Source organism: Mixophyes fleayi, chromosome 1, assembly GCF_038048845.1.
Source record: "Mixophyes fleayi isolate aMixFle1 chromosome 1, aMixFle1.hap1, whole genome shotgun sequence".
NCBI classification, from domain to species: domain Eukaryota; kingdom Metazoa; phylum Chordata; class Amphibia; order Anura; family Limnodynastidae; genus Mixophyes; species Mixophyes fleayi.
Genome location: NC_134402.1, coordinates 458,703,184 through 458,845,146, shown reverse-complemented (window position 1 = coordinate 458,845,146; position 141,963 = coordinate 458,703,184). Strand labels below are relative to the sequence as shown.

Sequence of the window (141,963 nt, the reverse complement as noted above, 5' to 3'; positions counted from 1 at the left end):
GGTTCCAATCCTGGTGTCCTCACACAAGTCATTGTATTAAATTGCTTTTCCTACTACTATAATATGCATAGTACTAATTTCACAGCCATGTTATCACAGAATCTAATTACAAATCTATTACTTGCTCTAATTTGTATTCACAGCATACCATGAACACAGATCAGAAGATGGGAGTAAAGACTATGGAGAGAGAAAAAGAAAAACGGAGATAAATTTCCTCATGGAGTTCAGTATGTCCTTCCTCCTCTCATCCCATCCCAATATCATTGGGAGTTATGAGATTGCGTTCAAGACCAGTGACCACTTCGTCTTTGTCCAGTCGCTGTCACCAGTGGGTGATTTGTTCTCTCTCGTTCTTCCCATTGTAAGTTTAGGTACTAACATTGCGGTATAAATACAGTATGATCTTTCTATTGTAACATTTTTAAATTATGCTAATTTCATTGATTTCCTTCTTTCAGACTGGACTTCCAGACACACAGTCAAGAGATGTGCAGTGCAGATATCCAGTGCACTGAAATGTATAGAAAATAAATGACTGATGCATATGGATATAAAACCAAAGAATATTTTGGTATTTGATCAGCACTGCCATTATCTAAAATTACTGACTTTGGTCTTGCAAGTTTCAAGGGAACAGTAATTCAAACCTAATCTGAGAGTGTCTATCACATGGCCCCTGAGGTGGGTTGGGTATGAATATCCGAAAACTCAGAAGGAAGAAATCCCGGCATGATCAGGCCTAATTGTGGTTTTTTTTTTGTTAGAACTAGTGTGTGTGTGATTAAATTGCAATAAGGGATAGAGCTGATTAGCAAAAGCTCTATTTACCAGGAAGTGGTGAGCAATTTCATTGAGCTTGCAATTCCAACTGCATTTTGTTTGAAGTGTGGACTGATGTGAATGGGTTCTCTGTACAGCGCTGCGTAATCAGTGGCGCTATATAAATAAATGATGATGATGATGGAGTTATACTCATTAAGGAGTTTAGTCCATGAAGAGGTTGAATCTTGTATGGGGCTTGCTAAGGTTAATAGTTTTGAGTCCATTGTAAGTTATAAGGGGTTAAGTTAGTCATAATAAGATAAATGGTAGCAGGATTGAAGAACTCTCACAATTCATATTTTGTCCTAGGTATGGACACGTGGGGGTATATTTACTAAACGGCAGGTTTGAAAAAGTGGAGATGTTGCCTATGGCAACCAATCAGATTCTAACTATCATTTATTTAGTGCATTCTACAAAATGAAAGCTAAAATCTGATTGGTTGCTATAGGCAACATCTCCACTTCTTTAAACCCGTAGTTTAGTAAATCTAGCACTTGGAGTAGTTGTTCCAAGGTATATAACTCTGTGAGAAAGGTGAGCAATTGGTCTCTTTGGAAGTCTAGGTAACTGATCTAAGGCAGACCATTGAGGGAGATTGCCAATCTGGAGCAGAGTTTACAGCTCTCCCATAATGTGTTAGCAAGGCCTGGTGGACAGAAGAGGATGCACAGGTAGGCAGCTGGTTAACAGTTACAAGGGGTCGCACAGAGAGGATGAGGAATGCCAGTTCTGAGTTCCAGAGAGGCAGTGGAAGATTAGGGAGGTTTATGCGTGGCTAAGAGATTGGTGTAGGAAGGAGGGTTTTGGATTCTTAAAGCATTGGGCTGATTTCTCGTTCAGATCCCATCTTTATTGTCGAGATGGATTGCACCTAAATGAGGAGGGGGCTGCTGTGTTAGAGGAGAGGATGGTTAGAAGGTTGAGGGAGATTTTCAACTATGATTGTTAAGGGGCACAAGCAAGTAATTACGGGATAGGCATTGGGAAGAGTAAGGGGGGAATTAACAACAGTCAAGGTGGAGGTGAGGGGGGAAAGGTAGGTGTATCTGAAAAAGAGAGGCCCTTGTTAAAGCGAATAAGAAAAACATTGATATCAGAGCAAAAAGGAATACCGAAGGAAGGCAATAGACTTAAGTATATGCTTGAAAATGCAAGAAACCTGACGGGTAAAATGGAGCAGCTAAATCTAGTAGCAATGAATGAACAATATGCTATTATAGCTATTACGGAAACATGGTGGGATAATACACATTGCTGGGCAGTTGTAGGACTGTATTGTGCACTAAGGCTGATCCAGCATTTCTTTCCTTCTTCTTTCGTTGATAATTATGGCGGGCTGGTTGCACCTCCATTTGATTTATGAAATGTATACTTCTCAGGTTATCTGAGGACAAAACATAATATTATGAAATATACTGAAGAATTAACAGTCCTCAATCCTCACAAGTTCAACAAATTCTTTCATGACAGGGATTACTCTCTTCAGGGGGGGATAAGGTACAGAAAAGGGAAGGAGTAATATGTCTTTATATTAAGCCAGTGTTAAAACCAAATATACAGAAAGTTATTTACAAGAGTATTGGTGATAAGATGGAGGCATTGTGGGTGGAGATATCCAGTAGAGGAAAAAGTTCAGAGACGTTTCCAACAGGCACATTCTATGAACCGCCGGATATTAGTATGATTGAGGAAGCCCAACATCTACAGAAAATTGAATAGGCTACACAACTAGGTCAAGTTTTAGTTATGGGGGATTTTAATTGTCCGGACATTGATTGGGGTACTGAGACTTGTGATACAGGTAGAGGCAACAGGTTTCTAAGCATGATAATAGACCATTACAAATCCCAAATAGTAGAGGAAACAACTAAAATCCGGACTATACTGGACCTAGTAATAACAAATAATGTAGACGTAATATCAAATATTCAAGTAAGGGAGTACTTGGGAAAGAATGATCATAATATGGTCTCATTTGAAACTAGTTTCCCGAAGCAACACTATACGGAATCTTTAAAAAGTCACATTTTAAAATGCTAAAGAAGTTTATAAAGTGCATAGACTGGGACACAGTTTTTGAAGAAAAAAATACAGATGAAAAGTGGGCTTTAAAATGTTGTTGGAACCATACACACATAACTTAATTCCTATGGGAAACAAACGTTAAAGAATGAAGTCTAAACCAATGTGGCTAAATAAAAAGGTAAGGAAAGAAATGGAAAGGAGTTTCAAGGGACTGAGGAGACCTTCCGTATCTACAAGAAATGTAATAAAACAAGCAAAAAACAAATTAGATCGGCTAAATTAAAAAAAATTAAAACAAGTTGCAAAAGAAAGTAAGACAAACCATAAAAAGATTTTTTAAGTATATAAATGGCAAAAGGATTAAAAAGACAATGTAAGGATAATAAAATGTCCCCTAAGAAGCGAGTTGGGTGGATTGATTAAAGAAAATAAGGAAAAAGGAGAGGTAGTAAACATCTTCTTTTCTTCAGTATTTACTGGGGAGAAACACATGGTAGTTATAATACGTAAAAATGGAATTGCAACCATGCCATTAATTAATACTTGGCTGTCTAAAGAAGAATTAAAAAGGCAACTGAATAAAATTAATATAAATAAAGATCCAGTTCCATATGGCATACACCCAAGGGTTCTTATGGAACTAAACTCAGAAATAGCTATACCGCTATTTTTCATTTTCACAGGTTCAATTTCATCAGAATCAATAAAAAGGGATTGGTGAATAGCAGATGTGCCATTGTTTAAAAAAGGGAATCATAGACCAGTAAGTCTGAAAATAATAGTGGGGGAGTGGGGGAACTACTGGAAGGTATATTAAGGGATAGTAATCAGGATTACTTGGTGTACAATAAGATTATTAGTGGGAATCAGCATGGATTTGTAAGGGATATGTCATGTCAAGCTAATTTAATTATTTTTTAAGTGAAAGTTAGTTGAAACTTAGAACATGGTAGAACAGTAGATATGGTCTGCTTAGATTTTGCAAAGGCCTTTAATAAAGTACCACACAAGAGGCTGATTTACAAAATAAAGCAACTGGGTCTAGGAAACAACATTTGCACTTGGGTGGATAGCTGTTTGGAGAATAGGGAACAGAGAGTTGTAATAAATGGAACATTTTCTAATTGCTGGGGCCACTCCTTTTTATTATATTTATTTATGACCTTGGTGATGATTTAGAGAGTAAAGTTTCCATTTTTGCAGATGACACTAAACTTTGTAAAGTAATAAAATCAGAGCAAGATGTAGTTTCTCTACACAGGGACTTGAACACACTGGAGGATTAAGTGGCCAATGGAAGATGAAGTTAAACATTGATAAATGTAAGGTTATGCATTTAGGGATCAAAAACAAGCACGCCATCTATAAACTAAATTTAAAAATTTTAGGGGAAAATATAATGAAAAAGAATTTAGGAGTGCTTGTAGACAGTAGACTTAACAATAGTGCTCAATGTCAAGCAGCAGCTGCAAGGGCCAATAAAAGGGGCATAGATGCAGGGGAAGACATTGTAATTTTGCCAAGAGTCTGCGATCTCCTGAAAAGCGGTCTGGTAAATGCATCTTAGGTTCCACCACGGCGGACTGGGCAGCTTGTGAGGCCCTTGACGCCTGTACTTGGGCAGCCTGCCACTGGGACAGCTCCTGGACCACTTGGGACAGGGTCTGGATATGTCCTGCCAACACTTGAGCCGGACTTGGTTCCATAGGACAGGGTGTCAGATAATTCACTCACTCCTAGTATATTATGGCCGGTTATAATGTTAGGAACCCCCACAGCCAGCAACACAAAACACGGAGTCTATTTAGAAGTCTGGTTTTCGCTGGAGCCCCTAGTGGTGGGGACAGACTTGGCCGCAGACAGCTGAGGGTCGTGAACTGTGCGCTGACTGGGGAGAACCCAGCGATGGTGGATAGGAGCAACAGCAGAGTGAGGTCCAGGCAAGGGTCGAGGCCGGCAGCAGACAGAATATCCAGTACACAAACTGGGGTCAGAGGTCACAGGCAAATCAGCAGCGTAGAAGTCCAGGCAAAAAGGTCAAAGGGCACAGGCAATCAAATGGAGTCAGGAATCAGGCAAAGGTCGGCAACAAGTAATCAATCCAAAAGGTAACAGCAACCAGGAACAAAGCAGGCTAGTCAGCAGCAAGCAGGAACTATAACCGGCAGTAAGGGCTTGCCCCTTCCTACCTTATATATGTGATGTGGCCCAATAGAATAATCCCTCGTATCAGAAGGAAGACAGCCCAGCTGGAACCTAAGTATTAGAATTGCGAGCGCACCCGGCTGTACTGGATGTGGCGCTGCAGCACAGAGCGTCCCGACAACATCAGGGTGACGGCCGGGATGTCGGGGCACAGCAAGATGCGAGTCGCGGCGGTGACTGAAGCCATCGCGGCTCGTGACACTATATAAATTGTTGGTAAGACCTCATCTTGAATACAGCACACTGTTCTGGGCACCACTTTATAAAAAATATATTTTGGAACTTGAAAAGGTTCAGAAAAGGATGACAAAATTTATAAAGGGTATGGAGTCATTAAATTGTGAGAAAAGGTTAGTCATTTAAGGCATGTTTAAATTAGAAAACAGGTGTCTAAGAGGGAATATGATTAATAAGTACAAATATATTAAGGGTCAAAACAGAGAGCTTACATGAAACCTTTTTACCACAAGGACTATACACAGGACACACAGTCACCCTCTAATGTTGGAGAAGAGGAAGCTTCACAACCAGCAAAGGAAGGGGTTCTTTACAGTAAGGGCAGTCAAGATATTGAATTCACTGCCAGGGCTGGTTGTAATGGCAGATTCAATTCATATGTTTATGAAAGAGAGAGTCAATTTTTTTAGCAGAAAAGGGTATCCAGGATTGCGAACATTAATTAAAATGAAGGATAGTAGGGGATCGGGGGAGAGCTAGGACTGCAATATTGGGTCAGGAAGGATTTTATTTCCCTACTTGAAACAATCTGTTGCTTCATCTGGATCAATTTCAAATATAACAAATGGATCACAGGAGATTCAAAATAGGTTGAATTTGATGGACTGGTGTCTTTTTTTCAACCTCGTCAATTATGTTTCTATATTACTATATTACTATTTTACTACTTATATTATATTATATTACTACTTTCTATTAGGACTAAATATATACAGACATATTTCCAATGCTATGTTGATGTAGACACAAAATATGTTGACATGCAATAATCTGACATGGAGACATTTACAACAATGTAAAAAAGTTCACACAATAAATTCCAACAAGGATTATATGCTGACCATAATAAAACCGTGAAATCATAAAGGCTATAGCTCAATAAATCTCTCAAAATATTACAAATCACAGGCTGTTTAATGTTTTTTTCAAAATTAAAATATAGATTACACAGGTCTGCAAAAAAAAAATTGTTGGACAGCTGTTTTGGTTTAGTTGAGTGATTCTTACATTTTTTGGGTGCGCTGAATCCAAAAATGACAGCAGTTTTGTCCTGGGATGTCAGGTTTTTGAACAAACGGGTGGTCATCGTTTAAAAGAATCTCTTAACGTAAATATTTTATTTACATGAAAATTTTTAACTCATTTGCACAGGTGACGACAAAATTAACACCACACTCAAGTGGATTGCTTGTGAAATCGTCTTTTTTTAAACGCTAAACTTCTTTTTGAGCTTTTCCTCTTGTAGGTGGCTTCCGAAAGATCCCTGTACAACATCCAGCAGTAGTCAGCCATCATCATAACACTCCATTTCCCTTAATACCTTCTTTCCATTTCTTTTATATCTTGATGGAAACGTTCTCCCTGCTCTTCACTCACTGCTCCCAAATTTTCAGCAAAATAGTCATGGTGTGAGTTGAGAAAATGGAATTTTAAGCTCATGGAGCAACCAAGCTTGTGGAACGCTTTCAGCATTGTTTCCACCATTTCCTTGTAATTTGGGTCCTTTTGGTTTCCCAAAAAGTTTTTTATGACCACAGTAAAGGCAACCCACACTTCTTTTTGAGTTGGAGTCATTGAACTGATGAAGTCTTTGTCGGATATGAGTTTTCTAATATCCGAGCCAACAAAAACCCCCTCTTTCAGTTTTGCCTCCGTTAAACCTGGAAACTTGAAACCCAAGTACTTGAAGCAATCGCTATCTTTGGGAAGTGCCTTAACAATTTGCTTCATTAATCCTAATTCTATATGGAGTGGTGGTAATACAACCTTCTCAGGGGGTACCAATGTATCTCTGAGAACATTCTTTTCACCAACAACTAGACTTCTTGGTGGCCAATTTTTTTGCTTCCAGTGATTTTGTCGGTATCCTTCCTCGGTTATATAATCTCCTCAGAAGGTTTCTCCATGGACCCAACCAAGGTCCAAGCAATTCTGGATTGGGTACAACCGAATAACCTCAAGGCGGTCCAGAGACTCCTGGGATTCACCAATTACTACAGGAGGTTTATTGGCGGCTTTGCTGATATCGTGGCTCCTATCGTCACCTTGACCCGCAAAGGAGGTGATCCAACTGTTTGGTCACAACAGGCAATAACTGCATTCAAAACCCTGAAGAAAGCTTTTGTGTCTGCTCAGGTTCTCAGACATCCGGATCCTAAGGTACCATTTGTTCTTGAGGTAGATGCTTCTGACGTCGGTGCTGAGGCCATCTTGTCACAAAACCCCAGACCCACCGCTTACATCCATGTGCCTTTTTTTCCCGTCAGTTCTCATCAGCGGAAACCAACTATGACGTGGGAAACCGAGAATTGCTGGCAATTAAATGGGCCTTTGAGGAATGGCGACAATGGTTGGAAGGCGCTGCACACCAGATCTCCGTTATAACGGATCATAAGAACCTGCAGTATATACAGTAAGCCAAACGTCTGAACCCCCGACAGGCTCGGTGGTCGCTGTTCTTCACTCGGTTCAACTTTATTATCACCTATCGTCCTGGTTCTAAAAATATTCAAGCGGACGCCCTGTCCAGAAGTTTCCTGGAACATCATGCTCCAGTCACCTGCCCAGGGCCTATTGTTCCTGTGTCTATGATTCATGCCGGATTAACTCAAGATTTGAGCTGTACCTTACAAAGGTTCCAGAGGTTGGCTCCTGATAACACTCCGGTAGGATGTTTGTTTGTCCCAGTTCATCTAAGGAAGACAGTCCTTGCTGAGGCACACAACAGTCGGACTGCTGGGCATCCTGGAGTCTACAAAACACTGGAAATCCTTTCCCGTACGGTATGGTGGCTGTCTCTGTCTGCTGACGTCAAGAGTCAAGTGAAGTTTGTGCCAGGAACAAAGTTCCCAGGACTCGCCCGGTAGGTCAGTTAGTTCCGTTGGCCGCCCCTGCTAAACCTTGGACATATCTGTCCATGGACTTTATAGTCGATCTGCCACCCTCTGCAGGACACAATACCATTTGGGTCGTGGTAGACCGGTTCAGCAAGATGGCGCATTTCATTCCACTAACCAGGCTTCCTACTGCCCGAGATTTGGCCGTCTTGTTCATTCAACACATTTTCCGCCTCCATGGACTCCCTACGGACATCGTCTCCGATCGGGGTTCTCAGTTCATAGCACAGTTCTGGAGATCATTCTGTACCCTCCTGGGAATCAAGATCAGTTTGTCATCTGCATACCACCCTCAGTCAAATGGGCAGACTGAAAGGGTTAACCAGTCCTTGGAGAAATTCTTGCTACACATCGGAGTTCCATGACAACTGGTCCTCCTTGTTGCCCTGGGCGGAATTTGCCTGTAACAACTCCTGTCACTCATCCACCAAAACCTCTCAGTTTTTTTGCAATTATGGTTTCAACCCCAGATCTAACTCTTTGTATTCACTCCAGTCCGTTGGTATCCAGGAGATCCGTTCCACTGCCAGGGATCTCAGAGTTATCTGGAAGAAAGTACATTCATCTTTAAAACAAGCCTCACTTGTGGCAAAAAAAAAATCGGACCGACACCGTACCACCTGCTCCCTTAAGGTTGGCCAGAAAGTCTGGCTGTCTACAAAAAATATCAGGCTCAGACAACCTTGCAAAAAAATTGGGCCCTAAGTTCATCGGGCCGTTTCTCATCATCAAGCAGGTGAACTCCGTCACATTTAGGTTAAAAATTCCGGGCTCATTAAGAATTCCAAACACTTTTCATTGTTCTCTATTGAAGCCAGTGCTTTATCCAGTTCAAGCCCAGTCTTTAAGCAAGCCACAGAGATACAGTGTTCAAAAAATCCTGGATTCCAAAAAAGTGCAAGGACAGGTGCATTTTTTGGTACAATGGAGGAACCGCGGACTAGAAGAGCGGGCTTGGGTTCCGCGGAGACATCTCCATGCCCCGGGAGACTTAAGGAATTCTTCAAAAAATTCCCAAGAAAACCGGGATGTCGGGGTCCCTTGACCCCTCCTCAAGGGGGGGGGTACTGTCACGAGCCGCGGCGGTACTCACAGCCGCCGCGGCTCGCTTCCTCTCTGTCCCAGCGTCCCGGCCGTCACCATGACGACCGGGACGTCACTTCCCTCTCAACGCCGACCGTTGTCAAGACAATGGCCGGGCGCCTCACAGTGAAGTGCTGCGTCCCGGCAACAGGGGACAGCCGGGCGCATGCGCAAGGTGATTTAATAGCCTGAGGCTATTTAGCGCTTGATTGGATTTATTAACAGGGCCCTGTGTGTGGATACAGAGCTAGGCTCTGATTGGTTTAACCATGTATTTAAGGCAGTGAGGTCTGCAGCCTCACTGCCGGTTATAGCTTCTGTGCTCCAGTCTGCTGACCTGCTTGTTCCAGTTCCTGTATCCTGTATCTACGATTTGACTTCCCGTGTATGACCCTTGGCTTTGTATTGGACTTCGCTTGTGTTTCCTGTGACCCTGATCCTTGGCTCGTTTACCCGTTCTGCTACTTTGCCTGTGACCTTTGACCTCAGCTTGTTCATTGTTACTGTTACCTGCTGCCGGCCTTTGACCTCTGCATGGACCTGACTCTTCTTGCCTGGGTTCTCCCCAGCCGGTGCACACTTCATGACCCTCTGTCAGTCTGCAGGCCAGTCTGTCCCCACCATCAGGGGCTCCAATGAACACCTGACTGGCAGAGTAGACTCCGGGTTGTGTTGTGCCGGCTGGAGGGGTTCCTAACAGGCTGTCTGTACTAGAGTTATCCTTATGTAATTATGTCATTTTGTGGAGTATGATTATGTATTTATGTAAAATTGTTGTTTGTATTTATATAATATTGTCACATTTGTACTTATGTTATTTTGTAATTTTGTTGTATGTTCTAACCTCCTGTGTGCGACGCTACAGAACCCTCGTGGTGCCTTATAAATAAAGGATAATAATAATTTTATAAAACAGAGTGACCATGAAAGAGCATAATTGGAAACCTAACTGAAGAACCCATATGTGAAATATATGAAAGCGACCACACGCAGCTGACAACCTTAATATAATGTGAAGATTGTCGTTATGGCATAAATGTGAGTGACCACTAGGGGGTGCAGCTACTGAATTGTGGCACAACGGATGTATAATACTTTTATATAAGACATATAGGGGGGTATTCAATTGTTAGCATTAACGGAAAAAAACGAGCGCTCAAAAAATATTACCGTTTATACGGTAATATTGCGTGCAAAAAGCGTTAATACGGTAGTTTACTCGCGGAATTTCAGCTCGCTGCTCCCTGAGCGGCGAGCTGAAATTAACGCTAAGATTTTTTGAGCGCTCGTTTATTTTCGTTAACTCTAACAATTGAATACCCCCCATAAAGACAAGTTGACTAAAAATATCCTTAATACAGCTAAATTGTACAGCGACGAATAAAAGTCCAAAAAATTAATTGATTATTTTATGAGGACATAAGTAAGGACGCCTTATTGGAATTGATGAATCCAAGTTACTACAACCTACTTTTATTTAAGCTTGTTGACTCGCAAGGAGTAAGCTTGGTCTGCTTTATCATTGAAGTGCTACTGTGTATTTTTAAGGTTATTGGCAGCCTTTTCAAAAAGTAGAGTGTTACGTTTGTTAAAAATAGGTCAGGATAAGGACTGTATGAGCAGTGATCCAATTTGGTTTCCTAAATTTGACATTTTTAAGGTTTATATTTTTCCAGGGCATTGATGCTCTCCCTCCTTGTGGGAGACTTCAAATGTAGCTTTGTGTACTTCTCAGAGTATCTCTGGTGGTAAGAACCTATTGTAATGATAAACTCTTCCCCTCCAAACATCTCTGACCTCATCAAGAGATAGAACCCAGTTCAACCACAGTGCTCTACTTCTGACCTTCCTCTCTCTCCCGCTCTTTAAACCTTTTTCCACTCCTATCTCTTCTCCCAATCTGCTTCCAACCAATGGAATTCCTTTCAAAACTCATCTCTTCAAGCTTGTCTTACTTACTCCCTCCTAGACCATCATGTCCACTCCAACTATTTCCTCTGGCAACCGCATCCACTCCCTCTCTAGAATGTAGGCTATCATGGGCAGAGTCATATTTTCCCTAAACCTCATGTCTGTCAATCTCATATGACTCTGATACAACAAAGTCTTCTGTTGTTTGTTCACTCTCACACATGGAACTCATACATGTATCCATACTAGCCGTATACCAGCTCATGACTATCCATGTACATGTTGTTATGCTTACTTGTATTTATGGATCAGTTAATATTTTTTATTATATTCATGTTTGTCATATCTATAAGATGTATGTCATATTTGTAAGCTGATTGTCCGGCACTATGGAACCTGTGGTGCACTATATATAAACGATTATGATGGAGATGAGGAATGCCGACAGAAGTAATAAAATCAAAGAAGTCTATGATGGAGGCTTCAATATCGAGAGCTAAAGATCAAATTGAAAAGAGTGATTAATCCAACTCCATTTAGTATCGTTGTGGGATGATGATGAAATGATATGTTAATAAAGCCCCTCCATAATGTGTCTTCTATAGGAAGGTTGTCTGCTGCATGAAAATGGATTGCATTAAGGTCAAATCTATATAGGACTAGACTTGGTGGTTACAGAATAGCTATTATTTATTTTGTTCATGCAAATTATTATTATTATTATTATTAATTTTTATTTATAGGGCGCCACAAAGTATCCGTAGCGCCGTACAAGCACAAACAATGGCACAGTACAAGGTGAAACAGCACAGTACAAGTAACAGTAAGCACTATAACTCTGGGGGCTCAGGCACAGCATGAAAGAGAGGGAGGGAGGGGAAAAGTGAGTACAGGCAGCTAACTATGGCCCAAGAGGGTGGGCACGGATGACAGGTTGAGAGTCACTGAGGGGAGCGGAGAGAAGCGAGAGGAGACAGAGGGCAGAGGGACCGAGAGGAGGTGAGCAGAGTAGCTGGAGAGCGCAGTTAAAAGTGATGGAAACAGAAGGTAGGAGAGCCCTGCTCAAAGGAGCGAAAAATCTAAATTATGCAGTTGAAGTAGGGCAGTAAAACTATTCGAGACCCTGGAGGTGGTCTGAGGGAATTGGAGCTGACGAACACATGTGTATATATATATTTATATATATATATATATATATATATATATATATATATATATATATATAAATAATGGAGAAATGTGTGTTTAGTTTACTTAATTAGTCACATTTGCACGGTGAATTGTTGTCCCTCTGGAAGTCAGGAGACAAGGAAAGACAGCAGCTAGCAGGGGATACTATGTATGTTTTCTTCTACTCAGCAATTACTTATGGTCAGTAAGACCCTGGGCCTGATTCATCAAGTAACACATACTGAGAGCAATGTGCGCTTTAATTTAAAGTGCCCAGTAATTGGCTCTGCGGTCTCCTGAGTTCAACAATTAATGGATCTAAAAAACCTATTCATTTAATGTCACCTGTTAATAATATAATATAAATATATGATAAAAAAAAAGTTTTAAAAACGTGCATTTTTATTTTATTTTTCTAAATGAAATACATGTATTAGGATGTTTTTAATGTCTACTGAACATAAAATACATTTTTACAGTTCCTCCTGATTGTAAACACATGTTATAGCATGTATACGTGACTGTCATCACTAGTAATCAGGACTTAAACTAGTCCTGTATCTGGAGCAAGAGATACAGATTAAAATCAAGTACCTGAGAGATCCCCAGAGCTTGAGTCTGATGTGGCTCCATGCACTCAGGTTTGGCCCATTCTGTACATAGAATAAGGGCGAATGCTCCTTCCCTGCCCGTTCCCTCCCAGAAATCTGTAGTAAGTGTCCTTTGTGTATGAAGATCAATTGAACATTGCTGCGTTTAGTTGAGTATAGTCGGTTCTGGGCTTGTGCAGATTAAATTGCAGATTATACACATAAAATCCACATTTACGTTCCCTGATGAAGCAGACTCTGTGTTTATATTTTGGTTTAGGCAAAAAAAGCACTTTGCTAATACATTTGCTGTATGTTACTAATGTGTCTTTGTTGTGTTTTCATTATTGGTTGTTCTATTGTCAGGATGGATGACACCTACTCATCACCCGTGGTCCCAGATTCTAAAATGCAGAAGAGTGTACAGTACTCAATACTACTGAAAAATATATTAGTTCCATAATCAAAAACAGAAGCTTCACATTTATCAATGTCAGATTTTATTAAACATCAAGTGTGATATAAACAGTTGCCAGTAAAATAAATGGTAATTACAAATATTGTGTGAATATGGTCCTTCAGTGTATATGCAGGTCAGTGCTGACTGATGACAATGACTATACAGCAAAAAATAAATACTTTTGAAGGACATTTACAGGTACCCTGGGAAACAATGTGTCTGCCTTGGGAGTTAGGTAATAAGATAGTATGAAGAACAAGGATGTGCTGTAACCCATAGCAACCAGATATCAGCTACTAGCAGTCTGCTATCATCATACCAGCAAATGTGATGATCTGATTGGCTGTTATGGGATACAGCAACCAGTATTTTTCTTGCAACATTTACTAAATAACTTTTTCTGAGTACATAGTTGTCATAACAGATGGAAATAAGACTGCAATAGATAAGCATGAGGGAAAGAAAATGGAGGCTATAACATAGACTAATAAACACACATGTATTGTGAAACAGGGCAGTGTGATGTGTTCCAGTAGAAATATTGAGTACTTATAGTTCTGTCCTTTTTTTAGAAAAACACTTGTTATATTCCGCATATATATATGATTTATATTGTGTGAATCCTCTGATGTACAACAAGCTTTGATTTGTGGGTAAAACATTTGCTACATTCAGAACATTTAAATGGTTTCTCTCCTGTGTGAATCCTCTGATGCACAACAAGACTTGACTTGTAAGCAAAAGAATTAAAGCATTCAGAGCAATTAAATGTTTTCTCTTCTGTGTGAATTCTCTGATGTATAAGGAGATGGGACTTTTGGGTAAAACACTTGCTACATTCAGAGCATTTAAATAGTTTTTCTCCTGTGTGAATCCACTCATGTCTTACAAGATCTGTCTTTTGGGTAAAACACTTCCCACATTCAGAGCAATTAAATGGTTTGTCTTCTGTGTGAATCCTCTGATGTCTAAGAAGATGTGTCTTTTGGTTAAAACACTTGCTACATTCAGAGCATTTAAATGGTTTATCTCCTGTGTGAATCCTCTGATGCACAACAAGACTTGACTTGTAAGCAAAACACTTGAAGCATTCAGAGCAATTAAATGGTTTCTCTTCTGTGTGAATTCTCTGATGTTTTACAAGTTTTAACTTTTAGGTAAAACATTTGTTACATTCAGAGCATTTAAATGGCTTCATTTTTGCGTGAGTCTTCTGATGTATGATCAGTTGTGATTTATAAGTAAACATTTTGTCACATTCAGAGCACAGATAGTACTTCTGTCCAATTATTGAGCAAGAACTTATTTGTAGAAGTTTTTCTGTATTGAAAAATGAAATTAGATTGTGTGAGCCAGAAAGAGTTTATTATGAACTAATGTCTGTAGTCTATGTGACTTGTCGATGAGGGTATATTTTTGGAATGTTCAGAGTACAAGGTGCTTTCCGAAACGTCTCCTGTTTTTAGAGTAGGACCACTCATTAATTCACCTGTGAGAAAAAACATGTTTATATTAAGAAGCCTATAACATTAATTTATCTATTTTAACAGTAGTAGTGTTATATTGTGTAAGAAACACAAAAATATTTTATGCACTATCAAATATGACCCAATCATTGACCATTGTTTATATTTTTGTGTACATTGCCAAACAAACATACATTCTTAAAACAAAACTGTGAAGACTTATCTGTACACCTACACAAAACAAAAACCTCTGATATATCCGGACAGGTCATGAAGTACTCACCACCTTCCCACTATTAAATTAAGTAATTTACATATTTTTTTGTAGGTGGTGCTTCTGTGAACAAAATTAACAATAAGTAAATAATTGAAGAAAACGTTTTCAAAATGAGGTAGAAAATCATGTGACAGCAACTTAAAGGTTGGTCCTTCCCAGTACTAGAAAGGTATACCTGTACAAGTGGCCACTGAGTGCATATTTATATCATTTGGCCCAGGAAACTATTTGGACCTTAATCTTAAACAATTGTTAAACAAAGAAGGCTTTTAAGATTATGGAAGAGCTATATTATTCCAGTCCTCACATATATGGCTTATTCAATTTAGGAGAAAACCTAGAAATGTCCATCAATATATTTGTGAATATATTATCAATGTAAAAAAAATCTTAAATCTACAAAATTTTAATTGGACAATGACCCAAAATCCTTATTACACACTATAAATTAGACCACTTAAAAATACTCAGATAAAATCTATCTTAATGAAATTTTAATTCCTAATTATTTTTTGGATTTAATTCAATTTCTTAATTATTTGTGAAGAGATTTGCTGCTCCAATAATAAATTACTGTGCAAAAATGTAACCACCAAAAGCTTTAAAAAGAAAATAATAATTGCAAACAGGCTCCCCAAAATATATACATTACATCCAATTTACCATTAAAATTTTTTTTTTATTAACATCCAAACATACAAAATTAGAGTAAAATATACCTAATTAAATAACAAATAGAAAAAGCACCCAATTGCCTTTTAATGATAAAATAAAGTAAGAGAGTTAATAATTCTGGTGTTACACAAACAGAAGTTTTTTCATTCATTAATATTTTCACAAATTGTGTAAAAGTTTTTAATCACGGATATATCTTATACAAAAGAAAATTCACTCCAAGTGCTAATTGCAGGTATTCTTCTGTTAGACTGTTAGGGAGTAAATAACTCCCCTCTTACATTTCGGAGGCATAGATGGTATCATTCAGCTTTCAGGACCAATTAAAATCAGTTATACTACATATGTCATTAAACAATAAAGCATTTTTTATTGTTTTATTCTTTTATGATATATGTAGTATTTCTGCTATGTTTGATATCATACTAATGGCAATGAATTGATTGTATCACTTGTTATCTGCGACAGATAAAGCCATGATTGGTCAGCTCTAATTTAAAATTAAGTTCAGCTGTCAATTCCACATGTCTAAAGAAACTCCAGTTTGATTAACGCGTAAAAAGAAGATTTGTTTGACCAGAAAAGCCTAGCCTGATTGGTCACGTATGTCCTTATTGAATTTTATAAAAGAGAGAACTGGGTCCCAAAAAGTTACTAATCCTACAATCGAAATACATTGAGCCGTAATAAGGTAACAGACAGGGAGCTGTGTTTTATGTGCTGCTGCGGAGAGACTGGATTATGAAGCGCGTCGGGTGGCTGAATATACTATTTGCTGTATACTAAGTGAAACATTGATCTTAATTAGCCCCGAAAGCAGCGATCTGAATAACACCATCTATGCTTCTGAATTATAAGAGGGGTGATATTTACTCCCTAATAGTCTAACAGAAGTATATCTACAATGAGCATTTAGAGGGAATTTTCCTTTATATAGGATATATCTGTGACAAATACCTATTTACACAATTCTTGGAGATACTAATGAATGTGTATACTCTGGTGTGTGCACCGACAGAAATTTTAACCCATTTATTTTATTTTACGATTAAAAAGCAATTGGGTTCCTTTTCTATTTTTTATTTAATTTGGTGGATTTTATTTTAATTCTGCAAGTTGGATGCTAATAAACATCATTTTTTTAAATTATTAATTAAATGTGTGGTATAAAATTTGTGCTTCTTTTTTTCTTTTTGAAGATAATATAAATGTACATTGATATTTATAATGGTTCATGAACATCTAACTACACTGCAACCATGTGGGAAAGAAGATACAAATAATGTACAGTGTATTATCAGGATATTTAACTTTGAAGACATGTTAACCCAGCTTTATTTTGTTATACAATATTTACTAAAAATAACACAAAGTACAGGATATACAATGCACAGTAGTGTAATGAAATGATTATAAATATGTTAGGTTGTAGTACTAACTATACAAACATTATGAAGGTAAAAACGCATCACACATGTATAATATTACAATATTTACAACATAATATACACAAGAATTTGTTTATGTATCTTTTTAGGCATAATACACTTACCTTACTCTGAAGATTTCTCCTTCTATCTCTTTCCCTCCTGATCATTCTTACTGTTCCATCCTTCCAGCTCTTCAGCCACCAACTCACTAACACTGGGCTGATACAGACTATTTATAGTCATTCCTTCCCATCTCTCTTCAACAGTTCACGGGATGACCAGAAGGTTCTCATACTGTTTGTCTCCAGGTCTCTCATGTAAATCTCATTGACATGTAAATGAGGTATAAACATTCCTAAGGCCACTTACTATAAAAGGAAAATTCTAATTAGACCGTGACACACCTGGTAAAATCTTGAATTCTAATTAGATTATCAAAGTCACTGACATCCTGTTATGTCAACAAATGGACATTTTGTTTATTATTCATCTATTATCTAATCAGAGAGTGTGAGCAAAAAGACCTGTTCTAACACAAAGCTGTGATATATATGCACAGTAGATAATGGACTAGTCCCCTGCTCACTATTAAGGAAGCACTTTACATATTTAGCTGTAGGCTGTTCCTTCCATGAACAAAATAGACAATAAGTTCACTTAAGAAGCAAATTTGATACAAAAAATGAGGCACTCTGGAATCTACATCTAAAATATGAATATTTATTGTATACCAAATTAAATCTACCTGTTTTGTCACAGTAACCAGAGCAGCAACTATAAAATTAACATGTGAAAAGTGCTCCTGTGGTTTCCAATGCAAATTGTGTTTGAAAAAGCAGAGATGGCTTCAGTAATACAAATAATATGGAATTATATGGAATAAACCTCAATATACTCTTTGGACATTAGAGAATAAATCATCTGTATTACTAAACATGTCATAGTTTAAAAAAATTGTGTGTGATTTAGTATGAGGCAATTTATTTTTTCATGCTAGACTGTTCTTTTCCCAAGCAAAATATTAAAATGAAAATGATCATGTGATCAGTAGTAATGGAAGAAATGTTGTTAGAATGTTAAACAGGGAGAAAGGAGTCTTCACCCATTTTGTCATCATTACCTAATTATTGTGTTCTACAGTTCATCAAAAATGTTGTATCAAATTTACCTTAGTGGAGTAGTGTCTCCCACCAATAATCAGGGATCTGGTCACTTCTTACTTTATTTTCCATCTGACAGCTTCTACTATAGTAAGTAAAAATATTTCTATTGATTCTATAATTCCTTATAATTAGCATTTTCATTACAGTGTAAAACACTTTTCTATATCGAGCAAAACAAAAGAAAGTCTATTAATTTGGTCACACTCGTGGCCCCTTATGGTTAATATGGGGATGGAATCACTGATACAAATGCATAGAATGTGGATGAGATTACTTGATAACTAGCGCAGATTGAAGTGATACATAATGGAATACTACATGATTATATATTGGACATCTGAAGGGATGTAGTTTGGACATACACTAATAAACACCACTATTAAGGAGAATTTTCTGAGAATTTATAGGAAGATAAGAATATATAAAACACATTTTCAGAACATCATCTGATAAATAGGCTCTCCTATTCATATTAACTACTCCATAGTGTCAATATCTGTAGTGTTCATAATATTATGTTATCATGTAATCAATGGTTGGCTCATGAAACTAATTGGCGTTAATCTAAAGTAATTGTGTAACAAATTTGGCTTTCAAGATTGGGGGAGAACTATATTATACCTGTCTTTTCATATATGGCTCATACAGTTTATTTGAAAACCCAGAATTGATTAATATATTTATATTTATATATATATATGTATATATATTACAACTGTATGTTACTATTTAGTCATTTCTCCCCATCTCTCATCAGCAGTTACCAGATGATAAAACAGAATTCTCAGACTGTTTGTCTCTAGGTGATTTCTAAATTAGGGTTTCATAAAATGTGCAAGTTGTTTTAATGCAATTTCTCCTGTAACTTTTTTGACTTGTAAATGAGATATAAACATTCCTAAGGTCACTTATTACAAGGGAAAATTTTAATTAGACCTCATCAGGAGGTAAAACCTTCTTGATTAGATCATTGCAGTTTCTAGCATCCTGTTATGTCAACAAATTGACCTTTTGTTTAGGATTCACCTATTGTCTAGACAGAGGGTGTGAGAAGAAAGACCTGTTCTAAGTATCAACAGTAAGGCTAGGTGCACACTACAGGAAATTTCTAACAATTAGCGATTTACCAATGGCAGGGAAATAAAAAAGTCCCATTTTAGATGTTGTGTAAGGAGCCTTAATCGGACATGTTAAACCGTAAGGTTTTTTGTCTATGTAATTTCATAGCTTTTTGAAAAGTGAAAATATTTATAATTTAAAATTTTTGTAAACCTAGAATTTCACAGCAGATAAGAATCACTTGGTGCATCTAGTTTCCCCAAATTTTCTTAATTTTTAATAACCATATATTTCTATATCACTCTTATGTTAACCTATACCACCTCTGTTACATGCCTATTAAACCTACCTCTTAGCTTTTTGACAAAGTAATTTTTCCTCTAAACCTAGTACCCTCCATTTCTTGTGCATGTCTTTTTCTCACTCATACCCCAGTGCCCACCAGCTTTGTGATCACATACACACATGCCACCTCCAAGAGCAGAAGGTTTTTTCTTATGTCACCTGACACCCTGTTCTCACCAGCTTTTCTTTCACATGTAACCTCCCTGAGCATCAGCTTTATTTTCTCTTGTCACCCCATTGCTCCATTTTTTTCAAATATCACACCCTGCGCACCAGCTTTTGTCATACTTCACCCGCCTGTACACTAGCTTTCCTCACATGTCACCCCCTGCACACCAGCTTTTCACACGTCTTTACCACACACTAGCTATTCTCTTATTTAACCCACCTGCGCACCAGCTTTTCTAAAACGCATCTTCCCAATGTGCACCAGTGTTTCTCACATGTCATGCACACCAGCTTTACTTTAACATGTCACCCCCCCTCTTTTCCTCCAGCTTTTCTGTCATATGTCACTGCCTGCGCACCAGCTTTTCTCACATGATCCCTGGGAACAGGTAATACCATCACATGTCACCCCCCCCCGAGCACCAGCACTACAGTCACATGTAACCCCCCTGAACACCACCTTTTCTCTTATGTCACCCTGTGCACACCAGCTTTTCTCACATGATCCCTGGGAACAGGTTATACCATCACATGTCACCCCCCCCCCGAGCACCAGCACTACAGTCACATGTAACCCCCTGAACACCACCTTTTCTCTTATGTCACCCCGTGCACACCAGCTTTCCTTTCACATGTCACCCCCTTGTGCACCAGCTCACAGTGCTGCTCAAGGCATTAACAGGTGACTTCCAGCAATTCCCAAAGAAAAGAGGAGACAGGCTGCCAAGTAGAAGAAGCCCCTACCCTAGTGTTGCAACCAGAGTAAAGGGGGAGAGATCCAGGGGCGGTTCTAGATTATTATTTTTTGGGGGGGAGGACGATTTAGTCCCTGATCCCTTTTTTTACTTTAATTTTGGTACTATGTACAGGTCCGTGTCTGCAGAGACAGACAGCCAGAGTATGGTGCCCAGCTGCTCTGATTGTGTTTAAAACACAATCAGAGTGGCCTGCAGGATTCTGTCTGCTTGTTTCTGTGGTACAGAGCTGCATAAAGAGTGAGGGATGTATCAGTGTGTAATGCCAGTAGAACAACTGAAGCCCTGTGGTGCCAGGGCTAAAAATACTAGTGTGTTTCCACCGCAGCCCCCAAACCCCAGCCACCTTTACTGTAACTGGTAAATATGGCTAATTCCTCCTGCTCACAGAAGGAAATCTACTAGCGAGAGGAGTCAGTCATATTTGTACTCTCAAGTGAAGCCACTGTAAGTACACCTAGAACACACCTCTATTTGACATGTGAAATGCTATGAAATCCCCTATCTTTAAAATGGGGCATATTTTACCAAATTGTAAAAAAAAACTATAACCTGTCAAAGTCATAATAGCTTTCTAACCAAACAAACCTCCTAGCCTTAAAACGTCCTGTACACTTGAGTTACGCTCTCAACAAAAAAAAAGGGAAAAACTGACTTCTTGAAAATCAGGAATTTAAAAAAACTGTGAGATTTTCAAATGTAGATTATCCCTGATATGTAATTTTTTATTCTTTTTTTCTGAAATTTGGCATGCGGCATCTATGGACGGTTCTCCAATGGCATGGCAAATTTGATCTTAATAGCTATAATACTTTTTATACAGTAGCCCCTTGAACAATATGGCCCCATCTGACAAAATTACCATGGCAGAATGCAGTTTATTAGATTCAACCATAATATAAGGGCATGACTGTGCCCTATATATATATAGGAAGTGGTGAGAGAGCTTAATAAAGGATGAGGTGCAAACAGGAGAAGCCTACAGATCAGCTTATTAATTAGAAAAGATAGTAAACAGGAGTGTGCAGCCTGCCATCAGCGATAATCAGCTAAGGCTCATCAGCGGGTGTAGCCTAATAACCAGAACAATGCTAGGCAACCAGCTGCTGAGTGGCGGTGACCATTGCTGAATCTAACAGGGGAAATAGCTAGTCTGGAGCTTTCAATCATTTTAAGTTTAGTCCTCTGTCCATGGAGGCATGTAGTGATGAAAGTCAGGTGGTCTCCGCTGTGTGAGAACAGGCTCTTTCAGACAACACCTGAAACAGACAGTCTATGATTATATCGCTGCATCAGGAAGGCTTTGTTGGTCTTTGGAGTGGCGGACTGACGTGTACAATGCCATTAGTATCTTGTGTCTATGGATTAAAGTCCACATATAAATAATATCCTAGGTCTAATTGATTGACTAGAGATCAAGTTGGTCTTACTATTGTCCTCTGGAACATCTTGATGATTGGTAGGGAGACTGACTTGTCCTGACAATGTCAAATGGCTAGGTTTAGTCATCATGCTGGTAATGGTGTTTAGGAGAAAAACATGCACTAGTTCTCAAGTATTATATGGTTAATCTACTTGCTATGGATATCCTATGTTAAAATGATGAGTATTTATTTCCATTAGCAACATGTAATAGTACTAATAGCTATTCAAATATTAACAGCACACTGCATACAATGTAGTTCTCAGGGAGCCCTAACAGGGCAGGTTTTCCAGGTAGCCAGTGAAATAATTATAATGAATTGCCTACAATTCACGGGGCTTCACATTCTAGGTAAGAGACAGCTATCCATAAATCTCCCAGTCAACGCGTTTCAATTCAACAGAATCTTTCTCAAGGCTTATTGGGAACAGAACCTTCCTTCCTATTTAACACCGCTTGCACTAAAAGCCCAGGTGTAACCCATATCATTATTTAAACAGTACCTCACGGGGTTTTAATGTTGTTACAATTTAGAAAGGAAAAAGTTATCTCTAACTTCTTAAAATGACTTAATAATGGCTAAACAATAATCCAGCCGGATTGTTAAAAAACATATATAAATATGTACCCAGCTAGTGCTCGATATAATATCCACTATATACATATATTTCATGTATAGAATACATACTCCACAAGTTGAGTCACTATAAAATAAAATCAATCACCGCACCGTTCGGACTAAAACCAAAGGTGTCATCCATAGCAATAATAGGACAAATCCTCACAAAGTTAACAAATGAAGGAAACTGAATGCCTCTAATATCCTTAAATGATAATTAAAAGCTTATCGATCAGAGTCATCAGTGCTTCTATTATTAAGTAACAACGGAGCCTATATTAATACTGCCGCAATTTAATCCCGATATTCTACCTACTATGTCTCTACATACCCTGTATGGAATTCAAAGTAGGAAGAGAATCTTCTGCACAGACACAATCACTATAACGTAATATAAAACTCCAAACACCTGTTATACATCAGCCGACATACTTACGCCTATACACAGCTTATGGAAACTACCAAGTTCTATCTATAAGTGTGTGGACCGTCAAGCGGTCTCGATAGAAATAAGGAAGAGGAGTGGAATTTAAATATATTATAGTATAGTATAATCTAATATGCAGGTATATAAACGGGATTAAAATATATACTGATCAAAAAGTCCTTTTCAAATATACAGCCCTACTAAAAATACCATACATATACAATATATGTAAAACCAACAAAATACGTAAACATGGGAAAAAATCCCTATTCATGATAACATACAGAAAAAAGGTTTTGAATTTTAAGGACTTCTAACATTTTGGATGAAATGATCGCAACATTATTGGATTTGGATAATAACAAATCATTCCTTGATTTACCAGTCCTTTTAATTGTCCACTCTATCTAAAATGAAGTAAATACTAGTCTGCCATTGATATATGTAACTTATCCTACAAAATCACTTTTTCCACCGGAGTAATCACATGTATTACTATATAGTATTATGCAGTGTTCATGGAAATTGATTTTCTAAAATCAGTTATAGTGTAAAATGTTTATTAATTTCCCAAAATACCTCATTTCTATCTCAGTACATTTTCACACTTTTATTTTATACTATTATATTAACATTCTTCTGAATTCCTGCAATAGCGATTTTGGGAACTTACAAAGCAGGTGAACAAGGCCCCATCTGGTGCAGATTGGTGTAACTTGTATAAATATCCTCAGTTACCCCTCCCGTGCACTGGGTGGTGCTCTTGAAAATGATCAGCTGATGCTATTTCCCAGAACTTCCGCTTACAACCAGTAGAAGATCATCAGGATGAAGGTTTAGCATTATAAGAATGATATTATTCTATTTTTAATGAGAAATATAATTGTACGAGTGCATTATACAAATTGAATCTCATTGTTTTTACACTTTTACATCTAAATTATCCTGATATATATATTGTGTGTGTGTTTATGTATCAGTTCTTGTTTAATACATTTCCTTTAATTATTTATAGGTTTAATAAAGATTTAAATTGTATGACATTATTTGCCTGATGCTTAATTTTTAAATGAGGTCAAAAACCTAGAATTTTATTTCAGAAAACCATGAACTCTCCCATTTTTTTTGCCCATTCTTTGTTTTTCCCGTTCATTAGTAATTCTTGTACTGTGAGAGTTATTATTGCTGTTTGAAAAACATCCTAAACAGTTACATTGCCAGGTTCAAAAAATTGCAGTTAAAAAGTAACTGGGATTTAGAACCTGAGAGGTGAATGAACACCATGTTTTATGATAAAGGTATATTATAACTTATCTCCTCTTTACAACCCAAAAGCAGTGTACAATATTACTGATACACAATGTTTTATTTTCTCTCAAATTTCACTTTACAAAACACAACTTTAAAAATGTTAAAAAAAAAGAGTTAACAACAAACAGTAATAATATTCTTCGCAAGACCTAACTATAAAAGGGTAATGTTATGAATGACTGCAAGATTAACGTGTGTTATATGAAAACAACATAAAACAAAATATAATTACACCCATGGTGTCCATTTTCTTGTTAATTCATATGTTAATAAGGAGCTGCACCACTTCTGTTCGGTGTAACAGGATTTTCTTTTCATCAATTTGGGTGTCCATATTTACTAAACACAAACCCTCCATTGTCTGGATATTCGGTCACCTGCTCACGTGAAAAGACTGAATATAATCATTCTAAATCCTGTGTGAGACTGGGACTAGGAACCAGAGACCGGGACTGAAGTTGTTATGTTTATAATGGGAAACTATACACAAGTCTTATATAAATAGTGTTTTCCCTGTCTGTCTGGCATAGTAAGAAGAACATTTTTAAGGGGTATTTTAAAAATGAATAGGAAACAGAAGCTACAAGTAGTATGTCCTTTATATAGGGTGAAATGAACATCATGTTTTATCATCAAGGTGTACTTTCATTTCTCTCCAATTTACAACCCATATGCAGTGTACAATCTTACTGATACATGTTGTTTTATTTGCTCTAAAACTTCTCTTTACAAAATACAAATTTAAAATTTAAGTAAATGTAACATATACAATACTGGTAAAGTTACAAGTGTCTTCAGAGTTAATCTGGTTTAAATGAAGAACAAGTAATACTCAAAACATACTCACATCCATGGTACAGATCTCAGCATTGTTCTGACATAAAGATATTTTGCAATGTGTCTCTCATGAAGTCTCCTGATTTATATATTCTGTTTGAAAGAATTGGATGCTAGACAGAAATATAGAAACTATGATATGTGGTGACCCAAATCTTCATCACATCTGTGGTGTCTTCCTTTTGCTTAGAAATTATATCAGCTAAAGTAACATCCTACAATCTAAGCTCATCCCATCCATAAGGCTAGCGGTAGCCAAAGTATCCTCTAAGTTTTACACTAACCCTGCAGTAGTTTAATACCATCAATTAGAAATGAATGTACCCAGTTTGCTAATTGAACATAGATGTATCTTTGTGATGAGTTGCTGTTTTGTGTAAACTTGATACATTTAATATCTCTGTTAGCCGGTATCTTCAAACTGTAAGTGTTGGAAAAGGTTCAGGGTGTTCATTAATGTCTTATAATTTCCCATCTAGAGAAACATTATGCACGTGTAAAACACATGAGTGACAGTTAGTTGGGGTGTCAAGGTGTGGTTAAGATATTCTCTTAGGTTTATATTAACCCTTTGTAACACACATGAATGATATGGCATGAGCTCTTTTTCTCACACATTCCTATATCAATCTGTAGGAATTCTTTTGAAATGCAAATCCAGGAGAACAATGCCCAGTTGTTTACACAACATATGCACATTATCAATCAGCCAATCAGGAGGCACCAACATTAACCTGCTCCATCCCACCTTCCTTTCATAAACCAGACATCTTCCCATTCTGATTAGTGACTTTCTCTACTGCTTAAGACTCAGAGCGACTGTTTTATTACAGAATAGATTGCAATTTACCTCTGTTATTTTGTGAAGACTTTCAGCAGTTTCCAACACAACTGAAATTATACCAGACATATTCAAGACTGAATTGAACATTTCTCCAAGGTAAGATACCTATAGTCATTGTAGAAATGATTACATGTTTGTGATTTGAAATTCTAAATCTTGATCATTTTTGTTTAATCTGTAAATTTAAAACATTGATTTACTAGCAAGTCTAATCAGGTAATTGGTGATATCAAAGCTGTGTATTAAAAAATAATGACTACTATTTATCTTCTACAAATATAAAAATAAACAATTATACTTGTCATACATGTTATTTGTGTAGGACACTAGTTCCTTTTCTATATGGACACTGATTGCAAAAATAAAAATGTTTCTCTAAATATATTCCTAAAATAATGTAGTAATTAAAGTAAATAAAATATTCTTTCTGTCTTCATCCAGGATACAATGGCCTCCAGTCTACGTGATGTGGAGCTTACCCTGGAAGGACTGGTCTCCTTTGCTTCCCAGTTCCTGCAGGAAATAGAACTTGAGGACAGCTACCACGTCATGAAGGAGCTTGGAGGAGGTGGCTATGCTTCAGTGTTCATGGTAAAGGACATAAAAACAGGTCAGTTTGGTCAATTATCACCCTTTTCATAATCTACATTTATGGGACCATTTTTCAGCCAGGTTTACAAGAGGGTGATATACCTTGGACATTCCTTTTCTATATGTGACAAAATGCACATGGTAACAATTCTCATCCTTACTGAGCCACAAAATTCATAAAACTGACCAAGCACGAGTCCTGTAGTCAAACGTTGCCATGTACTGTATAGTTCTAATTTCATTGCCAAATTATCATTGAGTCCTCAAATCTATTAGTTTTTTCCAATTTAAAATTCACAACTAACCATGACCTTTTCTTCGCAGATCAGAGAATGGCAGTAAAGATGATGGACAGGAAAAGAACAACTGAGAGAAATTTCCTCATGGAATTCAGTATGTCCTTCCTCCTCTCATCCCATCCCAATATCATTGGGAGTTATGGCATTGCGTTCAAGACCAGTGACCACTTTGCCTTTGCCCAGGAGCTGTCACCAGTGGGTGATTTGTTATCTCTCATTCTACCCAATGTAAGTACAAGTCCTTGAATTGATTTTACATCAACTTGGTGCTTTAAACACGTTTTACCTTCTGGTTGTAACATGTTTAAAAGATGCTGAATCAATTGATTTATTTCTTTCAGACTGGACTTCCAGGAGACACAGTGAAGAGATGTGCAGTGCAGATCTCCAATGCACTGGAATTTATAGAAAATAAAGGACTGGTGCATATGGACATTAAACCAGAGAACATTTTGGTGTTTGATCAGCACTGTCATTGCATTAAAATTTCTGACTTTGGTCTTTCACATTTCAAGGGAACAGCAATTCAAACCAAGTCTGGGACTGGCTCTTACATGGCCCCTGAGATGTGCCAGCTTACTGACAAGGATCGTTTGGTTGTAGACTCCACTCTTGATGTGTGGGCATTTGGTGTTGTTCTTTATTGCTTGCTCACAGGAGAGTTTCCCTGGCAGTTGGCAATGCCTAGAGACAAAGAGTACAGTAGATTTGTTGAATGGCAAAATCACAGCCAGCTTGACGTCGCTCCCTCACCGTGGAACAGGCTGCCTGTTGGAGTGTTGAGGATGTTTAGTCATCTTTTAGCCATAGACAGTAGTCAGCGAAGCAAATCTACTGAAATCTTGATGTTCATGGGTGAGAGTTGGAAAGCAGAAAGAGCCCAGAATGATACTACAGACAATTTTCCTGTACAATCAGAGCTCTCATGTTTCAGCAAGAATCTGTCTTACATCCCAACAGACACTTCAAACAGCAGTGAGTCTATTCAGTCTGTTATTAGCGCCATGTCACGTCATTTGAACACTGATAGTTTTGGCTTGGAGTGTGAGGAGACACCAGATGACTGGCAGAATAATGCACCAAATCCACTCATACTTCTGGATGATGAGATATCTCTACATGTCGGGGCAGAGGTGGAAATTGGGTGAACACTCAGCAGTAACTGTGTCTCATGGCTTTGTGAAGACATCAAATATGCTCTTCTCTTATTATGCAGGTAAGTTACTTGTTTAGGAAATAATGTCACTTCCAGAGCACTGATATCTGGAGATATAATGTAAATAGAGAATCTTCAACTTGTTCATACCTTGATTTACCAGTCCTTTTAATTGTCCACTCTGTATCTAAAAGGAAGTAAATACTAGTCTGCCATTGATGTATGTAGCTTATCCTACAAAAGCACTTTTCCCCTGGAGTAATTACATGTATTGCTATATAGTATTATGCAGTGTTCATGGAAATTGATTTTCTAAAATCAGTTATAGTGTAAAATGCTTATTGATTTCCCAAAATACCTCATCTGTTTCACAGTACATTGTCACACTTTTATTTTATACTATTATATTAACATTCTTCTAAATTCCTACAGTAACGATTTTAGGAACCTACAAAGCAGATGAACAAGGTCCCATCTGGTGCACATTGGTGTAACTTGTATAAATATCCTCAGTTACCCCTCCCATGCACTAGGTGGTGCTCTTGAAAATGATCAGCTGATGCTATTTCCCAGAACTTCCGCTTACAACCAGTAGAAGATCATCGGGATGAAGGTTTAGCATTATAAGAACGATATTATTCTATTTTTAATGAGAAATATAATTGTACGAGTGCATTATACAAATTGAATCTCATTATTTTTACACCTAAATTATCCTGATATATATTTTGTGTGTGTGTTTATGTATCAGTTCTTGTTTAATACATTTCCTTTAATTATTTATAGGTTTAATAAAGATTTGAATTGTATGAAATTATTTGCCTGGTGCTTAATTTTTAAATGAGGTCAGAAACCTAGAATTTTATTTTAGAAAACCATGAACTCTCCCATTTTTTTTGCCCATTCTTTGTTTTTCCCGTTAATTAGTAATTCTTGTACTGTGAGAGTTATTATTGCTGTTTGAAAAACATCCTAAACAGTTACATTGCCAGGTTCAAAAAATTGCAGTTAAAAAGTAACTGGGATTTAGAACCTGAGAGGTGAATGAACACCATGTTTTATGATAAAGGTATATTATAACTTATCTCCTCTTTACAACCCAAAAGCAGTGTACAATATTACTGATACACAATGTTTTATTTTCTCTCAAATTTCACTTTACAAAACACAACTTTAAAAATGTTAAAAAAAAAGAGTTAACAACCAACAGTAATAATATTCTTCGCAAGACCTAACTATAAAAGGGTAATGTTATGAATGACTGCAAGATTAACGTGTGTTATATGAAAACAACATAAAACAAAATATAATTACACCCATGGTGTCCATTTTCTTGTTAATTCATATGTTAATAAGGAGCTGCACCACTTCTGTTCGGTGTAACAGGATTTTCTTTTCATCAATTTGGGTGTCCATATTTACTAAACACAAACCCCCCATTGTCTGGATATTCGGTCACCTGCTCATGTGAAAAGACTGAATATAATCATTCTAAATCCTGTGTGAGACTGGGACTAGGAACCAGAGACCGGGACTGAAGTTGTTATGTTTATAATGGGAAACTATACACAAGTCTTATATAAATAGTGTTTTCCCTGTCTGTCTGGCATAGTAAGAAGAACATTTTTAAGGGGTATTTTAAAAATGAATAGGAAACAGAAGCTACAAGTAGTATGTCCTTTATATAGGGTGAAATGAACATCATGTTTTATCATCAAGGTGTACTTTCATTTCTCTCCAATTTACAACCCATATGCAGTGTACAATCTTACTGATACATGTTGTTTTATTTGCTCTAAAACTTCTCTTTACAAAATACAAATTTAAAATTTAAGTAAATGTAACATATACAATACTGGTAAAGTTACAAGTGTCTTCAAAGTTAATCTGGTTTAAATGAAGAACAAGTAATACTCAAAACATACTCACATCCATGGTACAGATCTCAGCATTGTTCTGACATAAAGATATTTTGCAATGTGTCTCTCATGAAGTCTCCTGATTTATATATTCTGTTTGAAAGAATTGGATGCTAGACAGAAATATAGAAACTATGATATGTGGTGACCCAAATCTTCATCACATCTGTGGTGTCTTCCTTTTGCTTAGAAATTATATCAGCTAAAGTAACATCCTACAATCTAAGCTCATCCCATCCATAAGGCTAGCGGTAGCCAAAGTATCCTCTAAGTTTTACACTAACCCTGCAGTAGTTTAATACCATCAATTAGAAATGAATGTACCCAGTTTGCTAATTGAACATAGATGTATCTTTGTGATGAGTTGCTGTTTTGTGTAAACTTGATACATTTAATATCTCTGTTAGCCGGTATCTTCAAACTGTAAGTGTTGGAAAAGGTTCAGGGTGTTCATTAATGTCTTATAATTTCCGATCTAGAGAAACATTATGCACGTGTAAAACACATGAGTGACAGTTAGTTGGGGTGTCAAGGTGTGGTTAAGATATTCTCTTAGGTTTATATTAACCCTTTGTAACACACATGAATGATATGGCATGAGTTCTTTTTCTCACACATTCCTATATCAATCTGTAGGAATTCTTGTGAAATGCAAATCCAGGAGAACAATGCCCAGTTGTTTACACAACATATGCACATTATCAATCAGCCAATCAGGAGGCACCAACATTAACCTGCTCCATCCCACCTTCCTTTCATAAACCAGACATCTTCCCATTCTGATTAGTGACTTTCTCTACTGCTTAAGACTCAGAGCGACTGTTTTATTACAGAATAGATTGCAATTTACCTCTGTTATTTTGTGAAGACTTTCAGCACTTTCCAACACAACTGAAATTATACCAGATATATTCAAGACTGAATTGAACATTTCTCCAAGGTAAGATACCTATAGTCATTGTAGAAATGATTACATGTTTGTGATTTGAAATTCTAAATCTTGATCATTTTTGTTTAATCTGTAAATTTAAAACATTGATTTACTAGCAAGTCTAATCAGATAATTGGTGATATCAAAGCTGTGTATTATATAATAATGACTACTATTTATCTTCTACAAATATAAAAATAAACAATTATACTTGTCATACATGTTATTTGTGTAGGACACTAGTTCCTTTTCTATATGGACACTGATTGCAAAAATAAAAATGTTTCTCTAAATATATTCCTAAAATAATGTAGTAATTAAAGCAAATAAAATATTCTTTCTGTCTTCATCCAGGATACAATGGCCTCCAGTCTACGTGATGTGGAGCTTACCCTGGAAGGACTGGTCTCCTTTGCTTCCCAGTTCCTGCAGGAAATAGAACTTGAGGACAGCTACCACGTCATGAAGGAGCTTGGAGGAGGTGGCTATGCTTCAGTGTTCATGGTAAAGGACATAAAAACAGGTCAGTTTGGTCAATTATCACCCTTTTCATAATCTACATTTATGGGACCATTTTTCAGCCAGGTTTACAAGAGGGTGATATACCTTGGACATTCCTTTTCTATATGTGACAAAATTCACATGGTAACAATTCTCATCCTTACTGAGCCACAAAATTCATAAAACTGACCAAGCACGAGTCCTGTAGTCAAACGTTGCCATGTACTGTATAGTTCTAATTTCATTGCCAAATTATCATTGAGTCCTCAAATCTATTAGTTTTTTCCAATTTAAAATTCACAACTAACCATGACCTTTTCTTCGCAGATCAGAGAATGGCAGTAAAGATGATGGACAGGAAAAGAACAACTGAGAGAAATTTCCTCATGGAATTCAGTATGTCCTTCCTCCTCTCATCCCATCCCAATATCATTGGGAGTTATGGCATTGCGTTCAAGACCAGTGACCACTTTGCCTTTGCCCAGGAGCTGTCACCAGTGGGTGATTTGTTATCTCTCATTCTACCCAATGTAAGTACAAGTCCTTGAATTGATTTTACATCAACTTGGTGCTTTAAACACGTTTTACCTTCTGGTTGTAACATGTTTAAAAGATGCTGAATCAATTGATTTATTTCTTTCAGACTGGACTTCCAGGAGACACAGTGAAGAGATGTGCAGTGCAGATCTCCAATGCACTGGAATTTATAGAAAATAAAGGACTGGTGCATATGGACATTAAACCAGAGAACATTTTGGTGTTTGATCAGCACTGTCATTGCATTAAAATTTCTGACTTTGGTCTTTCACATTTCAAGGGAACAGCAATTCAAACCAAGTCTGGGACTGGCTCTTACATGGCCCCTGAGATGTGCCAGCTTACTGACAAGGATCGTTTGGTTGTAGACTCCACTCTTGATGTGTGGGCATTTGGTGTTGTTCTTTATTGCTTGCTCACAGGAGAGTTTCCCTGGCAGTTGGCAATGCCTAGAGACAAAGAGTACAGTAGATTTGTTGAATGGCAAAATCACAGCCAGCTTGACGTCGCTCCCTCACCGTGGAACAGGCTGCCTGTTGGAGTGTTGAGGATGTTTAGTCATCTTTTAGCCATAGACAGTAGTCAGCGAAGCAAATCTACTGAAATCTTGATGTTCATGGGTGAGAGTTGGAAAGCAGAAAGAGCCCAGAATGATACTACAGACAATTTTCCTGTACAATCAGAGCTCTCATGTTTCAGCAAGAATCTGTCTTACATCCCAACAGACATTTCAAACAGCAGTGAGTCCATTCAGTCTGTTATTAGCGCCATGTCACGTCATTTGAACACTGATAGTTTTGGCTTGGAGTGTGAGGAGACACCAGATGACTGGCAGAATAATGCACCAAATCCACTCATACTTCTGGATGATGAGATATCTCTACATGTCGGGGCAGAGGTGGAAATTGGGTGAACACTCAGCAGTAACTGTGTCTCATGGCTTTGTGAAGACATCAAATATGCTCTTCTCTTATTATGCAGGTAAGTTACTTGTTTAGGAAATAATGTCACTTCCAGAGCACTGATATCTGGAGATATAATGTAAATAGAGAATCTTCAACTTGTTCATACCTTGATTTACCAGTCCTTTTAATTGTCCACTCTGTATCTAAAAGGAAGTAAATACTAGTCTGCCATTGATATATGTAGCTTATCCTACAGAAGCACTTTTCCCCTGGAGTAATTACATGTATTGCTATATAGTATTATGCAGTGTTCATGGAAATTGATTTTCTAAAATCAGTTATAGTGTAAAATGCTTATTGATTTCCCAAAATACCTCATCTGTTTCACAGTACATTGTCACACTTTTATTTTATACTATTATATTAACATTCTTCTAAATTCCTACAGTAACGATTTTAGGAACCTACAAAGCAGATGAACAAGGTCCCATCTGGTGCACATTGGTGTAACTTGTATAAATATCCTCAGTTACCCCTCCCATGCACTAGGTGGTGCTCTTGAAAATGATCAGCTGATGCTATTTCCCAGAACTTCCGCTTACAACCAGTAGAAGATCATCGGGATGAAGGTTTAGCATTATAAGAACGATATTATTCTATTTTTAATGAGAAATATAATTGTACGAGTGCATTATACAAATTGAATCTCATTATTTTTACACCTAAATTATCCTGATATATATTTTGTGTGTGTGTTTATGTATCAGTTCTTGTTTAATACATTTCCTTTAATTATTTATAGGTTTAATAAAGATTTGAATTGTATGAAATTATTTGCCTGGTGCTTAATTTTTAAATGAGGTCAGAAACCTAGAATTTTATTTTAGAAAACCATGAACTCTCCCATTTTTTTTGCCCATTCTTTGTTTTTCCCGTTAATTAGTAATTCTTGTACTGTGAGAGTTATTATTGCTGTTTGAAAAACATCCTAAACAGTTACATTGCCAGGTTCAAAAAATTGCAGTTAAAAAGTAACTGGGATTTAGAACCTGAGAGGTGAATGAACACCATGTTTTATGATAAAGGTATATTATAACTTATCTCCTCTTTACAACCCAAAAGCAGTGTACAATATTACTGATACACAATGTTTTATTTTCTCTCAAATTTCACTTTACAAAACACAACTTTAAAAATGTTAAAAAAAAAGAGTTAACAACCAACAGTAATAATATTCTTCGCAAGACCTAACTATAAAAGGGTAATGTTATGAATGACTGCAAGATTAACGTGTGTTATATGAAAACAACATAAAACAAAATATAATTACACCCATGGTGTCCATTTTCTTGTTAATTCATATGTTAATAAGGAGCTGCACCACTTCTGTTCGGTGTAACAGGATTTTCTTTTCATCAATTTGGGTGTCCATATTTACTAAACACAAACCCCCCATTGTCTGGATATTCGGTCACCTGCTCATGTGAAAAGACTGAATATAATCATTCTAAATCCTGTGTGAGACTGGGACTAGGAACCAGAGACCGGGACTGAAGTTGTTATGTTTATAATGGGAAACTATACACAAGTCTTATATAAATAGTGTTTTCCCTGTCTGTCTGGCATAGTAAGAAGAACATTTTTAAGGGGTATTTTAAAAATGAATAGGAAACAGAAGCTACAAGTAGTATGTCCTTTATATAGGGTGAAATGAACATCATGTTTTATCATCAAGGTGTACTTTCATTTCTCTCCAATTTACAACCCATATGCAGTGTACAATCTTACTGATACATGTTGTTTTATTTGCTCTAAAACTTCTCTTTACAAAATACAAATTTAAAATTTAAGTAAATGTAACATATACAATACTGGTAAAGTTACAAGTGTCTTCAAAGTTAATCTGGTTTAAATGAAGAACAAGTAATACTCAAAACATACTCACATCCATGGTACAGATCTCAGCATTGTTCTGACATAAAGATATTTTGCAATGTGTCTCTCATGAAGTCTCCTGATTTATATATTCTGTTTGAAAGAATTGGATGCTAGACAGAAATATAGAAACTATGATATGTGGTGACCCAAATCTTCATCACATCTGTGGTGTCTTCCTTTTGCTTAGAAATTATATCAGCTAAAGTAACATCCTACAATCTAAGCTCATCCCATCCATAAGGCTAGCGGTAGCCAAAGTATCCTCTAAGTTTTACACTAACCCTGCAGTAGTTTAATACCATCAATTAGAAATGAATGTACCCAGTTTGCTAATTGAACATAGATGTATCTTTGTGATGAGTTGCTGTTTTGTGTAAACTTGATACATTTAATATCTCTGTTAGCCGGTATCTTCAAACTGTAAGTGTTGGAAAAGGTTCAGGGTGTTCATTAATGTCTTATAATTTCCGATCTAGAGAAACATTATGCACGTGTAAAACACATGAGTGACAGTTAGTTGGGGTGTCAAGGTGTGGTTAAGATATTCTCTTAGGTTTATATTAACCCTTTGTAACACACATGAATGATATGGCATGAGTTCTTTTTCTCACACATTCCTATATCAATCTGTAGGAATTCTTGTGAAATGCAAATCCAGGAGAACAATGACCAGTTGTTTACACAACATATGCACATTATCAATCAGCCAATCAGGAGGCACCAACATTAACCTGCTCCATCCCACCTTCCTTTCATAAACCAGACATCTTCCCATTCTGATTAGTGACTTTCTCTACTGCTTAAGACTCAGAGCGACTGTTTTATTACAGAATAGATTGCAATTTACCTCTGTTATTTTGTGAAGACTTTCAGCACTTTCCAACACAACTGAAATTATACCAGATATATTCAAGACTGAATTGAACATTTCTCCAAGGTAAGATACCTATAGTCATTGTAGAAATGATTACATGTTTGTGATTTGAAATTCTAAATCTTGATCATTTTTGTTTAATCTGTAAATTTAAAACATTGATTTACTAGCAAGTCTAATCAGATAATTGGTGATATCAAAGCTGTGTATTATATAATAATGACTACTATTTATCTTCTACAAATATAAAAATAAACAATTATACTTGTCATACATGTTATTTGTGTAGGACACTAGTTCCTTTTCTATATGGACACTGATTGCAAAAATAAAAATGTTTCTCTAAATATATTCCTAAAATAATGTAGTAATTAAAGCAAATAAAATATTCTTTCTGTCTTCATCCAGGATACAATGGCCTCCAGTCTACGTGATGTGGAGCTTACCCTGGAAGGACTGGTCTCCTTTGCTTCCCAGTTCCTGCAGGAAATAGAACTTGAGGACAGCTACCACGTCATGAAGGAGCTTGGAGGAGGTGGCTATGCTTCAGTGTTCATGGTAAAGGACATAAAAACAGGTCAGTTTGGTCAATTATCACCCTTTTCATAATCTACATTTATGGGACCATTTTTCAGCCAGGTTTACAAGAGGGTGATATACCTTGGACATTCCTTTTCTATATGTGACAAAATTCACATGGTAACAATTCTCATCCTTACTGAGCCACAAAATTCATAAAACTGACCAAGCACGAGTCCTGTAGTCAAACGTTGCCATGTACTGTATAGTTCTAATTTCATTGCCAAATTATCATTGAGTCCTCAAATCTATTAGTTTTTTCCAATTTAAAATTCACAACTAACCATGACCTTTTCTTCGCAGATCAGAGAATGGCAGTAAAGATGATGGGCAGGAAAAGAACAACTGAGAGAAATTTCCTCATGGAATTCAGTATGTCCTTCCTCCTCTCATCCCATCCCAATATCATTGGGAGTTATGGCATTGCGTTCAAGACCAGTGACCACTTTGCCTTTGCCAAGGAGCTGTCACCAGTGGGTGATTTGTTATCTCTCATTCTACCCAATGTAAGTACAAGTCCTTGAATTGATTTTACATCAACTTGGTGCTTTAAACACGTTTTACCTTCTGGTTGTAACATGTTTAAAAGATGCTGAATCAATTGATTTATTTCTTTCAGACTGGACTTCCAGGAGACACAGTGAAGAGATGTGCAGTGCAGATCTCCAATGCACTGGAATTTATAGAAAATAAAGGACTGGTGCATATGGACATTAAACCAGAGAACATTTTGGTGTTTGATCAGCACTGTCATTGCATTAAAATTTCTGACTTTGGTCTTTCACATTTCAAGGGAACAGCAATTCAAACCAAGTCTGGGACTGGCTCTTACATGGCCCCTGAGATGTGCCAGCTTACTGACAAGGATCGTTTGGTTGTAGACTCCACTCTTGATGTGTGGGCATTTGGTGTTGTTCTTTATTGCTTGCTCACAGGAGAGTTTCCCTGGCAGTGCCTAGAGACAAAGAGTACAGTAGATTTGTTGAATGGCAAAATCACAGCCAGCTTGACGTCGCTCCCTCACCGTGGAACAGGCTGCCTGTTGGAGTGTTGAGGATGTTTAGTCATCTTTTAGCCATAGACAGTAGTCAGCGAAGCAAATCTACTGAAATCTTGATGTTCATGGGTGAGAGTTGGAAAGCAGAAAGAGCCCAGAATGATACTACAGACAATTTTCCTGTACAATCAGAGCTCTCATGTTTCAGCAAGAATCTGTCTTACATCCCAACAGACATTTCAAACAGCAGTGAGTCCATTCAGTCTGTTATTAGCGCCATGTCACGTCATTTGAACACTGATAGTTTTGGCTTGGAGTGTGAGGAGACACCAGATGACTGGCAGAATAATGCACCAAATCCACTCATACTTCTGGATGATGAGATATCTCTACATGTCGGGGCAGAGGTGGAAATTGGGTGAACACTCAGCAGTAACTGTGTCTCATGGCTTTGTGAAGACATCAAATATGCTCTTCTCTTATTATGCAGGTAAGTTACTTGTTTAGGAAATAATGTCACTTCCAGAGCACTGATATCTGGAGATATAATGTAAATAGAGAATCTTCAACTTGTTCATACCTTGATTTACCAGTCCTTTTAATTGTCCACTCTGTATCTAAAAGGAAGTAAATACTAGTCTGCCATTGATATATGTAGCTTATCCTACAAAAGCACTTTTCCCCTGGAGTAATTACATGTATTGCTATATAGTATTATGCAGTGTTCATGGAAATTGATTTTCTAAAATCAGTTATAGTGTAAAATGCTTATTGATTTCCCAAAATACCTCATCTGTTTCACAGTACATTGTCACACTTTTATTTTATACTATTATATTAACATTCTTCTAAATTCCTACAGTAACGATTTTAGGAACCTACAAAGCAGATGAACAAGGTCCCATCTGGTGCACATTGGTGTAACTTGTATAAATATCCTCAGTTACCCCTCCCATGCACTAGGTGGTGCTCTTGAAAATGATCAGCTGATGCTATTTCCCAGAACTTCCGCTTACAACCAGTAGAAGATCATCGGGATGAAGGTTTAGCATTATAAGAACGATATTATTCTATTTTTAATGAGAAATATAATTGTACGAGTGCATTATACAAATTGAATCTCATTATTTTTACACCTAAATTATCCTGATATATATTTTGTGTGTGTGTTTATGTATCAGTTCTTGTTTAATACATTTCCTTTAATTATTTATAGGTTTAATAAAGATTTGAATTGTATGAAATTATTTGCCTGGTGCTTAATTTTTAAATGAGGTCAGAAACCTAGAATTTTATTTTAGAAAACCATGAACTCTCCCATTTTTTTTGCCCATTCTTTGTTTTTCCCGTTCATTAGTAATTCTTGTACTGTGAGAGTTATTATTGCTGTTTGAAAAACATCCTAAACAGTTACATTGCCAGGTTCAAAAAATTGCAGTTAAAAAGTAACTGGGATTTAGAACCTGAGAGGTGAATGAACACCATGTTTTATGATAAAGGTATATTATAACTTATCTCCTCTTTACAACCCAAAAGCAGTGTACAATATTACTGATACACAATGTTTTATTTTCTCTCAAATTTCACTTTACAAAACACAACTTTAAAAATGTTAAAAAAAAAGAGTTAACAACCAACAGTAATAATATTCTTCGCAAGACCTAACTATAAAAGGGTAATGTTATGAATGACTGCAAGATTAACGTGTGTTATATGAAAACAACATAAAACAAAATATAATTACACCCATGGTGTCCATTTTCTTGTTAATTCATATGTTAATAAGGAGCTGCACCACTTCTGTTCGGTGTAACAGGATTTTCTTTTCATCAATTTGGGTGTCCATATTTACTAAACACAAACCCCCCATTGTCTGGATATTCGGTCACCTGCTCACGTGAAAAGACTGAATATAATCATTCTAAATCCTGTGTGAGACTGGGACTAGGAACCAGAGACCGGGACTGAAGTTGTTATGTTTATAATGGGAAACTATACACAAGTCTTATATAAATAGTGTTTTCCCTGTCTGTCTGGCATAGTAAGAAGAACATTTTTAAGGGGTATTTTAAAAATGAATAGGAAACAGAAGCTACAAGTAGTATGTCCTTTATATAGGGTGAAATGAACATCATGTTTTATCATCAAGGTGTACTTTCATTTCTCTCCAATTTACAACCCATATGCAGTGTACAATCTTACTGATACATGTTGTTTTATTTGCTCTAAAACTTCTCTTTACAAAATACAAATTTAAAATTTAAGTAAATGTAACATATACAATACTGGTAAAGTTACAAGTGTCTTCAAAGTTAATCTGGTTTAAATGAAGAACAAGTAATACTCAAAACATACTCACATCCATGGTACAGATCTCAGCATTGTTCTGACATAAAGATATTTTGCAATGTGTCTCTCATGAAGTCTCCTGATTTATATATTCTGTTTGAAAGAATTGGATGCTAGACAGAAATATAGAAACTATGATATGTGGTGACCCAAATCTTCATCACATCTGTGGTGTCTTCCTTTTGCTTAGAAATTATATCAGCTAAAGTAACATCCTACAATCTAAGCTCATCCCATCCATAAGGCTAGCGGTAGCCAAAGTATCCTCTAAGTTTTACACTAACCCTGCAGTAGTTTAATACCATCAATTAGAAATGAATGTACCCAGTTTGCTAATTGAACATAGATGTATCTTTGTGATGAGTTGCTGTTTTGTGTAAACTTGATACATTTAATATCTCTGTTAGCCGGTATCTTCAAACTGTAAGTGTTGGAAAAGGTTCAGGGTGTTCATTAATGTCTTATAATTTCCGATCTAGAGAAACATTATGCACGTGTAAAACACATGAGTGACAGTTAGTTGGGGTGTCAAGGTGTGGTTAAGATATTCTCTTAGGTTTATATTAACCCTTTGTAACACACATGAATGATATGGCATGAGTTCTTTTTCTCACACATTCCTATATCAATCTGTAGGAATTCTTGTGAAATGCAAATCCAGGAGAACAATGCCCAGTTGTTTACACAACATATGCACATTATCAATCAGCCAATCAGGAGGCACCAACATTAACCTGCTCCATCCCACCTTCCTTTCATAAACCAGACATCTTCCCATTCTGATTAGTGACTTTCTCTACTGCTTAAGACTCAGAGCGACTGTTTTATTACAGAATAGATTGCAATTTACCTCTGTTATTTTGTGAAGACTTTCAGCAGTTTCCAACACAACTGAAATTATACCAGACATATTCAAGACTGAATTGAACATTTCTCCAAGGTAAGATACCTATAGTCATTGTAGAAATGTATACATGTTTGTGATTTGAAATTCTAAATCTTGATCATTTTTGTTTAATCTGTAAATTTAAAACATTGATTTACTAGCAAGTCTAATCAGATAATTGGTGATATCAAAGCTGTGTATTATATAATAATGACTACTATTTATCTTCTACAAATATAAAAATAAACAATTATACTTGTCATACATGTTATTTGTGTAGGACACTAGTTCCTTTTCTATATGGACACTGATTGCAAAAATAAAAATGTTTCTCTAAATATATTCCTAAAATAATGTAGTAATTAAAGCAAATAAAATATTCTTTCTGTCTTCATCCAGGATACAATGGCCTCCAGTCTACGTGATGTGGAGCTTACCCTGGAAGGACTGGTCTCCTTTGCTTCCCAGTTCCTGCAGGAAATAGAACTTGAGGACAGCTACCACGTCATGAAGGAGCTTGGAGGAGGTGGCTATGCTTCAGTGTTCATGGTAAAGGACATAAAAACAGGTCAGTTTGGTCAATTATCACCCTTTTCATAATCTACATTTATGGGACCATTTTTCAGCCAGGTTTACAAGAGGGTGATATACCTTGGACATTCCTTTTCTATATGTGACAAAATTCACATGGTAACAATTCTCATCCTTACTGAGCCACAAAATTCATAAAACTGACCAAGCACGAGTCCTGTAGTCAAACGTTGCCATGTACTGTATAGTTCTAATTTCATTGCCAAATTATCATTGAGTCCTCAAATCTATTAGTTTTTTCCAATTTAAAATTCACAACTAACCATGACCTTTTCTTCGCAGATCAGAGAATGGCAGTAAAGATGATGGACAGGAAAAGAACAACTGAGAGAAATTTCCTCATGGAATTCAGTATGTCCTTCCTCCTCTCATCCCATCCCAATATCATTGGGAGTTATGGCATTGCGTTCAAGACCAGTGACCACTTTGCCTTTGCCCAGGAGCTGTCACCAGTGGGTGATTTGTTATCTCTCATTCTACCCAATGTAAGTACAAGTCCTTGAATTGATTTTACATCAACTTGGTGCTTTAAACACGTTTTACCTTCTGGTTGTAACATGTTTAAAAGATGCTGAATCAATTGATTTATTTCTTTCAGACTGGACTTCCAGGAGACACAGTGAAGAGATGTGCAGTGCAGATCTCCAATGCACTGGAATTTATAGAAAATAAAGGACTGGTGCATATGGACATTAAACCAGAGAACATTTTGGTGTTTGATCAGCACTGTCATTGCATTAAAATTTCTGACTTTGGTCTTTCACATTTCAAGGGAACAGCAATTCAAACCAAGTCTGGGACTGGCTCTTACATGGCCCCTGAGATGTGCCAGCTTACTGACAAGGATCGTTTGGTTGTAGACTCCACTCTTGATGTGTGGGCATTTGGTGTTGTTCTTTATTGCTTGCTCACAGGAGAGTTTCCCTGGCAGTTGGCAATGCCTAGAGACAAAGAGTACAGTAGATTTGTTGAATGGCAAAATCACAGCCAGCTTGACGTCGCTCCCTCACCGTGGAACAGGCTGCCTGTTGGAGTGTTGAGGATGTTTAGTCATCTTTTAGCCATAGACAGTAGTCAGCGAAGCAAATCTACTGAAATCTTGATGTTCATGGGTGAGAGTTGGAAAGCAGAAAGAGCCCAGAATGATACTACAGACAATTTTCCTGTACAATCAGAGCTCTCATGTTTCAGCAAGAATCTGTCTTACATCCCAACAGACACTTCAAACAGCAGTGAGTCCATTCAGTCTGTTATTAGCGCCATGTCACGTCATTTGAACACTGATAGTTTTGGCTTGGAGTGTGAGGAGACACCAGATGACTGGCAGAATAATGCACCAAATCCACTCATACTTCTGGATGATGAGATATCTCTACATGTCGGGGCAGAGGTGGAAATTGGGTGAACACTCAGCAGTAACTGTGTCTCATGGCTTTGTGAAGACATCAAATATGCTCTTCTCTTATTATGCAGGTAAGTTACTTGTTTAGGAAATAATGTCACTTCCAGAGCACTGATATCTGGAGATATAATGTAAATAGAGAATCTTCAACTTGTTCATACCTTGATTTACCAGTCCTTTTAATTGTCCACTCTGTATCTAAAAGGAAGTAAATACTAGTCTGCCATTGATATATGTAGCTTATCCTACAAAAGCACTTTTCCCCTGGAGTAATTACATGTATTGCTATATAGTATTATGCAGTGTTCATGGAAATTGATTTTCTAAAATCAGTTATAGTGTAAAATGCTTATTGATTTCCCAAAATACCTCATCTGTTTCACAGTACATTGTCACACTTTTATTTTATACTATTATATTAACATTCTTCTAAATTCCTACAGTAACGATTTTAGGAACCTACAAAGCAGATGAACAAGGTCCCATCTGGTACACATTGGTGTAACTTGTATAAATATCCTCAGTTACCCCTCCCATGCACTAGGTGGTGCTCTTGAAAATGATCAGCTGATGCTATTTCCCAGAACTTCCGCTTACAACCAGTAGAAGATCATCGGGATGAAGGTTTAGCATTATAAGAACGATATTATTCTATTTTTAATGAGAAATATAATTGTACGAGTGCATTATACAAATTGAATCTCATTATTTTTACACCTAAATTATCCTGATATATATTTTGTGTGTGTGTTTATGTATCAGTTCTTGTTTAATACATTTCCTTTAATTATTTATAGGTTTAATAAAGATTTGAATTGTATAAAATTATTTGCCTGGTGCTTAATTTTTAAATGAGGTCAGAAACCTAGAATTTTATTTTAGAAAACCATGAACTCTCCCATTTTTTTTGCCCATTCTTTGTTTTTCCCGTTAATTAGTAATTCTTGTACTGTGAGAGTTATTATTGCTGTTTGAAAAACATCCTAAACAGTTACATTGCCAGGTTCAAAAAATTGCAGTTAAAAAGTAACTGGGATTTAGAACCTGAGAGGTGAATGAACACCATGTTTTATGATAAAGGTATATTATAACTTATCTCCTCTTTACAACCCAAAAGCAGTGTACAATATTACTGATACACAATGTTTTATTTTCTCTCAAATTTCACTTTACAAGACACAACTTTAAAAATGTTAAAAAAAAAGAGTTAACAACCAACAGTAATAATATTCTTCGCAAGACCTAACTATAAAAGGGTAATGTTATGAATGACTGCAAGATTAACGTGTGTTATATGAAAACAACATAAAACAAAATATAATTACACCCATGGTGTCCATTTTCTTGTTAATTCATATGTTAATAAGGAGCTGCACCACTTCTGTTCGGTGTAACAGGATTTTCTTTTCATCAATTTGGGTGTCCATATTTACTAAACACAAACCCCCCATTGTCTGGATATTCGGTCACCTGCTCACGTGAAAAGACTGAATATAATCATTCTAAATCCTGTGTGAGACTGGGACTAGGAACCAGAGACCGGGACTGAAGTTGTTATGTTTATAATGGGAAACTATACACAAGTCTTATATAAATAGTGTTTTCCCTGTCTGTCTGGCATAGTAAGAAGAACATTTTTAAGGGGTATTTTAAAAATGAATAGGAAACAGAAGCTACAAGTAGTATGTCCTTTATATAGGGTGAAATGAACATCATGTTTTATCATCAAGGTGTACTTTCATTTCTCTCCAATTTACAACCCATATGCAGTGTACAATCTTACTGATACATGTTGTTTTATTTGCTCTAAAACTTCTCTTTACAAAATACAAATTTAAAATTTAAGTAAATGTAACATATACAATACTGGTAAAGTTACAAGTGTCTTCAAAGTTAATCTGGTTTAAATGAAGAACAAGTAATACTCAAAACATACTCACATCCATGGTACAGATCTCAGCATTGTTCTGACATAAAGATATTTTGCAATGTGTCTCTCATGAAGTCTCCTGATTTATATATTCTGTTTGAAAGAATTGGATGCTAGACAGAAATATAGAAACTATGATATGTGGTGACCCAAATCTTCATCACATCTGTGGTGTCTTCCTTTTGCTTAGAAATTATATCAGCTAAAGTAACATCCTACAATCTAAGCTCATCCCATCCATAAGGCTAGCGGTAGCCAAAGTATCCTCTAAGTTTTACACTAACCCTGCAGTAGTTTAATACCATCAATTAGAAATGAATGTACCCAGTTTGCTAATTGAACATAGATGTATCTTTGTGATGAGTTGCTGTTTTGTGTAAACTTGATACATTTAATATCTCTGTTAGCCGGTATCTTCAAACTGTAAGTGTTGGAAAAGGTTCAGGGTGTTCATTAATGTCTTATAATTTCCGATCTAGAGAAACATTATGCACGTGTAAAACACATGAGTGACAGTTAGTTGGGGTGTCAAGGTGTGGTTAAGATATTCTCTTAGGTTTATATTAACCCTTTGTAACACACATGAATGATATGGCATGAGTTCTTTTTCTCACACATTCCTATATCAATCTGTAGGAATTCTTGTGAAATGCAAATCCAGGAGAACAATGCCCAGTTGTTTACACAACATATGCACATTATCAATCAGCCAATCAGGAGGCACCAACATTAACCTGCTCCATCCCACCTTCCTTTCATAAACCAGACATCTTCCCATTCTGATTAGTGACTTTCTCTACTGCTTAAGACTCAGAGCGACTGTTTTATTACAGAATAGATTGCAATTTACCTCTGTTATTTTGTGAAGACTTTCAGCACTTTCCAACACAACTGAAATTATACCAGATATATTCAAGACTGAATTGAACATTTCTCCAAGGTAAGATACCTATAGTCATTGTAGAAATGATTACATGTTTGTGATTTGAAATTCTAAATCTTGATCATTTTTGTTTAATCTGTAAATTTAAAACATTGATTTACTAGCAAGTCTAATCAGATAATTGGTGATATCAAAGCTGTGTATTATATAATAATGACTACTATTTATCTTCTACAAATATAAAAATAAACAATTATACTTGTCATACATGTTATTTGTGTAGGACACTAGTTCCTTTTCTATATGGACACTGATTGCAAAAATAAAAATGTTTCTCTAAATATATTCCTAAAATAATGTAGTAATTAAAGCAAATAAAATATTCTTTCTGTCTTCATCCAGGATACAATGGCCTCCAGTCTACGTGATGTGGAGCTTACCCTGGAAGGACTGGTCTCCTTTGCTTCCCAGTTCCTGCAGGAAATAGAACTTGAGGACAGCTACCACGTCATGAAGGAGCTTGGAGGAGGTGGCTATGCTTCAGTGTTCATGGTAAAGGACATAAAAACAGGTCAGTTTGGTCAATTATCACCCTTTTCATAATCTACATTTATGGGACCATTTTTCAGCCAGGTTTACAAGAGGGTGATATACCTTGGACATTCCTTTTCTATATGTGACAAAATTCACATGGTAACAATTCTCATCCTTACTGAGCCACAAAATTCATAAAACTGACCAAGCACGAGTCCTGTAGTCAAACGTTGCCATGTACTGTATAGTTCTAATTTCATTGCCAAATTATCATTGAGTCCTCAAATCTATTAGTTTTTTCCAATTTAAAATTCACAACTAACCATGACCTTTTCTTCGCAGATCAGAGAATGGCAGTAAAGATGATGGACAGGAAAAGAACAACTGAGAGAAATTTCCTCATGGAATTCAGTATGTCCTTCCTCCTCTCATCCCATCCCAATATCATTGGGAGTTATGGCATTGCGTTCAAGACCAGTGACCACTTTGCCTTTGCCCAGGAGCTGTCACCAGTGGGTGATTTGTTATCTCTCATTCTACCCAATGTAAGTACAAGTCCTTGAATTGATTTTACATCAACTTGGTGCTTTAAACACGTTTTACCTTCTGGTTGTAACATGTTTAAAAGATGCTGAATCAATTGATTTATTTCTTTCAGACTGGACTTCCAGGAGACACAGTGAAGAGATGTGCAGTGCAGATCTCCAATGCACTGGAATTTATAGAAAATAAAGGACTGGTGCATATGGACATTAAACCAGAGAACATTTTGGTGTTTGATCAGCACTGTCATTGCATTAAAATTTCTGACTTTGGTCTTTCACATTTCAAGGGAACAGCAATTCAAACCAAGTCTGGGACTGGCTCTTACATGGCCCCTGAGATGTGCCAGCTTACTGACAAGGATCGTTTGGTTGTAGACTCCACTCTTGATGTGTGGGCATTTGGTGTTGTTCTTTATTGCTTGCTCACAGGAGAGTTTCCCTGGCAGTGCCTAGAGACAAAGAGTACAGTAGATTTGTTGAATGGCAAAATCACAGCCAGCTTGACGTCGCTCCCTCACCGTGGAACAGGCTGCCTGTTGGAGTGTTGAGGATGTTTAGTCATCTTTTAGCCATAGACAGTAGTCAGCGAAGCAAATCTACTGAAATCTTGATGTTCATGGGTGAGAGTTGGAAAGCAGAAAGAGCCCAGAATGATACTACAGACAATTTTCCTGTACAATCAGAGCTCTCATGTTTCAGCAAGAATCTGTCTTACATCCCAACAGACATTTCAAACAACAGTGAGTCCATTCAGTCTGTTATTAGCGCCATGTCACGTCATTTGAACACTGATAGTTTTGGCTTGGAGTGTGAGGAGACACCAGATGACTGGCAGAATAATGCACCAAATCCACTCATACTTCTGGATGATGAGATATCTCTACATGTCGGGGCAGAGGTGGAAATTGGGTGAACACTCAGCAGTAACTGTGTCTCATGGCTTTGTGAAGACATCAAATATGCTCTTCTCTTATTATGCAGGTAAGTTACTTGTTTAGGAAATAATGTCACTTCCAGAGCACTGATATCTGGAGATATAATGTAAATAGAGAATCTTCAACTTGTTCATACCTTGATTTACCAGTCCTTTTAATTGTCCACTCTGTATCTAAAAGGAAGTAAATACTAGTCTGCCATTGATATATGTAGCTTATCCTACAAAAGCACTTTTCCCCTGGAGTAATTACATGTATTGCTATATAGTATTATGCAGTGTTCATGGAAATTGATTTTCTAAAATCAGTTATAGTGTAAAATGCTTATTGATTTCCCAAAATACCTCATCTGTTTCACAGTACATTGTCACACTTTTATTTTATACTATTATATTAACATTCTTCTAAATTCCTACAGTAACGATTTTAGGAACCTACAAAGCAGATGAACAAGGTCCCATCTGGTGCACATTGGTGTAACTTGTATAAATATCCTCAGTTACCCCTCCCATGCACTAGGTGGTGCTCTTGAAAATGATCAGCTGATGCTATTTCCCAGAACTTCCGCTTACAACCAGTAGAAGATCATCGGGATGAAGGTTTAGCATTATAAGAACGATATTATTCTATTTTTAATGAGAAATATAATTGTACGAGTGCATTATACAAATTGAATCTCATTATTTTTACACCTAAATTATCCTGATATATATTTTGTGTGTGTGTTTATGTATCAGTTCTTGTTTAATACATTTCCTTTAATTATTTATAGGTTTAATAAAGATTTGAATTGTATGAAATTATTTGCCTGGTGCTTAATTTTTAAATGAGGTCAGAAACCTAGAATTTTATTTTAGAAAACCATGAACTCTCCCATTTTTTTTGCCCATTCTTTGTTTTTCCCGTTCATTAGTAATTCTTGTACTGTGAGAGTTATTATTGCTGTTTGAAAAACATCCTAAACAGTTACATTGCCAGGTTCAAAAAATTGCAGTTAAAAAGTAACTGGGATTTAGAACCTGAGAGGTGAATGAACACCATGTTTTATGATAAAGGTATATTATAACTTATCTCCTCTTTACAACCCAAAAGCAGTGTACAATATTACTGATACACAATGTTTTAATTTCTCTCAAATTTCACTTTACAAAACACAACTTTAAAAATGTTAAAAAAAAAGAGTTAACAACCAACAGTAATAATATTCTTCGCAAGACCTAACTATAAAAGGGTAATGTTATGAATGACTGCAAGATTAACGTGTGTTATATGAAAACAACATAAAACAAAATATAATTACACCCATGGTGTCCATTTTCTTGTTAATTCATATGTTAATAAGGAGCTGCACCACTTCTGTTCGGTGTAACAGGATTTTCTTTTCATCAATTTGGGTGTCCATATTTACTAAACACAAACCCCCCATTGTCTGGATATTCGGTCACCTGCTCACGTGAAAAGACTGAATATAATCATTCTAAATCCTGTGTGAGACTGGGACTAGGAACCAGAGACCGGGACTGAAGTTGTTATGTTTATAATGGGAAACTATACACAAGTCTTATATAAATAGTGTTTTCCCTGTCTGTCTGGCATAGTAAGAAGAACATTTTTAAGGGGTATTTTAAAAATGAATAGGAAACAGAAGCTACAAGTAGTATGTCCTTTATATAGGGTGAAATGAACATCATGTTTTATCATCAAGGTGTACTTTCATTTCTCTCCAATTTACAACCCATATGCAGTGTACAATCTTACTGATACATGTTGTTTTATTTGCTCTAAAACTTCTCTTTACAAAATACAAATTTAAAATTTAAGTAAATGTAACATATACAATACTGGTAAAGTTACAAGTGTCTTCAAAGTTAATCTGGTTTAAATGAAGAACAAGTAATACTCAAAACATACTCACATCCATGGTACAGATCTCAGCATTGTTCTGACATAAAGATATTTTGCAATGTGTCTCTCATGAAGTCTCCTGATTTATATATTCTGTTTGAAAGAATTGGATGCTAGACAGAAATATAGAAACTATGATATGTGGTGACCCAAATCTTCATCACATCTGTGGTGTCTTCCTTTTGCTTAGAAATTATATCAGCTAAAGTAACATCCTACAATCTAAGCTCATCCCATCCATAAGGCTAGCGGTAGCCAAAGTATCCTCTAAGTTTTACACTAACCCTGCAGTAGTTTAATACCATCAATTAGAAATGAATGTACCCAGTTTGCTAATTGAACATAGATGTATCTTTGTGATGAGTTGCTGTTTTGTGTAAACTTGATACATTTAATATCTCTGTTAGCCGGTATCTTCAAACTGTAAGTGTTGGAAAAGGTTCAGGGTGTTCATTAATGTCTTATAATTTCCCATCTAGAGAAACATTATGCACGTGTAAAACACATGAGTGACAGTTAGTTGGGGTGTCAAGGTGTGGTTAAGATATTCTCTTAGGTTTATATTAACCCTTTGTAACACACATGAATGATATGGCATGAGTTCTTTTTCTCACACATTCCTATATCAATCTGTAGGAATTCTTGTGAAATGCAAATCCAGGAGAACAATGCCCAGTTGTTTACACAACATATGCACATTATCAATCAGCCAATCAGGAGGCACCAACATTAACCTGCTCCATCCCACCTTCCTTTCATAAACCAGACATCTTCCCATTCTGATTAGTGACTTTCTCTACTGCTTAAGACTCAGAGCGACTGTTTTATTACAGAATAGATTGCAATTTACCTCTGTTATTTTGTGAAGACTTTCAGCAGTTTCCAACACAACTGAAATTATACCAGACATATTCAAGACTGAATTGAACATTTCTCCAAGGTAAGATACCTATAGTCATTGTAGAAATGTATACATGTTTGTGATTTGAAATTCTAAATCTTGATCATTTTTGTTTAATCTGTAAATTTAAAACATTGATTTACTAGCAAGTCTAATCAGATAATTGGTGATATCAAAGCTGTGTATTATATAATAATGACTACTATTTATCTTCTACAAATATAAAAATAAACAATTATACTTGTCATACATGTTATTTGTGTAGGACACTAGTTCCTTTTCTATATGGACACTGATTGCAAAAATAAAAATGTTTCTCTAAATATATTCCTAAAATAATGTAGTAATTAAAGCAAATAAAATATTCTTTCTGTCTTCATCCAGGATACAATGGCCTCCAGTCTACGTGATGTGGAGCTTACCCTGGAAGGACTGGTCTCCTTTGCTTCCCAGTTCCTGCAGGAAATAGAACTTGAGGAAAGCTACCACGTCATGAAGGAGCTTGGAGGAGGTGGCTATGCTTCAGTGTTCATGGTAAAGGACATAAAAACAGGTCAGTTTGGTCAATTATCACCCTTTTCATAATCTACATTTATGGGACCATTTTTCAGCCAGGTTTACAAGAGGGTGATATACCTTGGACATTCCTTTTCTATATGTGACAAAATTCACATGGTAACAATTCTCATCCTTACTGAGCCACAAAATTCATAAAACTGACCAAGCACGAGTCCTGTAGTCAAACGTTGCCATGTACTGTATAGTTCTAATTTCATTGCCAAATTATCATTGAGTCCTCAAATCTATTAGTTTTTTCCAATTTAAAATTCACAACTAACCATGACCTTTTCTTCGCAGATCAGAGAATGGCAGTAAAGATGATGGACAGGAAAAGAACAACTGAGAGAAATTTCCTCATGGAATTCAGTATGTCCTTCCTCCTCTCATCCCATCCCAATATCATTGGGAGTTATGGCATTGCGTTCAAGACCAGTGACCACTTTGCCTTTGCCCAGGAGCTGTCACCAGTGGGTGATTTGTTATCTCTCATTCTACCCAATGTAAGTACAAGTCCTTGAATTGATTTTACATCAACTTGGTGCTTTAAACACGTTTTACCTTCTGGTTGTAACATGTTTAAAAGATGCTGAATCAATTGATTTATTTCTTTCAGACTGGACTTCCAGGAGACACAGTGAAGAGATGTGCAGTGCAGATCTCCAATGCACTGGAATTTATAGAAAATAAAGGACTGGTGCATATGGACATTAAACCAGAGAACATTTTGGTGTTTGATCAGCACTGTCATTGCATTAAAATTTCTGACTTTGGTCTTTCACATTTCAAGGGAACAGCAATTCAAACCAAGTCTGGGACTGGCTCTTACATGGCCCCTGAGATGTGCCAGCTTACTGACAAGGATCGTTTGGTTGTAGACTCCACTCTTAATGTGTGGGCATTTGGTGTTGTTCTTTATTGCTTGCTCACAGGAGAGTTTCCCTGGCAGTTGGCAATGCCTAGAGACAAAGAGTACAGTAGATTTGTTGAATGGCAAAATCACAGCCAGCTTGACATCGCTCCCTCACCGTGGAACAGGCTGCCTGTTGGAGTGTTGAGGATGTTTAGTCATCTTTTAGCCATAGACAGTAGTCAGCGAAGCAAATCTACTGAAATCTTGATGTTCATGGGTGAGAGTTGGAAAGCAGAAAGAGCCCAGAATGATACTACAGACAATTTTCCTGTACAATCAGAGCTCTCATGTTTCAGCAAGAATCTGTCTTACATCCCAACAGACACTTCAAACAGCAGTGAGTCCATTCAGTCTGTTATTAGCGCCATGTCACGTCATTTGAACACTGATAGTTTTGGCTTGGAGTGTGAGGAGACACCAGATGACTGGCAGAATAATGCACCAAATCCACTCATACTTCTGGATGATGAGATATCTCTACATGTCGGGGCAGAGGTGGAAATTGGGTGAACACTCAGCAGTAACTGTGTCTCATGGCTTTGTGAAGACATCAAATATGCTCTTCTCTTATTATGCAGGTAAGTTACTTGTTTAGGAAATAATGTCACTTCCAGAGCACTGATATCTGGAGATATAATGTAAATAGAGAATCTTCAACTTGTTCATACCTTGATTTACCAGTCCTTTTAATTGTCCACTCTGTATCTAAAAGGAAGTAAATACTAGTCTGCCATTGATATATGTAGCTTATCCTACAAAAGCACTTTTCCCCTGGAGTAATTACATGTATTGCTATATAGTATTATGCAGTGTTCATGGAAATTGATTTTCTAAAATCAGTTATAGTGTAAAATGCTTATTGATTTCCCAAAATACCTCATCTGTTTCACAGTACATTGTCACACTTTTATTTTATACTATTATATTAACATTCTTCTAAATTCCTACAGTAACGATTTTAGGAACCTACAAAGCAGATGAACAAGGTCCCATCTGGTGCACATTGGTGTAACTTGTATAAATATCCTCAGTTACCCCTCCCATGCACTAGGTGGTGCTCTTGAAAATGATCAGCTGATGCTATTTCCCAGAACTTCCGCTTACAACCAGTAGAAGATCATCGGGATGAAGGTTTAGCATTATAAGAACGATATTATTCTATTTTTAATGAGAAATATAATTGTACGAGTGCATTATACAAATTGAATCTCATTATTTTTACACCTAAATTATCCTGATATATATTTTGTGTGTGTGTTTATGTATCAGTTCTTGTTTAATACATTTCCTTTAATTATTTATAGGTTTAATAAAGATTTGAATTGTATAAAATTATTTGCCTGGTGCTTAATTTTTAAATGAGGTCAGAAACCTAGAATTTTATTTTAGAAAACCATGAACTCTCCCATTTTTTTTGCCCATTCTTTGTTTTTCCCGTTAATTAGTAATTCTTGTACTGTGAGAGTTATTATTGCTGTTTGAAAAACATCCTAAACAGTTACATTGCCAGGTTCAAAAAATTGCAGTTAAAAAGTAACTGGGATTTAGAACCTGAGAGGTGAATGAACACCATGTTTTATGATAAAGGTATATTATAACTTATCTCCTCTTTACAACCCAAAAGCAGTGTACAATATTACTGATACACAATGTTTTATTTTCTCTCAAATTTCACTTTACAAGACACAACTTTAAAAATGTTAAAAAAAAAGAGTTAACAACCAACAGTAATAATATTCTTCGCAAGACCTAACTATAAAAGGGTAATGTTATGAATGACTGCAAGATTAACGTGTGTTATATGAAAACAACATAAAACAAAATATAATTACACCCATGGTGTCCATTTTCTTGTTAATTCATATGTTAATAAGGAGCTGCACCACTTCTGTTCGGTGTAACAGGATTTTCTTTTCATCAATTTGGGTGTCCATATTTACTAAACACAAACCCCCCATTGTCTGGATATTCGGTCACCTGCTCACGTGAAAAGACTGAATATAATCATTCTAAATCCTGTGTGAGACTGGGACTAGGAACCAGAGACCGGGACTGAAGTTGTTATGTTTATAATGGGAAACTATACACAAGTCTTATATAAATAGTGTTTTCCCTGTCTGTCTGGCATAGTAAGAAGAACATTTTTAAGGGGTATTTTAAAAATGAATAGGAAACAGAAGCTACAAGTAGTATGTCCTTTATATAGGGTGAAATGAACATCATGTTTTATCATCAAGGTGTACTTTCATTTCTCTCCAATTTACAACCCATATGCAGTGTACAATCTTACTGATACATGTTGTTTTATTTGCTCTAAAACTTCTCTTTACAAAATACAAATTTAAAATTTAAGTAAATGTAACATATACAATACTGGTAAAGTTACAAGTGTCTTCAAAGTTAATCTGGTTTAAATGAAGAACAAGTAATACTCAAAACATACTCACATCCATGGTACAGATCTCAGCATTGTTCTGACATAAAGATATTTTGCAATGTGTCTCTCATGAAGTCTCCTGATTTATATATTCTATTTGAAAGAATTGGATGCTAGACAGAAATATAGAAACTATGATATGTGGTGACCCAAATCTTCATCACATCTGTGGTGTCTTCCTTTTGCTTAGAAATTATATCAGCTAAAGTAACATCCTACAATCTAAGCTCATCCCATCCATAAGGCTAGCGGTAGCCAAAGTATCCTCTAAGTTTTACACTAACCCTGCAGTAGTTTAATACCATCAATTGGAAATGAATGTACCCAGTTTGCTAATTGAACATAGATGTATCTTTGTGATGAGTTGCTGTTTTGTGTAAACTTGATACATTTAATATCTCTGTTAGCCGGTATCTTCAAACTGTAAGTGTTGGAAAAGGTTCAGGGTGTTCATTAATGTCTTATAATTTCCGATCTAGAGAAACATTATGCACGTGTAAAACACATGAGTGACAGTTAGTTGGGGTGTCAAGGTGTGGTTAAGATATTCTCTTAGGTTTATATTAACCCTTTGTAACACACATGAATGATATGGCATGAGTTCTTTTTCTCACACATTCCTATATCAATCTGTAGGAATTCTTGTGAAATGCAAATCCAGGAGAACAATGCCCAGTTGTTTACACAACATATGCACATTATCAATCAGCCAATCAGGAGGCACCAACATTAACCTGCTCCATCCCACCTTCCTTTCATAAACCAGACATCTTCCCATTCTGATTAGTGACTTTCTCTACTGCTTAAGACTCAGAGCGACTGTTTTATTACAGAATAGATTGCAATTTACCTCTGTTATTTTGTGAAGACTTTCAGCAGTTTCCAACACAACTGAAATTATACCAGATATATTCAAGACTGAATTGAACATTTCTCCAAGGTAAGATACCTATAGTCATTGTAGAAATGTATACATGTTTGTGATTTGAAATTCTAAATCTTGATCATTTTTGTTTAATCTGTAAATTTAAAACATTGATTTACTAGCAAGTTTAATCAGATAATTGGTGATATCAAAGCTGTGTATTATATAATAATGACTACTATTTATCTTCTACAAATATAAAAATAAACAATTATACTTGTCATACATGTTATTTGTGTAGGACACTAGTTCCTTTTCTATATGGACACTGATTGCAAAAATAAAAATGTTTCTCTAAATATATTCCTAAAATAATGTAGTAATTAAAGCAAATAAAATATTCTTTCTGTCTTCATCCAGGATACAATGGCCTCCAGTCTACGTGATGTGGAGCTTACCCTGGAAGGACTGGTCTCCTTTGCTTCCCAGTTCCAGCAGGAAATAGAACTTGAGGACAGCTACCACGTCATGAAGGAGCTTGGAGGAGGTGGCTATGCTTCAGTGTTCATGGTAAAGGACATAAAAACAGGTCAGTTTGGTCAATTATCACCCTTTTCATAATCTACATTTATGGGACCATTTTTCAGCCAGGTTTACAAGAGGGTGATATACCTTGGACATTCCTTTTCTATATGTGACAAAATTCACATGGTAACAATTCTCATCCTTACTGAGCCACAAAATTCATAAAACTGACCAAGCACGAGTCCTGTAGTCAAACGTTGCCATGTACTGTATAGTTCTAATTTCATTGCCAAATTATCATTGAGTCCTCAAATCTATTAGTTTTTTCCAATTTAAAATTCACAACTAACCATGAGCTTTTCTTCGCAGATCAGAGAATGGCAGTAAAGATGATGGACAGGAAAAGAACAACTGAGAGAAATTTCCTCATGGAATTCAGTATGTCCTTCCTCCTCTCATCCCATCCCAATATCATTGGGAGTTATGGCATTGCGTTCAAGACCAGTGACCACTTTGCCTTTGCCCAGGAGCTGTCACCAGTGGGTGATTTGTTATCTCTCATTCTACCCAATGTAAGTACAAGTCCTTGAATTGATTTTACATCAACTTGGTGCTTTAAACACGTTTTACCTTCTGGTTGTAACATGTTTAAAAGATACTGAATCAATTGATTTATTTCTTTCAGACTGGACTTCCAGGAGACACAGTGAAGAGATGTGCAGTGCAGATCTCCAATGCACTGGAATTTATAGAAAATAAAGGACTGGTGCATATGGACATTAAACCAGAGAACATTTTGGTGTTTGATCAGCACTGTCATTGCATTAAAATTTCTGTCTTTGGTCTTTCACATTTCAAGGGAACAGCAATTCAAACCAAGTCTGGGACTGGCTCTTACATGGCCCCTGAGATGTGCCAGCTTACTGACAAGGATCGTTTGGTTGTAGACTCCACTCTTGATGTGTGGGCATTTGGTGTTGTTCTTTATTGCTTGCTCACAGGAGAGTTTCCCTGGCAGTTGGCAATGCCTAGAGACAAAGAGTACAGTAGATTTGTTGAATGGCAAAATCACAGCCAGCTTGACGTCGCTCCCTCACCGTGGAACAGGCTGCCTGTTGGAGTGTTGAGGATGTTTAGTCATCTTTTAGCCATAGACAGTAGTCAGCGAAGCAAATCTACTGAAATCTTGATGTTCATGGGTGAGAGTTGGAAAGCAGAAAGAGCCCAGAATGATACTACAGACAATTTTCCTGTACAATCAGAGCTCTCATGTTTCAGCAAGAATCTGTCTTACATCCCAACAGACACTTCAAACAGCAGTGAGTCCATTCAGTCTGTTATTAGCGCCATGTCACGTCATTTGAACACTGATAGTTTTGGCTTGGAGTGTGAGGAGACACCAGATGACTGGCAGAATAATGCACCAAATCCACTCATACTTCTGGATGATGAGATATCTCTACATGTCGGGGCAGAGGTGGAAATTGGGTGAACACTCAGCAGTAACTGTGTCTCATGGCTTTGTGAAGACATCAAATATGCTCTTCTCTTATTATGCAGGTAAGTTACTTGTTTAGGAAATAATGTCACTTCCAGAGCACTGATATCTGGAGATATAATGTAAATAGAGAATCTTCAACTTGTTCATACCTTGATTTACCAGTCCTTTTAATTGTCCACTCTGTATCTAAAAGGAAGTAAATACTAGTCTGCCATTGATATATGTAGCTTATCCTACAAAAGCACTTTTCCCCTGGAGTAATTACATGTATTGCTATATAGTATTATGCAGTGTTCATGGAAATTGATTTTCTAAAATCAGTTATAGTGTAAAATGCTTATTGATTTCCCAAAATACCTCATCTGTTTCACAGTACATTGTCACACTTTTATTTTATACTATTATATTAACATTCTTCTAAATTCCTACAGTAACGATTTTAGGAACCTACAAAGCAGATGAACAAGGTCCCATCTGGTGCACATTGGTGTAACTTGTATAAATATCCTCAGTTACCCCTCCCATGCACTAGGTGGTGCTCTTGAAAATGATCAGCTGATGCTATTTCCCAGAACTTCCGCTTACAACCAGTAGAAGATCATCGGGATGAAGGTTTAGCATTATAAGAACGATATTATTCTATTTTTAATGAGAAATATAATTGTACGAGTGCATTATACAAATTGAATCTCATTATTTTTACACCTAAATTATCCTGATATATATTTTGTGTGTGTGTTTATGTATCAGTTCTTGTTTAATACATTTCCTTTAATTATTTATAGGTTTAATAAAGATTTGAATTGTATGAAATTATTTGCCTGGTGCTTAATTTTTAAATGAGGTCAGAAACCTAGAATTTTATTTTAGAAAACCATGAACTCTCCCATTTTTTTGCCCATTCTTTGTTTTTCCCGTTCATTAGTAATTCTTGTACTGTGAGAGTTATTATTGCTGTTTGAAAAACATCCTAAACAGTTACATTGCCAGGTTCAAAAAATTGCAGTTAAAAAGTAACTGGGATTTAGAACCTGAGAGGTGAATGAACACCATGTTTTATGATAAAGGTATATTATAACTTATCTCCTCTTTACAACCCAAAAGCAGTGTACAATATTACTGATACACATTGTTTTATTTTCTCTCAAATTTCACTTTACAAAACACAACTTTAAAAATGTTAAAAAAAAAGAGTTAACAACCAACAGTAATAATATTCTTCGCAAGACCTAACTATAAAAGGGTAATGTTATGAATGACTGCAAGATTAACGTGTGTTATATGAAAACAACATAAAACAAACTATAATTACACCCATGGTGTCCATTTTCTTGTTAATTCATATGTTAATAAGGAGCTGCACCACTTCTGTTCGGTGTAACAGGATTTTCTTTTCATCAATTTGGGTGTCCATATTTACTAAACACAAACCCCCCATTGTCTGGATATTCGGTCACCTGCTCACGTGAAAAGACTGAATATAATCATTCTAAATCCTGTGTGAGACTGGGACTAGGAACCAGAGACCGGGACTGAAGTTGTTATGTTTATAATGGGAAACTATACACAAGTCTTATATAAATAGTGTTTTCCCTGTCTGTCTGGCATAGTAAGAAGAACATTTTTAAGGGGTATTTTAAAAATGAATAGGAAACAGAAGCTACAAGTAGTATGTCCTTTATATAGGGTGAAATGAACATCATGTTTTATCATCAAGGTGTACTTTCATTTCTCTCCAATTTACAACCCATATGCAGTGTACAATCTTACTGATACATGTTGTTTTATTTGCTCTAAAACTTCTCTTTACAAAATACAAATTTAAAATTTAAGTAAATGTAACATATACAATACTGGTAAAGTTACAAGTGTCTTCAAAGTTAATCTGGTTTAAATGAAGAACAAGTAATACTCAAAACATACTCACATCCATGGTACAGATCTCAGCATTGTTCTGACATAAAGATATTTTGCAATGTGTCTCTCATGAAGTCTCCTGATTTATATATTCTGTTTGAAAGAATTGGATGCTAGACAGAAATATAGAAACTATGATATGTGGTGACCCAAATCTTCATCACATCTGTGGTGTCTTCCTTTTGCTTAGAAATTATATCAGCTAAAGTAACATCCTACAATCTAAGCTCATCCCATCTATAAGGCTAGCGGTAGCCAAAGTATCCTCTAAGTTTTACACTAACCCTGCAGTAGTTTAATACCATCAATTAGAAATGAATGTACCCAGTTTGCTAATTGAACATAGATGTATCTTTGTGATGAGTTGCTGTTTTGTGTAAACTTGATACATTTAATATCTCTGTTAGCCGGTATCTTCAAACTGTAAGTGTTGGAAAAGGTTCAGGGTGTTCATTAATGTCTTATAATTTCCGATCTAGAGAAACATTATGCACGTGTAAAACACATGAGTGACAGTTAGTTGGGGTGTCAAGGTGTGGTTAAGATATTCTCTTAGGTTTATATTAACCCTTTGTAACACACATGAATGATATGGCATGAGTTCTTTTTCTCACACATTCCTATATCAATCTGTAGGAATTCTTGTGAAATGCAAATCCAGGAGAACAATGCCCAGTTGTTTACACAACATATGTACATTATCAATCAGCCAATCAGGAGGCACCAACATTAACCTGCTCCATCCCACCTTCCTTTCATAAACCAGACATCTTCCCATTCTGATTAGTGACTTTCTCTACTGCTTAAGACTCAGAGCGACTGTTTTATTATAGAATAGATTGCAATTTACCTCTGTTATTTTGTGAAGACTTTCAGCAGTTTCCAACACAACTGAAATTATACCAGATATATTCAAGACTGAATTGAACATTTCTCCAAGGTAAGATACCTATAGTCATTGTAGAAATGTATACATGTTTGTGATTTGAAATTCTAAATCTTGATCATTTTTGTTTAATCTGTAAATTTAAAACATTGATTTACTAGCAAGTCTAATCAGATAATTGGTGATATCAAAGCTGTGTATTATATAATAATGACTACTATTTATCTTCTACAAATATAAAAATAAACAATTATACTTGTCATACATGTTATTTGTGTAGGACACTAGTTCCTTTTCTATATGGACACTGATTGCAAAAATAAAAATGTTTCTCTAAATATATTCCTAAAATAATGTAGTAATTAAAGTAAATAAAATATTCTTTCTGTCTTCATCCAGGATACAATGGCCTCCAGTCTACGTGATGTGGAGCTTACCCTGGAAGGACTGGTCTCCTTTGCTTCCCAGTTCCTGCAGGAAATAGAACTTGAGGACAGCTACCACGTCATGAAGGAGCTTGGAGGAGGTGGCTATGCTTCAGTGTTCATGGTAAAGGACATAAAAACAGGTCAGTTTGGTCAATTATCACCCTTTTCATAATCTACATTTATGGGACCATTTTTCAGCCAGGTTTACAAGAGGGTGATATACCTTGGACATTCCTTTTCTATATGTGACAAAATTCACATGGTAACAATTCTCATCCTTACTGAGCCACAAAATTCATAAAACTGACCAAGCACGAGTCCTGTAGTCAAACGTTGCCATGTACTGTATAGTTCTAATTTCATTGCCAAATTATCATTGAGTCCTCAAATCTATTAGTTTTTTCCAATTTAAAATTCACAACTAACCATGACCTTTTCTTCGCAGATCAGAGAATGGCAGTAAAGATGATGGACAGGAAAAGAACAACTGAGAGAAATTTCCTCATGGAATTCAGTATGTCCTTCCTATTCTCATCCCATCCCAATATCATTGGGAGTTATGGCATTGCGTTCAAGACCAGTGACCACTTTGCCTTTGCCCAGGAGCTGTCACCAGTGGGTGATTTGTTATCTCTCATTCTACCCAATGTAAGTACAAGTCCTTGAATTGATTTTACATCAACTTGGTGCTTTAAACACGTTTTACCTTCTGGTTGTAACATGTTTAAAAGATGCTGAATCAATTGATTTATTTCTTTCAGACTTGACTTCCAGGAGACACAGTGAAGAGATGTGCAGTGCAGATCTCCAATGCACTGGAATTTATAGAAAATAAAGGACTGGTGCATATGGACATTAAAACAGAGAACATTTTGGTGTTTGATCAGCACTGTCATTGCATTAAAATTTCTGACTTTGGTCTTTCACATTTCAAGGGAACAGCAATTCAAACCAAGTCTGGGACTGGCTCTTACATGGCCCCTGAAATGTGCCAGCTTACTGACAAGGATCGTTTGGTTGTAGACTCCACTCTTGATGTGTGGGCATTTGGTGTTGTTCTTTATTGCTTGCTCACAGGAGAGTTTCCCTGGCAGTTGGCAATGCCTAGAGACAAAGAGTACAGTAGATTTGTTGAATGGCAAAATCACAGCCAGCTTGACGTCGCTCCCTCACCGTGGAACAGGCTGCCTGTTGGAGTGTTGAGGATGTTTAGTCATCTTTTAGCCATAGACAGTAGTCAGCGAAGCAAATCTACTGAAATCTTGATGTTCATGGGTGAGAGTTGGAAAGCAGAAAGAGCCCAGAATGATACTACAGACAATTTTCCTGTACAATCAGAGCTCTCATGTTTCAGCAAGAATCTGTCTTACATCCCAACAGACACTTCAAACAGCAGTGAGTCCATTCAGTCTGTTATTAGCGCCATGTCACGTCATTTGAACACTGATAGTTTTGGCTTGGAGTGTGAGGAGACACCAGATGACTGGCAGAATAATGCACCAAATCCACTCATACTTCTGGATGATGAGATATCTCTACATGTCGGGGCAGAGGTGGAAATTGGGTGAACACTCAGCAGTAACTGTGTCTCATGGCTTTGTGAAGACATCAAATATGCTCTTCTCTTATTATGCAGGTAAGTTACTTGTTTAGGAAATAATGTCACTTCCAGAGCACTGATATCTGGAGATATAATGTAAATAGAGAATCTTCAACTTGTTCATACCTTGATTTACCAGTCCTTTTAATTGTCCACTCTGTATCTAAAAGGAAGTAAATACTAGTCTGCCATTGATATATGTAGCTTATCCTACAAAAGCACTTTTCCCCTGGAGTAATTACATGTATTGCTATATAGTATTATGCAGTGTTCATGGAAATTGATTTTCTAAAATCAGTTATAGTGTAAAATGCTTATTGATTTCCCAAAATACCTCATCTGTTTCACAGTACATTGTCACACTTTTATTTTATACTATTATATTAACATTCTTCTAAATTCCTACAGTAACGATTTTAGGAACCTACAAAGCAGATGAACAAGGTCCCATCTGGTGCACATTGGTGTAACTTGTATAAATATCCTCAGTTACCCCTCCCATGCACTAGGTGGTGCTCTTGAAAATGATCAGCTGATGCTATTTCCCAGAACTTCCGCTTACAACCAGTAGAAGATCATCGGGATGAAGGTTTAGCATTATAAGAACGATATTATTCTATATTTAATGAGAAATATAATTGTACGAGTGCATTATACAAATTGAATCTCATTATTTTTACACCTAAATTATCCTGATATATATTTTGTGTGTGTGTTTATGTATCAGTTCTTGTTTAATACATTTCCTTTAATTATTTATAGGTTTAATAAAGATTTGAATTGTATGAAATTATTTGCCTGGTGCTTAATTTTTAAATGAGGTCAGAAACCTAGAATTTTATTTTAGAAAACCATGAACTCTCCCATTTTTTTTGCCCATTCTTTGTTTTTCCCGTTCATTAGTAATTCTTGTACTGTGAGAGTTATTATTGCTGTTTGAAAAACATCCTAAACAGTTACATTGCCAGGTTCAAAAAATTGCAGTTAAAAAGTAACTGGGATTTAGAACCTGAGAGGTGAATGAACACCATGTTTTATGATAAAGGTATATTATAACTTATCTCCTCTTTACAACCCAAAAGCAGTGTACAATATTACTGATACACAATGTTTTATTTTCTCTCAAATTTCACTTTACAAAACACAACTTTAAAAATGTTAAAAAAAAAGAGTTAACAACCAACAGTAATAATATTCTTCGCAAGACCTAACTATAAAAGGGTAATGTTATGAATGACTGCAAGATTAACGTGTGTTATATGAAAACAACATAAAACAAAATATAATTACACCCATGGTGTCCATTTTCTTGTTAATTCATATGTTAATAAGGAGCTGCACCACTTCTGTTCGGTGTAACAGGATTTTCTTTTCATCAATTTGGGTGTCCATATTTACTAAACACAAACCCCCCATTGTCTGGATATTCGGTCACCTGCTCACGTGAAAAGACTGAATATAATCATTCTAAATCCTGTGTGAGACTGGGACTAGGAACCAGAGACCGGGACTGAAGTTGTTATGTTTATAATGGGAAACTATACACAAGTCTTATATAAATAGTGTTTTCCCTGTCTGTCTGGCATAGTAAGAAGAACATTTTTAAGGGGTATTTTAAAAATGAATAGGAAACAGAAGCTACAAGTAGTATGTCCTTTATATAGGGTGAAATGAACATCATGTTTTATCATCAAGGTGTACTTTCATTTCTCTCCAATTTACAACCCATATGCAGTGTACAATCTTACTGATACATGTTGTTTTATTTGCTCTAAAACTTCTCTTTACAAAATACAAATTTAAAATTTAAGTAAATGTAACATATACAATACTGGTAAAGTTACAAGTGTCTTCAAAGTTAATCTGGTTTAAATGAAGAACAAGTAATACTCAAAACATACTCACATCCATGGTACAGATCTCAGCATTGTTCTGACATAAAGATATTTTGCAATGTGTCTCTCATGAAGTCTCCTGATTTATATATTCTGTTTGAAAGAATTGGATGCTAGACAGAAATATAGAAACTATGATATGTGGTGACCCAAATCTTCATCACATCTGTGGTGTCTTCCTTTTGCTTAGAAATTATATCAGCTAAAGTAACATCCTACAATCTAAGCTCATCCCATCCATAAGGCTAGCGGTAGCCAAAGTATCCTCTAAGTTTTACACTAACCCTGCAGTAGTTTAATACCATCAATTAGAAATGAATGTACCCAGTTTGCTAATTGAACATAGATGTATCTTTGTGATGAGTTGCTGTTTTGTGTAAACTTGATACATTTAATATCTCTGTTAGCCGGTATCTTCAAACTGTAAGTGTTGGAAAAGGTTCAGGGTGTTCATTAATGTCTTATAATTTCCGATCTAGAGAAACATTATGCACGTGTAAAACACATGAGTGACAGTTAGTTGGGGTGTCAAGGTGTGGTTAAGATATTCTCTTAGGTTTATATTAACCCTTTGTAACACACATGAATGATATGGCATGAGTTCTTTTTCTCACACATTCCTATATCAATCTGTAGGAATTCTTTTGAAAATGCAAATCCAGGAGAACAATGCCCAGTTGTTTACACAACATATGCACATTATCAATCAGCCAATCAGGAGGCACCAACATTAACCTGCTCCATCCCACCTTCCTTTCATAAACCAGACATCTTCCCATTCTGATTAGTGACTTTCTCTACTGCTTAAGACTCAGAGCGACTGTTTTATTACAGAATAGATTGCAATTTACCTCTGTTATTTTGTGAAGACTTTCAGCAGTTTCCAACACAACTGAAATTATACCAGATATATTCAAGACTGAATTGAACATTTCTCCAAGGTAAGATACCTATAGTCATTGTAGAAATGATTACATGTTTGTGATTTGAAATTCTAAATCTTGATCATTTTTGTTTAATCTGTAAATTTAAAACATTGATTTACTAGCAAGTCTAATCAGATAATTGGTGATATCAAAGCTGTGTATTATATAATAATGACTACTATTTATCTTCTACAAATATAAAAATAAACAATTATACTTGTCATACATGTTATTTGTGTAGGACACTAGTTCCTTTTCTATATGGACACTGATTGCAAAAATAAAAATGTTTCTCTAAATATATTCCTAAAATAATGTAGTAATTAAAGCAAATAAAATATTCTTTCTGTCTTCATCCAGGATACAATGGCCTCCAGTCTACGTGATGTGGAGCTTACCCTGGAAGGACTGGTCTCCTTTGCTTCCCAGTTCCTGCAGGAAATAGAACTTGAGGACAGCTACCACGTCATGAAGGAGCTTGGAGGAGGTGGCTATGCTTCAGTGTTCATGGTAAAGGACATAAAAACAGGTCAGTTTGGTCAATTATCACCCTTTTCATAATCTACATTTATGGGACCATTTTTCAGCCAGGTTTACAAGAGGGTGATATACCTTGGACATTCCTTTTCTATATGTGACAAAATTCACATGGTAACAATTCTCATCCTTACTGAGCCACAAAATTCATAAAACTGACCAAGCACGAGTCCTGTAGTCAAACGTTGCCATGTACTGTATAGTTCTAATTTCATTGCCAAATTATCATTGAGTCCTCAAATCTATTAGTTTTTTCCAATTTAAAATTTACAACTAACCATGACCTTTTCTTCGCAGATCAGAGAATGGCAGTAAAGATGATGGACAGGAAAAGAACAACTGAGAGAAATTTCCTCATGGAATTCAGTATGTCCTTCCTCCTCTCATCCCATCCCAATATCATTGGGAGTTATGGCATTGCGTTCAAGACCAGTGACCACTTTGCCTTTGCCCAGGAGCTGTCACCAGTGGGTGATTTGTTATCTCTCATTCTACCCAATGTAAGTACAAGTCCTTGAATTGATTTTACATCAACTTGGTGCTTTAAACACGTTTTACCTTCTGGTTGTAACATGTTTAAAAGATGCTGAATCAATTGATTTATTTCTTTCAGACTGGACTTCCAGGAGACACAGTGAAGAGATGTGCAGTGCAGATCTCCAATGCACTGGAATTTATAGAAAATAAAGGACTGGTGCATATGGACATTAAACCAGAGAACATTTTGGTGTTTGATCAGCACTGTCATTGCATTAAAATTTCTGACTTTGGTCTTTCACATTTCAAGGGAACAGCAATTCAAACCAAGTCTGGGACTGGCTCTTACATGGCCCCTGAGATGTGCCAGCTTACTGACAAGGATCGTTTGGTTGTAGACTCCACTCTTGATGTGTGGGCATTTGGTGTTGTTCTTTATTGCTTGCTCACAGGAGAGTTTCCCTGGCAGTTGGCAATGCCTAGAGACAAAGAGTACAGTAGATTTGTTGAATGGCAAAATCACAGCCAGCTTGACGTCGCTCCCTCACCGTGGAACAGGCTGCCTGTTGGAGTGTTGAGGATGTTTAGTCATCTTTTAGCCATAGACAGTAGTCAGCGAAGCAAATCTACTGAAATCTTGATGTTCATGGGTGAGAGTTGGAAAGCAGAAAGAGCCCAGAATGATACTACAGACAATTTTCCTGTACAATCAGAGCTCTCATGTTTCAGCAAGAATCTGTCTTACATCCCAACAGACACTTCAAACAGCAGTGAGTCCATTCAGTCTGTTATTAGCGCCATGTCACGTCATTTGAACACTGATAGTTTTGGCTTGGAGTGTGAGGAGACACCAGATGACTGGCAGAATAATGCACCAAATCCACTCATACTTCTGGATGATGAGATATCTCTACATGTCGGGGCAGAGGTGGAAATTGGGTGAACACTCAGCAGTAACTGTGTCTCATGGCTTTGTGAAGACATCAAATATGCTCTTCTCTTATTATGCAGGTAAGTTACTTGTTTAGGAAATAATGTCACTTCCAGAGCACTGATATCTGGAGATATAATGTAAATAGAGAATCTTCAACTTGTTCATACCTTGATTTACCAGTCCTTTTAATTGTCCACTCTGTATCTAAAAGGAAGTAAATACTAGTCTGCCATTGATATATGTAGCTTATCCTACAAAAGCACTTTTCCCCTGGAGTAATTACATGTATTGCTATATAGTATTATGCAGTGTTCATGGAAATTGATTTTCTAAAATCAGTTATAGTGTAAAATGCTTATTGATTTCCCAAAATACCTCATCTGTTTCACAGTACATTGTCACACTTTTATTTTATACTATTATATTAACATTCTTCTAAATTCCTACAGTAACGATTTTAGGAACCTACAAAGCAGATGAACAAGGTCCCATCTGGTGCACATTGGTGTAACTTGTATAAATATCCTCAGTTACCCCTCCCATGCACTAGGTGGTGCTCTTGAAAATGATCAGCTGATGCTATTTCCCAGAACTTCCGCTTACAACCAGTAGAAGATCATCGAGATGAAGGTTTAGCATTATAAGAACGATATTATTCTATTTTTAATGAGAAATATAATTGTACGAGTGCATTATACAAATTGAATCTCATTATTTTTACACCTAAATTATCCTGATATATATTTTGTGTGTGTGTTTATGTATCAGTTCTTGTTTAATACATTTCCTTTAATTATTTATAGGTTTAATAAAGATTTGAATTGTATGAAATTATTTGCCTGGTGCTTAATTTTTAAATGAGGTCAGAAACCTAGAATTTTATTTTAGAAAACCATGAACTCTCCCATTTTTTTGCCCATTCTTTGTTTTTCCCGTTCATTAGTAATTCTTGTACTGTGAGAGTTATTATTGCTGTTTGAAAAACATCCTAAACAGTTACATTGCCAGGTTCAAAAAATTGCAGTTAAAAAGTAACTGGGATTTAGAACCTGAGAGGTGAATGAACACCATGTTTTATGATAAAGGTATATTATAACTTATCTCCTCTTTACAACCCAAAAGCAGTGTACAATATTACTGATACACAATGTTTTATTTTCTCTCAAATTTCACTTTACAAAACACAACTTTAAAAATGTTAAAAAAAAAAGAGTTAACAACCAACAGTAATAATATTCTTCGCAAGACCTAACTATAAAAGGGTAATGTTATGAATGACTGCAAGATTAACGTGTGTTATATGAAAACAACATAAAACAAAATATAATTACACCCATGGTGTCCATTTTCTTGTTAATTCATATGTTAATAAGGAGCTGCACCACTTCTGTTCGGTGTAACAGGATTTTCTTTTCATCAATTTGGGTGTCCATATTTTCTAAACACAAACCCCCCATTGTCTGGATATTCGGTCACCTGCTCACGTGAAAAGACTGAATATAATCATTCTAAATCCTGTGTGAGACTGGGACTAGGAACCAGAGACCGGGACTGAAGTTGTTATGTTTATAATGGGAAACTATACACAAGTCTTATATAAATAGTGTTTTCCCTGTCTGTCTGGCATAGTAAGAAGAACATTTTTAAGGGGTATTTTAAAAATGAATAGGAAACAGAAGCTACAAGTAGTATGTCCTTTATATAGGGTGAAATGAACATCATGTTTTATCATCAAGGTGTACTTTCATTTCTCTCCAATTTACAACCCATATGCAGTGTACAATCTTACTGATACATGTTGTTTTATTTGCTCTAAAACTTCTCTTTACAAAATACAAATTTAAAATTTAAGTAAATGTAACATATACAATACTGGTAAAGTTACAAGTGTCTTCAAAGTTAATCTGGTTTAAATGAAGAACAAGTAATACTCAAAACATACTCACATCCATGGTACAGATCTCAGCATTGTTCTGACATAAAGATATTTTGCAATGTGTCTCTCATGAAGTCTCCTGATTTATATATTCTGTTTGAAAGAATTGGATGCTAGACAGAAATATAGAAACTATGATATGTGGTGACCCAAATCTTCATCACATCTGTGGTGTCTTCCTTTTGCTTAGAAATTATATCAGCTAAAGTAACATCCTACAATCTAAGCTCATCCCATCCATAAGGCTAGCGGTAGCCAAAGTATCCTCTAAGTTTTACACTAACCCTGCAGTAGTTTAATACCATCAATTAGAAATGAATGTACCCAGTTTGCTAATTGAACATAGATGTATCTTTGTGATGAGTTGCTGTTTTGTGTAAACTTGATACATTTAATATCTCTGTTAGCCGGTATCTTCAAACTGTAAGTGTTGGAAAAGGTTCAGGGTGTTCATTAATGTCTTATAATTTCCGATCTAGAGAAACATTATGCACGTGTAAAACACATGAGTGACAGTTAGTTGGGGTGTCAAGGTGTGGTTAAGATATTCTCTTAGGTTTATATTAACCCTTTGTAACACACATGAATGATATGGCATGAGTTCTTTTTCTCACACATGCCTATATCAATCTGTAGGAATTCTTTTGAAATGCAAATCCAGGAGAACAATGCCCAGTTGTTTACACAACATATGCACATTATCAATCAGCCAATCAGGAGGCACCAACATTAACCTGCTCCATCCCACCTTCCTTTCATAAACCAGACATCTTCCCATTCTGATTAGTGACTTTCTCTACTGCTTAAGACTCAGAGCGACTGTTTTATTACAGAATAGATTGCAATTTACCTCTGTTATTTTGTGAAGACTTTCAGCAGTTTCCAACACAACTGAAATTATACCAGATATATTCAAGACTGAATTGAACATTTCTCCAAGGTAAGATACCTATAGTCATTGTAGAAATGATTACATGTTTGTGATTTGAAATTCTAAATCTTGATCATTTTTGTTTAATCTGTAAATTTAAAACATTGATTTACTAGCAAGTCTAATCAGATAATTGGTGATATCAAAGCTGTGTATTATATAATAATGACTACTATTTATCTTCTACAAATATAAAAATAAACAATTATACTTGTCATACATGTTATTTGTGTAGGACACTAGTTCCTTTTCTATATGGACACTGATTGCAAAAATAAAAATGTTTCTCTAAATATATTCCTAAAATAATGTAGTAATTAAAGTAAATAAAATATTCTTTCTGTCTTCATCCAGGATACAATGGCCTCCAGTCTACGTGATGTGGAGCTTACCCTGGAAGGACTGGTCTCCTTTGCTTCCCAGTTCCTGCAGGAAATAGAACTTGAGGACAGCTACCACGTCATGAAGGAGCTTGGAGGAGGTGGCTATGCTTCAGTGATCATGGTAAAGGACATAAAAACAGGTCAGTTTGGTCAATTATCACCCTTTTCATAATCTACATTTATGGGACCATTTTTCAGCCAGGTTTACAAGAGGGTGATATACCTTGGACATTCCTTTTCTATATGTGACAAAATTCACATGGTAACAATTCTCATCCTTACTGAGCCACAAAATTCATAAAACTGACCAAGCACGAGTCCTGTAGTCAAACGTTGCCATGTACTGTATAGTTCTAATTTCATTGCCAAATTATCATTGAGTCCTCAAATCTATTAGTTTTTTCCAATTTAAAATTCACAACTAACCATGACCTTTTCTTCGCAGATCAGAGAATGGCAGTAAAGATGATGGACAGGAAAAGAACAACTGAGAGAAATTTCCTCATGGAATTCAGTATGTCCTTCCTCCTCTCATCCCATCCCAATATCATTGGGAGTTATGGCATTGCGTTCAAGACCAGTGACCACTTTGCCTTTGCCCAGGAGCTGTCACCAGTGGGTGATTTGTTATCTCTCATTCTACCCAATGTAAGTACAAGTCCTTGAATTGATTTTACATCAACTTGGTGCTTTAAACACGTTTTACCTTCTGGTTGTAACATGTTTAAAAGATGCTGAATCAATTGATTTATTTCTTTCAGACTGGACTTCCAGGAGACACAGTGAAGAGATGTGCAGTGCAGATCTCCAATGCACTGGAATTTATAGAAAATAAAGGACTGGTGCATATGGACATTAAACCAGAGAACATTTTGGTGTTTGATCAGCACTGTCATTGCATTAAAATTTCTGACTTTGGTCTTTCACATTTCAAGGGAACAGCAATTCAAACCAAGTCTGGGACTGGCTCTTACATGGCCCCTGAGATGTGCCAGCTTACTGACAAGGATCGTTTGGTTGTAGACTCCACTCTTGATGTGTGGGCATTTGGTGTTGTTCTTTATTGCTTGCTCACAGGAGAGTTTCCCTGGCAGTTGGCAATGCCTAGAGACAAAGAGTACAGTAGATTTGTTGAATGGCAAAATCACAGCCAGCTTGACGTCGCTCCCTCACCGTGGAACAGGCTGCCTGTTGGAGTGTTGAGGATGTTTAGTCATCTTTTAGCCATAGACAGTAGTCAGCGAAGCAAATCTACTGAAATCTTGATGTTCATGGGTGAGAGTTGGAAAGCAGAAAGAGCCCAGAATGATACTACAGACAATTTTCCTGTACAATCAGAGCTCTCATGTTTCAGCAAGAATCTGTCTTACATCCCAACAGATACTTCAAACAGCAGTGAGTCCATTCAGTCTGTTATTAGCGCCATGTCACGTCATTTGAACACTGATAGTTTTGGCTTGGAGTGTGAGGAGACACCAGATGACTGGCAGAATAATGCACCAAATCCACTCATACTTCTGGATGATGAGATATCTCTACATGTCGGGGCAGAGGTGGAAATTGGGTGAACACTCAGCAGTAACTGTGTCTCATGGCTTTGTGAAGACATCAAATATGCTCTTCTCTTATTATGCAGGTAAGTTACTTGTTTAGGAAATAATGTCACTTCCAGAGCACTGATATCTGGAGATATAATGTAAATAGAGAATCTTCAACTTGTTCATACCTTGATTTACCAGTCCTTTTAATTGTCCACTCTGTATCTAAAAGGAAGTAAATACTAGTCTGCCATTGATATTTGTAGCTTATCCTACAAAAGCACTTTTCCCCTGGAGTAATTACATGTATTGCTATATAGTATTATGCAGTGTTCATGGAAATTGATTTTCTAAAATCAGTTATAGTGTAAAATGCTTATTGATTTCCCAAAATACCTCATCTGTTTCACAGTACATTGTCACACTTTTATTTTATACTATTATATTAACATTCTTCTAAATTCCTACAGTAACGATTTTAGGAACCTACAAAGCAGATGAACAAGGTCCCATCTGGTGCACATTGGTGTAACTTGTATAAATATCCTCAGTTACCCCTCCCATGCACTAGGTGGTGCTCTTGAAAATGATCAGCTGATGCTATTTCCCAGAACTTCCGCTTACAACCAGTAGAAGATCATCGGGATGAAGGTTTAGCATTATAAGAACAATATTATTCTATTTTTAATGAGAAATATAATTGTACGAGTGCATTATACAAATTGAATCTCATTATTTTTACACCTAAATTATCCTGATATATATTTTGTGTGTGTGTTTATGTATCAGTTCTTGTTTAATACATTTCCTTTAATTATTTATAGGTTTAATAAAGATTTGAATTGTATGAAATTATTTGCCTGGTGCTTAATTTTTAAATGAGGTCAGAAACCTAGAATTTTATTTTAGAAAACCATGAACTCTCCCATTTTTTTTGCCCATTCTTTGTTTTTCCCGTTCATTAGTAATTCTTGTACTGTGAGAGTTATTATTGCTGTTTGAAAAACATCCTAAACAGTTACATTGCCAGGTTCAAAAAATTGCAGTTAAAAAGTAACTGGGATTTAGAACCTGAGAGGTGAATGAACACCATGTTTTATGATAAAGGTATATTATAACTTATCTCCTCTTTACAACCCAAAAGCAGTGTACAATATTACTGATACACAATGTTTTATTTTCTCTCAAATTTCACTTTACAAAACACAACTTTAAAAATGTTAAAAAAAAAAGAGTTAACAACCAACAGTAATAATATTCTTCGCAAGACCTAACTATAAAAGGGTAATGTTATGAATGACTGCAAGATTAACGTGTGTTATATGAAAACAACATAAAACAAAATATAATTACACCCATGGTGTCCATTTTCTTGTTAATTCATATGTTAATAAGGAGCTGCACCACTTCTGTTCGGTGTAACAGGATTTTCTTTTCATCAATTTGGGTGTCCATATTTTCTAAACACAAACCCCCCATTGTCTGGATATTCGGTCACCTGCTCACGTGAAAAGACTGAATATAATCATTCTAAATCCTGTGTGAGACTGGGACTAGGAACCAGAGACCGGGACTGAAGTTGTTATGTTTATAATGGGAAACTATACACAAGTCTTATATAAATAGTGTTTTCCCTGTCTGTCTGGCATAGTAAGAAGAACATTTTTAAGGGGTATTTTAAAAATGAATAGGAAACAGAAGCTACAAGTAGTATGTCCTTTATATAGGGTGAAATGAACATCATGTTTTATCATCAAGGTGTACTTTCATTTCTCTCCAATTTACAACCCATATGCAGTGTACAATCTTACTGATACATGTTGTTTTATTTGCTCTAAAACTTCTCTTTACAAAATACAAATTTAAAATTTAAGTAAATGTAACATATACAATACTGGTAAAGTTACAAGTGTCTTCAAAGTTAATCTGGTTTAAATGAAGAACAAGTAATACTCAAAACATACTCACATCCATGGTACAGATCTCAGCATTGTTCTGACATAAAGATATTTTGCAATGTGTCTCTCATGAAGTCTCCTGATTTATATATTCTGTTTGAAAGAATTGGATGCTAGACAGAAATATAGAAACTATGATATGTGGTGACCCAAATCTTCATCACATCTGTGGTGTCTTCCTTTTGCTTAGAAATTATATCAGCTAAAGTAACATCCTACAATCTAAGCTCATCCCATCCATAAGGCTAGCGGTAGCCAAAGTATCCTCTAAGTTTTACACTAACCCTGCAGTAGTTTAATACCATCAATTAGAAATGAATGTACCCAGTTTGCTAATTGAACATAGATGTATCTTTGTGATGAGTTGCTGTTTTGTGTAAACTTGATACATTTAATATCTCTGTTAGCCGGTATCTTCAAACTGTAAGTGTTGGAAAAGGTTCAGGGTGTTCATTAATGTCTTATAATTTCCGATCTAGAGAAACATTATGCACGTGTAAAACACATGAGTGACAGTTAGTTGGGGTGTCAAGGTGTGGTTAAGATATTCTCTTAGGTTTATATTAACCCTTTGTAACACACATGAATGATATGGCATGAGTTCTTTTTCTCACACATGCCTATATCAATCTGTAGGAATTCTTTTGAAATGCAAATCCAGGAGAACAATGCCCAGTTGTTTACACAACATATGCACATTATCAATCAGCCAATCAGGAGGCACCAACATTAACCTGCTCCATCCCACCTTCCTTTCATAAACCAGACATCTTCCCATTCTGATTAGTGACTTTCTCTACTGCTTAAGACTCAGAGCGACTGTTTTATTACAGAATAGATTGCAATTTACCTCTGTTATTTTGTGAAGACTTTCAGCAGTTTCCAACACAACTGAAATTATACCAGATATATTCAAGACTGAATTGAACATTTCTCCAAGGTAAGATACCTATAGTCATTGTAGAAATGATTACATGTTTGTGATTTGAAATTCTAAATCTTGATCATTTTTGTTTAATCTGTAAATTTAAAACATTGATTTACTAGCAAGTCTAATCAGATAATTGGTGATATCAAAGCTGTGTATTATATAATAATGACTACTATTTATCTTCTACAAATATAAAAATAAACAATTATACTTGTCATACATGTTATTTGTGTAGGACACTAGTTCCTTTTCTATATGGACACTGATTGCAAAAATAAAAATGTTTCTCTAAATATATTCCTAAAATAATGTAGTAATTAAAGTAAATAAAATATTCTTTCTGTCTTCATCCAGGATACAATGGCCTCCAGTCTACGTGATGTGGAGCTTACCCTGGAAGGACTGGTCTCCTTTGCTTCCCAGTTCCTGCAGGAAATAGAACTTGAGGACAGCTACCACGTCATGAAGGAGCTTGGAGGAGGTGGCTATGCTTCAGTGATCATGGTAAAGGACATAAAAACAGGTCAGTTTGGTCAATTATCACCCTTTTCATAATCTACATTTATGGGACCATTTTTCAGCCAGGTTTACAAGAGGGTGATATACCTTGGACATTCCTTTTCTATATGTGACAAAATTCACATGGTAACAATTCTCATCCTTACTGAGCCACAAAATTCATAAAACTGACCAAGCACGAGTCCTGTAGTCAAACGTTGCCATGTACTGTATAGTTCTAATTTCATTGCCAAATTATCATTGAGTCCTCAAATCTATTAGTTTTTTCCAATTTAAAATTCACAACTAACCATGACCTTTTCTTCGCAGATCAGAGAATGGCAGTAAAGATGATGGACAGGAAAAGAACAACTGAGAGAAATTTCCTCATGGAATTCAGTATGTCCTTCCTCCTCTCATCCCATCCCAATATCATTGGGAGTTATGGCATTGCGTTCAAGACCAGTGACCACTTTGCCTTTGCCCAGGAGCTGTCACCAGTGGGTGATTTGTTATCTCTCATTCTACCCAATGTAAGTACAAGTCCTTGAATTGATTTTACATCAACTTGGTGCTTTAAACACGTTTTACCTTCTGGTTGTAACATGTTTAAAAGATGCTGAATCAATTGATTTATTTCTTTCAGACTGGACTTCCAGGAGGCACAGTGAAGAGATGTGCAGTGCAGATCTCCAATGCACTGGAATTTATAGAAAATAAAGGACTGGTGCATATGGACATTAAACCAGAGAACATTTTGGTGTTTGATCAGCACTGTCATTGCATTAAAATTTCTGACTTTGGTCTTTCACATTTCAAGGGAACAGCAATTCAAACCAAGTCTGGGACTGGCTCTTACATGGCCCCTGAGATGTGCCAGCTTACTGACAAGGATCGTTTGGTTGTAGACTCCACTCTTGATGTGTGGGCATTTGGTGTTGTTCTTTATTGCTTGCTCACAGGAGAGTTTCCCTGGCAGTTGGCAATGCCTAGAGACAAAGAGTACAGTAGATTTGTTGAATGGCAAAATCACAGCCAGCTTGACGTCGCTCCCTCACCATGGAACAGGCTGCCTGTTGGAGTGTTGAGGATGTTTAGTCATCTTTTAGCCATAGACAGTAGTCAGCGAAGCAAATCTACTGAAATCTTGATGTTCATGGGTGAGAGTTGGAAAGCAGAAAGAGCCCAGAATGATACTACAGACAATTTTCCTGTACAATCAGAGCTCTCATGTTTCAGCAAGAATCTGTCTTACATCCCAACAGATACTTCAAACAGCAGTGAGTCCATTCAGTCTGTTATTAGCGCCATGTCACGTCATTTGAACACTGATAGTTTTGGCTTGGAGTGTGAGGAGACACCAGATGACTGGCAGAATAATGCACCAAATCCACTCATACTTCTGGATGATGAGATATCTCTACATGTCGGGGCAGAGGTGGAAATTGGGTGAACACTCAGCAGTAACTGTGTCTCATGGCTTTGTGAAGACATCAAATATGCTCTTCTCTTATTATGCAGGTAAGTTACTTGTTTAGGAAATAATGTCACTTCCAGAGCACTGATATCTGGAGATATAATGTAAATAGAGAATCTTCAACTTGTTCATACCTTGATTTACCAGTCCTTTTAATTGTCCACTCTGTATCTAAAAGGAAGTAAATACTAGTCTGCCATTGATATTTGTAGCTTATCCTACAAAAGCACTTTTCCCCTGGAGTAATTACATGTATTGCTATATAGTATTATGCAGTGTTCATGGAAATTGATTTTCTAAAATCAGTTATAGTGTAAAATGCTTATTGATTTCCCAAAATACCTCATCTGTTTCACAGTACATTGTCACACTTTTATTTTATACTATTATATTAACATTCTTCTAAATTCCTACAGTAACGATTTTAGGAACCTACAAAGCAGATGAACAAGGTCCCATCTGGTGCACATTGGTGTAACTTGTATAAATATCCTCAGTTACCCCTCCCATGCACTAGGTGGTGCTCTTGAAAATGATCAGCTGATGCTATTTCCCAGAACTTCCGCTTACAACCAGTAGAAGATCATCGGGATGAAGGTTTAGCATTATAAGAACGATATTATTCTATTTTTAATGAGAAATATAATTGTACGAGTGCATTATACAAATTGAATCTCATTATTTTTACACCTAAATTATCCTGATATATATTTTGTGTGTGTGTTTATGTATCAGTTCTTGTTTAATACATTTCCTTTAATTATTTATAGGTTTAATAAAGATTTGAATTGTATGAAATTATTTGCCTGGTGCTTAATTTTTAAATGAGGTCAGAAACCTAGAATTTTATTTTAGAAAACCATGAACTCTCCCATTTTTTTTGCCCATTCTTTGTTTTTCCCGTTCATTAGTAATTCTTGTACTGTGAGAGTTATTATTGCTGTTTGAAAAACATCCTAAACAGTTACATTGCCAGGTTCAAAAAATTGCAGTTAAAAAGTAACTGGGATTTAGAACCTGAGAGGTGAATGAACACCATGTTTTATGATAAAGGTATATTATAACTTATCTCCTCTTTACAACCCAAAAGCAGTGTACAATATTACTGATACACAATGTTTTATTTTCTCTCAAATTTCACTTTACAAAACACAACTTTAAAAATGTTAAAAAAAAAAGAGTTAACAACCAACAGTAATAATATTCTTCGCAAGACCTAACTATAAAAGGGTAATGTTATGAATGACTGCAAGATTAACGTGTGTTATATGAAAACAACATAAAACAAAATATAATTACACCCATGGTGTCCATTTTCTTGTTAATTCATATGTTAATAAGGAGCTGCACCACTTCTGTTCGGTGTAACAGGATTTTCTTTTCATCAATTTGGGTGTCCATATTTTCTAAACACAAACCCCCCATTGTCTGGATATTCGGTCACCTGCTCACGTGAAAAGACTGAATATAATCATTCTAAATCCTGTGTGAGACTGGGACTAGGAACCAGAGACCGGGACTGAAGTTGTTATGTTTATAATGGGAAACTATACACAAGTCTTATATAAATAGTGTTTTCCCTGTCTGTCTGGCATAGTAAGAAGAACATTTTTAAGGGGTATTTTAAAAATGAATAGGAAACAGAAGCTACAAGTAGTATGTCCTTTATATAGGGTGAAATGAACATCATGTTTTATCATCAAGGTGTACTTTCATTTCTCTCCAATTTACAACCCATATGCAGTGTACAATCTTACTGATACATGTTGTTTTATTTGCTCTAAAACTTCTCTTTACAAAATACAAATTTAAAATTTAAGTAAATGTAACATATACAATACTGGTAAAGTTACAAGTGTCTTCAAAGTTAATCTGGTTTAAATGAAGAACAAGTAATACTCAAAACATACTCACATCCATGGTACAGATCTCAGCATTGTTCTGACATAAAGATATTTTGCAATGTGTCTCTCATGAAGTCTCCTGATTTATATATTCTGTTTGAAAGAATTGGATGCTAGACAGAAATATAGAAACTATGATATGTGGTGACCCAAATCTTCATCACATCTGTGGTGTCTTCCTTTTGCTTAGAAATTATATCAGCTAAAGTAACATCCTACAATCTAAGCTCATCCCATCCATAAGGCTAGCGGTAGCCAAAGTATCCTCTAAGTTTTACACTAACCCTGCAGTAGTTTAATACCATCAATTAGAAATGAATGTACCCAGTTTGCTAATTGAACATAGATGTATCTTTGTGATGAGTTGCTGTTTTGTGTAAACTTGATACATTTAATATCTCTGTTAGCCGGTATCTTCAAACTGTAAGTGTTGGAAAAGGTTCAGGGTGTTCATTAATGTCTTATAATTTCCGATCTAGAGAAACATTATGCACGTGTAAAACACATGAGTGACAGTTAGTTGGGGTGTCAAGGTGTGGTTAAGATATTCTCTTAGGTTTATATTAACCCTTTGTAACACACATGAATGATATGGCATGAGTTCTTTTTCTCACACATGCCTATATCAATCTGTAGGAATTCTTTTGAAATGCAAATCCAGGAGAACAATGCCCAGTTGTTTACACAACATATGCACATTATCAATCAGCCAATCAGGAGGCACCAACATTAACCTGCTCCATCCCACCTTCCTTTCATAAACCAGACATCTTCCCATTCTGATTAGTGACTTTCTCTACTGCTTAAGACTCAGAGCGACTGTTTTATTACAGAATAGATTGCAATTTACCTCTGTTATTTTGTGAAGACTTTCAGCAGTTTCCAACACAACTGAAATTATACCAGATATATTCAAGACTGAATTGAACATTTCTCCAAGGTAAGATACCTATAGTCATTGTAGAAATGATTACATGTTTGTGATTTGAAATTCTAAATCTTGATCATTTTTGTTTAATCTGTAAATTTAAAACATTGATTTACTAGCAAGTCTAATCAGATAATTGGTGATATCAAAGCTGTGTATTATATAATAATGACTACTATTTATCTTCTACAAATATAAAAATAAACAATTATACTTGTCATACATGTTATTTGTGTAGGACACTAGTTCCTTTTCTATATGGACACTGATTGCAAAAATAAAAATGTTTCTCTAAATATATTCCTAAAATAATGTAGTAATTAAAGTAAATAAAATATTCTTTCTGTCTTCATCCAGGATACAATGGCCTCCAGTCTACGTGATGTGGAGCTTACCCTGGAAGGACTGGTCTCCTTTGCTTCCCAGTTCCTGCAGGAAATAGAACTTGAGGACAGCTACCACGTCATGAAGGAGCTTGGAGGAGGTGGCTATGCTTCAGTGATCATGGTAAAGGACATAAAAACAGGTCAGTTTGGTCAATTATCACCCTTTTCATAATCTACATTTATGGGACCATTTTTCAGCCAGGTTTACAAGAGGGTGATATACCTTGGACATTCCTTTTCTATATGTGACAAAATTCACATGGTAACAATTCTCATCCTTACTGAGCCACAAAATTCATAAAACTGACCAAGCACGAGTCCTGTAGTCAAACGTTGCCATGTACTGTATAGTTCTAATTTCATTGCCAAATTATCATTGAGTCCTCAAATCTATTAGTTTTTTCCAATTTAAAATTCACAACTAACCATGACCTTTTCTTCGCAGATCAGAGAATGGCAGTAAAGATGATGGACAGGAAAAGAACAACTGAGAGAAATTTCCTCATGGAATTCAGTATGTCCTTCCTCCTCTCATCCCATCCCAATATCATTGGGAGTTATGGCATTGCGTTCAAGACCAGTGACCACTTTGCCTTTGCCCAGGAGCTGTCACCAGTGGGTGATTTGTTATCTCTCATTCTACCCAATGTAAGTACAAGTCCTTGAATTGATTTTACATCAACTTGGTGCTTTAAACACGTTTTACCTTCTGGTTGTAACATGTTTAAAAGATGCTGAATCAATTGATTTATTTCTTTCAGACTGGACTTCCAGGAGACACAGTGAAGAGATGTGCAGTGCAGATCTCCAATGCACTGGAATTTATAGAAAATAAAGGACTGGTGCATATGGACATTAAACCAGAGAACATTTTGGTGTTTGATCAGCACTGTCATTGCATTAAAATTTCTGACTTTGGTCTTTCACATTTCAAGGGAACAGCAATTCAAACCAAGTCTGGGACTGGCTCTTACATGGCCCCTGAGATGTGCCAGCTTACTGACAAGGATCGTTTGGTTGTAGACTCCACTCTTGATGTGTGGGCATTTGGTGTTGTTCTTTATTGCTTGCTCACAGGAGAGTTTCCCTGGCAGTTGGCAATGCCTAGAGACAAAGAGTACAGTAGATTTGTTGAATGGCAAAATCACAGCCAGCTTGACGTCGCTCCCTCACCGTGGAACAGGCTGCCTGTTGGAGTGTTGAGGATGTTTAGTCATCTTTTAGCCATAGACAGTAGTCAGCGAAGCAAATCTACTGAAATCTTGATGTTCATGGGTGAGAGTTGGAAAGCAGAAAGAGCCCAGAATGATACTACAGACAATTTTCCTGTACAATCAGAGCTCTCATGTTTCAGCAAGAATCTGTCTTACATCCCAACAGATACTTCAAACAGCAGTGAGTCCATTCAGTCTGTTATTAGCGCCATGTCACGTCATTTGAACACTGATAGTTTTGGCTTGGAGTGTGAGGAGACACCAGATGACTGGCAGAATAATGCACCAAATCCACTCATACTTCTGGATGATGAGATATCTCTACATGTCGGGGCAGAGGTGGAAATTGGGTGAACACTCAGCAGTAACTGTGTCTCATGGCTTTGTGAAGACATCAAATATGCTCTTCTCTTATTATGCAGGTAAGTTACTTGTTTAGGAAATAATGTCACTTCCAGAGCACTGATATCTGGAGATATAATGTAAATAGAGAATCTTCAACTTGTTCATACCTTGATTTACCAGTCCTTTTAATTGTCCACTCTGTATCTAAAAGGAAGTAAATACTAGTCTGCCATTGATATTTGTAGCTTATCCTACAAAAGCACTTTTCCCCTGGAGTAATTACATGTATTGCTATATAGTATTATGCAGTGTTCATGGAAATTGATTTTCTAAAATCAGTTATAGTGTAAAATGCTTATTGATTTCCCAAAATACCTCATCTGTTTCACAGTACATTGTCACACTTTTATTTTATACTATTATATTAACATTATTCTAAATTCCTACAGTAACGATTTTAGGAACCTACAAAGCAGATGAACAAGGTCCCATCTGGTGCACATTGGTGTAACTTGTATAAATATCCTCAGTTACCCCTCCCATGCACTAGGTGGTGCTCTTGAAAATGATCAGCTGATGCTATTTCCCAGAACTTCCGCTTACAACCAGTAGAAGATCATCGGGATGAAGGTTTAGCATTATAAGAACGATATTATTCTATTTTTAATGAGAAATATAATTGTACGAGTGCATTATACAAATTGAATCTCATTATTTTTACACCTAAATTATCCTGATATATATTTTGTGTGTGTGTTTATGTATCAGTTCTTGTTTAATACATTTCCTTTAATTATTTATAGGTTTAATAAAGATTTGAATTGTATGAAATTATTTGCCTGGTGCTTAATTTTTAAATGAGGTCAGAAACCTAGAATTTTATTTTAGAAAACCATGAACTCTCCCATTTTTTTTGCCCATTCTTTGTTTTTCCCGTTCATTAGTAATTCTTGTACTGTGAGAGTTATTATTGCTGTTTGAAAAACATCCTAAACAGTTACATTGCCAGGTTCAAAAAATTGCAGTTAAAAAGTAACTGGGATTTAGAACCTGAGAGGTGAATGAACACCATGTTTTATGATAAAGGTATATTATAACTTATCTCCTCTTTACAACCCAAAAGCAGTGTACAATATTACTGATACACAATGTTTTATTTTCTCTCAAATTTCACTTTACAAAACACAACTTTAAAAATGTTAAAAAAAAAAGAGTTAACAACCAACAGTAATAATATTCTTCGCAAGACCTAACTATAAAAGGGTAATGTTATGAATGACTGCAAGATTAACGTGTGTTATATGAAAACAACATAAAACAAAATATAATTACACCCATGGTGTCCATTTTCTTGTTAATTCATATGTTAATAAGGAGCTGCACCACTTCTGTTCGGTGTAACAGGATTTTCTTTTCATCAATTTGGGTGTCCATATTTTCTAAACACAAACCCCCCATTGTCTGGATATTCGGTCACCTGCTCACGTGAAAAGACTGAATATAATCATTCTAAATCCTGTGTGAGACTGGGACTAGGAACCAGAGACCGGGACTGAAGTTGTTATGTTTATAATGGGAAACTATACACAAGTCTTATATAAATAGTGTTTTCCCTGTCTGTCTGGCATAGTAAGAAGAACATTTTTAAGGGGTATTTTAAAAATGAATAGGAAACAGAAGCTACAAGTAGTATGTCCTTTATATAGGGTGAAATGAACATCATGTTTTATCATCAAGGTGTACTTTCATTTCTCTCCAATTTACAACCCATATGCAGTGTACAATCTTACTGATACATGTTGTTTTATTTGCTCTAAAACTTCTCTTTACAAAATACAAATTTAAAATTTAAGTAAATGTAACATATACAATACTGGTAAAGTTACAAGTGTCTTCAAAGTTAATCTGGTTTAAATGAAGAACAAGTAATACTCAAAACATACTCACATCCATGGTACAGATCTCAGCATTGTTCTGACATAAAGATATTTTGCAATGTGTCTCTCATGAAGTCTCCTGATTTATATATTCTGTTTGAAAGAATTGGATGCTAGACAGAAATATAGAAACTATGATATGTGGTGACCCAAATCTTCATCACATCTGTGGTGTCTTCCTTTTGCTTAGAAATTATATCAGCTAAAGTAACATCCTACAATCTAAGCTCATCCCATCCATAAGGCTAGCGGTAGCCAAAGTATCCTCTAAGTTTTACACTAACCCTGCAGTAGTTTAATACCATCAATTAGAAATGAATGTACCCAGTTTGCTAATTGAACATAGATGTATCTTTGTGATGAGTTGCTGTTTTGTGTAAACTTGATACATTTAATATCTCTGTTAGCCGGTATCTTCAAACTGTAAGTGTTGGAAAAGGTTCAGGGTGTTCATTAATGTCTTATAATTTCCGATCTAGAGAAACATTATGCACGTGTAAAACACATGAGTGACAGTTAGTTGGGGTGTCAAGGTGTGGTTAAGATATTCTCTTAGGTTTATATTAACCCTTTGTAACACACATGAATGATATGGCATGAGTTCTTTTTCTCACACATGCCTATATCAATCTGTAGGAATTCTTTTGAAATGCAAATCCAGGAGAACAATGCCCAGTTGTTTACACAACATATGCACATTATCAATCAGCCAATCAGGAGGCACCAACATTAACCTGCTCCATCCCACCTTCCTTTCATAAACCAGACATCTTCCCATTCTGATTAGTGACTTTCTCTACTGCTTAAGACTCAGAGCGACTGTTTTATTACAGAATAGATTGCAATTTACCTCTGTTATTTTGTGAAGACTTTCAGCAGTTTCCAACACAACTGAAATTATACCAGATATATTCAAGACTGAATTGAACATTTCTCCAAGGTAAGATACCTATAGTCATTGTAGAAATGATTACATGTTTGTGATTTGAAATTCTAAATCTTGATCATTTTTGTTTAATCTGTAAATTTAAAACATTGATTTACTAGCAAGTCTAATCAGATAATTGGTGATATCAAAGCTGTGTATTATATAATAATGACTACTATTTATCTTCTACAAATATAAAAATAAACAATTATACTTGTCATACATGTTATTTGTGTAGGACACTAGTTCCTTTTCTATATGGACACTGATTGCAAAAATAAAAATGTTTCTCTAAATATATTCCTAAAATAATGTAGTAATTAAAGTAAATAAAATATTCTTTCTGTCTTCATCCAGGATACAATGGCCTCCAGTCTACGTGATGTGGAGCTTACCCTGGAAGGACTGGTCTCCTTTGCTTCCCAGTTCCTGCAGGAAATAGAACTTGAGGACAGCTACCACGTCATGAAGGAGCTTGGAGGAGGTGGCTATGCTTCAGTGATCATGGTAAAGGACATAAAAACAGGTCAGTTTGGTCAATTATCACCCTTTTCATAATCTACATTTATGGGACCATTTTTCAGCCAGGTTTACAAGAGGGTGATATACCTTGGACATTCCTTTTCTATATGTGACAAAATTCACATGGTAACAATTCTCATCCTTACTGAGCCACAAAATTCATAAAACTGACCAAGCACGAGTCCTGTAGTCAAACGTTGCCATGTACTGTATAGTTCTAATTTCATTGCCAAATTATCATTGAGTCCTCAAATCTATTAGTTTTTTCCAATTTAAAATTCACAACTAACCATGACCTTTTCTTCGCAGATCAGAGAATGGCAGTAAAGATGATGGACAGGAAAAGAACAACTGAGAGAAATTTCCTCATGGAATTCAGTATGTCCTTCCTCCTCTCATCCCATCCCAATATCATTGGGAGTTATGGCATTGCGTTCAAGACCAGTGACCACTTTGCCTTTGCCCAGGAGCTGTCACCAGTGGGTGATTTGTTATCTCTCATTCTACCCAATGTAAGTACAAGTCCTTGAATTGATTTTACATCAACTTGGTGCTTTAAACACGTTTTACCTTCTGGTTGTAACATGTTTAAAAGATGCTGAATCAATTGATTTATTTCTTTCAGACTGGACTTCCAGGAGACACAGTGAAGAGATGTGCAGTGCAGATCTCCAATGCACTGGAATTTATAGAAAATAAAGGACTGGTGCATATGGACATTAAACCAGAGAACATTTTGGTGTTTGATCAGCACTGTCATTGCATTAAAATTTCTGACTTTGGTCTTTCACATTTCAAGGGAACAGCAATTCAAACCAAGTCTGGGACTGGCTCTTACATGGCCCCTGAGATGTGCCAGCTTACTGACAAGGATCGTTTGGTTGTAGACTCCACTCTTGATGTGTGGGCATTTGGTGTTGTTCTTTATTGCTTGCTCACAGGAGAGTTTCCCTGGCAGTTGGCAATGCCTAGAGACAAAGAGTACAGTAGATTTGTTGAATGGCAAAATCACAGCCAGCTTGACGTCGCTCCCTCACCGTGGAACAGGCTGCCTGTTGGAGTGTTGAGGATGTTTAGTCATCTTTTAGCCATAGACAGTAGTTAGCGAAGCAAATCTACTGAAATCTTGATGTTCATGGGTGAGAGTTGGAAAGCAGAAAGAGCCCAGAATGATACTACAGACAATTTTCCTGTACAATCAGAGCTCTCATGTTTCAGCAAGAATCTGTCTTACATCCCAACAGATACTTCAAACAGCAGTGAGTCCATTCAGTCTGTTATTAGCGCCATGTCACGTCATTTGAACACTGATAGTTTTGGCTTGGAGTGTGAGGAGACACCAGATGACTGGCAGAATAATGCACCAAATCCACTCATACTTCTGGATGATGAGATATCTCTACATGTCGGGGCAGAGGTGGAAATTGGGTGAACACTCAGCAGTAACTGTGTCTCATGGCTTTGTGAAGACATCAAATATGCTCTTCTCTTATTATGCAGGTAAGTTACTTGTTTAGGAAATAATGTCACTTCCAGAGCACTGATATCTGGAGATATAATGTAAATAGAGAATCTTCAACTTGTTCATACCTTGATTTACCAGTCCTTTTAATTGTCCACTCTGTATCTAAAAGGAAGTAAATACTAGTCTGCCATTGATATTTGTAGCTTATCCTACAAAAGCACTTTTCCCCTGGAGTAATTACATGTATTGCTATATAGTATTATGCAGTGTTCATGGAAATTGATTTTCTAAAATCAGTTATAGTGTAAAATGCTTATTGATTTCCCAAAATACCTCATCTGTTTCACAGTACATTGTCACACTTTTATTTTATACTATTATATTAACATTCTTCTAAATTCCTACAGTAACGATTTTAGGAACCTACAAAGCAGATGAACAAGGTCCCATCTGGTGCACATTGGTGTAACTTGTATAAATATCCTCAGTTACCCCTCCCATGCACTAGGTGGTGCTCTTGAAAATGATCAGCTGATGCTATTTCCCAGAACTTCCGCTTACAACCAGTAGAAGATCATCGGGATGAAGGTTTAGCATTATAAGAACGATATTATTCTATTTTTAATGAGAAATATAATTGTACGAGTGCATTATACAAATTGAATCTCATTATTTTTACACCTAAATTATCCTGATATATATTTTGTGTGTGTGTTTATGTATCAGTTCTTGTTTAATACATTTCCTTTAATTATTTATAGGTTTAATAAAGATTTGAATTGTATGAAATTATTTGCCTGGTGCTTAATTTTTAAATGAGGTCAGAAACCTAGAATTTTATTTTAGAAAACCATGAACTCTCCCATTTTTTTTGCCCATTCTTTGTTTTTCCCGTTCATTAGTAATTCTTGTACTGTGAGAGTTATTATTGCTGTTTGAAAAACATCCTAAACAGTTACATTGCCAGGTTCAAAAAATTGCAGTTAAAAAGTAACTGGGATTTAGAACCTGAGAGGTGAATGAACACCATGTTTTATGATAAAGGTATATTATAACTTATCTCCTCTTTACAACCCAAAAGCAGTGTACAATATTACTGATACACAATGTTTTATTTTCTCTCAAATTTCACTTTACAAAACACAACTTTAAAAATGTTAAAAAAAAAGAGTTAACAACCAACAGTAATAATATTCTTCGCAAGACCTAACTATAAAAGGGTAATGTTATGAATGACTGCAAGATTAACGTGTGTTATATGAAAACAACATAAAACAAAATATAATTACACCCATGGTGTCCATTTTCTTGTTAATTCATATGTTAATAAGGAGCTGCACCACTTCTGTTCGGTGTAACAGGATTTTCTTTTCATCAATTTGGGTGTCCATATTTTCTAAACACAAACCCCCCATTGTCTGGATATTCGGTCACCTGCTCACGTGAAAAGACTGAATATAATCATTCTAAATCCTGTGTGAGACTGGGACTAGGAACCAGAGACCGGGACTGAAGTTGTTATGTTTATAATGGGAAACTATACACAAGTCTTATATAAATAGTGTTTTCCCTGTCTGTCTGGCATAGTAAGAAGAACATTTTTAAGGGGTATTTTAAAAATGAATAGGAAACAGAAGCTACAAGTAGTATGTCCTTTATATAGGGTGAAATGAACATCATGTTTTATCATCAAGGTGTACTTTCATTTCTCTCCAATTTACAACCCATATGCAGTGTACAATCTTACTGATACATGTTGTTTTATTTGCTCTAAAACTTCTCTTTACAAAATACAAATTTAAAATTTAAGTAAATGTAACATATACAATACTGGTAAAGTTACAAGTGTCTTCAAAGTTAATCTGGTTTAAATGAAGAACAAGTAATACTCAAAACATACTCACATCCATGGTACAGATCTCAGCATTGTTCTGACATAAAGATATTTTGCAATGTGTCTCTCATGAAGTCTCCTGATTTATATATTCTGTTTGAAAGAATTGGATGCTAGACAGAAATATAGAAACTATGATATGTGGTGACCCAAATCTTCATCACATCTGTGGTGTCTTCCTTTTGCTTAGAAATTATATCAGCTAAAGTAACATCCTACAATCTAAGCTCATCCCATCCATAAGGCTAGCGGTAGCCAAAGTATCCTCTAAGTTTTACACTAACCCTGCAGTAGTTTAATACCATCAATTAGAAATGAATGTACCCAGTTTGCTAATTGAACATAGATGTATCTTTGTGATGAGTTGCTGTTTTGTGTAAACTTGATACATTTAATATCTCTGTTAGCCGGTATCTTCAAACTGTAAGTGTTGGAAAAGGTTCAGGGTGTTCATTAATGTCTTATAATTTCCGATCTAGAGAAACATTATGCACGTGTAAAACACATGAGTGACAGTTAGTTGGGGTGTCAAGGTGTGGTTAAGATATTCTCTTAGGTTTATATTAACCCTTTGTAACACACATGAATGATATGGCATGAGTTCTTTTTCTCACACATGCCTATATCAATCTGTAGGAATTCTTTTGAAATGCAAATCCAGGAGAACAATGCCCAGTTGTTTACACAACATATGCACATTATCAATCAGCCAATCAGGAGGCACCAACATTAACCTGCTCCATCCCACCTTCCTTTCATAAACCAGACATCTTCCCATTCTGATTAGTGACTTTCTCTACTGCTTAAGACTCAGAGCGACTGTTTTATTACAGAATAGATTGCAATTTACCTCTGTTATTTTGTGAAGACTTTCAGCAGTTTCCAACACAACTGAAATTATACCAGATATATTCAAGACTGAATTGAACATTTCTCCAAGGTAAGATACCTATAGTCATTGTAGAAATGATTACATGTTTGTGATTTGAAATTCTAAATCTTGATCATTTTTGTTTAATCTGTAAATTTAAAACATTGATTTACTAGCAAGTCTAATCAGATAATTGGTGATATCAAAGCTGTGTATTATATAATAATGACTACTATTTATCTTCTACAAATATAAAAATAAACAATTATACTTGTCATACATGTTATTTGTGTAGGACACTAGTTCCTTTTCTATATGGACACTGATTGCAAAAATAAAAATGTTTCTCTAAATATATTCCTAAAATAATGTAGTAATTAAAGTAAATAAAATATTCTTTCTGTCTTCATCCAGGATACAATGGCCTCCAGTCTACGTGATGTGGAGCTTACCCTGGAAGGACTGGTCTCCTTTGCTTCCCAGTTCCTGCAGGAAATAGAACTTGAGGACAGCTACCACGTCATGAAGGAGCTTGGAGGAGGTGGCTATGCTTCAGTGATCATGGTAAAGGACATAAAAACAGGTCAGTTTGGTCAATTATCACCCTTTTCATAATCTACATTTATGGGACCATTTTTCAGCCAGGTTTACAAGAGGGTGATATACCTTGGACATTCCTTTTCTATATGTGACAAAATTCACATGGTAACAATTCTCATCCTTACTGAGCCACAAAATTCATAAAACTGACCAAGCACGAGTCCTGTAGTCAAACGTTGCCATGTACTGTATAGTTCTAATTTCATTGCCAAATTATCATTGAGTCCTCAAATCTATTAGTTTTTTCCAATTTAAAATTCACAACTAACCATGACCTTTTCTTCGCAGATCAGAGAATGGCAGTAAAGATGATGGACAGGAAAAGAACAACTGAGAGAAATTTCCTCATGGAATTCAGTATGTCCTTCCTCCTCTCATCCCATCCCAATATCATTGGGAGTTATGGCATTGCGTTCAAGACCAGTGACCACTTTGCCTTTGCCCAGGAGCTGTCACCAGTGGGTGATTTGTTATCTCTCATTCTACCCAATGTAAGTACAAGTCCTTGAATTGATTTTACATCAACTTGGTGCTTTAAACACGTTTTACCTTCTGGTTGTAACATGTTTAAAAGATGCTGAATCAATTGATTTATTTCTTTCAGACTGGACTTCCAGGAGACACAGTGAAGAGATGTGCAGTGCAGATCTCCAATGCACTGGAATTTATAGAAAATAAAGGACTGGTGCATATGGACATTAAACCAGAGAACATTTTGGTGTTTGATCAGCACTGTCATTGCATTAAAATTTCTGACTTTGGTCTTTCACATTTCAAGGGAACAGCAATTCAAACCAAGTCTGGGACTGGCTCTTACATGGCCCCTGAGATGTGCCAGCTTACTGACAAGGATCGTTTGGTTGTAGACTCCACTCTTGATGTGTGGGCATTTGGTGTTGTTCTTTATTGCTTGCTCACAGGAGAGTTTCCCTGGCAGTTGGCAATGCCTAGAGACAAAGAGTACAGTAGATTTGTTGAATGGCAAAATCACAGCCAGCTTGACGTCGCTCCCTCACCGTGGAACAGGCTGCCTGTTGGAGTGTTGAGGATGTTTAGTCATCTTTTAGCCATAGACAGTAGTCAGCGAAGCAAATCTACTGAAATCTTGATGTTCATGGGTGAGAGTTGGAAAGCAGAAAGAGCCCAGAATGATACTACAGACAATTTTCCTGTACAATCAGAGCTCTCATGTTTCAGCAAGAATCTGTCTTACATCCCAACAGATACTTCAAACAGCAGTGAGTCCATTCAGTCTGTTATTAGCGCCATGTCACGTCATTTGAACACTGATAGTTTTGGCTTGGAGTGTGAGGAGACACCAGATGACTGGCAGAATAATGCACCAAATCCACTCATACTTCTGGATGATGAGATATCTCTACATGTCGGGGCAGAGGTGGAAATTGGGTGAACACTCAGCAGTAACTGTGTCTCATGGCTTTGTGAAGACATCAAATATGCTCTTCTCTTATTATGCAGGTAAGTTACTTGTTTAGGAAATAATGTCACTTCCAGAGCACTGATATCTGGAGATATAATGTAAATAGAGAATCTTCAACTTGTTCATACCTTGATTTACCAGTCCTTTTAATTGTCCACTCTGTATCTAAAAGGAAGTAAATACTAGTCTGCCATTGATATTTGTAGCTTATCCTACAAAAGCACTTTTCCCCTGGAGTAATTACATGTATTGCTATATAGTATTATGCAGTGTTCATGGAAATTGATTTTCTAAAATCAGTTATAGTGTAAAATGCTTATTGATTTCCCAAAATACCTCATCTGTTTCACAGTACATTGTCACACTTTTATTTTATACTATTATATTAACATTCTTCTAAATTCCTACAGTAACGATTTTAGGAACCTACAAAGCAGATGAACAAGGTCCCATCTGGTGCACATTGGTGTAACTTGTATAAATATCCTCAGTTACCCCTCCCATGCACTAGGTGGTGCTCTTGAAAATGATCAGCTGATGCTATTTCCCAGAACTTCCGCTTACAACCAGTAGAAGATCATCGGGATGAAGGTTTAGCATTATAAGAACGATATTATTCTATTTTTAATGAGAAATATAATTGTACGAGTGCATTATACAAATTGAATCTCATTATTTTTACACCTAAATTATCCTGATATATATTTTGTGTGTGTGTTTATGTATCAGTTCTTGTTTAACACATTTCCTTTAATTATTTATAGGTTTAATAAAGATTTGAATTGTATGAAATTATTTGCCTGGTGCTTAATTTTTAAATGAGGTCAGAAACCTAGAATTTTATTTTAGAAAACCATGAACTCTCCCATTTTTTTTGCCCATTCTTTGTTTTTCCCGTTCATTAGTAATTCTTGTACTGTGAGAGTTATTATTGCTGTTTGAAAAACATCCTAAACAGTTACATTGCCAGGTTCAAAAAATTGCAGTTAAAAAGTAACTGGGATTTAGAACCTGAGAGGTGAATGAACACCATGTTTTATGATAAAGGTATATTATAACTTATCTCCTCTTTACAACCCAAAAGCAGTGTACAATATTACTGATACACAATGTTTTATTTTCTCTCAAATTTCACTTTACAAAACACAACTTTAAAAATGTTAAAAAAAAAGAGTTAACAACCAACAGTAATAATATTCTTCGCAAGACCTAACTATAAAAGGGTAATGTTATGAATGACTGCAAGATTAACGTGTGTTATATGAAAACAACATAAAACAAAATATAATTACACCCATGGTGTCCATTTTCTTGTTAATTCATATGTTAATAAGGAGCTGCACCACTTCTGTTCGGTGTAACAGGATTTTCTTTTCATCAATTTGGGTGTCCATATTTACTAAACACAAACCCCCCATTGTCTGGATATTCGGTCACCTGCTCACGTGAAAAGACTGAATATAATCATTCTAAATCCTGTGTGAGACTGGGACTAGGAACCAGAGACCGGGACTGAAGTTGTTATGTTTATAATGGGAAACTATACACAAGTCTTATATAAATAGTGTTTTCCCTGTCTGTCTGGCATAGTAAGAAGAACATTTTTAAGGGGTATTTTAAAAATGAATAGGAAACAGAAGCTACAAGTAGTATGTCCTTTATATAGGGTGAAATGAACATCATGTTTTATCATCAAGGTGTACTTTCATTTCTCTCCAATTTACAACCCATATTCAGTGTACAATCTTACTGATACATGTTGTTTTATTTGCTCTAAAACTTCTCTTTACAAAATACAAATTTAAAATTTAAGTAAATGTAACATATACAATACTGGTAAAGTTACAAGTGTCTTCAAAGTTAATCTGGTTTAAATGAAGAACAAGTAATACTCAAAACATACTCACATCCATGGTACAGATCTCAGAATTGTTCTGACATAAAGATATTTTGCAATGTGTCTCTCATGAAGTCTCCTGATTTATATATTCTGTTTGAAAGAATTGGATGCTAGACAGAAATATAGAAACTATGATATGTGGTGACCCAAATCTTCATCACATCTGTGGTGTCTTCCTTTTGCTTAGAAATTATATCAGCTAAAGTAACATCCTACAATCTAAGCTCATCCCATCCATAAGGCTAGCGGTAGCCAAAGTATCCTCTAAGTTTTACACTAACCCTGCAGTAGTTTAATACCATCAATTAGAAATGAATGTACCCAGTTTGCTAATTGAACATAGATGTATCTTTGTGATGAGTTGCTGTTTTGTGTAAACTTGATACATTTAATATCTCTGTTAGCCGGTATCTTCAAACTGTAAGTGTTGGAAAAGGTTCAGGGTGTTCATTAATGTCTTATAATTTCCGATCTAGAGAAACATTATGCACGTGTAAAACACATGAGTGACAGTTAGTTGGGGTGTCAAGGTGTGGTTAAGATATTCTCTTAGGTTTATATTAACCCTTTGTAACACACATGAATGATATGGCATGAGTTCTTTTTCTCACACATTCCTATATCAATCTGTAGGAATTCTTTTGAAATGCAAATCCAGGAGAACAATGCCCAGTTGTTTACACAACATATGCACATTATCAATCAGCCAATCAGGAGGCACCAACATTAACCTGCTCCATCCCACCTTCCTTTCATAAACCAGACATCTTCCCATTCTGATTAGTGACTTTCTCTACTGCTTAAGACTCAGAGCGACTGTTTTATTACAGAATAGATTGCAATTTACCTCTGTTATTTTGTGAAGACTTTCAGCAGTTTCCAACACAACTGAAATTATACCAGATATATTCAAGACTGAATTGAACATTTCTCCAAGGTAAGATACCTATAGTCATTGTAGAAATGATTACATGTTTGTGATTTGAAATTCTAAATCTTGATCATTTTTGTTTAATCTGTAAATTTAAAACATTGATTTACTAGCAAGTCTAATCAGATAATTGGTGATATCAAAGCTGTGTATTATATAATAATGACTACTATTTATCTTCTACAAATATAAAAATAAACAATTATACTTGTCATACATGTTATTTGTGTAGGACACTAGTTCCTTTTCTATATGGACACTGATTGCAAAAATAAAAATGTTTATCTAAATATATTCCTAAAATAATGTAGTAATTAAAGCAAATAAAATATTCTTTCTGTCTTCATCCAGGATACAATGGCCTCCAGTCTACGTGATGTGGAGCTTACCCTGGAAGGACTGGTCTCCTTTGCTTCCCAGTTCCTGCAGGAAATAGAACTTGAGGACAGCTACCACGTCATGAAGGAGCTTGGAGGAGGTGGCTATGCTTCAGTGTTCATGGTAAAGGACATAAAAACAGGTCAGTTTGGTCAATTATCACCCTTTTCATAATCTACATTTATGGGACCATTTTTCAGCCAGGTTTACAAGAGGGTGATATACCTTGGACATTCCTTTTCTATATGTGACAAAATTCACATGGTAACAATTCTCATCCTTACTGAGCCACAAAATTCATAAAACTGACCAAGCACGAGTCCTGTAGTCAAACGTTGCCATGTACTGTATAGTTCTAATTTCATTGCCAAATTATCATTGAGTCCTCAAATCTATTAGTTTTTTCCAATTTAAAATTCACAACTAACCATGACCTTTTCTTCGCAGATCAGAGAATGGCAGTAAAGATGATGGACAGGAAAAGAACAACTGAGAGAAATTTCCTCATGGAATTCAGTATGTCCTTCCTCCTCTCATCCCATCCCAATATCATTGGGAGTTATGGCATTGCGTTCAAGACCAGTGACCACTTTGCCTTTGCCCAGGAGCTGTCACCAGTGGGTGATTTGTTATCTCTCATTCTACCCAATGTAAGTACAAGTCCTTGAATTGATTTTACATCAACTTGGTGCTTTAAACACGTTTTACCTTCTGGTTGTAACATGTTTAAAAGATGCTGAATCAATTGATTTATTTCTTTCAGACTGGACTTCCAGGAGACACAGTGAAGAGATGTGCAGTGCAGATCTCCAATGCACTGGAATTTATAGAAAATAAAGGACTGGTGCATATGGACATTAAACCAGAGAACATTTTGGTGTTTGATCAGCACTGTCATTGCATTAAAATTTCTGACTTTGGTCTTTCACATTTCAAGGGAACAGCAATTCAAACCAAGTCTGGGACTGGCTCTTACATGGCCCCTGAGATGTGCCAGCTTACTGACAAGGATCGTTTGGTTGTAGACTCCACTCTTGATGTGTGGGCATTTGGTGTTGTTCTTTATTGCTTGCTCACAGGAGAGTTTCCCTGGCAGTTGGCAATGCCTAGAGACAAAGAGTACAGTAGATTTGTTGAATGGCAAAATCACAGCCAGCTTGACGTCGCTCCCTCACCGTGGAACAGGCTGCCTGTTGGAGTGTTGAGGATGTTTAGTCATCTTTTAGCCATAGACAGTAGTCAGCGAAGCAAATCTACTGAAATCTTGATGTTCATGGGTGAGAGTTGGAAAGCAGAAAGAGCCCAGAATGATACTACAGACAATTTTCCTGTACAATCAGAGCTCTCATGTTTCAGCAAGAATCTGTCTTACATCCCAACAGATACTTCAAACAGCAGTGAGTCCATTCAGTCTGTTATTAGCGCCATGTCACGTCATTTGAACACTGATAGTTTTGGCTTGGAGTGTGAGGAGACACCAGATGACTGGCAGAATAATGCACCAAATCCACTCATACTTCTGGATGATGAGATATCTTTACATGTCGGGGCAGAGGTGGAAATTGGGTGAACACTCAGCAGTAACTGTGTCTCATGGCTTTGTGAAGACATCAAATATGCTCTTCTCTTATTATGCAGGTAAGTTACTTGTTTAGGAAATAATGTCACTTTCAGAGCACTGATATCTGGAGATATATTGTAAATAGAGAATCTTCAACTTGTTCATACCTTGATTTACCAGTCCTTTTAATTGTCCACTCTGTATCTAAAAGGAAGTAAATACTAGTCTGCCATTGATATATGTAGCTTATCCTACAAAAGCACTTTTCCCCTGGAGTAATTACATGTATTGCTATATAGTATTATGCAGTGTTCATGGAAATTGATTTTCTAAAATCAGTTATAGTGTAAAATGCTTATTGATTTCCCAAAATACCTCATCTGTTTCACAGTACATTGTCACACTTTTATTTTATACTATTATATTAACATTCTTCTAAATTCCTACAGTAACGATTTTAGGAACCTACAAAGCAGGTGAACAAGGTCCCATCTGGTGCACATTGGTGTAACTTGTATAAATATCCTCAGTTACCCCTCCCATGCACTAGGTGGTGCTCTTGAAAATGATCAGCTGATGCTATTTCCCAGAACTTCCGCTTACAACCAGTAGAAGATCATCGGGATGAAGGTTTAGCATTATAAGAACGATATTATTCTATTTTTAATGAGAAATATAATTGTACGAGTGCATTATACAAATTGAATCTCATTATTTTTACACCTAAATTATCCTGATATATATTTTGTGTGTGTGTTTATGTATCAGTTCTTGTTTAATACATTTCCTTTAATTATTTATAGGTTTAATAAAGATTTGAATTGTATGAAATTATTTGCCTGGTGCTTAATTTTTAAATGAGGTCAGAAACCTAGAATTTTATTTTAGAAAACCATGAACTCTCCCATTTTTTTTGCCCATTCTTTGTTTTTCCCGTTCATTAGTAATTCTTGTACTGTGAGAGTTATTATTGCTGTTTGAAAAACATCCTAAACAGTTACATTGCCAGGTTCAAAAAATTGCAGTTAAAAAGTAACTGGGATTTAGAACCTGAGAGGTGAATGAACACCATGTTTTATGATAAAGGTATATTATAACTTATCTCCTCTTTACAACCCAAAAGCAGTGTACAATATTACTGATACACAATGTTTTATTTTCTCTCAAATTTCACTTTACAAAACACAACTTTAAAAATGTTAAAAAAAAAGAGTTAACAACCAACAGTAATAATATTCTTCGCAAGACCTAACTATAAAAGGGTAATGTTATGAATGACTGCAAGATTAACGTGTGTTATATGAAAACAACATAAAACAAAATATAATTACACCCATGGTGTCCATTTTCTTGTTAATTCATATGTTAATAAGGAGCTGCACCACTTCTGTTCGGTGTAACAGGATTTTCTTTTCATCAATTTGGGTGTCCATATTTACTAAACACAAACCCCCCATTGTCTGGATATTCGGTCACCTGCTCACGTGAAAAGACTGAATATAATCATTCTAAATCCTATGTGAGACTGGGACTAGGAACCAGAGACCGGGACTGAAGTTGTTATGTTTATAATGGGAAACTATACACAAGTCTTATATAAATAGTGTTTTCCCTGTCTGTCTGGCATAGTAAGAAGAACATTTTTAAGGGGTATTTTAAAAATGAATAGGAAACAGAAGCTACAAGTAGTATGTCCTTTATATAGGGTGAAATGAACATCATGTTTTATCATCAAGGTGTACTTTCATTTCTCTCCAATTTACAACCCATATGCAGTGTACAATCTTACTGATACATGTTGTTTTATTTGCTCTAAAACTTCTCTTTACAAAATACAAATTTAAAATTTAAGTAAATGTAACATATACAATACTGGTAAAGTTACAAGTGTCTTCAAAGTTAATCTGGTTTAAATGAAGAACAAGTAATACTCAAAACATACTCACATCCATGGTACAGATCTCAGAATTGTTCTGACATAAAGATATTTTGCAATGTGTCTCTCATGAAGTCTCCTGATTTATATATTCTGTTTGAAAGAATTGGATGCTAGACAGAAATATAGAAACTATGATATGTGGTGACCCAAATCTTCATCACATCTGTGGTGTCTTCCTTTTGCTTAGAAATTATATCAGCTAAAGTAACATCCTACAATCTAAGCTCATCCCATCCATAAGGCTAGCGGTAGCCAAAGTATCCTCTAAGTTTTACACTAACCCTGCAGTAGTTTAATACCATCAATTAGAAATGAATGTACCCAGTTTGCTAATTGAACATAGATGTATCTTTGTGATGAGTTGCTGTTTTGTGTAAACTTGATACATTTAATATCTCTGTTAGCCGGTATCTTCAAACTGTAAGTGTTGGAAAAGGTTCAGGGTGTTCATTAATGTCTTATAATTTCCGATCTAGAGAAACATTATGCACGTGTAAAACACATGAGTGACAGTTAGTTGGGGTGTCAAGGTGTGGTTAAGATATTCTCTTAGGTTTATATTAACCCTTTGTAACACACATGAATGATATGGCATGAGCTCTTTTTCTCACACATTCCTATATCAATCTGTAGGAATTCTTTTGAAATGCAAATCAAGGAGAACAATGCCCAGTTGTTTACACAACATATGCACATTATCAATCAGCCAATCAGGAGGCACCAACATTAACCTGCTCCATCCCACCTTCCTTTCATAAACCAGACATCTTCCCATTCTGATTAGTGACTTTCTCTACTGCTTAAGACTCAGAGCGACTGTTTTATTACAGAATAGATTGTAATTTACCTCTGTTATTTTGTGAAGACTTTCAGCAGTTTCCAACACAACTGAAATTATACCAGATATATTCAAGACTGAATTGAACATTTCTCCAAGGTAAGATACCTATAGTCATTGTAGAAATGATTACATGTTTGTGATTTGAAATTCTAAATCTTGATCATTTTTGTTTAATCTGTAAATTTAAAACATTGATTTACTAGCAAGTCTAATCAGATAATTGGTGATATCAAAGCTGTGTATTATATAATAATGACTACTATTTATCTTCTACAAATATAAAAATAAACAATTATACTTGTCATACATGTTATTTGTGTAGGACACTAGTTCCTTTTCTATATGGACACTGATTGCAAAAATAAAAATGTTTCTCTAAATATATTCCTAAAATAATGTAGTAATTAAAGCAAATAAAATATTCTTTCTGTCTTCATCCAGGATACAATGGCCTCCAGTCTACGTGATGTGGAGCTTACCCTGGAAGGACTGGTCTCCTTTGCTTCCCAGTTCCTGCAGGAAATAGAACTTGAGGACAGCTACCACGTCATGAAGGAGCTTGGAGGAGGTGGCTATGCTTCAGTGTTCATGGTAAAGGACATAAAAACAGGTCAGTTTGGTCAATTATCACCCTTTTCATAATCTACATTTATGGGACCATTTTTCAGCCAGGTTTACAAGAGGGTGATATACCTTGGACATTCCTTTTCTATATGTGACAAAATTCACATGGTAACAATTCTCATCCTTACTGAGCCACAAAATTCATAAAACTGACCAAGCACGAGTCCTGTAGTCAAACGTTGCCATGTACTGTATAGTTCTAATTTCATTGCCAAATTATCATTGAGTCCTCAAATCTATTAGTTTTTTCCAATTTAAAATTCACAACTAACCATGACCTTTTCTTCGCAGATCAGAGAATGGCAGTAAAGATGATGGACAGGAAAAGAACAACTGAGAGAAATTTCCTCATGGAATTCAGTATGTCCTTCCTCCTCTCATCCCATCCCAATATCATTGGGAGTTATGGCATTGCGTTCAAGACCAGTGACCACTTTGCCTTTGCCCAGGAGCTGTCACCAGTGGGTGATTTGTTATCTCTCATTCTACCCAATGTAAGTACAAGTCCTTGAATTGATTTTACATCAACTTGGTGCTTTAAACACGTTTTACCTTCTGGTTGTAACATGTTTAAAAGATGCTGAATCAATTGATTTATTTCTTTCAGACTGGACTTCCAGGAGACACAGTGAAGAGATGTGCAGTGCAGATCTCCAATGCACTGGAATTTATAGAAAATAAAGGACTGGTGCATATGGACATTAAACCAGAGAACATTTTGGTGTTTGATCAGCACTGTCATTGCATTAAAATTTCTGACTTTGGTCTTTCACATTTCAAGGGAACAGCAATTCAAACCAAGTCTGGGACTGGCTCTTACATGGCCCCTGAGATGTGCCAGCTTACTGACAAGGATCGTTTGGTTGTAGACTCCACTCTTGATGTGTGGGCATTTGGTGTTGTTCTTTATTGCTTGCTCACAGGAGAGTTTCCCTGGCAGTTGACAATGCCTAGAGACAAAGAGTACAGTAGATTTGTTGAATGGCAAAATCACAGCCAGCTTGACGTCGCTCCCTCACCGTGGAACAGGCTGCCTGTTGGAGTGTTGAGGATGTTTAGTCATCTTTTAGCCATAGACAGTAGTCAGCGAAGCAAATCTACTGAAATCTTGATGTTCATGGGTGAGAGTTGGAAAGCAGAAAGAGCCCAGAATGATACTACAGACAATTTTCCTGTACAATCAGAGCTCTCATGTTTCAGCAAGAATCTGTCTTACATCCCAACAGAAACTTCAAACAGCAGTGAGTCCATTCAGTCTGTTATTAGCGCCATGTCACGTCATTTGAACACTGATAGTTTTGGCTTGGAGTGTGAGGAGACACCAGATGACTGGCAGAATAATGCACCAAATCCACTCATACTTCTGGATGATGAGATATCTCTACATGTCGGGGCAGAGGTGGAAATTGGGTGAACACTCAGCAGTAACTGTGTCTCATGGCTTTGTGAAGACATCAAATATGCTCTTCTCTTATTATGCAGGTAAGTTACTTGTTTAGGAAATAATGTCACTTCCAGAGCACTGATATCTGGAGATATAATGTAAATAGAGAATCTTCAACTTGTTCATACCTTGATTTACCAGTCCTTTTAATTGTCCACTCTGTATCTAAAAGGAAGTAAATACTAGTCTGCCATTGATATATGTAGCTTATCCTACAAAAGCACTTTTCCCCTGGAGTAATTACATGTATTGCTATATAGTATTATGCAGTGTTCATGGAAATTGATTTTCTAAAATCAGTTATAGTGTAAAATGCTTATTGATTTCCCAAAATACCTCATCTGTTTCACAGTACATTGTCACACTTTTATTTTGTACTATTATATTAACATTCTTCTAAATTCCTACAGTAACGATTTTAGGAACCTACAAAGCAGATGAACAAGGTCCCATCTGGTGCACATTGGTGTAACTTGTATAAATATCCTCAGTTACCCCTCCCATGCACTAGGTGGTGCTCTTGAAAATGATCAGCTGATGCTATTTCCCAGAACTTCCGCTTACAACCAGTAGAAGATCATCGGGATGAAGGTTTAGCATTATAAGAACGATATTATTCTATTTTTAATGAGAAATATAATTGTACGAGTGCATTATACAAATTGAATCTCATTATTTTTACACCTAAATTATCCTGATATATATTTTGTGTGTGTGTTTATGTATCAGTTCTTGTTTAATACATTTCCTTTAATTATTTATAGGTTTAATAAAGATTTGAATTGTATGAAATTATTTGCCTGGTGCTTAATTTTTAAATGAGGTCAGAAACCTAGAATTTTATTTTAGAAAACCATGAACTCTCCCATTTTTTTGCCCATTCTTTGTTTTTCCCGTTCATTAGTAATTCTTGTACTGTGAGAGTTATTATTGCTGTTTGAAAAACATCCTAAACAGTTACATTGCCAGGTTCAAAAAATTGCAGTTAAAAAGTAACTGGGATTTAGAACCTGAGAGGTGAATGAACACCATGTTTTATGATAAAGGTATATTATAACTTATCTCCTCTTTACAACCCAAAAGCAGTGTACAATATTACTGATACACAATGTTTTATTTTCTCTCAAATTTCACTTTACAAAACACAACTTTAAAAATGTTAAAAAAAAAGAGTTAACAACCAACAGTAATAATATTCTTCGCAAGACCTAACTATAAAAGGGTAATGTTATGAATGATTGCAAGATTAATGTGTGTTATATGAAAACAACATAAAACAAAATATAATTACACCCATGGTGTCCATTTTCTTGTTAATTCATATGTTAATAAGGAGCTGCACCACTTCTGTTCGGTGTAACAGGATTTTCTTTTCATCAATTTGGGTGTCCATATTTACTAAACACAAACCCCCCATTGTCTGGATATTCGGTCACCTGCTCACGTGAAAAGACTGAATATAATCATTCTAAATCCTGTGTGAGACTGGGACTAGGAACCAGAGACCGGGACTGAAGTTGTTATGTTTATAATGGGAAACTATACACAAGTCTTATATAAATAGTGTTTTCCCTGTCTGTCTGGCATAGTAAGAAGAACATTTTTAAGGGGTATTTTAAAAATGAATAGGAAACAGAAGCTACAAGTAGTATGTCCTTTATATAGGGTGAAATGAACATCATGTTTTATCATCAAGGTGTACTTTCATTTCTCTCCAATTTACAACCCATATGCAGTGTACAATCTTACTGATACATGTTGTTTTATTTGCTCTAAAACTTCTCTTTACAAAATACAAATTTAAAATTTAAGTAAATGTAACATATACAATACTGGTAAAGTTACAAGTGTCTTCAAAGTTAATCTGGTTTAAATAAAGAACAAGTAATACGCAAAACATACTCACATCCATGGTACAGATCTCAGCATTGTTCTGACATAAAGATATTTTGCAATGTGTCTCTCATGAAGTCTCCTGATTTATATATTCTGTTTGAAAGAATTGGATGCTAGACAGAAATATAGAAACTATGATATGTGGTGACCCAAATCTTCATCACATCTGTGGTGTCTTCCTTTTGCTTAGAAATTATATCAGCTAAAGTAACATCCTACAATCTAAGCTCATCCCATCCATAAGGCTAGCGGTAGCCAAAGTATCCTCTAAGTTTTACACTAACCCTGCAGTAGTTTAATACCATCAATTAGAAATGAATGTAACCAGTTTGCTAATTGAACATAGATGTATCTTTGTGATGAGTTGCTGTTTTGTGTAAACTTGATACATTTAATATCTCTGTTAGCCGGTATCTTCAAACTGTAAGTGTTGGAAAAGGTTCAGGGTGTTCATTAATGTCTTATAATTTCCGATCTAGAGAAACATTATGCACGTGTAAAACACATGAGTGACAGTTAGTTGGGGTGTCAAGGTGTGGTTAAGATATTCTCTTAGGTTTATATTAACCCTTTGTAACACACATGAATGATATGGCATGAGTTCTTTTTCTCACACATTCCTATATCAATCTGTAGGAATTCTTGTGAAATGCAAATCCAGGAGAACAATGCCCAGTTGTTTATACAACATATGCACATTATCAATCAGCCAATCAGGAGGCACCAACATTAACCTGCTCCATCCCACCTTCCTTTCATAAACCAGACATCTTCCCATTCTGATTAGTGACTTTCTCTACTGCTTAAGACTCAGAGCGACTGTTTTATTACAGAATAGATTGCAATTTACCTCTGTTATTTTGTGAAGACTTTCAGCAGTTTCCAACACAACTGAAATTATACCAGACATATTCAAGACTGAATTGAACATTTCTCCAAGGTAAGATACCTATAGTCATTGTAGAAATGATTACATGTTTGTGATTTGAAATTCTAAATCTTGATCATTTTTGTTTAATCTGTAAATTTAAAACATTGATTTACTAGCAAGTCTAATCAGATAATTGGTGATATCAAAGCTGTGTATTATATAATAATGACTACTATTTATCTTCTACAAATATAAAAATAAACAATTATACTTGTCATACATGTTATTTGTGTAGGACACTAGTTCCTTTTCTATATGGACACTGATTGCAAAAATAAAAATGTTTCTCTAAATATATTCCTAAAATAATGTAGTAATTAAAGCAAATAAAATATTCTTTCTGTCTTCATCCAGGATACAATGGCCTCCAGTCTACGTGATGTGGAGCTTACCCTGGAAGGACTGGTCTCCTTTGCTTCCCAGTTCCTGCAGGAAATAGAACTTGAGGACAGCTACCACGTCATGAAGGAGCTTGGAGGAGGTGGCTATGCTTCAGTGTTCATGGTAAAGGACATAAAAACAGGTCAGTTTGGTCAATTATCACCCTTTTCATAATCTACATTTATGGGACCATTTTTCAGCCAGGTTTACAAGAGGGTGATATACCTTGGACATTCCTTTTCTATATGTGACAAAATTCACATGGTAACAATTCTCATCCTTACTGAGCCACAAAATTCATAAAACTGACCAAGCACGAGTCCTGTAGTCAAACGTTGCCATGTACTGTATAGTTCTAATTTCATTGCCAAATTATCATTGAGTCCTCAAATCTATTAGTTTTTTCCAATTTAAAATTCACAACTAACCATGACCTTTTCTTCGCAGATCAGAGAATGGCAGTAAAGATGATGGACAGGAAAAGAACAACTGAGAGAAATTTCCTCATGGAATTCAGTATGTCCTTCCTCCTCTCATCCCATCCCAATATCATTGGGAGTTATGGCATTGCGTTCAAGACCAGTGACCACTTTGCCTTTGCCCAGGAGCTGTCACCAGTGGGTGATTTGTTATCTCTCATTCTACCCAATGTAAGTACAAGTCCTTGAATTGATTTTACATCAACTTGGTGCTTTAAACACGTTTTACCTTCTGGTTGTAACATGTTTAAAAGATGCTGAATCAATTGATTTATTTCTTTCAGACTGGACTTCCAGGAGACACAGTGAAGAGATGTGCAGTGCAGATCTCCAATGCACTGGAATTTATAGAAAATAAAGGACTGGTGCATATGGACATTAAACCAGAGAACATTTTGGTGTTTGATCAGCACTGTCATTGCATTAAAATTTCTGACTTTGGTCTTTCACATTTCAAGGGAACAGCAATTCAAACCAAGTCTGGGACTGGCTCTTACATGGCCCCTGAGATGTGCCAGCTTACTGACAAGGATCGTTTGGTTGTAGACTCCACTCTTGATGTGTGGGCATTTGGTGTTGTTCTTTATTGCTTGCTCACAGGAGAGTTTCCCTGGCAGTTGACAATGCCTAGAGACAAAGAGTACAGTAGATTTGTTGAATGGCAAAATCACAGCCAGCTTGACGTCGCTCCCTCACCGTGGAACAAGCTGCCTGTTGGAGTGTTGAGGATGTTTAGTCATCTTTTAGCCATAGACAGTAGTCAGCGAAGCAAATCTACTGAAATCTTGATGTTCATGGGTGAGAGTTGGAAAGCAGAAAGAGCCCAGAATGATACTACAGACAATTTTCCTGTACAATCAGAGCTCTCATGTTTCAGCAAGAATCTGTCTTACATCCCAACAGACACTTCAAACAGCAGTGAGTCCATTCAGTCTGTTATTAGCGCCATGTCACGTCATTTGAACACTGATAGTTTTGGCTTGGAGTGTGAGGAGACACCAGATGACTGGCAGAATAATGCACCAAATCCACTCATACTTCTGGATGATGAGATATCTCTACATGTCGGGGCAGAGGTGGAAATTGGGTGAACACTCAGCAGTAACTGTGTCTCATGGCTTTGTGAAGACATCAAATATGCTCTTCTCTTATTATGCAGGTAAGTTACTTGTTTAGGAAATAATGTCACTTCCAGAGCACTGATATCTGGAGATATAATGTAAATAGAGAATCTTCAACTTGTTCATACCTTGATTTACCAGTCCTTTTAATTGTCCACTCTGTATCTAAAAGGAAGTAAATACTAGTCTGCCATTGATATATGTAGCTTATCCTACAAAAGCACTTTTCCCCTGGAGTAATTACATGTATTGCTATATAGTATTATGCAGTGTTCATGGAAATTGATTTTCTAAAATCAGTTATAGTGTAAAATGCTTATTGATTTCCCAAAATACCTCATCTGTTTCACAGTACATTGTCACACTTTTATTTTATACTATTATATTAACATTCTTCTAAATTCCTACAGTAACGATTTTAGGAACCTACAAAGCAGATGAACAAGGTCCCATCTGGTGCACATTGGTGTAACTTGTATAAATATCCTCAGTTACCCCTCCCATGCACTAGGTGGTGCTCTTGAAAATGATCAGCTGATGCTATTTCCCAGAACTTCCGCTTACAACCAGTAGAAGATCATCGGGATGAAGGTTTAGCATTATAAGAACGATATTATTCTATTTTTAATGAGAAATATAATTGTACGAGTGCATTATACAAATTGAATCTCATTATTTTTACACCTAAATTATCCTGATATATATTTTGTGTGTGTGTTTATGTATCAGTTCTTGTTTAATACATTTCCTTTAATTATTTATAGGTTTAATAAAGATTTGAATTGTATGAAATTATTTGCCTGGTGCTTAATTTTTAAATGAGGTCAGAAACCTAGAATTTTATTTTAGAAAACCATGAACTCTCCCATTTTTTTTGCCCATTCTTTGTTTTTCCCGTTCATTAGTAATTCTTGTACTGTGAGAGTTATTATTGCTGTTTGAAAAACATCCTAAACAGTTACATTGCCAGGTTCAAAAAATTGCAGTTAAAAAGTAACTGGGATTTAGAACCTGAGAGGTGAATGAACACCATGTTTTATGATAAAGGTATATTATAACTTATCTCCTCTTTACAACCCAAAAGCAGTGTACAATATTACTGATACACAATGTTTTATTTTCTCTCAAATTTCACTTTACAAAACACAACTTTAAAAATGTTAAAAAAAAAGAGTTAACAACCAACAGTAATAATATTCTTCGCAAGACCTAACTATAAAAGGGTAATGTTATGAATGATTGCAAGATTAATGTGTGTTATATGAAAACAACATAAAACAAAATATAATTACACCCATGGTGTCCATTTTCTTGTTAATTCATATGTTAATAAGGAGCTGCACCACTTCTGTTCGGTGTAACAGGATTTTCTTTTCATCAATTTGGGTGTCCATATTTACTAAACACAAACCCCCCATTGTCTGGATATTCGGTCACCTGCTCACGTGAAAAGACTGAATATAATCATTCTAAATCCTGTGTGAGACTGGGACTAGGAACCAGAGACCGGGACTGAAGTTGTTATGTTTATAATGGGAAACTATACACAAGTGTTATATAAATAGTGTTTTCCCTGTCTGTCTGGCATAGTAAGAAGAACATTTTTAAGGGGTATTTTAAAAATGAATAGGAAACAGAAGCTACAAGTAGTATGTCCTTTATATAGGGTGAAATGAACATCATGTTTTATCATCAAGGTGTACTTTCATTTCTCTCCAATTTACAACCCATATGCAGTGTACAATCTTACTGATACATGTTGTTTTATTTGCTCTAAAACTTCTCTTTACAAAATACAAATTTAAAATTTAAGTAAATGTAACATATACAATACTGGTAAAGTTACAAGTGTCTTCAAAGTTAATCTGGTTTAAATAAAGAACAAGTAATACGCAAAACATACTCACATCCATGGTACAGATCTCAGCATTGTTCTGACATAAAGATATTTTGCAATGTGTCTCTCATGAAGTCTCCTGATTTATATATTCTGTTTGAAAGAATTGGATGCTAGACAGAAATATAGAAACTATGATATGTGGTGACCCAAATCTTCATCACATCTGTGGTGTCTTCCTTTTGCTTAGAAATTATATCAGCTAAAGTAACATCCTACAATCTAAGCTCATCCCATCCATAAGGCTAGCGGTAGCCAAAGTATCCTCTAAGTTTTACACTAACCCTGCAGTAGTTTAATACCATCAATTAGAAATGAATGTAACCAGTTTGCTAATTGAACATAGATGTATCTTTGTGATGAGTTGCTGTTTTGTGTAAACTTGATACATTTAATATCTCTGTTAGCCGGTATCTTCAAACTGTAAGTGTTGGAAAAGGTTCAGGGTGTTCATTAATGTCTTATAATTTCCGATCTAGAGAAACATTATGCACGTGTAAAACACATGAGTGACAGTTAGTTGGGGTGTCAAGGTGTGGTTAAGATATTCTCTTAGGTTTATATTAACCCTTTGTAACACACATGAATGATATGGCATGAGTTCTTTTTCTCACACATTCCTATATCAATCTGTAGGAATTCTTGTGAAATGCAAATCCAGGAGAACAATGCCCAGTTGTTTATACAACATATGCACATTATCAATCAGCCAATCAGGAGGCACCAACATTAACCTGCTCCATCCCACCTTCCTTTCATAAACCAGACATCTTCCCATTCTGATTAGTGACTTTCTCTACTGCTTAAGACTCAGAGCGACTGTTTTATTACAGAATAGATTGCAATTTACCTCTGTTATTTTGTGAAGACTTTCAGCAGTTTCCAACACAACTGAAATTATACCAGACATATTCAAGACTGAATTGAACATTTCTCCAAGGTAAGATACCTATAGTCATTGTAGAAATGATTACATGTTTGTGATTTGAAATTCTAAATCTTGATCATTTTATTAATATGTAAATTTAAAACATTGATTTACTAGCAAGTCTAATCAGGTAATTGGTGATATCAAAGCTGTGTATTATAAAATAATGACTACTATTTATCTTCTACAAATACAAAAATAAACAATTATACTTGTCATACATGTTATTTGTGTAGGACACTAGTTCCTTTTCTATATGGACACTGATTGCAAAAAAAAAAATGTTGCTCTAAATATATTCCTAAAATAACGTTGTGAATAAAGTAAATAAAATATTGTTTCTGTCTTCATCCAGGATACAATGGCCTCCAGTGTACATGATGTGGAGCTTACCCTGGAAGGACTGGTCTCCTTTGCTTCTCAGTTCCTGCAGGAAATAGAACTTGAGGACAGCTACCACGTCATGAAGGAGCTTGGAGGAGGTGGCTATGCTTCAGTGTTCATGGTAAAGGACATAAAAACAGGTCAGTGTGGTCAATTATCGCCCTTTTCATAATCTACATTTATGGGACCATTTTTCAGCCAGGTTTACAAGAGGGTGATATCCCTTGGACATTCCTTTTCTATAGGTGACAAAATTCACATGGTAACAATTCTCATCCTTACTGAGCCACAAAAATCATAAAACTGACCAAGCACGAGTCCTGTAGTCAAACGTTGCCATGTACTGTATAGTTCTAATTTCATTGCCAAATTATCATTAAGTCCTCAAATCTATTAGTTTTTTCCAATTTGAATTCACAACTAACCATGACCTTTTCTTCACAGATCAGAGAATGGCAGTAAAGATGATGGACAGGAAAAGTACAACTGAGAGAAATTTCCTCATGGAATTCAGTATGTCCTTCCTCCTCTCATCCCATCCCAATATCATTGGGAGTTACGGCATTGCGTTCAAGACCAGTGACCACTTTGCCTTTGCCCAGGAGCTGTCACCAGTGGGTGATTTGTTATCTCTCATTCTACCCAATGTAAGTACAAGTCCTTGAATTGATTTTACATCAACTTGGTGCTTTAAACACGTTTTACCATCTCGTTGTAACATGTTTAAAAGATGCTGAATCAGTTGATTTATTTCTTTCAGACTGGACTTCCAGGAGACACAGTGAAGAGATGTGCAGTGCAGATCTCCAATGCACTGGAATTTATAGAAAATAAAGGACTGGTGCATATGGACATTAAACCAGAGAACATTTTGGTGTTTGATCAGCACTGTCATTGCATTAAAATTTCTGACTTTGGTCTTTCACGTTTCAAGGGAACAGCAATTCAAAACAAGTCTGGGACTGGCTCTTACATGGCCCCTGAGATGTGCCAGCTTACTGACAAGGATCGTTTGGTTGTAGACTCCACACTTGATGTGTGGGCATTTGGTGTTGTTCTTTATTGCTTGCTAACAGGAGAGTTTCCCTGGCAGTTGGCAATGCCTAGAGACAAAGAGTACAGTAGATTTGTTGAATGGCAAAATCACAGCCAGCTTGACAATGCTCCCTCACCGTGGAACAGGCTGCCTGTTGGAGTGTTGAGGATGTTTAGTCATCTTTTAGCCATAAACAGTAGTCAGCGAAGCAAATCTACTGAAATCTTGATGTTCATGGCTGAGAGTTGGAAAGCAGAAAGAAGCCAGAATGATACTACAGACAATTTTCCTGTACAATCAGAGCTCTCTTGTTTAAGCAAGAATCTGTCTTACATCCCAACGGAGACTTCAAACAGCAGTGAGTCCATTCAGTCTATCATTAGCTCCTTGTCACGTCACTTGAACACTGATAGTTTTGGCTTGGAGTGTGAGGAGACACCAGATGACTGGCAGAATAATGCACCAAATCCACTGATACTCCTGGATGATGAGATATCTCTACATGTCGGGGCAGAGGTGGAAATTGGGTGAACACTCAGCAGTAACTGTGTCTCATGGCTTTGTGAAGACCTCAAATATGCTCTTCTCTTATTATGCAGGTAAGTTTATTGTTTAGAAATAAATGTCACTTCCAGAGCACTGATATCTGGAGATATAATGTAAATAGAGAATCTTCAACTTGTTCATACCTTGATTTACCAGTCCTTTTAATTGTCCACTCTGTATCTAAAAGGAAGTAAATACAAGTCTGCCATTGATATTTGTAACTTATCCTACAAAAGCAGTTTTTCCCCTGGAGTAATTACTTGTATTGCTATATAGTATTATGCAGTGTTCATGGAAATCGATTTTCTAAAATCAGTTATAGTGTAAAATGCTTATTGATTTCCCAAAATACCTCATCTCTTTCTCAGTACATTTTCACACTTTTATTGTATACTATTATATTAACATTCTTCTCAATTCCTGCAGTAACGATTTTGGGTACTTACAGAGCAGATGAACAAGGCCCCATCTGGTGCACATTGGTGTAACTTGTATAAATATCCTCAGTTACCCCTCCCATGCACTGGGTGGTGCTCTTGAAAATGATCAGCTGATGCTATTTCCCAGAACTTCCGCTTACAACCAGTAGAAGATCATCAGGATGAAGGTTTAGCATTATAAGAACGATATTATTCTATTTTTAATGGGAAATATAATTGTACGAGTGCATTATACAAATTGAATCTCATTGTTTTTATACTTTTACATCTAAATTATCCTGATATATATTGTGTGTGTATTTATGTATCAGTTCTTGTTTAATACATTTCCTTTAATTATTTCTAGGTTTAATAAAGATTTGAATTGTATGAAATTATTTGCCTGGTGCCTCATTTTTAAATGAGGTCAGAAACCTAGAATTTTATTTCAGAAAACCATGACCTCTCCCATTTATTTTGCCCATTCTTTGTTTTTCCCGTTCATTAGTAATTCTTGTACTGTGAGAGTTATTATTGCTGTTTAAAAAATAGCCTAAACAGTTAAATTGCCAGATTCACAAAATTGCAGTTAAAAAGTAACTGGGATTTAGAACCTGAGAGGTAAATAAGCACCATGTTTTATGATAAAGGTATATTATAACTTAACTCCTCTTTACAACCCAAAAGCAGTGTACAATATTACTGATACACATTGTTTTATTTTCTCTCAAATTTCGCTTTACAAAACACAACTTTAAAAATGTTAAAAAACAGAGTCAACAACCAACAGTAATAATATTCTTCGCAAGACCTAACTATAAAATGGAAATGTTATGAATGACTGCAAGATTAATGTGTGTTATATGAAAACAACGTAAAACAAAATATAATTATACCCATGGTGTCCATTTTCTTGTTAATTCATATGTTAATAAGGAGCTGCACCACTTCTGTTTGGTGTAACAGAATTTAATTTTCATCAATTTGTCCATATTTACTAAACACAAACCCCCCATTGTCTGGATATTCGATCACCTGCTCACGTGAAAAGACTGAATATACCAGGGTGTGGTTATGATATTGTCTTAAGTTTATATTAACCCTTCGTAACACACATGAATGATATGGCATGAGTTCTTTTTCTCACACATTCCTATAACAATCTGTAGGAATTCTTGTGAAATGCAAATAAAGAAGAACAATGCCCAGTTGTTTACACAACATATGCACATTATCAATCAGCCAATCAGGAGGCACCAACATTTACCTGCCCCATCCTAATTTACTCACATAAACAAGACATCTTCCCATTCTGATTAGTGACTTTCTTTACTGCTTAAGACTCAGAGCGACTGTTATATTACAGAATAGATTGCAATTTAACTCTGTTATTTTGTGAGGACTTTCAGCAGTTTCCAACACAACTGAAAATATACCAGATATATTCAAGACTGAATTGAATATTTCTCCAAGGTAAGATACCTATAGTCATTGTAGAAATTATTACATGTTTGTGATTTAAAATTCTAAATCTTGATCATTTCATTAATCTGTAAATTTAAAACATTGATTTACTAGCAAGTCTAATCAGATAATTGGTGATATCAAAGCTGTGTATTATAAAATAGTGACTACTATTTATCCTCTACAAATACAAAAATAAACAATTATACTTGTCATACATTTTATTTGTGTAGGACACTAGTTCCTTTTCTATATGGACACCGATTGCAAAAAAAAAAATGTTTCTCTAAATATATTCCTAAAATAACGTAGTGATTAAAGTAAATAAAATATTGTTTCTGTCTTTATCCAGCATACAATGGCCTCCAGTGTACGTGATGTGGAGCTTACCCTGGAAGGACTGGTCTCCTTTGCTTCCCAGTTCCTGCAGGAAATAGAACTTGAGGACAGCTACCACGTCATGAAGGAGCTTGGAGGAGGTGGCTATGCTTCAGTGTTCATGGTAAAGGACATAAAAAAAGGTCAGTGTAGTCAATTATTGCCCTTTTCATAATCTACATTTATGGGACTATTTTTCAGCCAGGTTTACAAGAGGGTGATATCCCTTGGACATTCCTTTTCTATATGTGACAAAATTCACATGGTAACAATTCTCATCCTTACTGAGCCACAAAAATCATAAAACTGACCAAGCACGAGTCCTGTAGTCAAACGTTGGCATGTAATGTATAGTTCTAATTTCATTGCCAAATTATCATTGAGTCCTCAAATCTATTAGTTTTTTTCAATTTGAATTCACAACTAACCATGACCTTTTCTTCACAGATCAGAGAATGGCAGTAATGATGATGGACAGGAAAAGAACAACTGAGAGAAATTTCCTCATGGAATTCAGTATGTCCTACCTCCTCTCATCCCACCCCAATATCATTGGGAGTTACGGCATTGCGTTCAAGACTAGTGACCACTTTGCCTTTGCCCAGGAGCTGTCACCAGTGGGTGATTTGTTATCTCTCATTCTACCCAATGTAAGTACAAGTCCTTGAATTGATTTTACATCAACTTGGTGCTTTAAACACTTTTTACCTTCTCATTGTAACATGTTTAAAGGATGCTGAATCAATTGATTTATTTCTTTCAGACTGGACTTCCAGGAGACACAGTGAAGAGATGTGAAGTGCAGATCTCCAATGCACTGGAATTTATAGAAAATAAAGGACTGGTGCATATGGACATTAAACCAGAGAACATTTTGGTGTTTGATCAGCACTGTCATTGCATTAAAATTTCTGACTTTGTTCTTGAACGGTTCAAGGGAACAGCAATTCAAACCAAGTCTGGGACTGGCTCTTACATGGCCCCTGAGATGTGCCAGCTTACTGACAAGGATCGTTTGGTTGTAGACTCCACTCTTGATTTGTGGGCATTTGGTGTTGTTCTTTATTGCTTGCTAACAGGAGAGTTTCCCTGGCAGTTGGCAATGCCTAGAGACAAAGAGTACAGTAGATTTGTTGAATGGCAAAATCACAGCCAGCTTGACAATGCTCCCTCACCGTGGAACAGGCTGCCTGTTGGAGTGGAGCACCACCCAGTGCATTGGAGGGGTAACTGAGGCCCTGCTTTGCTTCCAATATCAGACAAGATTGGGCTTGTTCAGGGTGGTGTGGCTGTAGATAATTGGTTTCCTAATGACCTACATCTCTTATACATCTCAAAACCAGCATTGAAGGAAGCCGGAACAAGAGAAAATAAAAAAAAAAGGCCTACAGCACCTGGTATTCCCAGGTGGTCTCCCATCCAAGTACAAACCAGGCTTGGCCTTGCTTAGCTTCCAAGATCAGATGAGATTGGGCTTGTTCAGGGTGTTGGGGCTGTAGATAATTGGTTTCCTAGTTACCTACATCTCTTATACATCTCAAAACCAGCATTGAAGGAAGCCGGAACAAGAGAAAATAAAAACAAAAAGGCCTACAGCAGCTGGTATTCCCAGGTGCTCTACCATCCAAGTACTAAACAGGCCCGGCCCTGCTTTGCTTCTAAGGTCAGACGAGATTGGCCTAGTTCAGGGTGTTGTGGTTGTAGGTATTGGTTTTCTAATGACCTACATCTCTTATACATCTCAAAACCAGCATTGAAGGAAGCCGGAACAAGAGAAAATAAAAACAAAAAGGCCTACAGCACCTGGGAATACCAGGTGCTCTCCCATCCAAGTTCTAAACAGGCCCGGCCCTGCTTTGCTTCTAAGGTCAGACGAGATTGGCCTTGTTCAGGGTGTTGTGGTTGTAGGTATTGGTTTTCTAATGACCTACATCTCTTATACATCTTAAAACTAGCATTGAAGGAAGCCGGAACAAGAGAAAATAAAAAAAAAAGGCCTACAGCACCTGGTATTCCCAGGTGGTCTCCCATCCAAGTATAAACCAGGCTTGGCCCTGCTTAGCTTCCAAGATCAGATGAGATTGGGCTTGTTCAGGGTGTTGGGGCTGTAGATAATTGGTTTTCTAATTACCTACATCTCTTATACATCTCAAAACCAGCATTGAAGGAAGCCGGAACAAGAGAAAATAAAAACAAAAAGGCCTACAGCAGCTGGTATTCCCAGGTGCTCTCCCATCCAAGTACTAAACAGGCCCGGCCATGCTTTGCTTCCAAGTTCAGACGAGATTGGCCTTGTTCAGGGTGTTGTGGTTGTAGGTATTGGTTTTCTAATGACCTACATCTCTTATACATCTCAAAACTAGCATTGAAGGAAGCCGGAACAAGAGAAAATAAAAAAAAAAGGCCTACAGCACCTGGTATTCCCAGGTGGTCTCCCATCCAAGTACAAACCAGGCTTGGCCCTGCTTAGCTTTCAAGATCAGATTAGATTGGGCTTTTTCAGGGTGTTGGGGCTGTAGATGATTGGTTTCCTAATTACCTACATCTCTTATACATCTCAAAACCAGCATTGAAGGAAGCCGGAACAAGAGAAAATAAAAACAAAAAGGCCTACAGCACCTGGTATTCCCAGGTGCTCTACCATCTAAGTACTAAACAGGCCCGGCCCTGCTTTGCTTCCAAGTTCAGACGAGATTGGCCTTGTTCAGGGTGTATTGGTTGTAGGTATTGGTTTTCTAATGACCTACATCTCTTATACATCTCAAAACCAGCTTTGAAGGAAGCCGGAACAAGAGAAAATAAAAAAAAAAAAAGGCCTACAGCACCTGGTATTCCCAGGTGGTCTCCCATCCAAGTACTTACCAGGCCTGGCCCTGCTTAGCTTCCAAGATCAGATGAGATTGGGCTTGTTCTGGGTGGTTTGGCTGTAGGTATTGGTTTTCTAATGACCTACATCTCTTATACATCTCAAAACCAGCATTGAAGGAAGCCGGAACAAGAGAAAAAAAAAAAAAAAGGCCTACAGCACCTGGTATTCCCAGGTGGTCTCCCATCCAAGTACTAACCAGGCCCGGCCCTGCTTAGCTTCCAAGATCAGACAAAATTGGGCTTGTTCAGGGTGGTGTGGCTGTAGGTATTGGTTTCTTAATGACCTACATCTCTTATACATCTCAAAACCAGCATTGAAGGAAGCCGGAACAAGAGAAAATAAAAATAAAAAGCCTACAGCACCTGGTATTCCCAGGTTGTCTTCCATCCAAGTAATAACCAGGCCTGGCCCTGCTTAGCTTCCAAAGTCAGACCAGATTGGGCTTGTTCAGCGTGGTGTGGCTGTAGGTATTTGTTTCCTAATGACCTACATCTCTTATACATCTCAAAACCAGCATTGAAGAAAGCCGAAACAAGAGAAAATAAAAAATAAAATGCCTACAGCACCTGGTATTGCCAGGTGCTCTCCCATCCAAGTACTAACCAGGTCTGGTCCTGCTTAGCTTTCAAGATCAGAAGAGATTGGGCTTGTTCAGGGTGGTGTGGCTGTAGGTATTGGTTTCTTAATGACCTACATCTCTTATACATCTCAAAACCAGCATTGATGGAAGCCGGAACAAGAGAAAATAAAAAAAAAAACCTACAGCACCTGGTATTCCCAGGTGGTCTCCCATCCAAGTACTAACCAGGCCCAGCCCTGTTTAGCTGCCAAGATCAGACGAGATTGGCCTTGTTCAGGGTGTTGTGGTTGTAGGTATTGGTTTTCTAATGACCTACATCTCTTATACATCTCAAAACTAGCATTGAAGGAAGCCGGAACAAGAGAAAATAAAAAAAAAAGGCCTACAGCACCTGGTATTCCCAGGTGGTCTCCCATCCAAGTACAAACCAGGCTTGGCCCTGCTTAGCTTTCAAGATCAGATTAGATTGGGCTTTTTCAGGGTGTTGGGGCTGTAGATGATTGGTTTCCTAATTACCTACATCTCTTATACATCTCAAAACCAGCATTGAAGGAAGCCGGAACAAGAGAAAATAAAAACAAAAAGGCCTACAGCACCTGGTATTCCCAGGTGCTCTACCATCTAAGTACTAAACAGGCCCGGCCCTGCTTTGCTTCCAAGTTCAGACGAGATTGGCCTTGTTCAGGGTGTATTGGTTGTAGGTATTGGTTTTCTAATGACCTACATCTCTTATACATCTCAAAACCAGCTTTGAAGGAAGCCGGAACAAGAGAAAATAAAAAAAAAAAAAGGCCTACAGCACCTGGTATTCCCAGGTGGTCTCCCATCCAAGTACTTACCAGGCCTGGCCCTGCTTAGCTTCCAAGATCAGATGAGATTGGGCTTGTTCTGGGTGGTTTGGCTGTAGGTATTGGTTTTCTAATGACCTACATCTCTTATACATCTCAAAACCAGCATTGAAGGAAGCCGGAACAAGAGAAAAAAAAAAAAAAAGGCCTACAGCACCTGGTATTCCCAGGTGGTCTCCCATCCAAGTAGTAACCAGGCCCGGCCCTGCTTAGCTTCCAAGATCAGACAAAATTGGGCTTGTTCAGGGTGGTGTGGCTGTAGGTATTGGTTTCTTAATGACCTACATCTCTTATACATCTCAAAACCAGCATTGAAGGAAGCCGGAACAAGAGAAAATAAAAATAAAAAGCCTACAGCACCTGGTATTCCCAGGTTGTCTTCCATCCAAGTAATAACCAGGCCTGGCCCTGCTTAGCTTCCAAAGTCAGACCAGATTGGGCTTGTTCAGCGTGGTGTGGCTGTAGGTATTTGTTTCCTAATGACCTACATCTCTTATACATCTCAAAACCAGCATTGAAGAAAGCCGAAACAAGAGAAAATAAAAAATAAAATGCCTACAGCACCTGGTATTGCCAGGTGCTCTCCCATCCAAGTACTAACCAGGTCTGGTCCTGCTTAGCTTTCAAGATCAGAAGAGATTGGGCTTGTTCAGGGTGGTGTGGCTGTAGGTATTGGTTTCTTAATGACCTACATCTCTTATACATCTCAAAACCAGCATTGATGGAAGCCGGAACAAGAGAAAATAAAAAAAAAAACCTACAGCACCTGGTATTCCCAGGTGGTCTCCCATCCAAGTACTAACCAGGCCCAGCCCTGTTTAGCTGCCAAGATCAGACGAGATTGGGCTTGCTCAGGGTGGTGTGGCTGTAGGTATTATTTTCCTAATGACCTACATCTCTTATACATTGGAATTTGATGAATCCAAGTTTCTACAACCTACTTTTATCTAAGCTTGTCCACTCGCAAGGAGTAAGCTTGGTCTGCTTTATCATTGAAGTGCTACTGTGTTTTTTTAAGGTCAATGGCAGCCTTTTTAGAAAGTAGAGTGTTACGTTTGTTAAAAATAGGTCAGGATAAGAACTTTATGAGCAGTGATCCAGTTTGGTTTCCTAAATTTGACATTTTTAAGGTTGATATTTTTCTAGGGCATTAACGCCCTCTCTCCTTGTGAAAGACTTCAAATGTAGCTTTGTGTACTTCTCAGAGTATCTCTGGTGGTAAGAACCTATTGTCATGATAAACTCTTCCCCTCCAAACATCTCTGACCTCATCAAGAGATAGACCCCAGCTCAACCACAATGCTCTACTTCTGACCTTCCTCTCTCTCCCGCTCTTTAAACCTTTTTCCACTCCCATCTCTAAGACTTCTCCCAATCTGCATCCAACCAATGGAATTCCTTTCAACACTCATCTCTTCAAGCTTGTCTTATATACTCACTCCTAGACCATCATGTCCACTCCAACTATTTCCTCTGTCAACCTCATCCACTCCCTCTCTCTAGAATGTAGGCTATCATGGGCAGAGTCATATTTTCTATACACCTCATGTCTGTCAATCTTATATGACTCTGATACAAAAAAGTCTTCTGTTGGTTGTTCACTCTCACACATGGAACTCATTCTTGTATCCATATTAGCCGTATACCAGCTCATGACTATCCATGTACATGTTGTTATGCTTACTTGTATTTATGGATCAGTTAATATGTTCATTATATTCATGTTTGTCATATCTATAAGATGTATGTCATATTTGTAAGGTGATTGTCCGGCACTATAGAATCTGTGGTGCACTATATATAAACAATTATGATGGAGATGAGGAATGCCGTCAGAAGTAATAAAATCAAAGAAGTCTATGATGGAGGCTTCAATATCGAGAGCTAAAGATCAAATTGAAAAGAGTGATTAATCCAACTAAATTCAGTATTCTTGTGGGATGATGATGAAATGATATGTTAATAAAGCCCCTCCATAATGTGTCCTCTATTGGAAGGTTGTCTGCTGCATGAAAATGGATTCCATAAAGGGCAAATCTATATGGGATTAGACTTGGTGGTTACAGAATAGTCATTATTTATTTTGTTCATGTAAATCATGCAGTTCAAGTAGGGCAGTAAAACGATTCAAGACCCTGGAGGTGGTCTGAAGGTATTGGAGCTGATGAACACGTGTGTGTGTGTATATATATATATATATATATATATATATATATATAAAATGGAGAAATGTGTGTTAAGTTTACTTAATTAGTCTCCTTTGCACAGTGAGTTGTTGTCTCTCTGGAAGTCAGGAGACAAGGAAAGACAGCAGCTAGCAGGGGATACTATGTATGTTTTCTTCTACTCAGCAATTACTTATGGTCAGTAAGACCCTGGGCCTGATTCATCAAGTAACACATACTGAGAGCAATGTGCGCTTTAATTTAAAGCGCCCAGTAATTGGCTCTGCGGTCTCCTGAGTTCAACAATTAATGGATCTAAAAAACCTATTCATTTAATGTCACCTGTTAATAATATAATATAAATATATGATAAAAAAAAAGTTTTAAAAACGTGCATTTTTATTTTATTTTTCTAAATGAAATACATGTATTAGGATGTTTTTAATGTCTACTGAACATAAAATACATTTTTACAGTTCCTCCTGATTGTAAACACATGTTATAGCATGTATACGTGACTGTCATCACTAGTAATCAGGACTTAAACTAGTCCTGTAGCTGGAGCAAGAGATACAGATTAAAATCAAGTACCTGAGAGATCCCCAGAGCTTGAGTCTGATGTGGCTCCATGCACTTGGGTTTGGCACGCCCATTCTGTACATAGAATAAGGGCGAATGCTCCTTCCCTGCCCGTTCCCTCCCAGAAATCTGTAGTAAGTGTCCTTTGTGTATGAAGATCAATTGAACATTGCTGCGTTTAGTTGAGTATAGTCGGTTCTGGGCATGTGCAGATTAAATTGCAGATTATGCACATAAAATCAGCATTTAAGTTCCCTGATGAAGTAGACTCTGTGTTTATATTTCAGTTAAGGCAAAAAAAGCACTTTGCTAATACATTTGCTGTATGTTACTAATGTGTCTTTGTTGTGTTTTCATTATTGTTTGTCATATTGTCAGCATGGATGACACCTACTCATCACCCGTGGTCCCAGATTCTAAAATGCAGAAGAGTGTACAGTACTCAATACTACTGAAAAATATATTAGTTCTATAATCAAAAATAGAAGCTTCACATTTATCAATGTCAGATTTTATTAAACATCAAGTGTGATATAAACTGTTGCCAGTAAATCCTCTGATATACAACAAGCTGTGATTTGTGGGTAAATTTGTTACATTTGTTACATTCAGAGCAATTAAATGGTTTCTCTCCTGTGTGAATCCTCTGATAGACAACAAGACTTAACTTGCAAGCAAAACACTTAAAGCATTCAGAGCAATTAAATGGTTTCTCTTCTGTGTGAATCCTCTGATGTTTTACAAGTTTTAACTTTTGGGTAAAACATTTGTTACATTCAGAGCATTTAAATAGCTTCATTTTTGCGTGAGTCCTCTGATGTATGATCAGTTGTGATTTATAAGTAAAAATTTTGTCACATTCAGAGCATAGATTACATTTCTGTCCAATAATTGAGCAAGAACTTATTTGTAGAAGTTTTTCCCTATTAAAAAATTAAATTAAATTGTGTGAGCCAGAAAGAGTTTATTAAGAACTAATGTCTGTAGTCTATGTGACTTGTTGATACGGGTATATTTTTGGAATGTTCAGAGTACAAGGTGCTTTCCGAAACATCTTCTGTTTTTAGAGTAGGACAACTCATTAATTCACCTGTGAGAAAAAAACAGTAGTAGTGTTATATTGTATAAGGAACACAAAAATATTTTATACACTAACAAATATGACCCAATCATTGACCATTGTTTATATTTTTGTGTACATTGCTAAATAAACATACATTCTTAAAACAAAACTATGAAGACTTATCTGTACACCTACACAAAACAAAAACCTGTGATATATCCGGACAGGTCATGAAGTACTCACCAACTTCTCACTATTAAATTAAGTAATTTACATATTTTTTGTAGGTGGTGCTTCTGTGAACAAAATTAACAATAAGTACACAATTGAAGAAAACGTTTTCAAAATGATGTAGAAAATCATGTGACAGCAACTTAAAGGTTCGTCCTATCCAGTACTAGAAAGGTATACCTGTACAAGTGGCCACTGAGTGCATATTTATATCATTTGGCTCAGGAAACTATTTGGACCTTAATCTTAAACAATTATACAACAAAGATGGCTTTTAAGATTATGGAAGAGCTAAATTATTCCTGTCCTCACATATATGGCTTTTTCAATTTAGGAGAAAACCTAGAAATGTCCATCAATATATTTGTGAATATATTATCAATGTAAAAAAATCTTAAATCTACAAAATTTTAATTGGACAATGACCCGAAATCCTTATTACACACTATAAATTAGACCACTTAAAAATACTCAAATAAAATCTATCTTAATGAAATTTTAATTCCTAATTATTTTTTGGATTTAATTCAATTTCTTAATTATTTGTGAAGAGATTTGCTGCTCCAATAATAAATTACTGTGCAAAAATGTAACCACCAAAAGCTTTAAAAAGATAAAAATAATTGCAAACAGGCTCCCCAAAATATATACATTTCATCCAATTAACCATTAAAAAATTTTTTTTATTAACATCCAAACATACAAAATTAAAGTAAAATATACCTAATTAAATAACAAATAGAAAAAGCACCCAATTGCCTTTTAATGATAAAATAAAGAAAGAGAGTTAATAATACATAAACAGAAGTTTTTTCATTCATTAATATTTTCACAAATTGTGTAAAAGTTTTTAATCACGGATATATCTTATAGAAAAGAAAATTCACTCCAAGTGCTAATTGCAGGTATTCTTCTGTTAGACTGTTAGGGAGTAAATAACTCCCCTCTTACATTTCGGAGGCATAGATGGTATCATTCAGCTTTCAGGACCAATTAAAATCAGTTATACTACATATGTCATTAAACAATAAAGCATTTTTTATTGTTTGATTCTTTTATGATATATGTAGTATTTCTGCTATGGTATGTTTGATATCATACTAACAGCAATGCATTGATTGTATCACTTGTTATCTGCGACAGATAAAGCCATGATTGGTCAGCTCTAATTTAAAATTAAGTTCAGCTGTCAATTCCACATGTCTGAAGAAAGTGTAGTTTGATTAACGTGTAAAAAGAAGATTTGTTTGACCAAAAAAGTCTAGCCTGATTGGTCATGTATGTCCTTATTGATTTGGTAAAGAGAGAACTGGGTCCCGAAGTTGCAAATCCTACAATTGAAATACATTGAGCCGTAATAAGGTAACAGACAGGGAGCTGTGTTTTATGTGCTGCTGGGGAGAGACTGGATTATGAAGCGCGTCGGGTGGCTGAATATACTATTTGCTGTATACTAAGTGAAGCATTGATCTTAATTAGCCCCGAAAGCAGCGATCTGAATAACACCATCTATGCTTCTAAATTATAAGAGGGATGTTATTTACTCCCTAATAGTCTAACAGAAGTATACCTACAATTAGCATTTGGAGTGCATTTTCCTTTATATAGGATATATCTGTGACAAATACCTATTTACACAATTAGTGGAGATACTAATAAATATGTATACTCTGGTGTGTGCACCAACAGAAATATTAACCCATTTATTTTATTTTACGATTAAAAGGCATTTGGGTTCTTTTTCTATTTTTTATTTAGTTTGGTGGATTTTATTTTAATTCTGCAAATTGGATGCTAATAAACATCATTTTTTAATTTATTAATTGGATGTGTGGTATAAAATTTGGCTAGCCTGTTTCTGCTTCTTTTTTTCTTTTTGAAGATAATATAAATGTACATTGATATTTATAATGGTTCATGAACATCTAACTACACTGCAACCATGTGGGAAAGTAGATATAAAATAATGTACAGTGTATTATCAGGATATTTAACGTTGAAGACATGTTAACCCAGTTTTTTTTGCTATACAATATTTACTAAAGATAACACAAAGTACAGGATATAGAATGCATAGCAGTGTAATGAAATAATTATAAATATGTTAGGTTGTAGTACTAACTATGCAAACATTGTTAAGGCAAAAACGCATCACACATATATAACATTACAATATTTACAACATAATATACACAAGAATTTGTTTATGTATCTTTTTAGGCATAATACACTTACCTTACTCTGAAGATTTCTCCTTCTATCTCTTTCCCTCCTGATAATTCTTACTGTCCCATCCTTCCAGCTCTCCAGCCACCAACTCACTAACACTGGGCTGATACTGACTATTTATAGTCATTCCTCCCCATCTCTCTTCAATAGTTCCCGGGATGACCAGAAGGTTCTCATACTGTTTGTCTCCAGGTCTCTCATGTAAATCTCATTGACATGTAAATGAGATATAAACATTTCTAAGGCCACTTACTATAAAAGGAAAATTCTAATTAGACCGTGACACACCTGGTAAAATCTTGAATTCTAATTAGATGTTCAAAGTCACTGACATCCTGTTATGTCAACAAATGGACTTTTTGTTTATTATTCATCTATTATCTAATCAGAGAGTGTGAGCAAAAAGACCTGTTCTAACACAAAGCTGTGATATATATGTACAGTAGATAATGGACTAGTCCCCTGCTCACTATTAAGGAAGCACTTTACATATTTAGCTGTAGGCTGTTCCTTCCATGAACAAAATAGACAATAAGTTTACTTAAGAAGCAAATTTGATACAAAAAATGAGGCACTCTGGAATCTACATCTAAAATATGAATATTTATTGTATACCAAATTAAATCTACATGTTTTGTCACAGTAACTAGAGCAGCAAACTATAAAATTAACATGTGAAAAGTGCTCCTGTGGTTTCCAATGCAAATTGTGTTTGAAAAAGCAGAGATGGCTTCGGTAATACAAATAATATGGAATTATATGGAATAAACCTCAATATACTCTTTGGACATTAGAGAATAAATCATCTGTATTACTAAACATGTCATAGTTTAAAAAAATTGGGTGTGTGATTTAGTATGAAGCAAGGTATTTTTTCATGTTAAACTGTTCTTTTCCCAAGCAAAATATTAAAATCAAAATGATAATGTGATAAGTAGTAATAGAATAAATGTTGTTAGAATGTTAAACAGGGAGAAAGGATTCCTCACCCATTAGGTCATCATTACCTAATTATTGTGTTCTAAAGTTCATCAAAAATGTTAAATCAAATTTACCTTAGTGGAGTAGTGTCTCCCACCAATAATCAGGGATCTGGTCACTTCTTACTTTATTTATTCCATCTGACAGCTTCTACTATAGTAAGTAGAATTGTTTCCATTAATTTCATAACTTCTTATAATTAGCATTTACATTACAGTGTAAAACACTTTTCTATATAGAGCACAGCAAAAGACTTTTCTTGCTCAGGATATTAATTTGGTCACACTCGTGGCCCCTTATGGTTAATATGGGGATGGAATCACTGATAGAAATGCATAGAATGTGGATGAGATAACTTGATAACAACCTCAGATTGAAGTGATACGTAATGGAATAATACATAAATATATATTGGACATCAGAAGGGATGTAGTTTCGACATACACTAATAAACACCAATATTAAGGAGAATTTTCTGAGAATTTATAGGAAGACAAGAATATATAAAACACATTTTCAGAACATCATCTGATAAATAGGCTTTCCTATTCATATTATTTACTCCACGGAGTCATTTTCTGTTGTGTTCATAATATTATGTTATCATGTAATCAATGGTTGGCTCATGAAACCAATTGGCGTTAATCTAAAGTAATTGTGTAACAAATTTGGCTTTTAAGATTGGGGGAGAACTATATTATACCTGTCTTTTCATATATGGCTTATACAGTTTATTTGAAAACTCAGAATTGTCCATTAATATATATATGTATATATTACACATGTATCTTAATATTTAGTAATTTCTCCCCATCTCTCATCAACAGTTCCCAGATGATAAAACAGAATTCTCAGACTGTTTGTCTCTAGGTTATTTTTAAATTAGGGTTTTATAAAATGTGCAAGTTGTTTTAATGTTATTACGGTAATCATGCACAGAAAAAATGTTAATACGGTAATTTTCTCGCTGGATTTCAGCTCGCAGCTCCCTGAGCCACAAGCTGAAATTCAGATAACTATTACCGTATTAACGGTAATAGTTTTTCCGCGGCGCCCCTAGGAGTCAGAAGTCATTTTTTATTATTATAATTCTCCTTATTTATTTTTTTTAATTATTATTACATGCATATCATATCAGTTTTCATGTCTATTGAGCACATTTTGTTATTAAGTATAGAGCTCAATTTAGATGTTAATTTGTTTGTGCAGCTTTTAGGATAGATTTTATTAATGTTAACCTAGATCTTAACCTAAGCTGAAATACATATTTTGTTGCTAATTCATTATTAAACATCAAATGAAATATTGCTGGTATTTATAGTAACACGGTCCAAACTCTCAGTCTCAAAGGGAAAATGATTCAGATTCAGTTAAAATACACTGAATTTAAAATGTAATGGGTTTGCAGATGTGTACTAAGGGAATATGAAATTGTCATAAAAGACACATGCCACATCTCAGACATGTGTGAGTGACAGCTGTCAATATAACGTTTGGGGATTCCTGCAGCGTCATTCAGTAATTACAGTGTTGGCTTCACTTGGCAATCTATTACACTAACACAATTAAAGTACATCAGGGAAACACAGAAAGTACATTCCATTTATCTGCCTGACAGAAAGGATGAGGTAAATATAAGATATAGATCTTTCATGGGATACAAAAAGATATTGTACCAATATTTATAAAGAAAGCATACTATTACCTCTCCTGTGTACTATTACCTCTCCTGTGTACTATTACCTCCTCTGTGTACTACTACCTCTCCTCTGTACTATTACCTCCCCTGTGTACTATTACCTCTCCTGTGTACTATTATCTCACCTGTGTACTGTTACCCCTCGTGTGTACTATTACCTCCTCTGTGTACTATTATCTCCCCTGTGTACTATTATCTCTCCTGTCTATTATTACCTCTCCTGTGTACTATTATCTCCCCTGTGTATTATTACCTCTCCTGTGTACTATTATCTCCCCTGTGTACTATTACCTCTCCCCTGTATACTATTACCTCTCCTATGTACTATTACCTCTCCTATGTACTATTACCTCTCCTGTGTACTATTTCCTCTCCTGTGTACTATTATCTCTCCTATGTACTATTACCTCTCCTGTGTACTATTATCTCCCCTGTGTAATATTACCTCTCCTGTGTACTATTACCTCTCCTGTGTACTATTATCTCCCCTGTGTACTATTATCTCTCCTATGTACTATTACCTCTCTTATGTACTATTACCTCTCCTGTGTACTATTATCTCCCCTGTGTAATATTACCTCTCCTGTGTACTATTACCTCTCCTGTGTACTATTATCTCCCCTGTGTACTATTACCTCTCCTATGTACTATTACCTCTCCTATGTACTATTACCTCTCCTGTGTACTATTTCCTCTCCTGTGTACTATTACCTCTCCTATGTACTATTACCTCTCCTGTGTACTATTATCTCCCCTGTGTAATATTACCTCTCCTGTGTACTATTACCTCTCTCCTGTGTACTATTACCTCTCCTGTGTACTATTATCTCCCCTGTGTACTATTACCTCTCCCCTGTATACTATTACCTCTCCTATGTACTATTACCTCTCCTATGTACTATTACCTCTCCTGTGTACTATTTCCTCTCCTGTGTACTATTATCTCTCCTATGTACTATTACCTCTCCTGTGTACTATTATCTCCCCTGTGTAATATTACCTCTCCTGTGTACTATTACCTCTCCTGTGTACTATTATCTCCCCTGTGTACTATTACCTCTCCTATGTACTATTACCTCTCCTGTGTACTATTTCCTCTCCTGTGTACTATTACCTCTCCTATGTACTATTACCTCTCTTATGTACTATTACCTCTCCTGTGTACTATTATCTCCCCTGTGTAATATTACCTCTCCTGTGTACTATTACCTCTCCTGTGTACTATTATCTCCCCTGTGTACTATTACCTCTCCTATGTACTATTACCTCTCCTGTGTACTATTACCCAGGGCCGGTGCTAGCCTCCATGGCGCCCTAGGCATTTTTACAAAATTGGCGCCCCAGCCCCCCCCTCGCAACAATCGGTGCCCTCCTCCCCCCTCACCCCATCTTTCCTTACCTCACCACCGCCACCTCTCTGCTCCGTCTCCTCCCCTCCACTCACTGACAGTGAGTGGAGGGGAGGAGACGGAGCAGAGAGGCGGTGGTGATGAGCAATAGCCTCTTCCCCCTCCCCGTGCATCTGATGCTGTGCGGCGGCCGTGACAGGTATGGTCAGCGGTCGCCGCACAGTTTTAAAGTAATTTTCATTCTGGAGGGGGCCCTCCAGGCGCCCTCCAGAGCCCGGCACTCTAGGCAAGTGCCTAACCTTGCCTAATGGGAGCGCCGGGCCTGCTATTACCTCAACTGTGTACCATTATCTCCCCTGTGTACTATTACCTCTCCTATGTACTATTACCTCTCCTATGCACTATTACCTCTCCTGTGTACTATTACCTCTCCCCTGTGTACTATTATCTCCCCTGTGTACTATTATCTCCCCTGTGTACTATTACCTCTCCCCTGTGTACTATTATCTCCCCTGTGTACTATTATCTCCCCTGTGTACTATTATCTCTCCTGTGTACTATTACCTCTCTCCTGTGTACTATTACCTCTCCTGTGTACTATTACATCTCCTATGTGTTATTACCTCTCCTGTGTACTATTACCTCTCCCATGGTATTACTCACAATAGACAGTTCTGTTTGTGAAATAACTCACTTTCCCGTCATTCATAGACTAGATCACATACTTCAGCAGATATTTGAATGAAAGTGACTTAAAAAAACCATTGCTTGTGATATACAGATATACAACACAACAAGACAATAAAACATATAATAACATACAGTATATATAGACCAATATATTTCAGTGCCAAATGGACACTTCATGGAGCTAATGTATGAAATCATCCATAAATTTGCCTGAAATACATCAGTATAAAAACAGGGATTGGAATTCACTCAACAATCCATTCACTTGTACAGGTCACTAACAGAGAACAGCTCAGATTGCCTGATAGATAACATGGATTAGGGGGCAAAGATAGAAGAACATGAGGCTGTCTGTACTAGAGTTATCCTTATGTAATTATGTCATTTTGTGGAGTATGATTATGTATTTATGTAAAATTGTTGTTTGTATTTATATAATATTGTCACATTTGTACTTATGTTGTTTTGTCATTTTGTTGTATGTTCTAACCTCCTGTGTGCGACGCTACAGAATCCTCGTGGTGCCTTATAAATAAAGGATAATAATAATTTTAGAAATTAGAGTGACCATGAAAGGGCATAATTGGAAACCTAACAGGATGAAGAACCCATGAGTGAAGTATATGAAAGCGACCACACTCAGCTGACAACCTTAATATAATGTGAAGACTGTCGTTATGGCATAAATGTGAGTGACCACTAGGGGGTGCAGCTATTGGATTGTGGCAAAACAGATGCATAATACCTTTATAAAAGACATATAAAGCCAAGTTGACTAATAATATCCATATTACAGGTAAATTCTACAGCGACGAATAAAAGTCCAAAAATTCTTTGATTATTTTATGAGGACATATGTAAGGACGCCTCATTGAAATTTGATGAATCCAAGTTTCTACAACCTACTTTTATCTAAGCTTGTTGACTCGCAAGGAGTCAGCTTGGTCTGCTTTATCATTGAAGTGCTACTGTATTTTTTAAGGTTAATGGCAGCCTTTTTAGAAAGTAGAGTGTTACGTTTTTTAAAAATAGGTCAGGATAAGAACTTTATGAGCAGTGATCCAATTTGGTTTCCTAAATTTTACATTTTTAAAATTGATATTTTTCTAGGGCATTGATGCCCTTCCTCCTTGTGGGAGACTTCAAATGTAGCTTTGTGTACTTCTCAGAGTATCTCTGGTAGTAAGAACCTATTGTCATGATAAACTCTTCCCCTCCAAACATCTCTGACCTCATCAAGAGATAGACCCCAGCTCAACCACAGTGCTCTACTTCTGACCTTCCTCTCTCTCCCGCTTTTTAAACCTTTTTCCACTCCCATCTCTAAGACTTCTCCCAATCTGCTTCCAACCAATGGAATTCCTTTCAAAACTCATCCCATCAAACTTGTCTTACTTACTCCCTCCTAGACCATCATGTCCACTCCAACTATTTCCTCTGGCAACCTTATCCACTCATGTCCTATCTGCATCGACTGTCTCTCATTACTCCCTCTCTCTAGAATGTAGGCTATCACGGGCAGAGTCATCTTTTACCTAAACCTCATGTCTGTCAATCTCATATGACTCTGATATGGCAAAGTCTTGTGTTGTTTGTTCACTCTCACACATAGAACTCATACTTGTATCCATATTAGCCGTATACCAGCTCATGAGTATCCATGTACATGTTGTTATGCTTACTTGTATTTATGGATCAGTTAATATGTTTATTATATTCATGTTTGTCATATCTATAAGATGTATGTCATATTTGTAAGTTGATTGTCCGGCACTATGGAACCTGTGGTGCACTATATATAAACAATGATGATGAAGATGAGGAATGCCGTCAGAAGTAATAAAATCAAAGAAGTCTTTGATGGAGGCTTCAATATCGAGAGCTAAAGATCAAATTGAAAAGAGTAATTAATCCAACTCCATTCAGTACTATTGTGGGATGTTGATGAAATGATATGTTACTAAAGCCCCTGCATAATGTGTCTTCATCTTCTATGGGAAAGTTGGCTGCTGCAAGAAAAGGGAGTCCATTAAGGGCAAATCTATATGGGACTAGACTTAGAGGTTACAGAATAGTTTTAATTAATTTTTTTAATGCAAATTATGCATTTCAAGTAGGGCAGTAAATTTATGTGAGACCGTGGAGGTGGTCTGAGGGTATTGGAGCTGATAAACACGTGTGTATATATATATATATATATATATATATATCCAGGAATAAGCAGAGCTGAGTCAGACATTCAGAAATACAGGAACAGGTAAGGGAGCTCTGTGAGCTGAGAACTGTAGATTAGACACAGAGCCGTAACTAGGGTGGTGCGGGCGGTGCCGTCGCCCTTAGCGCAAGCCCAAGGGGGCGCAGCAGCCGCCCGCTACCAACCCCTCCCCGCCGGCATAGTAAAAAAAAAAACATTTGCGGCAGTGTTAATAAAAAAAAAAAAAGAAAAGGTCACCTGACCTCCCGGCAGCTCCCGGCAGTCTCCTCGCGCCCACTGAATGTCGGGCGTGACGTCATCACGCCCGATGTCATTTTCAGTGAGGAGCACTGCTGGGGCAGACAGGAGCAGCGGCAACGCAACACAGAAGAGAGAACAGAAGAGATAAAGGCGATGGAAAGGCGATGGAAAGGTAAGGAAAGTTTGATGTACAAGCACTGCACAAAGAAATGTTATTCTTTATTTTAGATGGTGAGCAGCAAGCACTGGCAGATATAATACTGGTGAAGAGATTAGCAAGCTGCTGTGAGACTAATCAGGAGCTATGTGAGTGGGGATATCTAGTTCTTAATCACCTCTCTCCCATTGTAGATGAAAAGAGATGAGGATAAGAACGTTATAACTCCGGACATCAAAATGATCTGAGAGTGACTGAAGTATCCTGTGGTTCTAATATTCCACACACAGAAAGCAAAAGAGGTTAGAACAAATACATGAGGAAATGGCATTTACGCCAAAACACCACATTATGAGATTCCACATTTTGCTACTAATATATACTTGTTAGCAGGTATATTATATAAAATAATTAATAATTAAAAATATGTGCATAATAACCAATCATTCTGAGCTCAGTATATCAGAACAAAAGTCTCTCTCTCTCTCTCTCCCCCCCCACCACACCCCGTAGGAGCATAATCTCAGACATCTACCTCATCTTCAATTAATAACAACTTTTAATTCAATTTCATTTGCATCTAAGGGACATAAATATAATTATTTAATTGTGCAGTTGGTCAATATTAAAAAAAATACAAATTACAACCTGCCAATCTCCCAGATCTCTAACCTATTCATAGCAGAAACTACCCTTTGCCTTAACCATGTCAGGTCATCCTTCTGCCTAGGCTAAAACCGTTCTTCAGGGTTCACTTTTCTGCCAAAAAAAATAAAAATGTTTAGTCTTAAATTTGCCTTTGAATTGGAGTGGCCATAAAAAAATCTGAACTGTACCTGTGTAGTTGGGCAGGAACAACTTTAGAACATTGGGGCTTACAGACTAAATTTTGCTGTTCTTATTTGAGTATTAAGTGCATAAAATATTACAATACCTATTGCTATATATATTTTGCATACATATAACAATTCTTTCTACAGTGCTAGCCACACCCACACATTAGGTTGGCCACACCAACTTGTCAAATGCCACTCCCACTTAGATGGGGGACGCCGGTGCCCTGTCTCGCCCAGGGCACTAAAATGTCTAGTTACGGCACTGATTAGACACACAGGTGCAGCTGAGCTGAAGTGCTGGAGAGAATGGTAACTCTGTGAGTTGATATCTAGGAATGAGCAGGGCTCAGTCAGTCATGCAGAGATACAGGAACAGATAAGCTGGAGCCAGGGGGCCAACTCTTCACACAGTCAGGGTAGACAAACAAAGAACAGGCAACTGGGAGTTGGCCCAGGTGTCTTAAATAGTGAGGTGATGACAGGCTGGATGAATGGGAGCAGAAAGGAGGAGTTCTATCTGACAGGACGGGTCTGCGCATGTGCAGACCCAGAATCAAGATGGCAACCACCATCGGATGGACCCGACGCTGGCGGGGATCCCCGCATTTGGCAGGTGAGAGTATCAGACCCCTTGTGTTGGGGCGATATGTGATAGCCTGCACCTTGAAGACAACCTGCAACCACTGTGGCCTGGCCAGACATATCTAAAAGGACTGCCCAAAAGGGCCAGTACCTATGCTGCAGTGACATTAAAAGAACTACTGGAAAATGACCAGCCCCAACCTTTCAGCCCAAGTTGGTACAGAGGAAGCAGAAGCCTTAACCAGAACAACAGGAGGTTAAGAAAGCTTTCATCCCCCACCCACTCATCTTACCACCCTTCGAACTTCCATTCCCACTACACTCTCCCCATCTCCCATTGTGACAACATCTCCCTTCCCTCCTGAAGTCTCAACCCCCCACCTTCCTCATCCCGCTATTAGTCCTGACTCTTACCTTCCCCTGCTCATACTACCCACCTCTCTCCCCTGCAACAGCTCTAACTAGCCCCCAGCTTCTGCAGTAACTCACCTTTCCCTGGATGGTGCTAATCGTATTAATGGTAATGTAAACACCAACAGTGTTTACACCTACATAAAAAATATGATAGTGAAGAAAGCGACATGTAAAAAATAACTATACAAACGGAAAACAGGTAACGCTCTACTCTATAACGGACAAGAGCAGCTGTACTAAAGGGAATATCCCGTCCCTACAAACAACTAAACAAAATAGAATAGTAATAGCGCTCAATTGACCTATGAAGATGAATAGTTTATAGATAAAATGTATTGTAACTGGATAAGGATATGGAGTGAGGAGGGCTTAATCTGTTAAACGGAAACCAATGGGATTTAAAACAAACAGGCACTTAATACATCATAAGTGCAATATAAAAACAACTAAAAGCTAGATTTTAAAATTGCACAGTCAATACATAATATGGGTGCTTCGATACTGTGAACATATAATCATATGAAACTTTTATGAAGCCAAAAAACTTCATTCTATTGATTCCATTGGGGGCTACTAGGCAAAAGTCCTGGGAATAATCCTTTTTGAAGTCCACTGAAAAAATGTCAAGGTAGAGGCAGTAGGAGGTCCAAACGAAACAGTCTTTTCACTGAAAAAATGTCAAGGTAGAGGCAGTATGAGGTCCAAATGAAATAACTACTTACCTGTAAACAGACACACTGGAAATCCGATATAAAGAGAGGACGACACTTCCAAATTACGTCACTTGCAAGCGCAACTTAGACATTTCGGATTTTAAAGCACATGGACCAATGTAACTTTAGGGGTAAGGGTGAGGGTTAGGGGCTAGGGTGAGGCTCAGTGGTTAGGGTTAGGAATACAATTAATATTACCATCATTAAATGTGTTTGTGCGTTGCCGCTTTAAAAAAAATCCAAGTTGCGCTTGCAAGTTACGTCATTCAGAAGTGTCGCCCACTGCTTACATCGAATTTCCAGTGTGTCTGTTTACAGGTAAGTAATTGTTTTTAACATGTCGCTTTCTTCACTATCGTAATAATTATGTAGGTGTAAACACTGTTTGTACATTATCGTTAACTCGTACTACACCCTACCTCGAGGAGTTTCCCCTTTTTGCGCCTTCTGCAGGTAAGGAAAACAAATTGAGGAAGGAAGAGCTTAACAGCCCAGCTGCCGACTCTTATTTCTCCAAACAGCTAGCTGTTGCGCTCATTGAGGACCCCCTACTACAGAGGGGGCTGTGGAAGAGAAGGTGAATGACCAGCTGGTGGGTCAGAATTCAAACACAGAGGACGTGTTGGAGGTGGATGAATTCCTAGAGCTGCCAAGTATCTGCCTTTTCAACCAGGTAGAAGAGAGAGGTCTTCTTCCATCTTAACCTGGAGACACATGCACACCTGATGGCTCAATGTGTTCCTGGATTGACTTTTGTGTTTAACTCTAGGGCAGTGAAGCAAGATAAGTATGCCATGGTTACCCACTTATTCTCAGACCACATGGCCATTCTCTTTCACGGGGGCCTGGGCCACCATTTTCCTTATGTCACAGGCTCCTGAAGTTGAATTGTGCTCTGCTGGAAAGGGAGGATATGTTTGAGGAGCTGAGGGATGCCTTCATCACCTGGAAGAATGACAAATGTTATTTTGATTGTATGTCTGACTGGTTGGAATATTTTAAAGGCTAAAGGCAGACAGCAGGCATTTGAAAGGAAGAGAAACTTCATGAGGCTGCAAAGGCAAATTTAGTCCCTGCTAGATCACTGGAATTCTAGATTTTCTGGAGGATACCAATGGGAGCCTGAAAAGGCACGTCGAGGAAGTATACAGGCGCCTCACCCTCTGTTCCAAGGTGGAGAATCTGGAGAAGGGTGATAAATGTAACTTTCTTTTACAGAAAACTCCACACTGACTGAGCTATGAGATGAGACCGGCATTCCCAGAAACGAGAAAGATGCATCAACAGAGACTATTATGGAAACTTCTACTTCCTTAAGACTACTGACAACGGCTCAGCTGATTCAGTCCTGTCAGATATCAAACTATTGATCCTGCAGGTAAAGCAACCGTTGAAGCTCCCCTGATGCTGGAGGAATTGCTCTCTGCTGCTAGATATTTTAGGCCAGGCAGTGATGGTCTCCCAGTGAAGCTATAGGTAGAATTGTTGGATCTCATTGGCCCAGACCTCTTAGAGCTGTATGATGAAATTGTGGGGAAGGGCTGAATGTCTTCTATGATGAGGGATGGAATGATTATGCTCCTATATAAATGCAAAGGAGAGATATGATCATAAAAATTGGTGTCCCTTCTCTCTCCTGAACAGGGATTCCAAGATACTTGCAAAAGTACTAGCCAACAGGCTAAAGCCTGTCATCAGACAGACAGCTGCAAGAATAACCCCTTCCCACTTCTGTCTTGGGTCAGACAAGTCCATTCTCTTTCACCTCTTCTTTTTTTTGGTTTTGTAGGGCTCTTTGTGATGTCATCTGACAAAATCCAGAGATAAGAGGGTCCTGAACGTCAACAGGTCATGTGCTAGCTTAACATGAAGGACGTCACTGTCTTCTGCACTGAACAGCATTCTGTGAACTTCAGTCAGGCCTCAGAGGACAAGGTCAACTGCTGGAAAAAAGAGGTGATGCTCATCGGGCAGTGGAATCTGTATGCTCCAGCTGCATTTTCTTTCACAATCAGGTCAGACATCATCAAGGTTTTGTGAGTCTGGTTTTGTGGAGAGGAGGCAGCCCTGAAGCTTTGTGAGGAAAGACTGGTGACTGTGAGACAGAAAATTAGATTGTGGAGCCTCAAAGGACTCACCATTGATGGGAAATTACTGGTGCTGCGCAACAAGATCCTATCCATTCTGCAGTACACAGCCCAAGCTTAGCCACCACCTTGCTGTGGTCTGCAAGACCATCAAAACTACAGTCTTCCACATCATCTGAGGCTCCAAAATGGACAGAATGAAGCTGTCAGTTATGTACAAGGAGCACCTCAAAGCTGGGAAAGGGATCCCGGATATCCCCACCATCTGTGAGCTTTCTTTGATTGTAACTGCATCTACAGGACTCTGAATGAAAAGAAAATTTGCTTTCCTGGGAACTCCATTTCTCGATTTATCCTCCTACTCGTTTGGATGGTCCTTGGCTGGGACAAATAGAACAGCTTCTTCCCATACAACTGGACAACACATTTGTTTTACCTGATTGTTGGACATTTTGACAGGGAGCACCATCAGAAGGGAATTAAACCAGAATTATAGAAGCCAAAAACTATCCACAAGCTCATCAAGCTAAAATATTATGGAGACTGTTCCAGGGCTCCCTGCAGCAACTGCTAAACATGTTTGGGAGAATGTAGACTCTAAGAGGTTGTCTAACAGACACAGAGACTTAGCATGCACTCCTGAAGCCTGTGCAGATATGTTCACTGCCCGTCATGCATTTTCAGCAGTGAAACAGCTCAACGTATATTTTGGGACTGCCCTTATGCACAGGCAGTGTTGGATGTCCTGGAACATGAACTTAAGGACAGTGTGCCTAGGATTTGCCTCTTATACCATTCACAATTTTATGGATTATTTCCTGGAACCCACATTCTTAGGGCAATCCAGGAGGTCTAGCACCTTATGAACTGTTTTAAAGATGCTTGAAAGCTTGCCAGCAAACGCCTCATTTTGAAAAGGGAGAAGAAGTCTATACAGGGCTATCACAGACTGATCCATAGAATGCTTAAAGACTATAACATCATGGACAGTCATGAGGAAGAAGATGATTGGTTTTGTCTCCTTCTTTTCCTTCTCCTATATGTGTCTGTTTTTTCTTTGGGTCTGTGGTTCCCAGGGCCATCTTTTCCATTGGGCCTGATGGGCAGCTGCCCGGGGGCCCCACGGGCAAGGGGGCCCAATAGGCACGGCTCTTAATGAGAATAAATAATCCTGCAAAAGAAAAAAACCTGCAAAAAAACCTTCAAGGGTCACTGAGCAAGTACATCTATCTCTATCTCTATATATCTATATCTATATCTGTATCTGTATACATCTATATATCTATATCTATATCTATATCTATATCTATATCTATATCTAGGGGCCCTGGTGCACTGCTTTGCCCGGGGGACCATAATGTTGTTAAGATGGCCCTGGTGGTTCCCGCTCCTTTACCCCTCAGTCCTATCCCCCCATCACACTATGTGATATTTTGCCCTTAATGTATGTATTTCAGTAAAGCTTTGGCCTGTGACTCCCCCCCCCCATATCCATTCCCTTATTTCCTTATTTGAAACAGTTGTGTTAATAAAATGAAACAATACTTGATGTATAGTGTAGGATAATCAAACAGCAAAAGTTCTAGCATGTAGGATGGAAACAAAACATATGCAGCCTTCACCTCTAAGGATCTCATCACAAAAAGATTCTTCCAAATAGAGAAGAACTTGGTGTTTATGACTAATAAATACAGTATTCCTGATATATACAAGTGTTTCTTTTATCTGGTAATAAAATATATGGTCTTTTAAAGTTATTTCTGTATCCATTTGAATGTCCTGTATGATTGGAATTTATCCTAATCAGGCAACAATTGAAATATATTTCTATAACTCACACAGAATGAACTACTGGGCAATCATGTATATTTATATACACAGAGTGGGTGCAGTGATTGTGACTTCTACTAATTTATTGCATCAATTGCACATAGTTTAGATGGAGTTCTGTGTTTCTTTGCTTGAAACTTTCACCTACACATTGGCTCTTTGTGTGACGCAGTACACTTGAATGTAATGTATTATGTCTGTATTTTCTAACTTTTGTGACAGAAGCACTGGGGAAAATGTAAAGGGCAGATATGTCTGTCACAGGTTTCTGTTTTATGCCTTTTAAAAGCTCCAGGGAGATTGTTTGTGTTTGGGAAAGAGCTTCCTAAAGATTGTTATTGGCTGTAGGAAGTGCAGGTGTAAGGGTCCATTCATTAGGCCAGGGTTTCCCAAACCCAGTCCTCAGGGCTTCCTAACAGTGCAGGTTTTCCCTATCTCCTTGCTGGAGCACAGGTATATTCATTACTGACTGACACATTGTAACAGATCCACAGGTGGTCCTAATTATGTCACATGTGATCCAGAAAACCTGCACTGTTAGGAAGGCCATAGGACTGGGTTTGGGAAACCCTGCATTAGGCCCATTTCGGGTCTTCCATCCTGCTAGCTAGTTGCTGGCTAATTAAGAGTTATATCTGAGAGGTGTTGTTAAAAGGCTGTGAGGCTGATTCCTCATTATCTGACTACCTGGGGAACAGGTCAGAGGCTTGCTGAGAGACACTGCTAATATTACCTGTGAGTTCTGCTATTCATACTAGTATCACCACCTAGGGAATTTATACAAATAATGATACCCTTTCTATCAACAACAAAAAATAATGTTATGGATTCTGTAGATTGATGGAAGTCTGTTTGCAATGTAAAGTAATTGAGTTTTGTCAGTTTGTGTCTATTCATGGTTGAGATTACAGAATTTACAAGATGGCTACAATATGAAACTGGGTTTTATGGAATGTCTATGGGTTTTTTTTTTGGGGGGGGTTTATAGACTGAATGGAAGACAGTTTTTACTGGTTAGAATGACTGAAGTATTGGTATTTGAATGGAATATGTATAGCTTGTAACTGTATCTGATGTTCTTGGGGTTTATCTTTGTGGTTCTATCATTGTTAAGAACAGTGTGTTTGATTTAATCCTTTCATGATCTTGAGGTGGCAAATATTGTGAAATGTGGGTTAATATGGCCACTGCGATGGGATACATAATGTCAGACTATGTTTGTAGTGTGTTGTTTATATGGCATAATATGGTTTTTATCAGGCTATATGTAGAAAATTAGCAGAATGTGGATAGTTTGTAGTGAGAGCTTCAATTCGTGATGATTACATTGTACGTATTAGGAAGTAGTTCGTTTGAGCTGGAATGAAATGGGGTGAGAATATATGGATAATATATAATGGATGTGCGTGGTATGAAACAAACTCCACTACACTATAAGCCACAAACACTATTTTTGTGGAAGATTGAAATTTGTCAATGGAGGAGTTTGTATACATTTCTCCATTTACAGTCCCCTCCATCATAGGCAAACCGAGGGGGGGGTTCATAGTGCCTGGAAACCCCCATCCAAGCCTGGGGCACTGTATAATTGAGGTGGCTGAACCCTGCTCCTGCTTCATACAGCTCTGCTTGAAAAGGAAGAGCTGTGTGCACCTAACAGTAGTGCATCCAACATTGCCCATGTATATTATGGGGATAGGAAAAGTTGGAGAGCAGCCAAGCACTGTCTAATATTATAGCCACGCCCCCATGCAGGCTGGCCACGCCCACTGGTGGCGTGGTGTGGAAACCCCCCTTTACAAATCCTGCGTTTGCCCCTGTCCATCACACATCACTCAATACAATATTGCACACATCCTTCACACTGATTCAGACACAACCTCACACCACACAATACAAGCTGACATGTAAACACTCTTAAACACAGTTGCTGAGACTTGCAATAACATATATTTATAAAACATACTGAATAGAGTATTACAATCTGAGGAAAGAAATATAACAAAACTTGATGCTTTATATCAGGGGTGCCCAACCTCTTAGCTTCCCTGGGCCACATTGGAAGATGACGAGTTGGTTTGGGCCGCACATAAGATACACTAACAATAATGATAGCTGATCATCCAAAAAACCATAGAAAACATAGTTCTCATATATATATATATATATATATCTTTTTTTTCCAAATCCCCCTATACTTACCTTTTAATCGCCCTGTTCAAAAAAATCCTCTTGTTATTATACTATAATCACTTTTTGTATTGTTTCGATGCAATATCAATAAAGTGCATTTATGCCAGGCATTGTATATCAGGGTGCCCTGACCAGGCCTGCGGTACCTGACATATACATCACTGTGACCCCAAATTGTGACCTGTTTTGCTAATTACACCACTATGTTAGTTAAGGGATAACAACTTATAATGGGCCAAAGAGAATAATATATAATGCCCCATTAGTATTACAAGTAGAAGTATGTAGCAGGGAGATAAGGTCCATGATGCTCCAGGACCAGGTGACTTTTATTCACTGGCCAGCGTCCCTTGAAATAATAAAAAAAATCCCCCTTAACTTACCTTTTAATCGGCTTGTTCTCCTGTCCTCTTCTCTTCTTTTCTCTAATTCTGTGCTGCTGATTGTTCTTCTCGCGCGGGTGACTCCTCTGTGCTGCGCTCCGCAATGGATGTTGGGCGTGATGACATCACGCCCGACATTCACTGCGAGCACCGCACGGAGGAGGAGACAAGGGAGGGAGCCCAGGGCCCTCTTTACAATTTGTTGGGCCCCCGGGCACAGCAGTGCACCGGGGCCCATATATATATATATATATATATTATATTATATATGTGGGCCCTGCAGCCCAGGGGGGCCCGTCGGAGGCAGCAGCAAAAAAAAAAAAAAAAAAAAAAAAGGTCAATACTTACCTTGCGGTCAGCTGGCTATCTGGCTCCCTCCATGGTCTCCCCCGTCGCGCTCCACAATGGATGCACTGCGAGCGCGACGGAGGAGGAGACCATGGAGGAAGCCGGATCACCAGCTGACCGCAAGGTAAGTATTGACCCTTTTTTTTTTTTCCAGGTTTTTTTTTTTTTTTTTTTTTTGCTGCCTCCGACGGGCTGCAGGGCTCCCGGGCACCTGCCCATTGTGCCCAATAGGAAAGATGGCCCTGAGGGAGCCTGAGTACCAGCTGATGTGACCGCAATGTAAGTATTTTCTCTTCTTTTTTTTGCAGGATTTTTTTTTCCATTAACAGTGCTGCCCCCTTGCCACAACCAAAACTCCTTCTGGGCCACATTTACAGGCGTGCTGGGCCGCATGCGGGCCGCGGGTTGGACAACCCTGCTTTATATTATGCTTTGTTTATTACACTGTTTTATATTATGTAGAAGACTGTTACAAATAGTTGTAATTAGAATAGAAAACATCTTAATTTCAGCTACATCTTGTGTGCAGTCTTTCTTGATATAAGAGTAAGTTTGATATAAAGGTTCTGTGAATTTAGAGCAAAATCTGAATTGTATTCCTTGAATTAAACTTGAATTACCTTTTCTAAAGAGTTTGTTGATGGAATTAGCCAAAAATAAGTTATTAAATGGTATTTTGCACATTTGTCAGGCTATTGTACACCCCATTAATCATAATCAAAGCTGAAGCAAAACTATATAAACTAATGGAGAAAGTATTGCAAATAAGCGTATAAATTTAGCCATTAAAACAAATACTATAAAGTAGAGTAGATTCTCACACGTCAAATATTGGAGGACCCGAGTACACTCGTCTTAATCTCAGAGGGGATATAACGAGATACGTCAGTGCTCCCTCTCTGGAAATGGATAAATCGTATAAATATATAGATGCTGCATCTTAAGGACATCAATAGAAACAGAAATCAAATCTTACAGGTGCAAGAAGAAAGAACCTAAAGAGACTGGACAGGCTACTAGCAAATCTACAAATACACCTAAATGAGTCCAGGACTCACAAATATTGTAGGTAGCTCACCTGAAACATAAGTTATCTACAGAAGAATGGTGTTCGGTGATCTAAATCCACACACCAAGGTAACATGTTCACAAACATTTTGTTGTTTTGGGGAAAACACTTTTCTGTATATCCCTAATCTTCAAATTTATAAATTGGGGGGAGTATAAGGACATGGATAATATTTCACTTCAGAGGTTCAAATTACTTCTAATGATACAAATGAGAAATGTCTGAATGCAGCACTACTAGAGGGCTAAACAATGTGTTTTTCTTTAAATTCCACACTATTTAAATGTGTGTCTCTAAGGTATTTTAACATTGGGATAGCTGGATAACTTGGAGAAACTCTGGTAATCATCTCAAAAAACAAAACACTGCATCGTACACATACCGTCCGACTTTTGACGTCCTTAAATCGGGACACATTAACCGAGGATGTGCCTGGCTCTCCTAAAGTACTAGGATACCCCTAATCACCTCTCCTAATTTACCTAGCAATGCTGAGTTGAGTAACAGTAAATTGGTCATGCCTCCCATAAACTGGGATTACAGGACATACCCCTCATTTCAGGACCGACATAAAGTATGTATATTTAAGCTTGTATTTCTGCTCTATCTACTGACATATATGTAAAACATAAATATGAGCTGATATTCCTGGCCATTGGCAATCTACCAATAGGACATTAGCTGCACCTTTAAAGCATAATGGACTCTGTTGAGTTTGAAACCCAGGCCGCCCTGTTAGTGAATACCAGATGGTTGCATTGAAAATGACCTAGTATAGTTAGAGATATTAACAGACTGACTTTTGATGAGTGATATATAACAATCATGTACCGTTTATTGAAATGTTAATGTGGCTGAGGTTATGTTGGACATACTAGCAGTAAAAACAAGCTGAAGATAAAAGCTGCTTTAGAAATGTTATCCCTAAAAAGAGGTTTATTTTTGTTTTGTTTTTCTATTTTGAGACCTTTTTAGGAGTACAAACAAAGTATCTCAGCTCAGTTACAACTTGTGAATTTGAGATTCAGAGGGAGCAATATTACTACAACGTGACATGGAATGGGTCAAAAAACAATGTTTTGTTTCCGAAGGGCTTGGATAGAAGTGTGTACTGTTGTATATATTTATCCTATAGATGGCATCTTCATGCTGGTCTACTGTATTGTTAGTGGTGTTATACAAGTTAAATGTCATTGAATATCATTTTTATATAAAATATGTGCAGTTTTATTTCACTTATTGACTTACTATGGTATCCATTGACAATACCAATATAAAATATTCATTGTTTTTAACCCATGTGTGCTGAGAATTAAAACCATTATATTAAATGTGATCAAGTGCTCATTACCTACT

The 141,963-nt window shown here is 36.7% G+C and overlaps 17 protein-coding genes, 2 non-coding genes and 12 pseudogenes across 19 annotated transcripts; 17 read left to right on the top strand and 14 right to left on the bottom strand.

Annotated features, from left to right (window-relative positions):
• The first annotated feature begins 26,652 nt into the window (after window positions 1-26,652).
• Window positions 26,653-28,243, top strand: LOC142094530 (serine/threonine-protein kinase SBK1-like). The gene is made up of 3 exons (XM_075176826.1): window positions 26,653-26,815; window positions 27,121-27,323; window positions 27,437-28,243. Exons 1-3 carry the CDS (start codon window positions 26,653-26,655, stop codon window positions 28,241-28,243), a joined length of 1,173 nt encoding a protein of 390 aa, XP_075032927.1.
• Window positions 28,244-28,305: 62 nt separating this feature from the next.
• Window positions 28,306-33,052, top strand: LOC142094470 (serine/threonine-protein kinase SBK1-like). The gene is made up of 4 exons (XM_075176697.1): window positions 28,306-28,311; window positions 31,456-31,624; window positions 31,930-32,132; window positions 32,246-33,052. The coding sequence occupies exons 1-4, from the start codon at window positions 28,306-28,308 to the stop codon at window positions 33,050-33,052; spliced, it is 1,185 nt and encodes a 394-aa protein (XP_075032798.1).
• Window positions 33,053-37,916: 4,864 nt separating this feature from the next.
• Window positions 37,917-42,663, top strand: LOC142094415 (serine/threonine-protein kinase SBK1-like). Its single transcript, XM_075176563.1, has 4 exons — window positions 37,917-37,922; window positions 41,067-41,235; window positions 41,541-41,743; window positions 41,857-42,663. Exons 1-4 carry the CDS (start codon window positions 37,917-37,919, stop codon window positions 42,661-42,663), a joined length of 1,185 nt encoding a protein of 394 aa, XP_075032664.1.
• Window positions 42,664-47,527: 4,864 nt separating this feature from the next.
• Window positions 47,528-52,274, top strand: LOC142094352 (serine/threonine-protein kinase SBK1-like). Its single transcript, XM_075176430.1, has 4 exons — window positions 47,528-47,533; window positions 50,678-50,846; window positions 51,152-51,354; window positions 51,468-52,274. The coding sequence occupies exons 1-4, from the start codon at window positions 47,528-47,530 to the stop codon at window positions 52,272-52,274; spliced, it is 1,185 nt and encodes a 394-aa protein (XP_075032531.1).
• A 62-nt stretch (window positions 52,275-52,336) lies between these two features.
• Window positions 52,337-57,083, top strand: LOC142161517 (serine/threonine-protein kinase SBK1-like). The gene is made up of 4 exons (XM_075217242.1): window positions 52,337-52,342; window positions 55,487-55,655; window positions 55,961-56,163; window positions 56,277-57,083. Exons 1-4 carry the CDS (start codon window positions 52,337-52,339, stop codon window positions 57,081-57,083), a joined length of 1,185 nt encoding a protein of 394 aa, XP_075073343.1.
• Window positions 57,084-57,145: 62 nt separating this feature from the next.
• Window positions 57,146-61,891, top strand: LOC142161455 (serine/threonine-protein kinase SBK1-like). Its single transcript, XM_075217127.1, has 4 exons — window positions 57,146-57,151; window positions 60,295-60,463; window positions 60,769-60,981; window positions 61,098-61,891. Exons 1-4 carry the CDS (start codon window positions 57,146-57,148, stop codon window positions 61,889-61,891), a joined length of 1,182 nt encoding a protein of 393 aa, XP_075073228.1.
• A 62-nt stretch (window positions 61,892-61,953) lies between these two features.
• Window positions 61,954-66,701, top strand: LOC142161393 (serine/threonine-protein kinase SBK1-like). The gene is made up of 4 exons (XM_075217005.1): window positions 61,954-61,959; window positions 65,105-65,273; window positions 65,579-65,781; window positions 65,895-66,701. The coding sequence occupies exons 1-4, from the start codon at window positions 61,954-61,956 to the stop codon at window positions 66,699-66,701; spliced, it is 1,185 nt and encodes a 394-aa protein (XP_075073106.1).
• Window positions 66,702-66,763: 62 nt separating this feature from the next.
• LOC142161323 (serine/threonine-protein kinase SBK1-like) lies at window positions 66,764-71,510 on the top strand. Its single transcript, XM_075216881.1, has 4 exons — window positions 66,764-66,769; window positions 69,914-70,082; window positions 70,388-70,590; window positions 70,704-71,510. The coding sequence occupies exons 1-4, from the start codon at window positions 66,764-66,766 to the stop codon at window positions 71,508-71,510; spliced, it is 1,185 nt and encodes a 394-aa protein (XP_075072982.1).
• Window positions 71,511-71,572: 62 nt separating this feature from the next.
• Window positions 71,573-76,320, top strand: LOC142161252 (serine/threonine-protein kinase SBK1-like). Its single transcript, XM_075216755.1, has 4 exons — window positions 71,573-71,578; window positions 74,724-74,892; window positions 75,198-75,400; window positions 75,514-76,320. The coding sequence occupies exons 1-4, from the start codon at window positions 71,573-71,575 to the stop codon at window positions 76,318-76,320; spliced, it is 1,185 nt and encodes a 394-aa protein (XP_075072856.1).
• Window positions 76,321-76,382: 62 nt separating this feature from the next.
• On the top strand, window positions 76,383-81,130 carry LOC142161200 (serine/threonine-protein kinase SBK1-like). The gene is made up of 4 exons (XM_075216618.1): window positions 76,383-76,388; window positions 79,534-79,702; window positions 80,008-80,210; window positions 80,324-81,130. Exons 1-4 carry the CDS (start codon window positions 76,383-76,385, stop codon window positions 81,128-81,130), a joined length of 1,185 nt encoding a protein of 394 aa, XP_075072719.1.
• A 62-nt stretch (window positions 81,131-81,192) lies between these two features.
• LOC142161149 (serine/threonine-protein kinase SBK1-like) lies at window positions 81,193-85,613 on the top strand. The gene is made up of 4 exons (XM_075216483.1): window positions 81,193-81,198; window positions 84,344-84,512; window positions 84,818-85,020; window positions 85,134-85,613. The coding sequence occupies exons 1-4, from the start codon at window positions 81,193-81,195 to the stop codon at window positions 85,611-85,613; spliced, it is 858 nt and encodes a 285-aa protein (XP_075072584.1).
• Window positions 85,614-86,002: 389 nt separating this feature from the next.
• On the top strand, window positions 86,003-90,749 carry LOC142161072 (serine/threonine-protein kinase SBK1-like). Its single transcript, XM_075216365.1, has 4 exons — window positions 86,003-86,008; window positions 89,153-89,321; window positions 89,627-89,829; window positions 89,943-90,749. Exons 1-4 carry the CDS (start codon window positions 86,003-86,005, stop codon window positions 90,747-90,749), a joined length of 1,185 nt encoding a protein of 394 aa, XP_075072466.1.
• Window positions 90,750-90,811: 62 nt separating this feature from the next.
• On the top strand, window positions 90,812-95,558 carry LOC142161004 (serine/threonine-protein kinase SBK1-like). Its single transcript, XM_075216234.1, has 4 exons — window positions 90,812-90,817; window positions 93,962-94,130; window positions 94,436-94,638; window positions 94,752-95,558. The coding sequence occupies exons 1-4, from the start codon at window positions 90,812-90,814 to the stop codon at window positions 95,556-95,558; spliced, it is 1,185 nt and encodes a 394-aa protein (XP_075072335.1).
• A 62-nt stretch (window positions 95,559-95,620) lies between these two features.
• LOC142160935 (serine/threonine-protein kinase SBK1-like) lies at window positions 95,621-100,367 on the top strand. The gene is made up of 4 exons (XM_075216102.1): window positions 95,621-95,626; window positions 98,771-98,939; window positions 99,245-99,447; window positions 99,561-100,367. The coding sequence occupies exons 1-4, from the start codon at window positions 95,621-95,623 to the stop codon at window positions 100,365-100,367; spliced, it is 1,185 nt and encodes a 394-aa protein (XP_075072203.1).
• Window positions 100,368-100,429: 62 nt separating this feature from the next.
• Window positions 100,430-105,175, top strand: LOC142160883 (serine/threonine-protein kinase SBK1-like). The gene is made up of 4 exons (XM_075215971.1): window positions 100,430-100,435; window positions 103,579-103,747; window positions 104,053-104,255; window positions 104,369-105,175. The coding sequence occupies exons 1-4, from the start codon at window positions 100,430-100,432 to the stop codon at window positions 105,173-105,175; spliced, it is 1,185 nt and encodes a 394-aa protein (XP_075072072.1).
• Window positions 105,176-105,237: 62 nt separating this feature from the next.
• On the top strand, window positions 105,238-109,981 carry LOC142160816 (serine/threonine-protein kinase SBK1-like). The gene is made up of 4 exons (XM_075215857.1): window positions 105,238-105,243; window positions 108,386-108,554; window positions 108,859-109,061; window positions 109,175-109,981. The coding sequence occupies exons 1-4, from the start codon at window positions 105,238-105,240 to the stop codon at window positions 109,979-109,981; spliced, it is 1,185 nt and encodes a 394-aa protein (XP_075071958.1).
• Window positions 109,982-110,043: 62 nt separating this feature from the next.
• LOC142160745 (serine/threonine-protein kinase SBK1-like) lies at window positions 110,044-113,491 on the top strand. Its single transcript, XM_075215745.1, has 4 exons — window positions 110,044-110,049; window positions 112,232-112,400; window positions 112,705-112,907; window positions 113,021-113,491. The coding sequence occupies exons 1-4, from the start codon at window positions 110,044-110,046 to the stop codon at window positions 113,489-113,491; spliced, it is 849 nt and encodes a 282-aa protein (XP_075071846.1).
• A 148-nt stretch (window positions 113,492-113,639) lies between these two features.
• On the bottom strand, window positions 113,640-113,758 carry LOC142133179 (5S ribosomal RNA; annotated as a pseudogene).
• A 493-nt stretch (window positions 113,759-114,251) lies between these two features.
• On the bottom strand, window positions 114,252-114,370 carry LOC142133569 (5S ribosomal RNA; annotated as a pseudogene).
• Window positions 114,371-114,659: 289 nt separating this feature from the next.
• LOC142136119 (5S ribosomal RNA) lies at window positions 114,660-114,778 on the bottom strand (annotated as a pseudogene).
• An 86-nt stretch (window positions 114,779-114,864) lies between these two features.
• LOC142136821 (5S ribosomal RNA) lies at window positions 114,865-114,983 on the bottom strand (annotated as a pseudogene).
• An 87-nt stretch (window positions 114,984-115,070) lies between these two features.
• Window positions 115,071-115,189, bottom strand: LOC142115744 (5S ribosomal RNA; annotated as a pseudogene).
• Window positions 115,190-115,273: 84 nt separating this feature from the next.
• On the bottom strand, window positions 115,274-115,392 carry LOC142112724 (5S ribosomal RNA). The gene has a single exon (XR_012681274.1). It is a non-coding gene; the product is annotated as a 5S ribosomal RNA (ribosomal RNA).
• A 288-nt stretch (window positions 115,393-115,680) lies between these two features.
• Window positions 115,681-115,799, bottom strand: LOC142136728 (5S ribosomal RNA; annotated as a pseudogene).
• An 83-nt stretch (window positions 115,800-115,882) lies between these two features.
• On the bottom strand, window positions 115,883-116,001 carry LOC142124745 (5S ribosomal RNA; annotated as a pseudogene).
• Window positions 116,002-116,085: 84 nt separating this feature from the next.
• On the bottom strand, window positions 116,086-116,204 carry LOC142136118 (5S ribosomal RNA; annotated as a pseudogene).
• An 86-nt stretch (window positions 116,205-116,290) lies between these two features.
• Window positions 116,291-116,409, bottom strand: LOC142136820 (5S ribosomal RNA; annotated as a pseudogene).
• Window positions 116,410-116,496: 87 nt separating this feature from the next.
• LOC142115733 (5S ribosomal RNA) lies at window positions 116,497-116,615 on the bottom strand (annotated as a pseudogene).
• Window positions 116,616-116,699: 84 nt separating this feature from the next.
• LOC142120306 (5S ribosomal RNA) lies at window positions 116,700-116,818 on the bottom strand (annotated as a pseudogene).
• A 288-nt stretch (window positions 116,819-117,106) lies between these two features.
• On the bottom strand, window positions 117,107-117,225 carry LOC142136727 (5S ribosomal RNA; annotated as a pseudogene).
• Window positions 117,226-117,308: 83 nt separating this feature from the next.
• LOC142121509 (5S ribosomal RNA) lies at window positions 117,309-117,427 on the bottom strand. Its single transcript, XR_012683949.1, has one exon. It is a non-coding gene; the product is annotated as a 5S ribosomal RNA (ribosomal RNA).
• Between the last annotated feature and the right edge of the window lie 24,536 nt (window positions 117,428-141,963).

Excerpts from the sequence above, each read along its gene's own strand:
- LOC142094530 (XM_075176826.1), top strand. The coding sequence starts at position 26,653 with ATGGCCTCCAGTCTACGTGATGTGGAGCTTACCCTGGAAGGACTGGTC. Across the intron at positions 26,816-27,120 it reads GGTAAAGGACATAAAAACAG|ATCAGAGAATGGCAGTAAAG; the intron begins GTCAGTTTGGTC and ends TTTTCTTCGCAG. Across the intron at positions 27,324-27,436 it reads TATCTCTCATTCTACCCAAT|ACTGGACTTCCAGGAGACAC; the intron begins GTAAGTACAAGT and ends TATTTCTTTCAG.
- LOC142094470 (XM_075176697.1), top strand. Across the intron at positions 31,625-31,929 it reads GGTAAAGGACATAAAAACAG|ATCAGAGAATGGCAGTAAAG; the intron begins GTCAGTTTGGTC and ends TTTTCTTCGCAG. Across the intron at positions 32,133-32,245 it reads TATCTCTCATTCTACCCAAT|ACTGGACTTCCAGGAGACAC; the intron begins GTAAGTACAAGT and ends TATTTCTTTCAG.
- LOC142094415 (XM_075176563.1), top strand. Across the intron at positions 41,236-41,540 it reads GGTAAAGGACATAAAAACAG|ATCAGAGAATGGCAGTAAAG; the intron begins GTCAGTTTGGTC and ends TTTTCTTCGCAG. Across the intron at positions 41,744-41,856 it reads TATCTCTCATTCTACCCAAT|ACTGGACTTCCAGGAGACAC; the intron begins GTAAGTACAAGT and ends TATTTCTTTCAG.
- LOC142094352 (XM_075176430.1), top strand. Across the intron at positions 50,847-51,151 it reads GGTAAAGGACATAAAAACAG|ATCAGAGAATGGCAGTAAAG; the intron begins GTCAGTTTGGTC and ends TTTTCTTCGCAG. Across the intron at positions 51,355-51,467 it reads TATCTCTCATTCTACCCAAT|ACTGGACTTCCAGGAGACAC; the intron begins GTAAGTACAAGT and ends TATTTCTTTCAG.
- LOC142161517 (XM_075217242.1), top strand. Across the intron at positions 55,656-55,960 it reads GGTAAAGGACATAAAAACAG|ATCAGAGAATGGCAGTAAAG; the intron begins GTCAGTTTGGTC and ends TTTTCTTCGCAG. Across the intron at positions 56,164-56,276 it reads TATCTCTCATTCTACCCAAT|ACTGGACTTCCAGGAGACAC; the intron begins GTAAGTACAAGT and ends TATTTCTTTCAG.
- LOC142161455 (XM_075217127.1), top strand. Across the intron at positions 60,464-60,768 it reads GGTAAAGGACATAAAAACAG|ATCAGAGAATGGCAGTAAAG; the intron begins GTCAGTTTGGTC and ends TTTTCTTCGCAG. Across the intron at positions 60,982-61,097 it reads TCTACCCAATGTAAGTACAA|GAGACACAGTGAAGAGATGT; the intron begins GTCCTTGAATTG and ends CTTGACTTCCAG.
- LOC142161393 (XM_075217005.1), top strand. Across the intron at positions 65,274-65,578 it reads GGTAAAGGACATAAAAACAG|ATCAGAGAATGGCAGTAAAG; the intron begins GTCAGTTTGGTC and ends TTTTCTTCGCAG. Across the intron at positions 65,782-65,894 it reads TATCTCTCATTCTACCCAAT|ACTGGACTTCCAGGAGACAC; the intron begins GTAAGTACAAGT and ends TATTTCTTTCAG.
- LOC142161323 (XM_075216881.1), top strand. Across the intron at positions 70,083-70,387 it reads GGTAAAGGACATAAAAACAG|ATCAGAGAATGGCAGTAAAG; the intron begins GTCAGTTTGGTC and ends TTTTCTTCGCAG. Across the intron at positions 70,591-70,703 it reads TATCTCTCATTCTACCCAAT|ACTGGACTTCCAGGAGACAC; the intron begins GTAAGTACAAGT and ends TATTTCTTTCAG.
- LOC142161252 (XM_075216755.1), top strand. Across the intron at positions 74,893-75,197 it reads GGTAAAGGACATAAAAACAG|ATCAGAGAATGGCAGTAAAG; the intron begins GTCAGTTTGGTC and ends TTTTCTTCGCAG. Across the intron at positions 75,401-75,513 it reads TATCTCTCATTCTACCCAAT|ACTGGACTTCCAGGAGGCAC; the intron begins GTAAGTACAAGT and ends TATTTCTTTCAG.
- LOC142161200 (XM_075216618.1), top strand. Across the intron at positions 79,703-80,007 it reads GGTAAAGGACATAAAAACAG|ATCAGAGAATGGCAGTAAAG; the intron begins GTCAGTTTGGTC and ends TTTTCTTCGCAG. Across the intron at positions 80,211-80,323 it reads TATCTCTCATTCTACCCAAT|ACTGGACTTCCAGGAGACAC; the intron begins GTAAGTACAAGT and ends TATTTCTTTCAG.
- LOC142161149 (XM_075216483.1), top strand. Across the intron at positions 84,513-84,817 it reads GGTAAAGGACATAAAAACAG|ATCAGAGAATGGCAGTAAAG; the intron begins GTCAGTTTGGTC and ends TTTTCTTCGCAG. Across the intron at positions 85,021-85,133 it reads TATCTCTCATTCTACCCAAT|ACTGGACTTCCAGGAGACAC; the intron begins GTAAGTACAAGT and ends TATTTCTTTCAG.
- LOC142161072 (XM_075216365.1), top strand. Across the intron at positions 89,322-89,626 it reads GGTAAAGGACATAAAAACAG|ATCAGAGAATGGCAGTAAAG; the intron begins GTCAGTTTGGTC and ends TTTTCTTCGCAG. Across the intron at positions 89,830-89,942 it reads TATCTCTCATTCTACCCAAT|ACTGGACTTCCAGGAGACAC; the intron begins GTAAGTACAAGT and ends TATTTCTTTCAG.
- LOC142161004 (XM_075216234.1), top strand. Across the intron at positions 94,131-94,435 it reads GGTAAAGGACATAAAAACAG|ATCAGAGAATGGCAGTAAAG; the intron begins GTCAGTTTGGTC and ends TTTTCTTCGCAG. Across the intron at positions 94,639-94,751 it reads TATCTCTCATTCTACCCAAT|ACTGGACTTCCAGGAGACAC; the intron begins GTAAGTACAAGT and ends TATTTCTTTCAG.
- LOC142160935 (XM_075216102.1), top strand. Across the intron at positions 98,940-99,244 it reads GGTAAAGGACATAAAAACAG|ATCAGAGAATGGCAGTAAAG; the intron begins GTCAGTTTGGTC and ends TTTTCTTCGCAG. Across the intron at positions 99,448-99,560 it reads TATCTCTCATTCTACCCAAT|ACTGGACTTCCAGGAGACAC; the intron begins GTAAGTACAAGT and ends TATTTCTTTCAG.
- LOC142160883 (XM_075215971.1), top strand. Across the intron at positions 103,748-104,052 it reads GGTAAAGGACATAAAAACAG|ATCAGAGAATGGCAGTAAAG; the intron begins GTCAGTTTGGTC and ends TTTTCTTCGCAG. Across the intron at positions 104,256-104,368 it reads TATCTCTCATTCTACCCAAT|ACTGGACTTCCAGGAGACAC; the intron begins GTAAGTACAAGT and ends TATTTCTTTCAG.
- LOC142160816 (XM_075215857.1), top strand. Across the intron at positions 108,555-108,858 it reads GGTAAAGGACATAAAAACAG|ATCAGAGAATGGCAGTAAAG; the intron begins GTCAGTGTGGTC and ends TTTTCTTCACAG. Across the intron at positions 109,062-109,174 it reads TATCTCTCATTCTACCCAAT|ACTGGACTTCCAGGAGACAC; the intron begins GTAAGTACAAGT and ends TATTTCTTTCAG.
- LOC142160745 (XM_075215745.1), top strand. Across the intron at positions 112,401-112,704 it reads GGTAAAGGACATAAAAAAAG|ATCAGAGAATGGCAGTAATG; the intron begins GTCAGTGTAGTC and ends TTTTCTTCACAG. Across the intron at positions 112,908-113,020 it reads TATCTCTCATTCTACCCAAT|ACTGGACTTCCAGGAGACAC; the intron begins GTAAGTACAAGT and ends TATTTCTTTCAG.